This window comes from Carassius gibelio, chromosome B20, assembly GCF_023724105.1.
Source record: "Carassius gibelio isolate Cgi1373 ecotype wild population from Czech Republic chromosome B20, carGib1.2-hapl.c, whole genome shotgun sequence".
Taxonomy (NCBI): domain Eukaryota; kingdom Metazoa; phylum Chordata; class Actinopteri; order Cypriniformes; family Cyprinidae; genus Carassius; species Carassius gibelio.
Genome location: NC_068415.1, coordinates 20,026,694 through 20,129,278, shown reverse-complemented (window position 1 = coordinate 20,129,278; position 102,585 = coordinate 20,026,694). Strand labels below are relative to the sequence as shown.

General features: G+C 36.9%; 4 protein-coding genes across 5 annotated transcripts; 2 read left to right on the top strand and 2 right to left on the bottom strand.

Moving 5' to 3' along the window:
- Positions 1 to 1,013: 1,013 nt before the first annotated feature.
- On the bottom strand, positions 1,014 to 9,763 carry LOC127983908 (delta(24)-sterol reductase-like). The gene is made up of 7 exons (XM_052586304.1): positions 9,319 to 9,763; positions 8,618 to 8,773; positions 8,184 to 8,289; positions 3,372 to 3,490; positions 3,034 to 3,297; positions 2,703 to 2,846; positions 1,014 to 1,289 (listed from the first exon to the last, which is right to left on the bottom strand). The coding sequence occupies exons 1-7, from the start codon at positions 9,547 to 9,549 to the stop codon at positions 1,041 to 1,043; spliced, it is 1,269 nt and encodes a 422-aa protein (XP_052442264.1). The 5' UTR covers positions 9,550 to 9,763; the 3' UTR covers positions 1,014 to 1,040.
- A 13,099-nt stretch (positions 9,764 to 22,862) lies between these two features.
- bsnd (barttin CLCNK type accessory subunit beta) lies at positions 22,863 to 27,952 on the top strand. The gene is made up of 3 exons (XM_052586307.1): positions 22,863 to 23,201; positions 23,332 to 23,414; positions 26,032 to 27,952. Exons 1-3 carry the CDS (start codon positions 22,863 to 22,865, stop codon positions 26,294 to 26,296), a joined length of 687 nt encoding a protein of 228 aa, XP_052442267.1. The 3' UTR covers positions 26,297 to 27,952.
- A 143-nt stretch (positions 27,953 to 28,095) lies between these two features.
- LOC127983906 (ubiquitin carboxyl-terminal hydrolase 24) lies at positions 28,096 to 88,309 on the bottom strand. Of its 2 annotated transcripts, XM_052586300.1 has the most exons (67): positions 87,861 to 88,309; positions 74,211 to 74,379; positions 74,054 to 74,121; positions 73,783 to 73,926; positions 72,564 to 72,686; positions 72,172 to 72,207; positions 71,989 to 72,054; positions 68,049 to 68,114; positions 67,549 to 67,623; positions 66,599 to 66,757; positions 66,394 to 66,508; positions 63,809 to 63,912; positions 61,758 to 61,865; positions 61,577 to 61,672; positions 60,288 to 60,449; positions 59,567 to 59,662; positions 58,494 to 58,601; positions 58,203 to 58,352; positions 57,489 to 57,620; positions 57,049 to 57,160; positions 56,758 to 56,834; positions 56,534 to 56,674; positions 56,386 to 56,439; positions 56,176 to 56,291; positions 55,357 to 55,423; positions 53,310 to 53,420; positions 52,915 to 53,013; positions 51,126 to 51,299; positions 50,662 to 50,747; positions 50,356 to 50,464; positions 49,993 to 50,151; positions 49,385 to 49,482; positions 49,158 to 49,253; positions 47,950 to 48,178; positions 47,711 to 47,873; positions 47,472 to 47,627; positions 47,313 to 47,383; positions 47,062 to 47,222; positions 46,801 to 46,862; positions 44,426 to 44,617; positions 44,219 to 44,333; positions 43,994 to 44,138; positions 43,772 to 43,891; positions 42,381 to 42,506; positions 41,784 to 41,882; positions 41,612 to 41,694; positions 41,378 to 41,519; positions 41,176 to 41,295; positions 40,750 to 40,970; positions 39,229 to 39,353; positions 38,947 to 39,088; positions 38,719 to 38,869; positions 38,453 to 38,548; positions 38,269 to 38,372; positions 37,848 to 37,961; positions 36,249 to 36,456; positions 36,009 to 36,098; positions 35,520 to 35,622; positions 34,635 to 34,756; positions 34,441 to 34,554; positions 34,190 to 34,255; positions 34,028 to 34,094; positions 33,862 to 33,940; positions 32,461 to 32,536; positions 31,990 to 32,076; positions 31,495 to 31,605; positions 28,096 to 31,371 (listed from the first exon to the last, which is right to left on the bottom strand). In XM_052586300.1, exons 1-67 carry the CDS (start codon positions 88,140 to 88,142, stop codon positions 31,309 to 31,311), a joined length of 7,881 nt encoding a protein of 2,626 aa, XP_052442260.1. In that variant the 5' UTR covers positions 88,143 to 88,309; the 3' UTR covers positions 28,096 to 31,308. The 2 variants fall into 2 exon arrangements, with proteins under 2 accessions (XP_052442260.1, XP_052442261.1); XM_052586301.1 differs by lacking the exon at positions 59,567 to 59,662.
- A 940-nt stretch (positions 88,310 to 89,249) lies between these two features.
- Positions 89,250 to 92,994, top strand: LOC127983912 (biogenesis of lysosome-related organelles complex 1 subunit 2). Its single transcript, XM_052586308.1, has 5 exons — positions 89,250 to 89,445; positions 89,771 to 89,887; positions 89,981 to 90,100; positions 90,237 to 90,341; positions 92,554 to 92,994. The coding sequence occupies exons 1-5, from the start codon at positions 89,298 to 89,300 to the stop codon at positions 92,583 to 92,585; spliced, it is 522 nt and encodes a 173-aa protein (XP_052442268.1). The 5' UTR covers positions 89,250 to 89,297; the 3' UTR covers positions 92,586 to 92,994.
- The last annotated feature ends 9,591 nt before the right edge of the window (positions 92,995 to 102,585 follow it).

The following is a 102,585-nucleotide window of genomic DNA, read 5'->3' as shown; positions in this document are numbered from 1 at the left end:
CCATCACAGACAATGTTCTGATTTGGCTGCTCTAGAGCCGTTCAGCTTGTAGTAATAAAACCTGGAAGAGAGTAAGCTTTTCAAGTCATGCGTTCCCCCAAGAATTTCTAATGGTTTTCAGAATAGCAGCTGTCGATTTTTGAGTAAAATAAGGTCTGTGGTGAACATTACTGGAACAGGCGGGCACATTTTGTTCTACAGTATAATACATTTTGATGCCTGCTTTCACTTGAAATAAATATACAATTCCTTAGTGAGGCTTTAGTATGTATTGAAATAATAATGTAACAGTTATTAATAATTAAGAAATGCATTCATATATTTTCAAAGCGCCCCCATTATGGGTAATGAAACGTTCATATTTTGGTTTTGGGAGTCCCCAATAACAGGTTGACATGCATGCAAGAACAAAAAATGCTTTAATTGCATTTTTATGCTTTAATTGCAATCTAATAATCTGCACTTATTTTTACCTTACTTACTCAGGTTTACTTGAAACAATTCGCTTAATTAATTTTTCCAAACCCCTCCTTTACGTGACACTAATCTGTGGTGATTGATCCGATTGGTTTCATTTTCATTTCATCATGAGCCTGTAAAGCCTGATAAAGCAGCGTTTGTGAGCGCTGTGCTGCTTTGTGTACAGCGTTACCGGGGAAACCGCTATTTTTACCGCTACAAAAGCGCCACCTAGTGGTAAAGAATTAATTAGCATTTTAATTCAGCCCACTGCGGGAAAAACAATAACTAGGTGGGCAATATGCTAATGTTTCATGTTGACGTCAACATTAAATGGTTTTGGTTTAGTTAAAAAAAAAAAAAAACGACTCATTTCAATGATTCAGAGTCGACTTTTATTTGAGAGACAATAACTTTATAAAACTGCACTTTCAGATTTAAAACTTTTCATTCACTTAGAGCTGTGTTACACACTGCATGAAAGGTCATTTAAGAAAATCCATATTAGGAGCACTTTAAAATAATAATAATTATAATAATAAAACGTATACAAAACTATATACATTTATAGCGATTAGCTATCAGTTCTCACCTAATGTGTGCATATCTATGTGTGTGTTTGGGCGTCTCACCTGTATGTCCTCGTGGAAGCGTAGGATGGCACTCTTGATGTGCTTCATAGGGACCAGCATGTCCTGCACCACGTGGTGCTGCTCGTATAGCTTGCGGATGGTCTCTCCCTGAGTGAGCTTCAGTAGAGAGATCTTCGGAGGAACCATCCAGCCGAACACATACCTGAACAATGGGTTATTCCCAAACGGAATGATGTCCTGAAAGATAGACAAGGAATAGAGGTTGTAAAATAATATGACATGGATAAGGAGATCAAGATATAGAAAAAGATGACAGAAAAGAAATGACCAATCAATATGTTCAGTAACTAAAGGAAGTAGATGTGTATACATACAGCATTCTTCATGTTCAGAAAAGTCATGTTTTACAGTCAAAGACACTCCTTCTGAGCTTGTACATCTTTAGCTTTAGCTGCATAATTTATTGAGTAATGTTAGACTAGTCCTGTCTCTCAACAGACAACGCACACTTCCTGGAGCTAATGGACGGCTTCAGTGGATATAATGCATCGAAACTGTGTATGCTGAAACTGAGTATGTTTGAGAGTGAAAGAGAAGGGTTGAGAGAGAGAGAGAGAGAGAGAGAGAGAGAAACGTGGCTTGATCAAGATGGAAGAGAAGGATAATAGTCTTGCCCATAACTATGCATTATGGGACAAGTGAAAAATGCCAGCTAATGGAACCATAGAGGAGGAAGTGCACTTCTGACTAAGTGTCTCAAACTCTTGATACACTTTAAGTGTACACCACAAACCAAAAGCCAAATTGAAAGTTAAAACTTGTAATAGGCTTTCTCAATAAGAGTCTGATATTAATAATATAAGATGCAATCCCTAGAGATCCATTCATAATACAACGCTAATCATACAGCTACATATTTTCATAACTGTGGAGATCATAATCGAATACTAAACTCCTCACATTACAGTGGAGTAGAATAAATAAAATGGTTGTATTTTGGGATACTCGTTGAAAAATAAAATGGATAAAGGATAATTATGAAGATTTAGAATAATGAATGCAAAAATTATAATATCTGTACAGGTTAACGCAGAGCGGTCCCAAAAATATTTAGACATTTGAACTACTTTATAATTAAAAAATGCCATTCCATTATATAAAACAATAGAAAACCAAATGACAGTTATCTGAAATAAATTATATATATATATATATATATATAAAACCGGCTGGATGTACACGCACACACACATATCTATATATCTATATCTATATCTATATCTATATATATACACACACACATTATACAAAATTACTGTATTTAAATAAAATTTAAATAAAAAATAAATAAACAAACAGCCTGGTGAGCATAACATCATATAACCCTAAACTTTAAAATGGTGGTGTATGGTGTGTAAAAATAATAATTGCTGTAAATCAAGTTAATCTGATTCTCTATACAACTATCTGAACATTTTTGAAATATGACACTATACAGCCACTGAAAATCAGTGTCTGTTATTTTTTTAAAAACAAAAAGACAAAATATAAAATAAAAATAAAAAAAAGATGAGAAGATAATTTGGTAGTTGTGTTGTTAAGTGAAATTTTCCAGCATCATTTGTAATTACATACTTGTACATTACATACTTGTAATTCCCAGAAGATGCTGCGGGTGTGTCTGTGGTAATAGTGCCGGAGAGGAATGTACTCCACTGCAACACGGTTCTGTTTCAGGAAACCCTCCACATGCCGAAAGAACCACGGCTTGTAATAGTGGCCTATACAGTTAGTCTAAGAGACAGAGAAAAACAGAGACAAAATTAAACACCATGATAACACAGTGGTGTTCAAATGTAGATAAACATGTTCCAGTGCTACTGGAAATGTAGGCTCCTCAAAGGCCCAGCAAGAAGCAACTGGGCCAAAGAAAAAGTGCATAAAAAAAAAAAAAATTTGCATTACAGATATTCATTATCACCTTGTCAGGCTCTGCGTGATCGGTCATGGTGCCCGTCATAATCACAGCCTCGTCCCGAGAGTACTGCAGTCCCTCCACAAACTGGTTCTCCCTGTTGGCTGATTCCTCTGCAAACTTCTTGCAGATAGCATCCAGGCCTCGTACAGGTTCGTAGCAAAGCTTCACCCATTTGCGAGCTGGGATTATCCGGATCTCTGCTGCAACCAGGAACCCCAAAGTACCGCAGGACCAGGGAACGGCATAGAAGAGGTCCGAGTTTTCTTTCTGTGAGCAAATTTGAAAACATCTGTTTTAACATGTCTATGTTTGTTTGAAATAATCTGTAACAACGCGCTCACCTCAGTGCAGCGGACCAGACTACCATCAGCCAACACCAGCTCAAAAGCCACACAAATGTGCTGGAACAGGCCATAGATGTGAGATGAAGACTCGATGCCTGTTCCCATCACCAGCCCACCTGAACACAACATGAGACATTCCTGAGGGACAGTCTCTTGAGTAAATGAAAATATTTAATATTACTTTTAATATTATACTACTGTTCAAAGGTATGATTAAAGTAAGTCTCTAAAGCTCAACACAGTTGCTTTTACTTGAAAAAAATACATAATAATAATAATAATATTATATATATATATATATATATATATATATATATATATATATATATATATATATATATATATATAGTGAGAAATATTATTACAGTTTAAATTAACTGTTTTCTATTTTAATGCATTTTAAAGAGCGGTCAAATGATTAATCGCGGTCATCTTTTTGCTCTCTTTTTTTCATATTTGTCACACTTAAAAGTTTTAATCATCAAAAATATTACACAAAGCTAATGCAAGTGAATACAAAATACAGTTATTAAATTATGATTTAATTTATTAAGTGAAAGAAGCTGTCCAAACCCACCTAGCTCTACGTGAAAAAAACCCATTAAATTTACTGCCCCCTCTTGTTAAATCATGAATAACTGTGATTAACCACATTATTTTAGAAAGCGGAGTTAAATTTCACACCCACACATGATAACTGTCAGAGCTGTTGAATCAAGAAATCACTTAAATAAAATCTGTCTGACAAAGTGAAGCAAGCTTAAAGAGCAACACATCATGCCACGATCTAAACAAATTCAAGAACAGATGAGAAACAAAATAGTTGACATGTATCAGTCTGAAAAGGGTTATAAAGTCATTTCTAAGGCTTTGGGACTCCAGCGAACCATGGTCAGAGCCATTATCCACAAATGGAGAAAACTAGGAACAGTGGTGAACCTTCCCAGGAGTGACCGGCCTACCGAAATTACTCCAAGAGCACAACGACGAATCATCCAGGAGGTCATAAAAGAACCCAGAACAACATCTAGAGAACTACAGCCCTCACTTTCCTCAACTGAGGTCAGTGTTCATGATTCAACAATAAGAAAGAGACTGGGCAAAAACAGCATCCATGGAAGAGATCCAAGACAAAAGCCACTGCTGACCAAAAATAACACAAAGGCTCATCTCACAGTTGCCAAAAGATATTTTGATCTTTGAGTTTTGGGCAAATTTCCTGTGGACTGATGAGACACAAAATTTAGGAAGGTGTGTGTCCCGTTACATCTGGCGTAAAAACAACACATAATTTCATAAAAAGAAGCTCATAGCCACAGTCAAACATGGTGGTGGTAGTGTGATGGTCTGGGGCTGATCTACAGCTTCAGGACCTGGACGTCTTGACATAATTGATGGAAGCATGAATTCTGCAGTCGATCAGAAAATCCTGGAGGAGAATGTCCAGACGTCAGTTTGTGAACTCAAGCTCAAGCGCACTTGGGTTACGCAGCAGGACAATGATCCCAAACACACCAGCAAGTCCAGCTCTGAATGACTCAAGAAAAACTAAATGAAGGTTTTGGAGTGGCCAAGTCAAAGTCCAGAATTAAATCTGATTGAGATGCTGCGGCATGACATTAAAGGGGGGGTGAAATGCTCGTTCTCACTCAATATCCTGTTAATCTTGAGTACCTATAGAGTAGTACTGCATCCTTCATAACTCCAAAAAGTCTTTAGTTTTATTATATTCATAAGAGAAAGATAGTCTGTACCGATTTTTCCTGGAAAAACATGACCGGCTGGAGGCGTGACGTGTGGGCGGAGCTAAAGAATCACGAGCGCCAGTAGGCTTTTGCGTTGAGAGCGTTTTGAAGCTGTGACTTTACCGTGAGGAAAAAAAAACATCATCCAAAACAAACCATGGCTAACAGTCAGATTCAGCCGTTTATTTATGATCCAGAATCAGATCCAGAGGCTGAAACTGAACGAGAGCAGCAGCAGCAACGACTCGCTCCGAGCGGGGCTCGAACCCGGGTCTCTGGCATGGGAGGGGACGCACTAACAAGGAGGCAGCAAAGAGCAAAGAGATATTTTAAGCAGTTTTACTCACCGCCTGCGGTTCCAATACACGATCGTGACCCTTTTTCGTTGGGACTGCATCATCCTTAAGAAATAAATGATACGCAAATCCGTCGTCAAACTGGGCCTTGTTTGTAAAACAAGCATCTTGGAAATGCAGGGAACAAACAAAAACACTTGCTCAACCAAAAACACACTTCTTTTGTGACATTTCGCGACGCTCTCACTCTGATCAGTGATTGTCTGTGCACAGCCTCTCTCTGCTCCACTATACGGGAGCGCGCGCTCTTTCCGAAACTTTCCGAAACTTGTGACAAACCGGAACAAAAAATACTCCTTCAAACGTACAACTTAATTTTTGAAACTTTGTCCATGTTTAGCATGGGAATCCAACTCTTTAACAGTGTAAAAAACTCAGTATGCATGAAATAGCATTTCACCCCCCCTTTAAACAGTCCTTTCATGCTCGAAAACCTGAGAAGAAGAGTGGGAAAAAATTCCTCCACAAGCGATGTGAAAGACTTATCTTAAACGCTTGACTACAGTTGTTGCTCCAAAGCGTGGCACAACCATTTATTTTATTTAGGGTTCAATTACTTTTTCACGTAGTGCCAGGAAGGTTTGGACAGCCTTTTCCCTTGAAATTAAATAGTTATTTCAAAACTGCATTTTGTATTTATTGAAATAAAAAAACAGGGTGGGGGCAAAACTTTTTCACAGCACTGTATATGTATGTGTTTATTTATTATGTACAGTATATATAAATACACACACATACAGTCTATATTTAGAAAAATTTACATATATTATATATTTATATTATATAGAAATATATTTAATATATGAACAGCATATTTGTCTTAAATATATACAAGCAAGTGTTTGTATTTCTATACACATAATAAATATACACAGAACACACTCATATATTATGTAAACAAGAACTTTTATTTTGGATGCGATTAATCACGATTAATTGTTTGACAGCACTAATTTTAAAATATTTTTTTTTTTCCTATGATGGCAAAGCTGAATTTTCAGTCTCATCACTGCAGTCTTCAGTGTCATATGATCCTTTGGAAATCATTTTAATATTACCGGTATAATCAAGAAACATTTATTATTATCGCTGATAAAAAAAAGTTTAATAGAATAGCATTTATTTTTTGTTATAGTATTCAATGGCACAGTATAAGTATCTTTAAATAAATAAATACACACACTTTGAAACTTTGTTTCAACTGTATAGTATTTTGAACCAGAACTATATATTCATATAGTTTAATCTCGGCTCAAAACAAAGAACTATAAACAACATGTTAACAATTAGTGAAGATTGAAATATAATTTATTTTTGCATGGGACATATTTCTGACATCGATGTTTTTATCAATAAACCTGAAAACTTTCAAAGTGACAAAAATGTACTATGTAATATATGATAAATAGGCTACAGTCAATACAATTTTTATAAAAGTGAAAAATGGAACAAGATTTGAACTGCATATATATATATATAGGCTAATTTTGATGTTTATTAAAAATGTTAAATATTCTACAGTATCTTTCAAATTTCATTCCCTTTTCTTAGTTATAAAATGCAATACTCTCTTTCAACTACATGTTTTTAGCCAAATTACCATGTTCCATCACTGTCTAAAGATTATTTTAAATCTATGCACTTACGTATGCACATAAATCTTTTGTTGTGTTTTGTCTGGGTACAATTTTTAATACTAATATGTTTGTTTATGTTTCTGTTACATAAATAACTTAAATAGGTCTCGCTACAACATTCTTTGCTTCTAAAGCTTAAAAAAAAAAAAAAATCTAAAAGTTATTTGTGAAAAGTGCCAACTGGGCAATAAAAGGGAAGGGTCAAAAGTCCAATAACTGACCTTTGATTATAGATGCACTCTAAACTGCTTTAAGGTATGGTTTTGTATAAAACGAGCGCTTTCAAACAGTCCTTACAGTATCAAAGATATAGGAATCAATACATGTGGCCAGAAAAATCTCCTATCGTTCAACACTTCACAAACACAGCACACCTTTCCAATGTGTCTCTACAGAATTACAAATGAATTTGAAGGAAAGTCTGTGTAAAACATTTCTCCGCCGATGAGCGCTCTTTTCTGAGATCTATAAACACTTTCAGCAATAGGACCCGTATCCGCCCTAATCTAATCTGCCTCACTGAAACAGGGACAATGCTCATCCATAACCTGATTACAAGTAGCCTCTGATGCACCACACACGGCATACAATATTGATCAGGAAAGAACGTTATGCTCCATTTGAAGAAAGCGAATATCTGCAAGTGCTCAGAGACATTAAACAAATACCTTGTGGTGCATGCGGAAAGAAAGAACGAGATTATACAGGTCAGAGATGATTTACAGTCTTCATCTAAATGGAGAGAAGTGTTACTGTGTGCCGAACAGAAAATTATCAAATGCATCTAGACGCCACATAAATAAGAGTTTTGCTGTAATCTGAGACCTGGTAACAATCAGGCATGAATAGACTTAACACCGATGCAAAAGAAGAAAAAAAATATGAGAACCCTTTATGTGTATGTGTGTTACTGAAATTAATAGTAATTAGTATTCAGATTTACTATCTTACAGAAAATGTACCACAGAGCCACATCCTCAAATGCAAAGTAAGTTGTTTTAGACAAAACATCCAGTGAATGATGCAGGGATAATTAAATACTTGTTTATTCGCTTCTGTCATAAAACCTACCAACTGTGAGGTCATCGAGTTCAGGCAACACTGGCAGGGTCCAGCCAATAGAGTTGAGCAGAGCAGTCACCTGACCCATGTTGGCTAAGGGTTCCACACGCACCACCTGGAAAAAGTAACAAAAGTTTGATTTGTTGTTTTTGACAATTGCACATTTCCTCACTTTTCATTGTATGTTTCTATCAGCCGTTTGGACTCTCATTTTGATGGCACCCATTCACTGCAGAGGAGCCAGTGGTGAGCAAGTGATGTAATGCTACATTTCTCCAAATCTGTTCACATGAAGAAACACACACATCTTCATCCTGAATCGCCTGAGTGAGTTAAATGGTCAGCAAATGGTTATTTCTGCTGAACTATTCCTTTAAATTAAAGAAGAGATTTAAACGATTTTATTGTCAAAAATAATAAAAATAATATCTGGCAACAACCACCTGCCGTTTTGTGTCCACCTCCAGAATGTCCATCATGTTAATCATGATGTTCTTGTGCGTCTTCTTGTACTTTCCCACCCTGAGAGATACAGTCAGCCATCCTGGACGACCTGTGCACATATGTTTCTTCCCTCCCTCTTTTTTCCATTCTCGCACCTGAAAATTTTAAATGGTCACATTTTATTCAAACCAGATTGCATTGAGGTCTCATCATTTTTATACAATAATTATTTTTTATTTTTTACACTGATTCAGCAAAACCACAGTAAAATTACCAAAAACTATTTTGTTTTAGTTAACAATAAGTACACCTGCTGATGCACCTATCATTGTGTGCCGAATGAAGGGGGCGTGTTAGTCACTTTTAGCCACGCCCCTACTTTCGCAACTCCATAACTTGCAGAGAGACTTTTTTTGTACCATCAATTATTTTATTTATTTTCAATCAGAATTTATTTGAAGAGACAAAGCCTACCTTTACAGATCAAGCCGTTTGCACATTTATTTGTTTTTTCATGCATATTCATTCATATTACATGCATTTCTAATTTGTAATGCATAATGATTTATCATCAATACCAAAGACTATATTCCAAGACTATAGACATACTTGAAGAGACCTTTGGCAGTACTAACGTATATAAAATATTAAGTTATTAATGAAAGTATGTAGGCTAACATAAAAATCATTCATAACTTACCTGTCTCTGGATATCTCTGACTCTCTGGTCGTGCTGCTTGGGTGCTGAGCACATCTTGAAGATGATCCACGCGCGCAGGTAATAGTACACATCAAAGATGACTGACAAGGGGAGCAGAAAGAGGCAAACGAAGATCCATCTCTGGTGTACTATCACGTACTCCAAGCCCTTCACCTTAATCCACACCAAAAACAAGACAACTAACCCTCCCAAATATAATAACGGATTCATTCCGACAGCTTGTTTAAATCACGAATCGCCTAATTACAATGCAATTTAAAAACGCATGGAGCTTGTTGTTGGGTTTTGACTTCACAGACGCTTTTTTTATTATTATTCACAGCGGACGAGCATCAAACCACATGCATTAGCGCTGTCTAATAAACTGCTATTTAACGCGATTTCCCCACTTGCTCACACACTATTTGTCATCTGCATATTACACGCTGTTTAGGAACTTGCCCAGGTGGTCTAAGCACCGCCCCCAGCATGCAATGATTGGCCAGTAGCGCATCAAATCAGATGACGCCAGTGGTTGCGTGTCGTCTGTTCAGCCAATCACAAGAAAGAAACACCGTCACACCATTGACTCAGCGAGATGTGTTCATTATTATACAGTAGTTGAGAAATGAGGCGACTTGTGATAGCAGTACAGATATCGGCATACATTTCAGTTTAAAAGATTATTCCAAAACTCCAATTAAAAAAATTACTCCAATACTATAATTTACAATTTATAGAATATTCTTACCCAAGTTTAGAAAAGTGTTTTATCATAGGGTTTCTGAGTAAATTAAATGATATTGTCAAAATTAATGAAAAATTTACTGTTTTAACCAAATTAAACTTCTTAGGTGAAGATCTGTGTATACTGGAACATTTGTTGTTCTATAACATTAGACACAGTCACACCATATAGACTAGGCCTAAATGTGAATCCTTAAGCCATATATGTTCATGTGCAAGCTGCTAAAAAGGAAAACAGCTACAACAGAGAATCCACCTGCTTGACTGCTTTTACTTAGTAACAAAAATCCACAAGTCACTTTGTTTAATTTATGTTGTAGAGGAACAACATGTGAAAATCTCTTGAAGTGTTCCTAAACGAAAATGGTGTCAATCATTTACTCATCCTCAAATTGTTCAAAACCTGTATGATTTTATTTCTTTGGCTGAAGATTTTGAAGAATATGTAACCAAACAGCTGCCAGTAGCAACATACTTTTTATAAAGTCTTCATATTCCTCCAATAGTACTTCAATATTATGTAAGTCAATGGCTACCGGCAGGGTTTTCCAACATTCTTCGAACTATATATGTATTTTTAGTTTTTTTCAACAGAAGAGAGAAACTCATAGGTTTGGGTACTCACTTGATGCTGAGTAAATTATGACAAGCAAACATTTTATCACTTTAATAAAAAAAAAAAAAAAAAAAAACTTTCTACATTTTTGACGTCTTGACTGAGGAGCATGAAGGGTTAACCGGCAAACTAATGTTTATAACGGTTCACACTGATAAAGGCTATATTTACCTATATTTAGCAATTGGATTTTCATCTCGGGGGAAATCTATTTTAAAAAGGTTAGAGATCACCATAGCTGCAACAAATAGGCCTACAGTATGTCTATGTGTTTTCTTGTTAGAAATCATTTTCCTATTCATGCCAATGAGCATCTGTCCTACAGACGGCTCAGGGGTGGGGCATGAACTCTAATGATGCTCTTATAATGACAGAGGAGTTTGACAGCACAGCAACTGCGCTCATTTGACAGCATGGACTAAACCTGATGCGCGCGGACAGCAGATCACCACCGAGTGCATGTTACATTTGTTTAATGCACATTATGTCCTTTTTTACTACAAGTGCCTAAATCAAGACATTGGGTAATATGAAGGCATTATCAGTCATAAAGTGCGCACAGGATATGCAGTTTCCTTCAGAAGTGAACCAATGCAGACAAGTCTCCGTTTGAGAAACTTGATTCGCCCTGGATTCTCGATATCAACTTGAAGCTGGACGATGCGCGCGGAACTTTCCAGATAGATCAGTGTTATGAATTTACATTATGCCTTCACTACATCATGGCGCTATATTTATTGGAGTATTTTTAATAGTCTCCGGTGGCACCACCGCTTTTCTAACTTCTCATCAAAGTCGCCTGCAGGCGTTCAGCATGTGCTCTGTGGTGCTCGGGGCGGTGATGCTCACATTAGGGCTCTTCTGGGCGATGAACGGCAAGAGAAACCCGGTGCCTTATAATGAAGAGGACAGTCACGACTACAGTCAATCCCTGTTCACCCCAGCGCCCGGAAACCACTTCCCCGAGTCCCAGTCTGTCATTCTGCACGGGTAAGTGGGGGATCGCATCATAAATTCACTTATAAATGTCTTCGCTGATGATTCTGATAAGATGAAGTAAATATTAAATCACTGAGCAATCTGGAGTTGAATCGCAGAGGAGTTTCCATCCAAAATAGCCTTTATCAGGATCAATCTAGAGTCATTAACAGAGGGACTCGACCCTCAAACTCTCCTCATGGGCTAACTCAGAAAAAATAACGTTTCCATAAATGGACACTAACCTACACTCAAGTAACTATAAAATTGTAATGTCAAGAGATATTTCATGCTAAAGATAAATAGATAGATAGATTTACTCATGGAATTGCAATTTTCTATACTTTTACTTTTTATATTGTACTTTATGAACTTTAAAGTAATTATATATGTTTAATGACTAGCCTAATTCTAGGTAATTCTATATATTTTATTAGTAGTAGCCTATTTGTACTCTTTATATTGTATATTTTACATTTTAAAAGTATTTTTATGCAAGCTACTTTAGCTAATTATATACAGTTAATGAGGAGTTCTATTACATATAGTGGAATTACTCATGCAATTGCAATTTTATACTTCGTACTTTTATGTTGTACCTTTTAAATTCTATATGTGACCTTTGACCACAAAACCAGTCATGATCATTTGTACACCATCTGAAAGCTGAATAAAGAAGTTTTTCCATTGATTTACGGTGTGTTAGGAATAGGATACAATATTTGGCCGAGATACAACTGAAAATCTGTAGTCTGAGGGTGCAAAAAAAAATCAAAATATTGAGAAACTCACTTTTGATGTTGTCCAAATTAAGTTCTAGCAATGCATATTAATTATCAAAAGTTTTCATATATTTATGGTAGGAAATTTACAAAATATGTTCATGGAACATGTTCTTTACTTAAAATTAGAATGATTTTTGGCATAAAAGAAAAATAATTAATTTTGACCCATACAATGTATTATTTATATATATGCACTTTTGACTCAAAATATCTCATCTTGATGTTGTATATTGTTCTTATTCCAACACCCATGAATCCAACCTAATCTCTCTGAACTCAAACTCCATCTCATATTTTATCACATGTAATACAATGTAATATTTTAAAATATAAAAAAAAAAAAAAAAAAAAAAAAAAACATTCAGCATATTATCAGCGTAAAATAAAAGACAAGACCTCATGTGCCATAAAAAAATAGTTAATTTAACAAAAAGTGGCCCACATCGTTGCATGCATTTTCATGCAGCTTTTTTTTTTTTTTGACTGGAATTGATAGGAGCAAGCATGGAGATAATTTTACTTTTCCACCCATAACCCAAATCCCTCTGGATTTACGCCATTTCTCTTTCCTTTCCCCCTCTCTCTCACCATCAGATGCCATTAAAAATCACTTAGAGGAGAAGCCTAAGAACCTTAGCTGCTCCTCTGTTATCTGATACTCAAAGGCCCTCTAGTGTTGATAAACATCTTACACCAGCTTACATCCTGGTTCTGCTTCACCAGGCCCAGCACACTTATTAAAAATAATAATGTGTGATTGTGTTTTGAAGGACTTTGCAAAGGCTAGGTGTTTATGGGGAAGATTTGGACTATCCCCCGATGGAGCCGACCTGTTTTAGCCCTACCACTCGGGGTCGGCCGCCTCACTGGGACATGGAACCTCCCCCGCCTTATGAGGTGGCCATCAAAACCACTAGGAGCTCCACGCACCTGAGACGCAGCTACTCAGACACACAGCTGCTCACTGAACCTCTGTTTGGACGCTCACGAGAGATCAGTTTCGAAGTGTGACATCTGAGCCTCGTTCATCTCCTGAGACCCGAACTAAGGAGCTGAATAGCCATCATAAGTATATGCAAACAAGTGTTGATGAAGCTTCAAAACAGGCATAGGCAATCCACAGCTCGTCGAGTCGAGGGGCTGTTTTGTGCCTCTTGAGATGGTTCTTGACTTATCCATGTGTTTACAGCCTTTATTTCAGAAAGAAATGTAGAATACTGTGCTTTTTCTCAAATAAAATGCATTATAAATAAATAAAAAATCTATAATCAAGCTGTTGGAAATAAGTGGTTGATATCTCAATAAACATAATGCAATGCATTTTTTTTACATTTTTTTTAAAGAGAAGGTTTTGATTTTAGTTAGACGTACCAATTCATATCGTTTCAAGTCATCTCAGTAATATCTCAAATTCTATGTATTCTAACCTATTCTTGCGAGAATGTGAGAAAATGAGCTTGTGCATAGGAGTGTATTCAGTTCTGCAGTCAAGTGAATCTGTCAAAGCTAGCGAATCACAAAGATGTCAAAATAAATTACAATTACATTTTTATAGTTGAATTATTATTATATTATACAAGTTAATATTCACAATTCATCACCCCCCCCCCAAAAAAAAAAAATTAACAGTATCTCCATTTGCACTTAAATGCATTTGCAGCTGATTTACTGTCCTGTAACTGTATTTTGCATGATATTCCAACACTTTTGAAAAAAATATCAGACAACAGGTTTGATTAATGACAACGAAATGTGTTTGATTTGTATATTTATCCATTTGTAAGACTCTCAGGGTGAAACACTGAGTTTAATGTCAAGAATATTTTCATGGCATATATGAGCACACAATTTTGACTCAAAAACCGCATGGTCAGGTTACTGTAGAGATCTGGCCAGAGAATTGATTTATGCATAAAGCACATATTGTGGTGGCTGATAATGGGAGCACATCTCTGAGAAAACCACACAGCATTACTGAATTTAATGATGAACTAATGCTCTGTTAATGTTGTTTGGAACACTATAAACATTGCATTGACAGCCACTGCTTCCCTCTGACTCATCCATTACAACGATATTCATCTTTTAACAAGAGCACTTCTGGGTATTCTCTATTTTGAACCGATTCTGTGTGTTTTCTTTGAACTGCAATGAATAATCTACCAAGGGCTATTTACATCATTTGTGTTTGCATGCTAGACATTTATTTGAGATGATGCTAGTTATTTTATTATTATTCTTATTTAAACAACTAACTAAAGGATAAACCAGACTCACACTTTTCTTATTAATTTTTTTAATGATGTGGCATGAAGGGCTAACCTATGACACTTAAAGTAGTGACGATTCAGATCAATTCCAAGTACTCGGCCGAGTTTAAGAATGTAACATCTCATCTATGCAAGTTGTAACCATGCCAAGCAACACCCATATCCCGCTGTTTCTAACTATTTGCTGTGCCATGGGACACTGTGTAATCTCTCTATTGAGAAATAGTGGTTGGGAGAAATTCCATATTTCCCATTCCTAAACTATTTCCCATAATATGTCAATCTTAATGTTTTATACAGATCTATTAATGAGGTGCTGCATGGTTCATTGCCATATTTTCTGCAGAGGTATGTCCCTCTCAGTGATTGGAAGTGCCCCTGATTTTATGCAGAAGAATTAATCTGAGACCACTGCAGAATTTCTGGGACTTTTTTAATGACTGCTCATCAAAGGGTTAACTGAGCAGGACAGTGAGTGTTTTTACATTAACTTATTAAACTGTTCAAATGAGACTGACACCACTGTTCTTGTCTAATGTTGTGGCAGTACAGTGTGGCTTCATCAGATTTATCCTCAATAAAAGCTTGTGTGCACTGAATAAACTGTGATTGTATCAGGAATCTCGAAACTCGAGTTTCACATGAGACCCGTTGGGCTCTTCCACGCCCAGGACCGTGTCATTTCCCGAGTGATGGGAGAGGTCAGACTCATTTCCGCGACTCGGTTCGTTTGAACAGTAAAATAAAATAAAATAAATAAATAAACAAATAAAAAAACAAAGTTAAATTCTGAGCAGCAACCCGTAACACGTCATATTCAACCCTAATATTTAAAGAAACTGTAATAATATCAATTTCTGTCATTTCCCCCTAGCAGAGCCAAATGATCCGTTCTTGGACTGTTTAGTGAACCGGCTCACCTGAACCAATAAAGCGATTCATTTCAAAAGAACGATTCATTAACGGATCGGTCGTCGCTCTGAAGTGGCATCAACCTCCGCCCATAAACTCTGCCACTTCCTCTTCACGTTTAAATGCTTATAGAGACTCAAACAGCGATGGCTGTGGGAAGAGCTTGACTTTCCATTAGGATTCCCGAAGGAAATGACTGGCGATTTCTGTGGTAAAGTGAAGAGCTTGCTGGAAATGATTATCCTCGCTGAGTATAAATGAAACAAGCGGCACTAGAAGCCTCTTCAGTACAGATAATATATGTTGAAGACCGTTCATTAGAAGAAACGCATACACTCATCCACTGATGTTCAACTTCATGATCAAAACAAACGCCCGTCGGACTCACAAGGTAATGCATTTATAAAGACGAATTGAATAGCCTGATTTTTGTTACATTTGAAAAATACATTCAGTCACAAATGTTAAATCATAAGATTCGCCTATAATAATTGCAGCGACATTTGAATAACATTTATGAATTGTATTTAATATGGACAAGACTACGGTATTAGATTGATGTTCATACGTTACATTGTAATAATGCAATTATTAATATAAACATATTTTGCCTAATTTAAACTTACCTTTTTAATGCAACTAACGTAGTCATTTTGCTTATGTCGTATTTCAGTAAGTTTATTTGTACATTACCACATGAAGCATATATCTTAATGTATTTATTAGCTATCTTATGAGCAATTGGATTTATATTGAAGCATGCTGCGATATGTCCTAATATGCTTTAAGATGTTTTAATATGTAAAAAGCTTGGGTGCAAGTGTAACGTTAACTCATTTATGCTGCTCTATATTTAGGATGGTCTCTGGGAGGATATGAATTGACCACAGGGCTGGACTGTCTTTTGTGCTGTGCTCTGTGCAACACAACTTGAAGCACATACTCGGACTATCATAAACACATGCTCAGTGACACGTGTGCTGTTACAAGGGCAGAAAACAACGTGTCTACTAGTGATGGCATAGCCAAAAAAAACAACATGTCCTTCAAACACAGATGGCAAGTTTCATTGGGGATCTTGCTTGTGATAGCAGGCCTAGTGCTCTTTACGACAATGTTTATGTACAAGCATATGTACATTGTTTTCATTAGCGTGCCTATAGTGTGTCTGGGCCTTCTTATCCTCATCCGTGCCTTCGGCGTGGCCATTAAATCCAGTGATGTACCTGTGCCGGGTCACTTCCTTTTACAGTCGCGAACAGGCACCTGTTACACCCACCACCAAGCCATTGCGGTGCAAAGGTAAGAAGCAGATGCTTTCCATGCATAAATATCATTATGAGGCTAATTTATAAGTGCAATTAAAGAGATCCAAGGGTTTAGTCAGAGTTGTTGCAACTCTATACAAACTCCACGAGTGTCATGGAGTATTTAAATGTCAAATCAAGCTTCTGTAACACTGTGAATAGATACAATATAAACAGAGACACTCTAAAAGCTGGAACAGACTACATGACTTTTAAAACCAGAACAGATTTTAATATTTGCACACTGGTTCTGACTTTTGGCAACTAGCACTGATTTGTCCAGACTGCAAATTGAGGCATAAATCAGGTAGTGTATTCAAAGCTGTATATGTGGACAATATCAAAAACAGAACAGAAGATAAATAATTTTGAGAGGTCATGGTCCTCAAGGATGGGTTCTTGACATAGCAATCTTTTTTTTTGTTACATCTATAAATGTATTAATACATACATACAATGTCTTGAACACACATTTTCTATGATAAGCATGTTTTGAATTCCTGAATTGCAATTCATTTTGATATTTGGAGGCAAATAGAAAATGTCATTGTGGTACAGTTGTTTTCGCAATGAAGAAAGAAAAAAAAAGCGAATAAAAAAGGTAAAATTCTTAAATAAAACATAATCTTTTTATTTATTTATTTTTGTGATTCTATGTATATATGTACTTTATAGAATGTTTCCATAAAATGACAGTCATGTGGTGCAACCAAAATGCAGAAAACCCATAAAATAGGAAATGGCATCATAGATTGGACCACCTGCTGACCCTGACCTAAATAAGTTGCATTTCTAAATAAGTTTTTTTTTTTTTTTTTTTTTTTTTTTAGAATTAGTTAGAAGTCATTAAATGATTGTTTTTACTTAAGTATGAGCAATAGTATTCGTTTTCTTTTGCACTCACTAGAACTAGTAACATCAGTTGTGAAACATCAGTTTTGTATTCTCTCAGTCGATCTCTGGCTTTCGGTTTATAAAAATATGCAAACTAAGAGGGTGCTCTGTCTCTTTTTGGCTCACTCTACGTTTGGAAGCCAAAGTTACGCAGAAGTAACAAATGTTCTGATTCTAGAAGTAGGTCAGCATTGAAAACAGTGAGAGCCTGCAGTTTTAGATAATAGATAGACTTGGTGGTTTTCATAGTACAAAAGCCCGATGTATTAGCTGAAAGGATGATCATTTTCCTCTATCCAATATGTCTATGAGATCTGGCTTGTGAAAAACAAAACAAACAAAAAAACAAAATTCAGATTCATACTTCAGAATTTCAGCTTTAGTCTGTTTTATTTTTTATTTTATTTGATATTTTTGTCATTCCAGTTTAATGTACAAATTAGATGTCTTAGCTTATTGTTTGTTAGCCTCTTATGCAATTTGTTTGGTGTGTTTAGTGTTGCAGGAATTACACACTTTAGTTTTAAATTAGATGTTAGGAAGTCATTCTGTGATGCCCAGCTCAGCACAACAGTGTTTTTGTGTCAATCATAGTAATTAGTTTAAGAGTTTAAACTGACTCCCTTTAGTCAAATCAGTCAGAATCATTTTTAAATGTTTCATTGCCTGACAAAATGCAACTGTGTCATGCAGTTAATGGAGAAATGGAGAGAAAATGTTACAGCAAGGTCACGTTCACAGGCCAAGTGAGGACTGAACAGCTGCTGGGCGCCAAATTCTTTCAGTGTTCCATGTCTGAGGGAAAACGAGAGACGGAGAAAGAGAGAAAGGGCCCATTGACATTTAAACACTAGTGAGGTGCTGCTACTTCATAATGACATTAGTTTATATTCATATATATGTTTGGTTTTCTTTTTGTTTGGAGAATCGTGCCGAATCAAAGAGGGCAAAGCAGTTCATTCTGACCACATGATCTGGAGCATAAATTTTAACAGAAACTAGTCAGCATTGTACACTAGCCCAGAAAGAATGAGGAGGGAGGGAATGAGTTTTTTGTTTCTTGCAACATGCTGAAGCCATCAAATCAGTGCTTAGGGGTCCCCCCCTTCTCCCCACCCCTGTCTTTTTGGCAGCTGAAGTACAGTCGTTTTAAAGGAATAATGTTAAGTGCTCAAACTCTTTGGTTTAAAAAGGACACACTAGCAAGCACACACTAGGTGAAGTAAACTTTGTCTCTATAATTTCTAATAGTTTAAGCGAAATCAGAGACTAAACCAGTATGACATAATTTTGAACAAAATCTGACCAAAACAATGTTTGCTTGGAGTTGTCTCGAGAAGTTGCCAAAGCAAACATTTCTAAAAGCAGGTAAACACTGTAGAACCACCATTGGTTTTTGACGAATGTGAAACAGGTAGATGTGGCTCTGGAGCTCCACAAGGGTCAGCTCAGCTGAAGTTGTAATTCTAATTGAAAGTGAGTGACTGACACTGTCTTGAATGATTGACAATATAAAGCTGCTTCCACTATAATTGCAAATAAATGTGACTTGACTGGAGTGTGAATTTGCAGAGCTGGTGCAATCATATCCACTGCTATTATCAGATTCTTTCCTAACCGCTGTTTTCTCAACACTGTAAATTTTTTGTGCATTTTTTTTTATTGATGGAAAGCATTCAGCACATATTTACATATGCATCTAAGCAGTTTGGTTGCTGTTGAGATTTTTGATAAGAGGATACCAATGCAAACGTATTTCAAATTTTTAGTTTGCAAAAATGAAAATTACCCCGTGATTTACTCACCCTCAAGCCATCCTCTCCCTAAAGCATCAAGCCCAAAATACCCTGGCTCTTCCAAACGTAATAATGGCATTGAATGGGGGTCGAGATTTTGAAGGCCCAAAAAGTGTGTCCATCCATCATAAGAAGTACTACACACGGCTCCGGTGGATTTGTAAAGAAAAATGTTGGAGAATTTCGACATGCTGTAAGCCAAGAGGAGACTGGTTTTTCTTTGTTATAAACAAAAATTGGTTCTCACAAGACTAGCATATTCTCACCAGAGCTTACACTACACCATTCGCTGGAACTGCACTGTCTAGTGAAAGCATGTACAGCAGTTAGCAGAAGCTAGAGATTAATGTTTATAAAGTTTTAATTATGTAGATTTTAAACTGATCGCTTCGCTTCAGAAGGCTGTCATTAATCCCCCGGAGCTATGTGGAGCACTTTTTATGATGGATGGAGGCACCTTTTTGAACTCCAAAATCTCAACCACCATTCACTGCCATTATAAAGCATTTTTTAAATTAACTCTGATTGTATTTGTCTAAAAGAATGAACTCATATATACCTAGGATTACTTGAGGGTGAGTAAACCATGGGTTAATTTTCATTTTGGGGGGAGCTATCCTTTTAAATATCCAGTTGAGTTGCGATTATGCCACATATTCAAACTATATGTACTCATATTCACTGCTGTTCTCATTTCCCCAGGAGGCTGGATCGCATCCGGAGGGCTACAGCAGAGGAGCACAGTTCAGTCCAAGCGCCTCCCACCTCAGACATTGGTCCACAGAGCCAACCTGCAACCCCACCACCCTGGCAAATGGAGCCGCTGCCGTCTTATGAGACTGTTATGAAGATCACTGCAGCAGAAAACCAAGTATTACCACTGGTTTGACTTTAGACACCGACACGTTATGATTGAAAATTTGGTTTAATTGGGGGTGCACAGATATAAAAAATCTGTCAGTCACAGTTAAGCCAGTAGTTATTTTTATAAATGGCCATATTAAACTCTATTCTACAGAAATAAATAAATACCTTAAATTCTGCAACTGAATGTCGGCATCAAAACAGCGATGGGATGAAAGATGGACATTTTTCAGTTTTTGCAGTATGAAAGGGGAATATTTATTCATAACTTTCATTTTTGATTTGAATGAAAAAACAAAGTAACATTTGTATGCATGAATGCACACAGCTCTGCATGCACTCTACAAGAGATTATGCACTTAAAGGGTTATATCTTTTTATATCTCTATCCTTTAAGTTATTGAAACAGTAGATACAGACTGCAAAAGTAATCCGAAATTAAAAGGGAATCAAGTTCACAAGTACATATGCATTATTTAATAATAAATGGAAAAAAATTACTTTTTTATTGTGCAGCTCCATTTCTCTATCTTTAATCTGTAAAAAAAAAAAAAATGCTAAAGTGCCTTAAGTGACACAAAAGATCAGTCTAACCTCCAAAAGAACCCAACCTCCAGTTTCCTGTCTTGTAATAGAGGTGTACTGATTTAAATTTTGGCTGACGATAAACATTTTAATTTTAATTTTAGTTTTGAAGCCGATAAAAGTGCAGATCTCTGCATGCTACAAATGACACCAAGTGTCATAAAAAGTGGAACTGCTTTTTATATGAAAAGAAAACAATATTCCTTACTTCTTATATAAATAAAATTATTTGAAAGTGAAAAAAAGTAACATGACATACAGCCAAGTATGGTGACCCATACTGAGAATTCGTGCTCTGCATTTAACCCATCCAAAGTGCACACACACACACACACACATATACAAACTGTGAACACACACCAGGAGGAGTGGGCAGCCATTTATACTGCGGCACCCAGAGAGCAGTTTGGGGTTCAGTGCCCTGTGCACATCAGTCGTGGTATTGCCAGCCCAAGACTCGAACCCACAACATTAGGGTTTGGAGTCAAACTCTCTAACCACTAGATCACAACTTCCCCATGGCTTCCCTACGTGTCCCGTGAAACATGTCAATATCTGTTTTTTCTTAAGTCAGACAAAGGGAACGAACATATTAATTTTAAGGGAAAATTTAAGATTATTTTAAAAACCTGCAGAAGCCATCAAATCAGTGCCTAGGGGTCCCCCCTTCTCCCCACCCCTCTAATTATTATTTAATATTACACATAGACTACCATTCCAGTTTTGGGTCTGTAAGATTTCAAAAAAGGTAAAACAGTAATATTATTAAATACCATTACAAATTCTAACAGTTTTTGTAATTAATTCCTGCAATGGTAAAGCTGAATTTTCAGCAGTCATTATTCCAGTCTTCAGGGTCACATGATCCTTCAGAAATTATTCTAATAGTCTGATCTGGTGCTCCAAAAGCATTTCTTATTATTATCCCAGTCGAAAACAGTCAAGCTGCTAAATACTTTTGTGAAAACCATCAACAAAATACATGTAAATGTCTACTTCTTTTTATAAAATTAAAGTCCCTGCTAAATAAATGAATTAATAATAATAATAATATTAATAAATCACTTACCCAAAACTTGAATGGTGATGTTTATTACTGGGGTTGGTGGGACTCCAAACATGAAGTCAGTCTGAACAGAACATGAAGGTTAAAATGCTAAGTTATGATTGTAATGCCACTGTGTACCACTTTATTAATAAGCTGAACCAAATACTGAATTGTGCCTTGCTTTCTACACACTCCTTTCCCCTTATGACCAGAACATGTTTTTGAGAAAGATTTAAACATTTCCTAATGTATATTCATTGTATTATTATTAATATTTTTTTTATTATTATTATTTTATTATTTTAATAGAAGGCCTACATTATGTTGTAAGATATGGGATTGGAAATGTGTGCCTCTCTCTAGATTGCCACTTTCATTGTCACTTTAACAGGCCTATCAGAAACTATTATCTCTGTTTCGTGTGTTTCATTCATTCTATATCACACATCCTACATGCTGCACAAGTGTGTTTTCAGAGATGTTTTGTCAGTTACACATCATTTTGTCTGTATATTACTATGACCTGTGCATATAAAACACTGTATGATACAGAAATTGTATGGTTGATTTTTTTATTTGTAACCAATATTGATATATCAAACCGAATGTTTTGTGTGTTCTTGTACTTTATTTCTCTTTGCTATATCATTAAGATGCCAGAATTCCTGGAAATGAATGTAGTAAGATTGCTCAAGCTCATGCAACCTTTACCTGGGGGAAGGTCACCTGACTAAGGCCCATTATGGGTTCAATGATCCGGATCTTGGTTCTCCACTGGCCCTGTGTCCTGTCACTCATTCCTGCCCTTCACCTCTATGAGGACACATTCATAAAGCTCCACACGCTCAGCGATACTTTCCTCTTTGAGCTTAAGAAATCCACTGCTGGACTTGTACGTTTTTCCATGGCCGAAAACAAGCCGTACCGCTATGGGCTCATCATTCTGGGGATGGCGTTCATGGCGTTGGGTCTGTTCATGATGTCTGTAGAGAAGCCACAGGTGTTTGCCACGTTCTGTGCTGCGGGAGTGATAATGGTGGTCATTGGGTCTGTCTGGTCGGTGTGTCAGTGTTACCCCAGGGTAAGGAGAGAGGCTGTTCCTACTGTTCACTAATGGATCTATTTAATGTTTTATTGTCAAGGCATAATATCAGATCTTAGGTTCTTAATACTAAAGTCAGAGTTTGAGATGTGTTTCACTCGTCCTGCAGGTAACTGTTATACTGCCAGATAAGGAAGATCTCTGTGGGGCTGAAAAACAGGACTTAAGTGCTGGAAGTTCAGACGTTAAAAGGTTAGAGTGATTTAAAAATATATCAAAATTTTAGTGTAAAAAGAAAATCTGATCAATTTCAAATGACATCAAGATTTTTTTTACCATAAATTTGCCAATGGGAAACATAAACTTAATTGAAGAAAATAGTTTTGTGTGATGTCTTTAAACATAAACGTATATTGTAGGGGGGTTTTTCTCTTTCTTTTTTTTTTTTTGCCGACAAGGGATTTACAAAGCTAAATAAGGATGTTCTAAATAAACATAAATGCTGTTTTTTTATGTATGGATAATTAAATTGTGAAGATAATGCAAACTGTCGTCTCCATCACCCTCCTTTCATTCATTCATCCATTCTAATCCAATGTCTTCCTTCTCTTTCTGTCTTTACGCTGGGGTCTGTGTGTTTTCTGAGAGCCCATCAAGATTTATTACTTTCCAAGTACTCTCCCTCTGTAACTGGATTCAGCAGTTGGCTAATTGAATCTTACCAGCCAGAGAATGTAATTACTCTGAAGATGAGGAGATTATTTTTGGTTAAAATCTTCAAGAGACAAGGGTTCAAACTTATAACTCAACAGCCTCTCTCTCTCTCTCTCTCTCTCTCTCTCTCTCTCTCTCTCTCTCTCAGTATTATCATCACCATTTGATTTAAATTACATTGACAATAGTGAGTTTTAGAAAGCAGTCTACAAAATAATGAAAGAAACTGGCATCACTATATTCTATATATATATCTTCTCCATCATCAAATCTTTCCACAACTGACGTTAACACTTGTTTTTTGCCTTTGTTGCAACATGACTAGATTTTTGAACACTAGGGTCATTACTAATTTGGGTCAAAATATTTTTTAGAGAATATTTTTATCAATTACAAATATTTGTATATATATATATATATATTTCAGGTATAAGGATTTCAGGTACAATATATATATACATACATAAATGCAAAACCAGAAAGTGACAATTTGATCCAAGATTGAACCAAGATTTTATGATCTCATCCAATTTCAGTATCCCTTTTATTTTCGTTTTTGAACAACCCATTTTCAAGATTTGATCACATCTGATAACCCAAATCCGATCAGATTACTTTTGAACCACTGACCCCACAGGGTTATGCCATTTCAAAAGGGATTTCAGCTCATTTCAAAGGGATAGTCCACTCAAAAATGAAAACTGGCTGTTAATTTACTTACCCTCAGGTGATGCAGTTGACTTTTTCTTCAGCAGAACAGTATAGAAGATTGATTTTTCTTCCAGTTTTTTTCAACTGCTTACATACATTTTCAAAAGTTTGCCTCTATTTTCTTTTCTTTACTTTACACACAAATCTAAGAATTGCACACACAAAATGCAAAAGGCCTCACATCTTGCAAATGAGGCTCTGCATTCAAAATATCACAAACACATCTCAGAAACAAACATTTGCAAACACCTTTGGAAAAATATTAATTTCTGTTAGATTTTTGTGTGTTATATAGAGAATTGTGCATGTTTTTTTTTTTTTTGGGGGGGGGGGGGGGGTGGATGTAAAAAACCATTAGTTTTGCAGATTTGGTGTGTGCTTCTGGTTTTTGAATTTCAGGTTTCAGAAATTGTGTGACAAGTAAAGATTTTGTGTGTAAGAAGCTGAAAAAAAAAAAACTGTAAATGCTCACAATTCAAATATGACTTTCCTGCCCAGTGAACACTGAGATCAATAAAACTGAAACAAAAAACTCTTACTAGGATTCAGGAATTATTTTTACAGTTCATTGTCTATTACAGTATACATACATTACAGATACAGATCTATAATTCAGCAATTCATTAATTCAATGAATTAACTTTATATATAGCTTTCATTATAAATGAAAAATAATTATAAATTTATAAATTTCATTACAGTAGTAGCAGTAGCGGTTTCTTGATCTCCGGACACAAGGCTAGACATATCTCTAGGCAGTCATTTATCTACATATTACCTACATATAAATTTTTTTTAACAAATAAAATATACTACAGTTTACTGTACATACAGAATAGTGAATTTTCCATAATCTACTGTACTGGTACTGTACTGTAATTTACTGCATATGCAAGTATTAAAACCCTGTAGATGATTGGCTCAACTCTCTCCTTTCTCCATTGATAGGATGCAGAGAGTCTGGTTCATCTTCTTATTTATTTCATGTTATTATTAAGTGGAGCAAGCGGTCGGCGAATCGGATAACCAAACAATTACGCCATAAATCTCAGGGACGGGATAAGATTTCTTTGAGGACTTCTGAGTTAGCTGAAAAGCAGTATTTATCGGATTTCAAGAACAAATGTAAAAACAATTTGTTTTTGAACTGGGCCGTGCTTTGTGTTTCTGACTCACAAAGTGAGTCCATAAGAGGCATTTGTTGATGAAGCCGACTACACTAGAACGCTGCGTGCGCGTGCAACCTCAAAAGACGTGTTTTTTTTATTTAGTTTTCTATTATTTTGCGTTACTCTGTCATCGCCGCGGTTGAAAAGTAGCACAAGAAACACTGCTTCCATTTATATTTTATTCTGTGATAATTCTGGGGTGGCATGCACAGCTTTTTGCCACCCACATTGAAATAGACCTGCTGTATAAATCTCACATTTATTTCCTGTCACAGTCCAACGAAATTAATAAGAGCTCCCCTGGCTGGGTTCAGCGATGATGAAGTAGAAATATCAGCAGATCCAAAACGCCACACGGAGAAGAAACCTGGTGACCATGTCACCGTCCTCCACACATGTCGAAGCTCTCCCAGTGTTCTGGCCTGCTCCAGCTCTCCACCGATGGACAGAAGATCTCCACGACCAGACCCCAGCAGAGACATGTACTATGGGAAAGTGGAGGACTCCTGTTTCTACACATCTGAGCTGGAGAGTGAATAACTACTGCTGATCCTAATGGCCAAATCACCCTCTACATCTGACATAAAAGATTTGACATGTAGTCGTACATATTTTAAATAACTTGTAAAACAACAAAACAGCTATTAATGTAATTCCTGTGCCATCACGTTTTACATTAGGCTGATACAGTAAGTGTGTGAATGTCACAATGTCTGGCCATGACTTTGTCAACAGCATGATAATAGAATTGTTCAACCATCAGGGAAACGAAGCTGGGAAAGTTTAAGCATTAGGTGATGAAATACTTGTGACCTTGCCTCATGTCACCATGCAGCCCAGAGGACACTGAAAGAGCCCGGTGTGAAGTTTTTATATGTGTTTGTGGTGCTCTATTCCTTTACATCTGAGACAGCACAATAATTATAATTATAGTTTATAGGTTTATAGACTATTTAAATGTATTATTTGAAAAATTCTATTAGTTTAATGTGTAAAGTGATTAATTGTTGAGTGAGTTGTAGATATTGTAAATCATGGGAAAATGCATGTTGCAATACTATAAATCTTGGCCACAAATGATATAAATGCTCACACTCATTTGTTTTTCTGTCAGGGTGGGGACTTTCCATTTTAAGGGTTCCATTTGTGCCAAAAAGGAGTCAACTGCTTTGTACAATACATTTGTTTATGTCTTTGCTGTTGTTTCATTTGTGTTATCTACTTGTGTCATCCTCCCTGTCATGCACTCAGCTCTGTTTTATGCTTTATACAGTAAGTTACTGCTGTCAGCGAACAATCTGTATTTTTAGAGTTATCCAATTTAACAAATATGTTTTGATACTTTTTCCACTATAGAGCTTTTACAATCTTTCTAACACTCTGACAAATTATGAAGACAAAAGGACTATACTGTAGATTCGCTCAAGTTTATAGAACTAAAATATAAATGCATCTAGAATTTTAGAAAACTTATTGAACAAATTTACATGTTCTGTTTATTTAGATTATGAAAAATAACCGTGCTTCACGATGCCACAGATAAAAGATCCTTTTTTGTCTAACTGGTTTCATAAAGATTCTTTAACATCTGAAGAACCTTTCTGTTTCACAAAGGTTATTTGTGTTCTTCCAATTTTAAAAAGTTAAGTACCTTTGACTGAATGTAGTTTTTGACTCAATGCCATATCAATTGAATTCTGCTTACTGAATGTACTGAGCTACTGGTATTTTCTATCCTCTTACCCTAAATATGAACTTCACCAAACTTTTAGCATTTTTACACACTCATACGGATATATTTTATGAATGAGGCAGATCACTTTAAATAAATAAATTTAAAATACCTACCTACCTACCTACCTCATTTATATAATAAAAGAATAAAACTTCATTTCTGCAATTTGATTCCTACAGTATGCAAAACCTAACACACACACACTCAGGTGTAAACATTCAGTCTCTGTTAAAAAGCAGATACATTAATCAAGCATTATGCCAAAGGCTCTGGCATATGATTTGCATAATCAGATCGTTTACAAACAGCTGTAACACGTCATATGACACCGAATGACAACGTCATCGCTGCCTCAGTAAAGGTTTACCTGTACTTTTGACAGCACTTGATTCTTGCATTATTTACACCAATAAAGCAGGTTACATAACTAATAAAAAAATTATGTAATAATTATTGTAATATCATGGGCAAATTAAAAAAAATAAATCCTACAAAATGCGTTTTTTTTAACACATATTCTGAATTGAAACAGAGGTATATTTTCACTATTTCTGGCAAGAGCATTAACCCCTGTTATGCATGTGCACAGTGTATAAAAGTGTAATTATTTTTATAAATTTATATTTTTATTATGCAGACTTTGACAACTTCATGTAATGGTCTACTTCAGACATACAAAATCACACAGTCTGAAAAGTTGTGCATTCCAGTTTTCTTTTTATATCAAATGGTTTCGTCAAACTCTGAAGTACAAATTAAAATGTGGTTTTAACATGCATTAACAGATTCCTTTACACATCATACACGCTGCAGAAATGAATCAAAGAATCACCAGTTATTAAAAACACTTCAAGCATCTTCAACCCTGTCCTGACACACAGCATAAAAATCACAGATCTACCGAGCAGTTGGTACAGCATCTACCGGTGTAGGAAAGATGAAAAAAGATGGATTGGAGGGTGGAGGATCAGATTTTTAGATAGTTTTAACACCCTGTTCACTCAAGTAAACCATATTTCTAAGAAGACTACAGCAATGGTTATAAACTGTAACCCCACCATATCTTACACGCTCTTTTACTGAAAACCTTAGCAGGCAGTTAAGCTGAAATTAGTGTGATAACTTTGCAAATGTGCATATTTCAGCAAAATAAGAAAGATGCCTTATGTTTAGGCACTGAATTGATGAATTCCATTGCAACTGAACCATGTGCCTTCAGTCCTGAAACGTTTCAAAATAATCCTCTGGTCATCCTAAAACCTAACTAATCGTCCCAAACACTTAACACATCGGCTACAGTGAATTAGCAGTGAACCATTTACTGATTCAAAGCATGAAGGCAGTTGTGAGTACTGCAGTGTTTTGTTGACTATTAGAGGCCAAAACCAAGAGAAAGAGACGAAAAGTCAAAAAGCATACTGAAAAAGACTGCTTAAACCAGCCTTAACAGGTTTGCTGGTTTTACCAGGCCTTCGGGCTGACCATGTTGGAAAAAAATAAATTAAAAAAACATGTTGAACCAATTTAAGATGGTCTGCTAGTTTCATCAGGTCTTCCAGCCTGACCAATTTTGAATTTAAGTACCCCAAACCATTCTACAACCAACAAACCAGATTAGCCATGGAAAACAATTACAACAACAAAAAGCATGTTAAACAAGCTCAAGATGACGTGCTGGTTTGACCGGTCTCCTACTCAGGGCAATCTTAAGTGTAAGTGCCCCACCCAAACCACTGTAAAACCAGAAAACCAGGCTGGCGCTTTTGAAAAAACATGTTAAACCTGTTTAAAACAGTGCGTTGGTTTTATCTGGTCTCCCTGTCTAAGCAATCTTGAGTTTATGTTCCCAAAACTCCCCTAAAACCAGCTAAGCAACCAGACTGGCTCCGTTATCTTAAACCAGTCTAAGTTGGTTTGCTTCACTTAGTTGCTCTTCCAGCCTGATCAGGCTGGTCTGTTGGCTGGTATTAAATGATTTTGGACGCTAAACCACCTAAACACAACAAACAGCTGGGCAGAGACACCAGCATAAACCAGCGAAGTCCAGCAAATCCACTTAGACTAGGTTTAAGATTTATTCTATAAACCAGCTCCTCTCAGTGGTTACGGCCAGTTTACGCAATTCTTTTCCAGCAATAAAGTCTCTCACTGGTACAAACATGCACAGAAGCGCGTGAAAGTTGCAAAGAGCAGGTGACTGTGAGGTAAAAAGCAGCACTAACATTTGTGTGAGGTGGCATTGAGGTCCTTCCGCTGTAAACATTGAAGCAATGTCGCTAAGTGTTCTAGTCTAAATACAAAATGAGCAGCAAACGGCAGCTAAATCACTCCGCAGGACATCACAGGCTCGGCTCAAACAAGGGACCGTGACGCATGAGATGCCGCCTGAGTCCTCAAATGGCACTCTTGAGTTGAGCGCGGCCGAGCCATCCGAGTATTTGTGTGCGCGTTGTTATCGTGATGTCGAGTGGGTTCAGGCATTTGTGTAGCATGACGTGTCCACTGGTTTGTCTCAAGGCGAGGAGGATGTGAGCGGCGTAGGGGAGGATTTGAGTAAAGGCACTGTACTACTCTGTGAGAACTTTCCTGTCCCTCCAACAACCTACGTCTTTCTCATTCCCCTCCCACGTCGCCCCCTTCCCGCCCCATCCTCGCCTTGTCATCCGATTTGCATTGCGTAAGGCAGACTGAATGGAAAAGATGCAGATAAACAAACAAAAAAAGGAAAATTTGGCAAAATAAACCCTGAAAAGTGTCTTCACGTCCCTAGATCTTCATACAAAAGCAGCACGAGACAACATCAAAACAGATGAACAGAAAGAAATGAGACAGTTTTCCAATGACAAACTCTGCTGATTGTAGCACTCATTGTCTTTCAGGAAGAAGAAAAGCTAGTTGGACAGTAGCGTCTCTGTGTGTTGCATATGTGTCTCCGGGCGCATCTGCTGATGCAATTTGTCTTCCGCCATAAGGTCCGTCCTCAATGTCCACCATTATATTTCTGTCTAGCACTTGCGTAAAAAGCTTGTGTCTTTTGCTGAATGCCGTTCCTATCCAAGTAACTCAATGGACAGAGATCAGCGAGGGACGTCCGTTATTGTCTCCACTTGATGAATTTCTCACAAACTGAATACAAATATAAAGTGCTTTAAAAAATACCAGCAAGAAAAAAAAAACAAACAAAAAAAAACGGTGTGATTATTTAACTCTCCGAGACTTGGCAAGTTCTTCTTTTTTTCGAATAAATCTGGAGGCACCTCTCAAACAGATCCACAAAAAAATAAAGAAAATCAGTAAAGGATTCTTAAAAATATTATTTTACATTTGAAATTACACTTATGGAACACATCTTTACATTTCTCATGAATAGTATCTACTTAATTACATCGGCAAATATACGCTGACTGCTTTTAAAACACCCCGTCTGGCATCGTAGTAGTAGTTCGGCATAAAAACGTCAAGGAAACGAACGCCTTCGTTTTTATTAAGTCCCACTGGTCTGACAGAACTCATCAAACCAGACGAAATGTAGAAATAACTTGCAAGACCTGAACTCTAATTTAATCTAGCCAGGTTTTAACCCCGCCCCCCCAAAAAAAACAAAAAACCCAACCCCATATTCGCCACTGTTCACGTTTCGGACGAGGCAGCCCGAAGAGCGAACACTCCGACTGGCCCTTTGATTGCTACTTCATTTCCAGTCCTTAGAAGATCAAATGCAGTTTTCTGATTGTCTTTTTAGAGCCACAACATCTCTCTGTCGGAGGGAAACTTTTTTTGTGTTGTTTTGTTGCGCAAAAACAATTTAGTTTTTGCGTTATGGATCCACATCTTCTAGATCACTTCGAGAATCGCCCAACATCATGGGAGATTCAGATCCCTGAGAGAAAGAGAGGTGGAAATGGTAAAAGAGTAAATGTAATTCTTTATTAAACACTAGTGTATTTGATCAAGTAATGTAACTGATAATGGACTGCTGAATTAACGACAGACAGAGCTGTACCTGTCTGAGGCTTCTGTCTGAGTTCTCATTGGCTGGGCTGCCATCTGATCCATTACTGCTGCCGGACTGCTCCTTCTCGTTCAGTAAAGCTGTCGCATAAGCTAAAGTGTCCTAAACACAAAAACCAGCATCCACTAAACTTCACTCCGCAGTTCACATGCCCTCCTAATGACTCATAAAATGGGAAGCTAGCTCTAGGTAAACCCTTTATTTAAAGATATACATCTTGTACCGTTTTAAGACAAAATACAAGCTTAAAATCATTGTAATTAGCAGAAATGTAACTGTACTTGGCTTAAACTTTGAAATTCGTTTAAATTAGCATTTGTTTGGGCATTCAAAATGGCCTTTTTCCCTAAAAGTGTTGTTAACTAAAAACTAAAAGAAAAATGATTCGCAAAAGTGTTCAACTTTGAATTGTAACGTTGAAATTTCAAGTTTGACAAATACATAATGTAAAGAATAATACCATGTGAAGAATTGTGAGTGCAGTACCTGTGCTGAGATGGTGCGCTGGAAGGTTTTAGCTGTGGACGTCTCGTTCGATACATTACTCTGAGGCGTCCAGTAGTGCTCAGACATCTGAAACAGGAGAGCAGGGGAATTGAACAATGGATGTTATTGTGTGTGTGTGTGTGTGTACTTGTTTTTCTATTCTGGTGGGGACTTAAACCTGAATACACACAGACTCATGGGGACTCGTGTCACGGTGGGGACCTAAATTGAGGTCCCCACGGGTAAACAAGCTAATAAATTACACAGAATGAAGTTTCTTGAAAATCTAAAAATGCAGAAAGTTTCCTGTGAGGGTTAGGTTTAGGGGTAGGGTTGGTGCAGGGCGATAGAAAATACGGTCTGTACAGTATAAAAACCATTACACCTATGGAGAGTCCCCACAAGGATAGCTGACCAGACATGTGTGTGTGTGTGTGTGTGTGTGTGTGTGTGTCATCTGTGGTCTCTTGCCTTCTTCTGAAGCCACTGCACTGCCCAACTCCAGTGTCCTGAGAGCTCTTTAAAATAGTCCTTAGCTGGAGAACATCTATAACAGAAACACAATGTTTACATTTAACATCACTTCTGCCAGAAACACGGATATTGGAAGAAGAAAATATTAGACATGATTTATTCCGATTTCAAATAGCAATATACTACTAAACAGTACTAAAGTTACCAATCTTTTCTACTGTACATGAAAATGTTTTTCTTTAAGTGGAATTGAGGGAATTTGACGATTACGAAAGCATAAAAAAAATCAACACCTGTTTTGAGATTTGCTATAGATTACATTTAATAGTGTTATTAATTTAAAACTTTTAATATGTTAAATTCAAAAGTGAGTGTTTGATGACAGCAAAGGTAAATGTCAAATTTGAGGAAATTAGCATGAACATTTTAAATATCCAATATCGACAGATACGAGTTAAAGCTACAATTTGTAAGATATTTGCAGTAAAATATCCAAAATCCCCTAGACTAATGCTTTATATTTTGTTCAGCTGATTACTAACAATATCTCTAATGTTTTCAACTACTTGTAAATGATGAGAAAATTCCCATTCCAAACAGTGACACGGGGCAGTGCATGTAAATGTAAGTGTACGGGCCAACCAAACGACCCAAGAAGAGTTCGGGACAAGAGGAGAGAAAGAGCGAGGATCAATATCGGTGTTGCATTTTCTAGATGGAGAGAGCTTCGTGACAAACTTCAACTAGAAAGAGATGCCGATCTCGCTTGTGTTTTACTCGACAGGTGAGTTGTTTTGATTCGTATCTTTACAGAAAACGTATGCTATTATAAAGATCAACAAGATTAGTATTATGGGGTATACACGCCATACGCAGGGCATTGCATCTCTAGACCCACTCGAGGACACGTCTGATCCATAGTCTGATCACGTCTTTGCATTGACTTTGTATGTAATCTACTCGCGCAAATCGTTGAACTCGCGTTTGCTATGTACGCCCAGTTATTTTGTTTTAATGTACACGAGTTTATATATTTATTGAACAAGTGGTAATCGTTTTTCATATCATCTGACTAAACAGTAATCAATTAATTTGATAATTTACTGTCAAACTGTATTTGCTTTATTGTTGGGTAGAAGACAACAAATTCCATCATTCCACGCTCCTCCTTAGCGTCATCAAACCACACGATTGTTATTGTTTTGGTAGTGCGCCCTCTAGTGGCAGGTCCTACAACCTGTACCTTTAATATATTAAAAATATTGTCTGATAACCAAAATGGTCCTATTATATTGTATATGTCTGAAAAACAATACTATTACATACAATTAAATCCATCTATGTTAACACCCATACTGAGTGAATACTCCTAAATTGATCCCAGTGCTCTACACTCACTTCTGTGCCAGCGTGACCAGGAACTTCACACATTGATAGCAGCGACTGCTGTCCACATTGTTGCTCTGATGCATCAGAGCTGTGAAAGAACGAGAATCAAATATAATCACAAGTTAACTGAATCTTACACACTTACACTGATGGAACCAAATTATATAGTTCTTACCCAAAAGACCCTTTTCAGATTCAAATGCATATTTAAGCCTCTGAGACTGCAGAGGGTCCTCTATCATCTGACAGGTCAAAGGAACAGTGGCGTTACATGATTTTAAACCATATAAACTATAACAATAAACTGTTTTCAAGACAGCACATGGCCATCACTCACCAGGATCTCTAGGAGCATCTGAAAAACATTCTTCAGTTCGTGAGGAGGAGCCGTTTCCAGATGGTTCTACAAGTCACATGAACATGTCATAAGAAACATCGTTGTAAGTTTATTTTTACACAAACGCAGGCAGGGATCAGCTCAACAACTATTTTTCTGCTGAGATAATTTGGGTTGAATATTGGCATTGTGGAAATATTTTCACTTTACACAATATACATACAAATGTTACACAACCAAAAGGTACCAACCTTGAGTAAGTGTAGGACTCCCAGTGAGAAAGGTTCATTACAGAATGAGCAATATGTGATCATCTCTATGAGAAACGACAATGGGCCGGACAACTCACGCATGGCAAACATCACCTGAAAGACACGGGACTCAGTCAGTAGTGTGCAATACAGACAGACAGAGACAGCAGAGAGAGAATAAGAGGTAGCATTACCTCCATGAGATACGCCTGTCCTTCCGCTTTGAAGAGCAGCATGTTGATGTCTTGATGTAGAGGCAGGAGGGGTGAAGATGGAGCCACCAGTCCCGAGGAAGCGTGCTTGAACACTCCTTGAGCTGAACACACCACAACAGTATTCACATATCACCCTTACTTCACCCATTCATACCTAAACATACAGAAGACTGCACTATGAAAAGCAATGAATGCTTTATTCAACTTTGTTAATTATAAATTAACTATATATATATATATATATATATATATATATATATATATATATATATATATATATATATATATATATATATATATATATATATATATATGTAAAAACTACCATTCAAATATTTGGGGTCAGTAAGAGTTGACCAAAGAATACTGTAGAAACAATAATGTGAAATATTATTAGAATTTAAAACAACTTTCATTATGTGTGTCACATGATCCTTCAGAAGTTATTCTAATATGCTGATTTGCTGCTCAGGAAACATTCCTGCTTATTACCAATACTGAAAACAAATGCGCTGCTTAATATTTTCGCTCAGTTTCAGGATTCTTTTATGAAAATAAAGTTCAAAAGAGCAGCATTCATTTGAAATATAAATCTTTGTAACATTCTAAATGTTTCACTTTAGATAAAATTAATAAATCCTTTCTGAATAAAAGTATAAATTTCTTTCACAAAAAAAAAAAAAAAACCCTATATCAATTATAAAATGTATTAAAAAGTATGAACTTTTCTTCTCATTGTTGTCATTGTTCTGTTTGATCTCTGCAAACTGCAATTTCATTTGTTTTGTCATTGTTTCTATGCCCTCATAATAGTTTTCATTAATGATAATAACTTTGGCGTGTGTTCAGATCGTGTGTTCTTACCCTCTGTCCTCTGAGACGTGAGGTCTGTTTGCAGCACGATCAGGGCCAGAGTGTTGTGAAGATGCAGGAACTCTCGAGCCTGTGCCGAACTCCAGCGCCGGTGCTGAAACACAAAACCAGCAGAACATTAAACAGTGTAAGTCAACATGTGCACCTAAAGGGACAGTTCACACACAAATTTAAGTTCTGTTATCATTTACACACTCTCATGTGATTCCAAACCTGCATGACTGACTTAAGAAGATATTTTGAAGAATGTTGGTAGCAGTCTTGGTTCCCATTGACTGTCCATACAATGGAAGTCCAAGGAACGAAAACTATTGGTTACCAACGTCCTGCAAAATATCTTTTATAGTGTTCCACAGACAAACTGGAAGGTTTGGAAGGACATGAGGGTGAGTAAATGGAGATCCCACTGGGACTGGGATCTCTTTAAGCAAGCAGTAACCCCAAACCCCAATATTCAAAAGCCATAGAACACTGCAGTACCTGGTTGTTTTGCCGGTTGGGTCCCAGAAGGAAGACAAGCATCCGACGACAAGCAGAATGTTTTAGCAGCAACTGACACGGCCCACAGCCCTAAAACAAATCATCAGTGAATAACTGTTCCATAGGTTCCTATGTGTGGCTTCAGAAGACAGAATATCAGTTGTACGGGCCACTTTTATGGTACTTGTTTGTTTTTTTGGAGCTTACGATCTATTTTCTTAATGACATCATTGTTCTCACCCTTTGAGCAAAGTTACTGAAGAGGCTGAAGTACTGAGAGCAGTTCTTGCAGTTATCCGGGATGTCCTTATCCAATAAAGAGAGCAGCATGTCCAAAAGACTGTCCAACCCAGTGTCCTGGAAGTACAAAGCGCTCTCCAGTGTCTTCTCCAGGATGGTGGCCACCACGACACGGACCTCCCGCACACTGCATTCCAACAGACAGATCCTACAGGGAGAGAAAATCATGTTCACCCATTAACAATGATAATTCAGTTGACTTTAAACCAGTTTTTGTATGAACATTTGGTAGGAGATGCTGGATGTTGGCGTATCTGAGCTGGTTGGGAGGTCTGTGGAAACGTTCCCTGCAGAGCCAGTTCTATCCAGGGCGAAAAGTTTTTATGAAATTATGGCTCCAGGTCTCTCCTGATAAGGGAAACTATTTTTTGTTGGAAGTGTGTCAGAGTTGGATCGTAAAACCATCGGGAACATTCCCTGGCTTCTGCAGAGGTGTTTCATGATAATCGGGGTAGTGCCAACATTCAATACGAACCAGACAACTATATAGCAGGGCACAATTACCTCACTTACCCCCAATCCGGAGTACCACTAGTCATGCTAGATCACGCTTACATGCTCTACACATTAACATCCCTGTACTGGCCCATACTTCAGGTTGACATAAAGCAGCTGTTGCTGTACTCCACATATCCTAATGATTTTCTGCCATACAGTTATGACCACACAGAGAAACTTGTATGAAGATGATGTCTTTATAACCAGCAGGGTGGACTATTGTAATGGACTCCTCACCAGCCTTCCCAAGACAACTATTAGACAACTGCAGCTCATCCAGAACACTGCTGCCAGGATTCTGACTGGAAGCAGAAAATCTGAGCGTAGTCCTCAGGTCCTTACACTGGCTTCCAGTTACATTTAGGAGTGATTTTAAAGTACTCTTACTCGTTTATAAATCACTCAATGACCCAAGACTGTAATATATAGCAGATATGTTCACTGAATATAAACCTAACAGAGCACTCAGATAATTAGGATCGAGTCAGTTAGAAATACCAAGGGTTCACACAAAACAAGGGGAGTCTGCTTTAGTTATTATGCTGCCGTCATCCGTAAAACTCATCTGTTTAGCTGTACATTTATTAGATGAGCATTGTCCGAACTGATTGAACTATATTTTATATATAATAATTTTCTATTCTTAACTGTTTCAAATTCATTTTAAACCTTTTAAATCAATCAATCTTTAAACCATTTTCAGAGTTTTCAAATTCCTTGTTTTATTGTTGTGAATAAGCATGCCTTGCCTATTAAAGTTACAAAAGTGATGCAGTCAAGAGCAGTGAGAGATTTTCTCTCTTCTGTTGTTTGATTAATATGAAAGACAGACAGCAGGAATATTAGACTACTGTCACTTTAAGAGCTACCCAGTTGATTGTGTCTACAGGTATATTGCCTGCCCTTAATAGATTTAAAGCTGTATGAAGATATGTGTGTTTCATGTCTGTGTGCCAATAGTCTAGTTAGTTTTAACATTTACTATACCAGTGACAATTGTATTGGCAATAATGTGCATAGAGGGTTGGATTTGATGCTCACTTGATGATCTCCCGTCCTTCAGGTGCCACCAGGTACTGGACCATCCACTGACACGCCTCGCTACTCTTGGACAACAAAACCTCCACGGTAGCGATCCACTCCTCTGTGTCCACCCTGAGAAGAAAAGACAGAGTTTCAACACTGATTAAATAAACTGATAAAAAACACAAATAGGAGACTTGATTAATGAGATACTGACTGAAAAAAATGATCATTTTTATTGTTTAAACTTTTTTTTATTTTCATTATCAAGTTTTTGCTCATATTTTATGCAATTTCACAGTGCATTACAAATGAAGTTTCTATTAAAGGATCAATTCTAATTAATAAATAGTTCTTGTCTTTGTAATGGTTTAACAATAATAACGTTGTGAGAACAGGCCTTGAGTTTTAAGGACTGTAAACAAAAGCATCATCCCACCTGAGTTTCTTTTTGGTACGCAGGTACGTGTGGAAGAGGAACTGGACGGCCAGCTGCAGGCTGGTTCTGGCCATGGCCTGATATGATGGATGCTTTAACTTTGTCTGAAAAACAGTATAAAGCTGAAATTTGAGTACAGGTGATATAGCGCACTTATAAAAGAGGCTGAATGCCTAGAGCTTACCGCGTTGACAGAAGCCAGAGACAGTGTGAAGTTGAAGTAATCACTGTTGTAAACGTCTCTGTTCTTCATGAACTTCAGATTTTCGTCTCTCACCATCTGCATATCCCAAAAATTAATTTGTTAGAACTTTGAGAAATCAACACAATGTCTTAAATACTATGAATAATATAACTAGAGTTACTGTATAGTATGATGTTGTCAGACCTGGACATTTCTTTTAGGTCACATTAGAAATGCAATTCATGTAAAGGCCTTAAAATCGCTACCTGATAGATCCTAGCAGGCATCTTTTCCACAAACAGACCCTTCTTCTCTCCTTTCTTGACCAAGCGTGTGAGCAGGGTGAGGCGGTCATTGTTGGCCCTGGGTGGCCGTGGGGAGGATTGGGGTGAGATCTCCGGAGATGACGGGGCTGACCTGAGGTGAGGGATTATGAACATGAATAAGTTTATCCACGTTTACTCGTTTATGCGGGAAGAAAAACGCTAACTCACAATGAGAGATCCTCTGCCTCCTGTCTCATGATGCTGACTCGACTCTTTTTGGGCACAACGGGCGAGTTCTGGTCACTGATGCGCTGGTAGAACAGCATATAGGCGTTCCAGTATCTCCGCCGCACATCCGGGTAAGGGTTAGCTATAGCATGTGAATACAGTGACAAAATTTTAATATCATATAAACATGAAATTTAATCCATGTAAGACTAAGTTAAGATGAAAACACTGGTGCACTTGACATATAATTGATAAGCATTTAAAGAAATATTAATAACTTACATTGGTCATAAACTCTGGGTCTGTACTCTCCTCCAAAACACTCGTACTCCAGAGTCTCATCGTTCATGTCAAACTCTTCCACAACATTGTCATTAAACTTATACCAGCGTCCTCGTGAACTACCCCTAAAAGAAAATAAAGCATTGACATTGCAGACATTGCTTAGCTCTGCTTGGTCACCTAAACGTTCCTTCATTCCCTCAAAAATGCACCAGTTTAAAGCACCATCATGCTGGCAAGCATCTGGGACAGTTTAAAGCTCTCATAAAAACACTCTTGCCTAAAACAGAAGCATGTCCCCCCCAGAGACCTATAAATAGTCATACATTCATACACACACACAGAGGGGCAAAAGAACTCCCAGAAACATGTTTCAGATATTATACGTTTGCTGAAGTGTGTGGGTGAGAAATAATCGATATTACAAAAATGAAACAACGTAAACATTACTAGTAAATACAACATTAAAAGTATAAAACTCAATCGTTGTTATAACATAACACTGTCCAACAGGGACACCCACAGGTATAGGTATGGACTCGTTTTAGCATGATAAGGGATACTCCACCCAAAAATGAATATTTTACATCCATAAATATCTTAAATTGTGTTCCGAAGATGAACGGAGCTTTAACAGGTTTGGAATAACATGGGGGTAAGTGATAAATGACAAAATTTTCATTTTGGGGTGGAGTATCCCTTTAATGGATATGACGATGTTAGTGTGTATGGTCTTGGTGGATTATATCTGCCACATGCTCCTGCTGCTGCCGAGAAATATATGGACTTTATGCTGCAAGCATAAAGAGAAATAAATCCCATAGCAGGTCTAGACAGGTGGAGCTGGGGATTTGAAGGGTTTCAGCGGGTTTTGAAGCAGCAGCGGCCAATCAGCTTGTGTCATGCATTAATTACTGTATTTTTCGGACTATAAGTCGCACCTGAGTATAAGTCACATCAGTCCAAAAATACGTCATGATGAGGAAAAAAACATATATAAGTCGCACTGGACTATAAGTCGCATTTATTTAGAACCAACAACCAAGAGAAAACATTACCGTCTACAGCTGCGAGAGGGCGCTATATGCTGCACAGTGTAGACTACAGTAGCATTTAGCAGCATAGAGCGCCCTCTGGCGGCTTGGTTAATTTCTCTTAGTTAATTTCTCTTTGTTCATGTCAAATTAATTTGTACAAATAAGTCGCAGGACTAGCCAAACTATGAAAAAAATTGTGACTTACAGTCCGGAAAATACGGTATGTGATAAGCAGCAGACTGCATTTAAAGGATCTATCAGCCTAGAGTTTCATAACTAAACTAGATGCAGGTCCCTAGATACTACTCAAATCCCAGTTTGGTGTAACTTTGGTGTAACTTGTAAGGCCTGATAAGAAGAGGTGTGCTACCATCTTCCAAGTCATCAAACTGTATTCATTAACTAGGAACAACAAGTAAACACCTAGCAACCACCCAGAAAACCCCACAAACACGTTAACAGATACTCTCTCTTGCCATCTCACCGCCGGTCTTTAATGAATGAGTAATAGTGTCCTGCGTGGGCCTGTCCGCTGTGGACCACCACTCCCACCAGTTCGTAGTTCTCAGAGATGGTGACCTTCTTCCGAGGCGATCCCCCAGATCCAGCCTCGCCCCCTCTCACGTTCTCCCCATGATCTGCACTTGAATCCTGACGGGCCATTCCTGACACCGTGTACGGCTCCATGTTCAGCACCCAGGGGAACTAAAAGGGAACACCAATTACTGAAGTATATGCAAATCAATTATATATTACTATTCAAAAGTTTAAGGTTGGTAAGATATTACTTTTAAATGAGCAAGGATACATTAAATTGATCAAAAGTAAGATTTTTGGTAAGTTTTTAGGTGCAGGCCAACACTGCATAACAAGTGAACCTAAGAAGAGGTGACGCTGCATATAATCTTACTCTGATCTGCTCATCGTATTTGATGGAGCGGCCACTTTCCCAGTCAAAGCCAAATCGCATGAGGTGGATGACCAGCACGCTGGGCAGAGACTTTATACAGGTCCGCTTCACAGTGGTCCGCTGCAACACAGAATGTGTGAGCACAAAGTACAGCTGTATGTCCCCTTCAGTTCTTTATGAATGAAAACACATCAGACTGTACCTTCTCTTTACATTTCTCGCAGTAATAAGCATTGCTGCCATCCAGGACCTCTCCTCTGACAAACTGATCCAGAGAGATCTCCAGACTTTGACAGGATGTCACCCCCAAGTTCAGAGCCATGAACGTCTCCTCACGCTCATACCTACAGAGCAAACCCGAAAACAAACTCAAGAAGTCACGGGTTGGGAATGATATCTGAGTGGGTAAACACTGAGCTGATCCTTTAAGGCTTACCTGTGTGGGCAATCTTTGCATATCTTCTGATCGGAGAAAATGCCCTGGAATGTGTTCTTGAAGATCTGCTCTCGACCGATTTTCTATAAGGGTAAAAATGAGGTGAATTGAAGACACACTTCAGACTGTGTATGAGCACTTGAGTACGCAAGGGACTTCAGGTGAGCTGTACCTTTAGATGTTCATCAAGCTGATCCACCAGACTGGTGAAGAACTCATAAGCGTCCTGCTGTTCTCGCACATATAACTCTTTATTCCACATCTTAAATATCTGCATCAAGACCAACCAAGTGATAAGAACAACAAAGTACTTCATTTGCATTAATAATAAATAAATATTAACTTACATAAAATCAAATATTCATATAAAATAATATAAAAAAACAAAAATATAACATAAAAAGCCATTATTTCCCATTTGTTTAAACTGTACTAAAATAGTACTAAAGTAACTAAAACTTAAAAACTGTATAGACATATATATGTATATATATATATATATATATGTATATATATAAAATACCACAATAGAGTGCATTTTAAATATTCATGACTTTCATATAAGCATCTAAATTAAATATATTTTTCCTTAAATTCTCTGGGGAATCTGATAAACCACAGATAAAATAAATGCTGTTTTTAAACATGTTTCTCGCCTGACATCAGAAATCTTTCTTTAGTATTTTATACATTTGGCAGCATTTATTCCAAATTTAGTTCACTGTGTGCATTTCAATAGTTCTAGAGATATCATAACAGTGGATCTCACCTTCCAGAAGTTTTCAGGTATGTAGTACTGTAGCTTGCTCTCCATCAGGTGACCAAACAGAGACTGTACCTGACAGAACACACTCTCCTCTGGGTTTTCAATGTCATCTTCAATTGACAAGACAGCCTACAACACACACAAGGTTAAAATTGTTACCGAAACCTATTATAAAAGACAAACATCTTAAAAACTGAATTAAATAAAAAATAATCAAATAAATAGGTTAAAATATTAGTATAATAGTCTAATGTCAGTAATATACTACCACACAATTTGTTTTTATTATTATCAATGCTGAAAAGGGTTTCCTGCTTAATATTTTTGTGGAAACTATTACTTGTTTTTATTATTAATGATTTTTTGATGAACGCCATGAACAGAATTGATTTAAAACCAACAATACTTTGACACATCAATGACTTTTCTGTGCTTTTGATACTTTTAACGTGTCCTTGCTGAATAAAAGTGTTATCTAAAAGAAAATCTAAAACTTTTGAATGGCAGTGTACATGAAAATATTAAATATATATTTGAGACCTTGTAAAAGTAAAGACAAAAACAAACTATACATGTAGGGAAGAACAGGGGAAAATAAAACTAAATAGAATAGGAATGAAAATAACTTGCAATATTTTCAACACTGGTCTGACTTCTGATTATCAGGATTCATTCACTGCAGTATTTTAGAGTTTTTAATCGTGTAACATGCATCATCATAGGTGGCTGTGGCCTAATGGTTAAGAGAGTTGGAACCCGAGGTCGCAGGTTTGAGTCTCGGTGCTGGCAGGAGTTGTAGGTGGAGGGAGTGAATGAACAGGGCTCTCTTCCACCCTCAATACTCATGACTGAAGTGCCCTTGAGCAAGGCACTGAACCCCCAGTTGCTCCCTGGGCGCTGGATCTATAGCTGCCCACTGCTCCGAGTGTGTGTTCACTTCTCACTGCGGTGTGTGTGCACTTGGATGGGTTAAATGCAGAGCACCAATTCAGAGTATGGGTTACCATACTTGGCAAATATTACGTTCCTTGCACTTTTTCACTTTCATAGGTTGAAGGAAAAATTTGTGCTAATGCTTTTAAGAAAATATACTAAACCAAAAATAAATTTTCACATATATACATAAATACATACATATACATACATACATATACATATATATATATATATATATATATATATATATATATATATATATATATATATATATATATATATATATATATATATATATATATAAAGACATTTGAAAACAAACTAGGTCTTACAAACACACAAAGCAATACAGCAATTAATACTTATCTACTTCACTCCTATTACTTCAAGGTTAGGGCATCACCTAGTGGTGAGAAATTCTGCTAAACTTACTTTAGAGATAAAAGAGCAACGTTTACCTCAGGCAAACCAGGCTGCATGTAAAGCTGCTGGAACACTGCATTCATATAACAGGTCGCACCTCCGTTCTTCAGTCCAACAAACCCAGACACAGAGCGACTGTCTACAGGAGGAAGATACTGACAACATACACACACACACACAGTGACACAGGAATGAACACAAGAACATCTGTTAGAAGTTCTTCTTGCGGAGATTTAAGGACTGGTGAAGGTACTCACGTCGAACTCTTTGGTGAGAGATGGGTCAGATTGGTGATGCATGGACAGCAGTTCTTTAGTGATGAGCTGCAGGTTAGTAAGAGAGCTGTCGGCCAACATGACCAGCACCTCGTACGCCGCCAGACGACTGCTGACCGTACTGCACCTGAGACACAGACACAATTACTAAAGATAGCTGAAGCAGCTCCCTTATCAATGTGTTTAAATGTATGCATTTCCTCTTACTTTGGGTGGAAGTCGTGGATAGATGCTGTAGTGCTAGATGAGCTGTCACTGTTCAGGATGATACGAGACGCTCTGAAAAGGAAGTCGTCCAACAGCTGCTGGATCAGAGAAGGACCTGCAGCACATTAACAAGAAGATCCGTTTAATTCACAGCTGGAGCTCCATATGCATGTCACGCTGTCATATTTATCCGAAAAAGTGGCTGACCGAACTGCTCTTTCTCACTGCCGCAGAGGGACAGCAGGGTTTTAATGAGGCGCAGGTGTCCGGCCAGTAGGATGTTGTCTGCCTCGCTGGTCTCCAGCTCGTTGGTCCAAGTGGGCTCGAAATTATCAAGCCAGCTGATCTCGTCCTCCAGCATAGCCGCAGGACCGATCTGAAGCTGCTCCATTTCTGATGCTGAGAACATGAAACATATGATGCTGAGCTTTTCTTAGGGACTGCACAGGACTAAAGCAAGTGACACTCTCATTTTTAACTTACATAGAAGGGACAAAACAGGATTGACCAATTGGCTCAGTAAATTGTTTAGCTGCGCTAAAAAAATATTGATCATCAAGCTTTTTATTTGATGCTTCATTCATTTTCAATATTTGCAACCCTGTTACCATAATCAAGAATATAGTTAAAACATTATGTCACTGGTCTCTCCTAGTAATAAACTATTTTTACTGAAAATGTAAATAATTGTAAATATATAACACAATTTTCCCAATTTGCCCCTTTCCCATCTGTTTTTGGAATGTTTTGCAGCCATCAAAAAACAAAATTAGTTTTGTTCAATAATTACACTGGTCAGTGAAAACTTTTGAAATCATTTCTTTGTACTTTTGTAAATTAAATAAAAGTTAAACATAGTTTACAAATCATAGATACTTGATTTTATTGTATTTCACAAAAGTCCCAACTTAATTTTGGTCATTGTTGTTTCCGCCATGCTGTAGAAAGAATGTTTTAAATAAAGTGATTATTTATATATTTAAGTATATATATATATATATATATATATATATATATATATATATATATATATATTTTTTTTTTTTTTTTTTAAGGGAAACAACAGGGCTGCAAGTAAACAAAAATATGGGGAAAAATGTTTTCGCAACTGAGTTAGTTAATAACTACAATTAAATTTCACTACAATGAACTACAACTTACTATTGTCTAAATTACTATAATCAAAATTATGGGATAACTTTTAATAATCAGAAAATACATATTGGGAGACCAAAGCATCTTATTCATGAAATCTGACATTTACAGGTGCTGGTCATATAATTAGAATATCATAAAAAGTTCATTTATTTAATTCCATTCAAAAAGTGAAACTTTTATATTATATTCATTCATTACACACAAACTGATATATTTCAAATGTTTATTTCTTTTAATTTTGATGATTATAACTGACAACTAAGGAAAATCCCAAATTCAGTACCTCCAGAAAATTAGAATATTGTGAAAAGGTTCAATATTGAAGACACCTGGTGCCACACAGTTAATCAGTTAATCAGTTCAATCAGCTTATTCAGTTAATTAACTCAAAACACCTGCAAAGGCCTTTAAAGATCTCCCAGTCTAGTTCTATAGGCTACACAATCATGGGGAAGACTGCTAACTTGACAGTTGTCCAAAAGACGACAACTGAAACCTTGCACAAGGAGGGCAAAACACAAAAGGTCATTGCAAAGAGGCTGGCTGTTCACAGAGTTCACAAAGCTCTAAGCACATTAATAGAGAGGCAAAGGAAAGGAAAAGATGTGGCAATAGGGATAACCAAGCCCAGGAGAGGGTTGTGAAACAAAACCCATTAAAAAATGTGCGGGAGATTCACAAAGATTGGACTGCAGCTGGAGTCAGTGATTCAAGAACCACTACGCACAGACGTATGCAAGACATGGGTTTCAGCTGTCACCTTCTTTGTGCCAAGCCACTCTTGAACAACAGACAGCGTCAGAAGCATCTAAAGACAAAAAGGACTGGACTGCTGCTGAGTGGACCAAAGTTATGTTCTCTGATATAAGTAAATCTTGCATTTCCTTTGGAAAGAGTCTCCAGAGTCTGGAGGAAGAGAGGAGAGCCACATTGCTCGAGGTCAGGTGTAATGTTTCTACAGTCGGTGATGGTTTGCAGTGCCATGTCATCTGCTGTTGTTGGTCCACTGTGTTTTCTGAGCTCCAAGGTCAACGCAGCCATATACCAGGAAGTTTTAGAGCACTTCATGCTTTCTGCTGCTGACCAGATTTATGGATATGCAGATTTAATTTTTTTCCAACAAATTTAGCACCTGCACACAGTGCCAAAACAAAACCCTGTTCTTAATTGGGCAGCAAACTCGCCTGACCTTAACCCTATAAAAAATCTAAGGGATTTTCCTTAGCTGTCAAGTATAATCATCAAAATTAAAAGAAATAAACATTTGAAAAATATCAGTCTTTGTGTAATGAATGAATATAATATACAAGTTTAACTTTTTGAATGGAATTAGTGAAATAAATCAACTTTTTGATGATATTCTAATTATATGACCAGCACCTGTATACGATAAATTAAATTTGTAAATAAGGCAGAACACTCACTGGTCAGGTCATCCAGTAGTTGGCAACGCAGGTCAAAATACTCTGTGCATTGTGAAAGCAACCTAAAAACATGATCATCAGTTTAGCTTTGTAGATATTCAGAATTTCACAGCAAGTCTACACAGTGTTTTAATTACTTTGTGGGCCTGTTGCAGTAAGAATATCATTTAGGTCTCATTTGCCATTATACACTTAAGAGAAATAAGATTTCTAAATGGTCTTCTAAGAGACAAAAAAAATCATGTGTTTAGTGTGTCGGACCTTTGGTTAACACCCCTCATGATGCTGGTAGGGGACCAGAGAGGAAGTTGGGCTGTCAGAACCACCTTCAGCAGGAAGAGGTTGGGCTTCTGGAGGTCAGGGTACGCAGAGGTGTCTGACTGACTGAGAGTGTACAGCTGATCACACGCCACACGTCGAATCTGTGAACAGAGGAGCTCAGATCTTTAGACTCAGAAGTCATAGTTAAGAGACGAGTTGAATTTTGTTAGGACTACAACACATTCACTGACCTCTCCACTGGACGACCCCAGCAGAATATCAATGATGAAATCATTCACTGAAGGCAGAGTGTAAAATGAAGCTAGAAAAAGAACAGGAAACAAAGAGATTGTGTAAGTGTTCGGATTTTTCGCTGACTTTATTTCACATCCTAGTATTTATTTTCTTACATAGCTGTTGGCAGCGTAGCTGAAGGCAAGTGACGAGTAAAGAGAGTGCTTCTCGTGCAATAATAGTGTCTTTGATAGACACACACAGCTGTTTGACACATATCCCAGCCTGCAACGTGGTGGCCTCTCCCTCACTACCCGAGCTGCAGTTACTTCCTGCAACACACACGAGCAAATGCATTTAGAGAGAGGCATAAGTCCGACTAGAAGACAGACTATAGTATTGTTTAGAGTCTCACCTGTGCTGCTGACCCTGCTGCGGACACCAAAAGGGAGAAGCGAGTTTGTCGTCTCTCTGATTGACTGACTGCTGCCAACAAGGTCCAATCGGCCTGCAGCTGCCGCCCAGGTGAGCCTCATGAAACACGTCACTGTGGATGTGAAGTCCCCCACCTCCATTGTCTGAAATGACAAACCAGTAAAGTCAGATAGGGTCGGAGATGAATCATTTAGTAAAGCCTGGGAAGCTCTCTCGCACCTGTATAGCGACACGGGCGGCTGGCATGATTTCTTCCACTCTGATGGAGGATCTGTCAGACATGGACACCTGCCTGTAGGAGGACTTCTCTGGAGTTCCACAGACGGAGAGCTGGCGGCCGCTCTGCCGACCGGCGTTACGAAACGGCCGAGAGGACAGAGTGTCCAGACCTTCCTTGCTCAACTCCTCATCAAGCACACTAGGCATAGCCTGCCCTACCAGCAGGAACCTGCAGGGGGAGACAAAGAGCGAGTCCTTCAACAATGGCTAAAGTCAAAACCTTGTTTAATTGAACAATTCATTTAGATTGCGATTATTAAACAATTAGGGATATAATTCACGATTTTGATTTCACGATTCGATTATTATTATTTTTTTTAACCAAATGAGATCAGAAGACATTATAGGGTGAAAGAAAATGTGTCCTTTTAGGCTATCCCAGGATGCTTCAATGTGAAACTGAAATATAACAAAACTAAATTAAAATTTAAAACAATCCCCAAATAAAATAAGTTACACAAATAAAAGAACTCTTTTCAGGTCTACGAAACTAATGCTTTGTCTGTGCTCTTTCCATTTAAAATTAGAAGCAACCACTGCATTTTAATCATGATCCAAACAAAGATGCAGCGTGCATGCAGCATGAATAGTTTTTAATCTAAATTCGAAATTTGAAGCAAAAACAGAATGCACTTTTTTGGTGTTACTAAAATAACAGGGAGTGGAAGCACTGTCAAGTAAAATGTGCATGTGTCTCACAGTGCATATTCTGTGCAATGAAGCCTGCCACATTTATCACTAGTGCACACACACACAAACAGAAAGAAAATACCAAGTTCCGATTAAAAAAAAAAACAGAGTGCATTTTTTTATACTTGTGTGACATTCGCGTATGCGAATGACATCATAGACTATAATCGATTGTTCACGTACACATTGTGATGCGTCGATTAATTTCGACACCCCTATTATATTCTGAAATATTATTAATACATTTCTTATGAACCATGGAAATATGGCAAAAGGTCTATGGGAAGTTATCAAAGACAGTTTTTAATTTTCATCCGTGTCAATAAATGACCCAAACAGAACACAATGGTCTTTAAAGCAATATCATTATGCTGCTCATCACTTGGAGTGCTGAATCCAGTGGACAAAAAGAGAAACAGTGAAAGAGAAGACCGCCAGACTGATAAATGAGACTGCACCTGGCCAGCTGCAGGCAGATGGAGTAGACTCCTTGTCTGGTCTCGTAGTCCACCTCAGAGGGGATGGAGTCTCTCTGCATGACGTTAACCACCAGACTGAGACAGAAAGAGAGAGACAGAGAATGCACCACTGATATAATTCATGATTAAAATACACAGCCCCACTACGACTGCAGAATTACCAACATGAGGAGCAGTGTAAAAGCGGACAGAAAACAGACGGCTACCTGAGACCTCCCGCTTTGAGGAAGTTCTCACAGAAAGATTTGACACTGGTCTTGGCCATTTCATCGTCAGATGTGGGCATCAGCTTGGAGCTCAACACCTGTAAGGAGGACAGGGGTCAGGTGCGGGAATATACAAAAAGCATCAAAATGATTGTTCTCTCGACAAATGGTTTTATTTAAAAATTAATTTTTATAACTTCTGAGACCCTGTTACAAAAATGTGGGATTTTATCTACATCGGTATTAATTTCCTAGCACTAAATATAAATAGATATTTGGGAAAAGCAACTTTGTATTTTACTATGCATTTATATTTTAATATATTTTAAAATGAATTTGAATTTCCAGCAGCCATAACTGTCCATTTAGTGTGACATGATGTTTTACGAATCATTCTAATATGCTTATTTGCTGGTCAAGAAAAAAAAGACACTTATTATTAATGTTCAAAACAGTTGTGCTGCTTAATATTTTTTTTTTATGAGGAAACTGGGATGTACAAGTCGAAATAAGAAACAAGGCTGAAAATGAATCTTTCAATCATCTAGATAGTCATCAAGTGTTGGTTTCTAATTACAGCTATGGCTCAAGAAAAATGATTTCTATACCTCCAGGTTATAGAGCACTCTGAATGTAGACATGCCAGGGGCAGAGGAACGGAACAGAGACTCCAGGATGGATGCTGCACTCTGCTGGTGCTGCTGTTTACTGGACAGAGACGGAGACTTTGAGGCCTGAGAACCAGACCCCAGTGTGAACAGAGTTTTCTGATATAAGAGAGAGCGAGAGAGCGAGAGAGATAGAGAGAGAGAGAGAGTATTATTTATGGTCTGCTAGATTAGAGGACAATGTTAAAGGTTCAACTTTGACTCCGTTTCACTTAAACTACCAGTCACACTTACTTATTCTCTACTATTATTAAATAGTAAATAGTAATGAACTAGCTAGAAAAAAGAGTGGCTTTCAGGTACCTGGTGACTCCAGACGCTGGACTCTTTTGGCACAAAGTTATCAAGGGCGTCCTGCACCTCTGGGTCAGTCGGGATGAGCAGCAGCAACTTCCTGACACGCAAAGTTATTCTGGACAGGAACAAGGTGGACACACAGTTATTACAAGTCAAATGAAATCACAAAATACACACAACATATGCCCGCATATTGAAAGGAAAAATCAACCATTAAATGAATAAAAAAACAGGATAACTAATAATTAATACAAATTTGGGGTTAACTACTTTAAGTTATTGCATAATTTGCATGGGTTGCGGGTTGTTTACCTGGGTTCCTCCAGATTGGCGAGCTGATAAAGCATCTCAAAGACATTACACACCAACGCCATGACCACACCAGGAAGAGATTTCTCCTGCAATCACACACAGGAGGATAAGAAAGTAGGCTGATTCAGTTTATAACTGTTTATAACGGGTCTGAAAGGTTGTTTTTATTTTTATAACATAAAAACTGCTGTACTATTTCAAACAAATGCTGTTCTTTGAACTTTCTATTCATCAAAGAATCCAAATTTTTTTTAAGTAGCACAATTGTTTTCAACAAAAAGTGTTTCTCGAGCACCAAATTAGCATATTAGAATGATTTTAATATTACTGTTCTTCATGCATTTATAATGAAAATAAATGCAGCTTAAATCTTACAGACACTAAACTTTTGAAGGGTAGTGTGTGTATTCTGTATAAAAGTGTGTGATTGCTCAATTAGCTGTCAGTCCAGTGAGTGAATGTACCTGCTCCAAGGCATACGCGGTGTTAAAGACGCCGCTGCTGCTGGAGCTGGCCGAGGCCGAGCTGTCCGCTGAACTGCCTGATGGAGTGCCTGTTCCTGAGCTCTTCACCGTCAGACTCTGCTCATCAGAGAAACCCAGCTGATTCAACAGCTTCTGGTCACGATTCATCGTCAGCTACAGTATATAAACAATCCAGAACACAAACAAATATAGGTTAATATGAGCTTGTTAAATATGAACTTTAAAAAAAAATTGCTTAAAATATTATTTATTTATTTGTTTATTTATTTTTATTAAACATTTGAAAGTTTTGAAGTTGAGATTTCTGTTATTTATATATAAAACATAATAATAATAATATAAAACAGAAAATATAACTTTTTTTATTATTACGGAACAAGTTGATCTTTCTTTAAATTAATTTAAGAATAATTAAAATTTGTCTTTAAATCTACCTCATAAAAATAAAAACAAAATCTATTGGTCTAAATAAACATCTACCTCAGCTTCAACTATCAATACTCAAATTAAAAATAAATAAATACAATTATGATAATTATGAATTATATATATATATATATATATATATATATATATATATATATATATATATATATATATATATATATATATATATATATATATATATATGCGCAAACATGTAAATTCAATGCAGTCCATGCTGTTTTTAGTTTAACTTCTAAATTATAGGCTACAATTTCTATCTGTTGTTGAAATATAATAATTTACACAGTGGCCGTCATAACTTGTTTCATGAAAGATTTCTTTAAATATAGATTAAAATATTAAGATTACACTTACAGGTAAAGTAAAATATAGTAGTAGGTTATATAGACTAGTCTAATATTTTGTGAAATGCTCTTCTCTAGACTTCATTGCTCTGGACACTGATGACTTGACTGAGGTAAGTGAAATGCTACGTGTGTGACTGAAACACTGATTGTTCGATTACATGAGGCACGAGATGATAATTCATGTTTATTTCATGTTAAAAATAAAAAAAATAAAAGGAATGATTGTGTTCCACGCTGCCGTCAGAACAGAGGCGTTCATGTAGCGATCGGTCTCACCAAAGATTTTCGGTACGAATACGTGTAGTTACACCCCTAATATATAAAAAAAAACTAATAAAATTTACAAAGGTAATTCAGATCAATAAAAACTAAAACAGTATAAAAATACTAAAATAACACTGGTAAAAATAATCAACACAAACTATGTTTACTGTTTTCTCTCTATAACAAGGAAAACTAGTCTTAGTTTCAGTTTTCACGGTCAAAGCTTTAACTATTAAAAAAAATTTTGTTTGATAAAAAACCCTGAAATAAAATGAAATATAAATATTAGATGATAATTAAATGAAATTTTTACATTATCGACTAAACGAAACAAGTTCAACTAGTTTAACTATAATTAAACTAAATAAAAAACAAACAAATTAAAACTATTTGGAAATATATATATATATATACCTAATAAAAAAATACAAAAGCATATGACAGAAATTCTAAAAATTAAACTACAATTTTAATAAAATTCAAAATATTTAATAAACTCAAAATATTATTTAAAACTCAAATAGAACATAACACCAAAATAACACTGGTAACAATAAGCAATACAAATAAAGAATGCATTTGTTAACTATAATTAGACATCTTCCACATGCGGTCATAATAGCTGGCCCATTCTCTCCCAGTGCTGTAGGAGCGTTTGATACGACCGCTCAGATATGACTGCGACCCATCACTGTTACTGTTTGACTCACCATGCTGTCATTGGCAAATATCTGCACATTGTCCACCGGACAGCTGAGCTGCTCGGCTATCTTCCATCTGATGCTGCCTATGGTCTCGTTGCTGTGGGCCTGCACACATTCACATCAACACAAACACATAAGGGCCGTTTCAATCCAGCCATTCAAATCAGACACAGCAAATTCCAGTCAGCTGAGTCACGATCACCCAATAGAAAGATGTTTATTAATATCATATCTGGTTTCTCACGCTGAACATCCACCTGCCATTTATCAATGCTCCTCTATTCTCCAAACAGGGAGAATGTCGGTCCAATCTTCCATTTATATCATCCCTGTTTACAGTCTGTCATTAGAAGTGCAAGAATTGTTTGTGTGTGTGTGTGTGTGTGTGTTTGTAATGTTACCTCCAAGGTGAATGTGTCTTTGGTAGATTCGTAAGTGATGTGAAGTGTAACAGGATGGCCATGGAAAGAAGCTCCATGAGGTAGAATAGTTCGAGGAACAGAATACAGGTCCTGAAACAGATCCAGCAGGAACAACAGTCAATATCATGTGACCTGGAAACTCATTTTCCATTTCAAACCAGTGTGAACATATAATCATTTAAATGCTGGCTGTCATAATTTTTTTTTTATTAAATATGATCTACAGATTCAAAGCGTTTTAGATATTATAAAATGCATTCTAATATATGCTACAGCTAGAGCAGGAATTTCCTTTACTGAGGAATACATTTTTTATTCATCTTTACTTTCTATTCATCAAAGAACACTGAACAAAATGTATCCCAGTTTACACAAAAATATGAATCAGCACAACTGTTTTAAACATTGATTATAATAATAAAGGCTTCTTGAGCAGGAAATCAGCATATTTAAATGATTTCTGAAGAATCATGTGACGCTGTAGACTGGAGGAATGATGCAAAAAAATTCAACATTACATCTCAAAAATTATTACATTCTATTAACTTAAGTGCTGTCAAATGATTAATCGCATCCAAAAAAAAGTTTTTGTTTCCATAACATTTGTGTGTGTACTGTGTATAATTATTATGTATAGAAATACACACACATACAGGATATATTTTGACATTATTTCCACATAGACTGTAATTAGCCTGATGGGACCAAACTTTCTCTGTAAGTGATTTTACCTAACTCAGTTCCCAGATTTGCGAACTATAATAAGATTTCACTTCTACGGTTACATTATTTTGGTAAGCTACTATGAGATGAATAGACTTAGTTATAGGCCAATAATTCAGATGGGCTGCGTGTTATCTTTATGGTATATATACACAAGTGTACACTTTTAAATGTGATTGTTGTTACATTTTACCAGTATTTAGCGTACTTTCAAAACAAAAATTCAAATAGGAAAATATGCAATATGAAAATCATTTAAAAAAGAATTTTTTTTCCCAATAAGTAAAACACAAGATTTGATTTTCAAAAAGGCTTTTTCCAAAAGGTACATCTGGAAAAATGGGTGTCGTCTTATAATCAAAGTTGTCTTCTATTTGGGTCAATTGCACAATTTGCAATATGGTATTTTAAATTGTAGTAAAAAAGTAGTGTATATTATGGCATTTTTCAACTGCTTGGTACGGTATGGTTTGGTCCGGTACAGTACCGTACTTAGCCGTATCGAGCCGAGTCATACCATGCAGTGGAAAAGCGCCATAACAAGCTACTGAATCACTTTCCTAAAGTAAATCTAACATTAGATGAGCTCCTGCATATTTTACAGCAATAAATCTGCCATTTCAAATTTGATCATGAATAAGCATTTCAATGACTTGACAAATGAATTCCAGCAATAAGCTACTGAGCTTCGTATTACATGATTTACTCAAATTCATAGATTAGACAAAAGTGCTACGGTCCAAAAGCACTTCCTGCACTAAATGCCTGTCAATAACCGACCAATTAGCATCTGTTAGATAGAACGGGTGTCAAAATGTCTGCGTCTCTCTCTCTCTCTCTGAATACGCGCAGGAATCAACAGCGTATCAGATCTCTTTTATTGTGTTCTGGTATGATTATTCCTGAAGGCACTAAATGGCGCGACAGACTCTATGGCAGATTTCAGCATGGAACTGAACAGCTGGAGAAACGGGGAGACAGTGAATGATGATCAGACTTCATCATTCCACACAGCTGCGAGTCTGACGACCATCTAACACATTTACAGAATTAATTAGCAAAGTCTGTTGCTACATTTGACTTTTACAGCTTGCTGGTTCCTTCGCCGAGACTGACTGATGCTTTCACACAGAGATCAACTGTAAGTTATTTAAGATAAGTATTAATGCATTAGCCATAAGAGGTTGAATACAAGATGAACTTGAGCGAATAAAGTTTTGTGCTCAGATATGCAAAGCAGCGTGTAACCCAGTCTCTCTCTGTGTGTGTGTGTGTATGTGTATATATATATAATGGCTCTCACCTCTATTGTGATGACATAACGCTCTGCCAATAACAGAAGTCTCTCAATGATCACGAGTTTACTGGACCTGAGGACAGAGATGGTTTTGAATCCTTTCTGAACAACCTTCAGATCAATTAAGCCTTTAATGTTACTTAACACCATTGCAACTAAAGGACAAAGTATTAAATATGGGATAAATGTGATTTGTTGAAGATTTTAAGTTTACAAAACAAGTTTAAAATTTAGTAGAAAACGGTGAGGTTTCTAAAAAACAATGAATAGAGCATAATATATAGGCTACAAGGATTAATCTGGACAGAGGAACACAACTGTGTTGCCTGATATGAAAAGACATACTCCCAAAACAGAGCTTCCCAATTACGCAATACGGAAATATCTTCTGAGCATGCTACTTATCTTTGTCAACCTGGCAACCCTGTGCACACGCTCTCTATCTCTACTGTGGATAAACACATTTGCTTTCTAAAAACACAGATAAGCTTGCAGTTTAGCAATTTCCACTTGAATATTCTACTCTTCCTATTGTGGGGCAATGCTTTGTTCCGGCCACAACGTGTGAGTGACTGAGCCTATGTGTGTTAGATACAGTGAATACAGTGCATTAGTGTAGAACATTTCTTATTTTTATTTTTTAAATGTAGATAGTGTTCATTTTGTGCAATGGTAACCCTACCAGCAATGCAAATATGAATTTGATATATTAGAATGAGTACATTACAATATAAACTTATTAGAATGAGTACATTATTATTTAAACACAGCTAAAAACATCAGCTGGATCAGCTGCTCAACTGGCCTCAAAACTAGTGCTCATACCTGGATGGAGACTGCACTGATGTGGCGACCGTTGGCATAGCAGTGGCTGTCAGCATCTTGGTTGCCCGTGTAACAGCATGTGTGAGGGTCGGGCCGCCCAGCGCAGAGCTAGCAGCCTGTGTGTGATGAAAGAATGGATTTGATCACTATTTCATCACATGTGGGTGGGGGGAGGGGGGTTGTGGGGGAGTGTGACAGTGTAACACACACCTCCAATCTCTTATAGCAGTCAGCAATGAATTTCTTATGAAGAGATACTGAGTCCTGCAAAAATTATACAAAGAAGCAGAGAAAATGTTAATTAACAGCAAAATTATGGAATGGCAAGACTCAAAAAAATGAAGGTTTGACTGTTTACCTTCTTCATTTTGGGGTTGAGGTTAATGTAGCTGTAGGTAATGATGAGCTGTATGGCTTCATTAGCGATGTCCTCGTCTGGAGATTCCATGGCGATCCTCCAGATGAAGTCCATCCCAGCCAGATCCAATCGCTCCACGCACTGAGAGAGACAATCATATGATTTCACCTGTCAAGTCGGGATTTTCTGACCGGTTTCACTGAGAAAAAGCAGGAATCCCATACCAGTAGTGTTCCCTGTCGTTTGAGACGGTGGTCACTGAGGTTCACATTCTCAAAAAAGGTCTTGAAGAGGTTAAACCCTGTAAAACATTGATGAAAGACCACAGAAAACTCACACACTCATAGTACCCCTTTATGCAAGGCCATTTTCTTTCTGTGGTAAATTTAGCACAGTAAACGCAGTGGTTTCCTGCAGATGTACAGGAGACGTGCAATGCCTTAAGGTGCTATAATGTGGAAATACAGTGGTTTTTAAGTGGAAGCAGTGAGTGAACTCTGTGGTTAAGCTTTTACCGTTCATAGTGATCTCATAAGGCTCCAGCTTGAGGATCTTCTCTTTAAAGAGCTGCTGTTGAATGTCACTCTCTAGATCATGCTGTCCCTTAGTGAACCACTCGAAACACATCTACAGAAGAGTTGAACACCATCAAAAATACATATTTTGCCGCAATAACAAACTAAAAATTTGCTGAGTATTTGCAACACCAACGACTTTGGAAAAAATAACTAAAAACACAATGGCATTTAAACATCAATCCGAAGCATGTATGGCTTATGTGCACTTTTATTTTTAAGGACCATGATTAAACAGTATAATTACATGCAAAACAAACAAAATTAAAAACAAATAATAAAAACAAAAAAGATAATAAAAAAAACAAACAAACAAAAAAAACAAACAAACAATAGAAGCACTTTTTTTAATAAAAACAAAACAAAACAAAACACCACACCTCTCGATCCAGTTCGCACACATCCATGCCGGACACCAAGCATTCCCAGATCTCTTTGGCTCTATTCCAGACCAGGTACAGACTGGCCTCTTGCAGGAAGAATGCAAGGAATTTCAAATGACCCTCCAAATACTGGAAAAATGTAAACAAAAACAAAAAACATCAGATTAAAAAAAAAAAAAAAAAAAAAAAAAACACTACTTCTCTTTTTCCATTCTTACCAAATGTGAGGCCAAAAATGAGTCAATTTGGTAGTCTACCAATATATTTTTGTACTGTGCAAATTTTGGGGTCAAATAGAAACATGATTCATCTATATACCAGAGGAAATGACTTTGTTTTCACTACTTACTTAACTAGAAGTCAACCGCCTTTTTTGGGTGTTGTAGATTACAAAAAAATGCATATTTGATTTGCTACATGTCTGTTATCCACTGGAGAAAAAAAAGGTTATGCCATATTTTATTGTTACTGTTATTATTATTCATATTATTCTCCAAATACGTACCAAAAATGGCAAGGTTCATAGTATTGTTTTTTTTTTTTATAATTTAATAAAACTCAGATTTGCACTGCTTTACATTATTTGAAATTAGGCTTCTTTCACACCCGTAGTAACTGTTATCGGAAAACTCTATTTTTGACTGAGCTGTAATATAAACAATGATTAAATTCTTTGTATCGCAAAGAGATAATGGACTCGTGGCAGCACACCTCCTGATAGGAGTACCGCCCATCGACCAGTGTGGACCCAGAAAGACCACTGGACCCAGCGACGGACACGGCCAAGCGATGACATGACACCAGAGAGCCGGTGATCAGCTTCACTATCTCGAAGTTCTTCTTCAGGTCCTGGATTATACTCTGATAGAGGACACAACATAAAGTATAATCCAAAGCCATTTAAAGCAGGAAAAATCAGGTTTATAGTTTATGTAGCACCACTTGCATGACAAAAACAAATAAACAGGCCAGATGGTTGGTCTGAACACTGTCTACACGTACCTTGTCCTGTTTCTGGTAGGTCTGTTTGATAAAAGACCGTGTAATCTCATGAAGCTGCCGCAAAGCTGGAACCACCCACACCGTCTGAGGGTTAGTCTGCTGAGACGACTACAATACAAGCACAAAAACACCGATATAAACACAGAAACATCAACCATTACACACACGGTTCATTCATGGAATACGGTAATCTCCATCTGGGTCAATGACGTATAAATATGTCCACAACCTTCATATGGTTTATTAACATTTATACCATTTTCAAGAAAAGTTTATATTTAAAGACTCTAAAAATGTCATGTGGTACAACCAAAGTAACAAAATAATAAACTTAAAGTTAAAAACAGACAACAAAAAAAAAATGTTCCAAAATTAAAACATTTACTAAATTATAAAATTAAGTTTTTGAGGGGTCGCACCACTTGACATTTTACAACCTGGACTAACATTGCCTTGTCATAAAATGGCCAAATTATCATATTTTTTGAAAGACTTCTTGAGTCATGAGGGTCTGGGGTACACTCCATGATATAATTTTTTTTAGACATTGTTTTTTGTTTTTGTTTTTCTGTATGTTGGTTGCACCATATGACGGTCTACTTTTAATAAAGCCTTTTTTCTTCATTTTGATATCAGGACCGTTGTATCTGCCTCTCAAAAATATCATACTGAATTTGAATTCAGAAAGAGGCATTTTTAAGTTATTATACGTGCAAACCGCATTATTAACTTATTTATTTTTAATGAAAGAACAGGGAGTAGAAATTAGCATCACGTCATTGACCCATCAACAACCCAGACATTGGTTAGAGTCTCTGATTTCTGAACATTTCAAATAATCCAACAAAAGATCGAAGCCAACAGTCAAAGAGTCATTCGTTTTTCCAATAGGTATTTGGTTATGAAGATCAAACCCTCAGAAGTGCCCGTTGTAAATCACACATATCTTTACAGTCCGTCCCAGTGAATCAAGTGGCAATCATCATTTTGCAAATCAAATTCGGTTTATGAGAGATTCAGGCTGAGTTATGATTGGTGAGTGTTATGAACTAAAGGGGTGGGTCTTCTCTTACTTTAGCCAATGAGCTCGGTTTCTTCTTGCCCCAGGTGCCAGTAAGAAAAGAGACCTGTGTCTCGCTGGAAGACTTTGCATCCTCCTGTATTTGCATCTAAAGACATAAACTTTCAGTATTCAGTGAGCGCCACTAAGAGTTTATGCGGCAGACGCTGCACCCAAATCACATCAGAGGCTGAAGCGCAAAGAATGAGCAAAGTGAATGGCTGTGTGCATGTATGTGTGTGTGTGTGTGTGTGAGAAAGAGATGAGGCAAGCTGAAACTAGACTGCCAAAAATATACATCTAGCGCCAGAGACAGAACAACACCTTTATACTCCCAGAACAGCTCTTAATATAGACTGCTGCACAGATTCTAGCCTGAAAAAGAGGCCAGGAAGCTCAACAAATGTGTGTCATTGTGTTGCTGAGTGAGTGTGTGTGCATATTTTGTGTTTATGGTCCATAATCTTCTGAATATGGATCTTCGGGAAGGGGCACAAAGCAGATGGAGTAGTACAGGAGATGTGTGTGAGAGTGAGGGACCCTCACTCCAATTCAGACCACCAGAAGCAAGCCAGACAGTGACTTTCCATAATGACAGAACAGAACATCAAATAATAGTGGCATCATACAAAATTAATCACATTCATGTTGGTTATTTATCTATATCCATTTATACATTACCGATGAATTGTGATAGAAGAATGTGGTTTATGGGAATTCTGATATCAGCTCACCTTCTTGATGTCCTCGATGCATTTGATGATGTAGTTCCTCTTGATGGTTTCTTTGACGGCGTATGCGTCGCTGAGGATGGCCAGGTGTTCTTCCAGCGCCTGCTGCACTAGAGTGGTAGGAAGGGTGGGGAGATGTGCCAACTCCCACAACACCTCCAACACCTGAAACCAAAGCCACAACAAACACAAGATGCTATGATTTGACATCAAAATAACTCACAAGTCCAGTGTCAATTTTTTTTATAAATCTGTCTCTCTCTTATTTGAGATTTATAGCTCACAAAAGCTGCATTTATTTGCTTAAAAATAGTCGTATTGTGCATATTATTACAATTTAAGATTATGGTATTTATTCCTGAGATGGCTTGAGTTGAGTTGAATTTTCATCATCATTACTCCAGTCTTCAGTGTCACGCGATCCTTCAGAAATCATTATTATATGCTGATTTGCTGCTCAAGAGACATTTCTACGTTTCTACGACTATTAATGTTGAAAATAATTGTGCTGGTTAATATTTTTGGAGAAAGCGTGATATGCCTTTATTCAGGAACGAAAGTGCAAAAACTGAATTTCAAATATAATTTATTCTAACAAGTTTAAAAGACTTCATTGTCACTTTTGAACAATTGAATGCATGGTTAATAAAAGTATTCATTTCTTTAAAAAAAAAACTGATCTTTTTAAAAGTATTGTAGGTGGTAGCACATAAAATCTGCTGTCAAATATAGAAAATAACTTCAATAAAGTTTAACCACACCACATTTAATTTGCACATAAAAGTAAAGGAGTATATTAAGAATTTATAATTATGCAATATAAACATAAAAATTTATTTATTTAATATTGTAATATATTACAATATTATTATATAATTAATCACTGTTCTAATATTAATAAATAAATACATTCTAAATATTATGTTGATATATTTATACCCGAGCAATGTTTGTTTCAAGATTCATATACATTTTATGTTTATATTCCTCACGCATTTATTTACACATTTTATGATTAAATGCAAATAAATGATCTCTTGAGGTTAAATTGCAATCATTTTCCCTCCATTATTCAATGACAAATATTTGACAATCATCCAATTATTTCAGAAACAAAATAAAAAAAGTCCTTACAGTGCAAACCTTCACGGGCTTCAACAGTTTGTCTGTCACATTTCAGCACTGTATCTTATTAGCAGCTAGACTGGGTCAAACCCCAACTTTCAGTTCAGTTTTAGTTGAGAGACAGAAATACACATACAGTTTCATATATACATATGAATGGCACATACCTTTCCTGTGGTAGCCTCAGAGCGAGCCTCCCTGCCGATCCGTCCAATCAGACTCAGAAGCTTCTGTCTCACGCGATCACTCTCCACCTCCCAGCTCTGAACACACACAAGGCACAGTCAGAAACAGCTCATAAAGCTGAAGGAGTCCAGACAAGAAAGAAAGACAGACAAGAGTCGAGACCTTCTGTATGAGGACGAAGAGGTGGCTGAGCTGGTCAAAGTTGAACTTGACGGCAGCAGCGGCGATGATGGCGTGGATGTTCTCTATCACAGTGGAGGACTGACCAGCCTGCACATAAAATATGATCTATGTTTTAGTTCGAAAATCGATTGCAAAATCGATCGGACCAACCAAAAAAAGTTTCGAAAATGAAAATAGGGAATTGATTTTAACCAAATACGTACACTGTTAATTTTGAAATAATTAAACAATAGAAAAATAGATGTAACAAAACTCACAAACAAGCAGAAAAAGAAAATAAAAAAATCTGAAAGAGCAATATGCGTTGCGAAAGCTAGACAGAAAATACCTGCAATTTTACGCGCCTATAAGACCCAGTGACGTCGCGAAGCGACCTCTTATGCTGCTTTCTCACCAAATGCAAATAGAGCGTCTGGCGCGAATGATTTCAATGTTAAGTCAATGTAATGACGCATTTACGCGCGTCTGGGATCTTGCGGCGGGGTAGACACGAATTCGCCTCATTCACGCATCTAGTTACAGGAGATTCTGAGTTATGAAAAGGACCATTGCAAGCTGACAGCGACCGGCTTTTGTGGTGGAAAATTGGCAGTAATATCCCCACCTTGAGTGTCCCTGGGACATCAGTGCGGTCGGAGTGCGTCTTCTCAACAGCTGGACATTTAGTGAATAAAAAAACGCTCTGCTCTGGACCCTGAAAGACTTTTTTTGAACAGTTGTTTGAAATGGATTGAATCATTATTTAAAATAATCTTGGAGATTTTTGAATTGCCTAAATCATAAATTGCAGCCGGTTTGAAGCCAGCAGTGATGTTTTTCTTTTGTTATGGCAGCCGTCCCCTATACTTCATGCCAATAAATAAAAAATATTTCTGACCTGTGTGTTTCCAGCGCTCTCTTTATGTTGGTCTGTTATTTGACGTTGAAAAAGAAAACAGTTTTTTTTTGGACATGGAAAATCAATTTTACAATCGATTCAATGATATATATATATATATACACACAGACAGTACTGTGCGAAAGTCTTAGGCCACTATCTTTTGCTGTGGTGTGTCAGTAGTAAATATCAGTTTAAATTTCCAAACATTATTTTTGCCATTAATTGTAATAATCTAGTGAGATTTGTGTTTGCACAAGGAGTCTGAGAGCAGCCAGTGCTTTACATAGAGATCTGATTTCATCATCATCCAATCTGTCTGGAATAACATGAAGAAACAGAACAAACTGAGACACACTCAATCCAGAAGAACTGTGGCAACGTCTCCAAGACACTTCAATAAACATGAAGCCATGGCTGGATAATTTAATGCAGATCTTCACAGCTTTCTCCGATCATATTTACCAGGGGTGCTGATATTTTTGGCCATGACTGTATATCATATGAGCCATATCACACGGGCAGGAACACAAATATCAGACACGTGTTGATTTTGTCCTAAATATCACCAGATTAAATGTGTTTTTTTAAGTTGGTATTGTGTTATATTTTAAAAACAATATTATGTTTTCTTGCAGAGAACACATTACCTTTAAAGCCATAGCAGAATTGTTGCGCGTCAACAAGCAACACAGCAGTTTCATTTCTGAATGAATCTGCATTTTGAATAAATCATGTGAATCAATGATTCAAAGACCCATTCATAAAATGAACCGTTTACTCAGTTCCTGAATGAATCAGCCCTTTGAACAAATCATAAAGGCATTTACCACCCCCTGCTGGTAGATTTAGTTACTTATTTAGAGCATAATTTAATTAAAATAAATAAATAAAAACATTAAAGCGATCATTCACCCAAAATACCATCATCATTTGCTACTTTAAATAATCTTTTGGGGCTATTTCCACAGTCAAATTTATATTGCAATTAATTCGATTAATTAATCAAAACATCATATAATCAATTAGATTAAAAATGTTAATCGACTGCCAGCCCTAATAAATATACTGCGCAGTATATTTCTAGAAACAATTTCAGAAATTCATGTAGTTTTGAAGCACTGATTTGAAGGTCTTTAAAGAAACAGCTCACCTGTATTTTCCATATTTTGGAGAGTTCATCCAATGATAGTTTACTGCCCAAAAGCTCAATGATTCCCTTTATTCTGTCACAGTACTGGGCCTGGTCAATGTTTCCTACATCACAGAGAGAGAGAGAGACAGAAAAAATGTTTTATTTATTTATTTATTATTTTATTTTTTAATAAAAACCGGTTAGATTTAAATTTAAGGTGTCCTTGTTACAGTGTAATTCTACGTTTAAATTCTACATTTAATTTACTCAGTAATATTACTGAGTTACTTGCATATAATTATGCATAATTTAACATTAAGATCATGTAACGTGTAACAAGGACACATTAAAACAAAGTGTTACCTAAAACCATTATTCTCATACAGCACTGGATTGCAATAAAAAAATAATCCTAAAATAAGAGACAAGCTCCATTATAAACTCACTGATGTAAAGACGTCAGTTTTCCATATCTTGTCATCTAATTTACTAACATTTTAAATCACAGACATTGAATTTCCTTTATTACCCTCAACTTTACAATTGATACTTTTATAAACCAAAAGTTTTTGCCTGACTTATTTTTTTTAATCTGTAAAATCACAGCAACCCAATACTAAGGCACCCTCGAAAAAAATCCTTGTGAACATTAAATACATCAAACATGGTTTCTTTCATTGCACAAAACAGAACAAAGTCCACTGAGAAAAATAAGAGCGAGAGAGCTCTTGAGATTGAAAGGCAAAGCTAGCAAAAAAAGGCAAAATGAAACCTAAAAGTAAAACACAAAGAAAGCGAAAGGAAGAGTGCAAAGAGAAAGTAAACCAAACTAAGGCTTAAAAGTAAAAGAGAGGAGAAAAAGAGAAAGTGAAGGAGGGAAAAGAGAAAGTGTCAAGAGAAATGCAAACAGAACAAAGAGAGAAGAGAATGAGGCGGTGTCGAATAAAGACAACTGAATAAAGAGATGACACAAATGAGTGGGTGAGGTGAAAAGGCTCAGGCACAAAGCAACAGTTTGAGATTCTGCCATATGAACACTTTAATAACACACAGATGATTCGCTCAATGTGAAAGTGTGAGCGTCCAATCACAAGACACGTTTATGTACTGCCTTTGGTTTCCAATCCAAAAATATTATTAGATTTGTCATAGTTTTTGTCATTTAAACTGGCTTTTATTTAGTCATCATCTGTTTTTCGTCTGTGAAAAACGTTTGTGGATGAAAGTTGCGACAAACAATATTTGTTCATATAATTAACATTGATTCTAAGCATGCGTTGTTCTTGTTTTGTTGACTGCTGCTATAAACGCTCAAGTGCACAGTTTTGAATGCTAAATTATAGGGCTAGGGCTGAGTGATAAGTTATTATTATCATGATAAAAAAATCATATCAGTCAATATTGATAATAATAAATTATTTATTTCAAGTTTAAAGGCAGATATTGTTCCTAAGAGATATTTGAAGGAACCAGACTGTTAATTGAGCCTTTAAATTACTTTTTACAGTAAGAACGTGACAAACACTTCATGCTTTTGAATTCTTTGACATTTTTTCAGACATATTTTTAAACAAAAATATCTCAATAGAAAAGCAGATTTCTAAGCTTCAGCATGTTCTAACATTGCAGGCAGCAATAATAATAATATAACTTTTTTGGTCTCTTAGAAAAAAGCACATTTGACAGTAGCTTGATTTAACAGTATTAGTATAGCGTTATTTCCGTGTCAAATGTCAAGAGCGCATTTTTGTAGCGCGAAAGTACCGCACATGGAACACGTGGAATAAGTTCACTGAAGTTCAATCAAGATGAGCCGAGATGGATCTGCTGAATCGATGATCTCAGGTAACCAGTTTTATTTGTTTTGATTTTAAATATGTCAAATGTATCGTCTTGATTGAACTTCAGTGAACTTATTCCATGTGTTCCATGTGCGGTTCAATATCAACCAATAAGATTCCATGTACGATGTCGCGTTTTCATTGGTCAGTCGTTGAAGCCCATTTCTGATTGGTTGTTGCCGTATTGACAGCGTTTATGCCAAGAGCAAAGAGAAAGAAATCGAAGAGAAGATTACTTGGCCATGCGCGAACGCACGGGACATCTAAGCACATACACACTTACTTTAAGCGAAGAGGAGAGATTCGCAATTGCACTGAACACATTTTAAGTGCAGGCATACTCTCTAAACGAGCCCAGAGAAAATTCTTACAAGAGCAACGTGTATCTCAGAGAGCGCACCCAGTTCCCATGCGCGCTCCGCACATTATATTCCACGCTAGAGGAGAGAGATTCGCGCTCCGCACATTATATTCCACGCTGGAGGAGAGAGATTTGTGCTTATATTTAATGTACTTTCGCGCTACAAATGCGCTCTCGACATTTGACAGGGAAATAACGCCATACATTAGTAGCTTGAGTTAGGGTGCAGAAGTACATTTATTTTCATGATCAAAAACAGCAAAAAATTCTGTGTTTTGTATTATTTCCCACGTATGGCCTGTTGGTAAACCTATATGAAAGCAGATGTTCTAACAGGTCTAATATGAGTTTGATATTAAATTGAATGTTTATACGTTAAACTGAATCAGAGCCTGTCTTACCTTCCAAAGCTATTGACAGTACTGAGTTTTCTACAAGCCAGTCCAGGAGTCGGTCTGTGTCAATGGCATTCTTCACAGTCTTGGAAACTGTGCTTTCCTCAATGAGTTTCGTGACCTATCAGAGCACAAAGCCATCAACATGAGGGAAGAACTCAGGCGTGAACTTTAAGCTCCAGAGCACTAACATGTGGAAAAGAATTTGAACCTCTTTGAGGGAGTTCATCTTGGCACTGAAGTGGGGCGTCTTGAGCATTCGAAGAAGGATGTCCAGCCGAAGGTCATCCACCACGTTCACCAGCTCCCGCTGGAAACGCATGCACAGAAGCTTAATGGCCGACAAGAGCTCTGGAATACTCACCAAACGCTTTTGAGAGAAAGAGACATACATAAAAACAACAAGGGTGAGTTAAAGTCTCTCAAACATTACCAAAATTTAAAACAGAATGACATTTTAATCATTTAAAACATGGTACTCAATCCAGATGAAAAATGCATAATCAATGCACATTAACAACCCTACATTTTGTAATTCATTTTCACTCTGAGGATTATGTAATTTTTTGTTTCTCTCTGAAAAAAACTTTTTTTTTATGAGGGTACAAAATGGTTTGTGTGCGAAAAAAAAATCTTATAAAACAGGTTTGCTATTTTATATTAAAACTTTATATTGAAAGTGAAAGTGAAGTGACATTCAGCCAAGTATGGTGACCCATACTAAGAATTTGTGCTCTGCATTTAACCCATCCGAAATGCACACACACAGAGCAGTGAACACACACACACACACACACACACTGTGAGCACACACCCGGAGCAGTGGGCAGCCATTTATGCTGCGGCACCCGGGGAGCAGTTGGGGGTTCGATGCCTTGCTCAAGGGCACCTAAGTCGTGGTATTGAAGGTGAGAACTGTACATGCACTCCCCCCACCCACAATTCCGTCCGGCCCGAGACTAGAACCCACAACCCTTCGATTGGGAGTCCAACCCTCTAACCATTAGGCCACGACTTCCCCACATTATATTTTAATGTGTATTTATATTTCCATTAAATATATGTCAACATTTACACTAAATACAAAATTCAGCTCTAAAGTTATGAAACTTTAACACTACCTCACTAAAATGAAAGACGGAATGCATGCAGGTGCCTTACCTTGTCTTTCAGGTCTTTCTCCTCCAGGTTCTGCACATATGTTATCATCTTATGGATGACTGGGTCCAGCATGGGCTACAAAATACAACAAAACCAACCAGTTCAAGCTGAAGCTCACATTGCAGAATGCCCTTGAAATTTCTCTAGTGACTATTGTTCAAAAACACATTGATTCAAATGCATTTTTTTATGAGTCAATATCACATATCAAAGCTATGTCATTTACCTTTTAAATCTGATTATATAAACCAAATATCTAAGGTTCAACTACATGTAACAGGAAAGCATTAAATTAAATGTCAGCTGGTCGTATATATATATATATTATTTTTTTTTAAGCTTATATAAATTTGACTAGTTCATCTAGACAAAAATTAATACAAAATGATAAACTTGTCAACATAATTAGCGACTAGACTACATAACTTCCAACCAATCAGAATCAAGTATTCCATCCAGGGTAAACAAAAGGTGAACAGAAGGACTGCGGAAACACTCACCTGCACCAGGCTTGAGTTGAGGTATTCTGCACATACACCGAGCGGCTGAACCAGAGCTGATATACACTGAGGAAACACACATATACACACAAAAACAAATATATAACATTTTTCCCAGCTAAAAACAAAATGTTTCTCTAAGCTGGATACATGAAACATCAACAAAGTGTAAGCAAACTCTTAAAGGAACACTCCACTATTTTTGAAAATGGCTAATTTTCCAACTCCCCTAGAGTTAAACAGCTGAGTTTCACCATTTTCAAATCCATTCAGCCGATCTCCTGAAAATAGTTCCCAGCTAACTTCCAACGGTAGCCTATTTTCAGGCACTGCGTAATATTATTGCGCCTGCTGCAGCCATGGTACGGCAGCAAAGTTCCTTGATTATTACGACAGAATGACAGTATAGTTCCTAGCCATATAAGCCAAGAAAATCGCAACTTTTCATTTTCTGTCGGTCTTAGTACTGTGCACTGTGCTATGTCCGAACTGATTGCACTATATTTTCACTGGTTTTTTTTATATATAAAATCAATTTCTAACTGTTTTTAAATTGATTTTAAGTAAACGTTTTAATCATTTTAAAAGTTTTTAAATTGCTTGTTTTATTTTTTGTTATTTTTCTTCATGATTATTTTACTTTCTTTGGCGTAAAGCACTTTGAATTACCATTGTGTACGAAATGTGTGAAAATAAACTTGCCTTGCCTAGTACACGATGTAACTACAGAAAAGTTTTACATAGAAAAATATATAAACTCTTTGGTCAGTTTTGAGCGAGATGCTAACGGTCTGATTCAGATTCAATGATCTTTGCTAATATAAGTTAAAAGTGCTACCGCCAAACCTGGAGATCAGCTGAATGGATTTAAAACCGGTAAAACTGAACCGAAAATTAACATTCTGTCATCATTACTCACCATCATGTGGCTTCAAACCTGTATGACTAACTTCCGGGAGTGGGTCAACTGCCATTGTATGGAAGAGAGCCATGAGAAAATTCTTTAAATATTCAGCATACAGGTTTGGAGAGACATAGGCTCAGAACATGAGCAAATGATGACAGATTTTTCATTTTAAGGGAAACAGTTCCTTTAATGGCGCCACAGAGATACCCGATTAAAGAGTGAAAAACAAAATCAGGGATTTTTATACAACATTTACACAACATCTCTCAACTGGCATACATCTCTTTAGAGATATACGCCAGCACTGATGAATCACTCCTCTGTTCAGCATCAAATGACTTCTCATCCACTGGAGAGAGTGAATGAATTAGTCCAGTCAGTGGAGCAGAGGAGACAGCATCCATCTCTTGTTTTCTCGCTTTAATTGACTCACTACAAATTAAATTGCTACTGTAGCAGGGAATCCCTTTATGTTTGAGATTGAAACATAGCTGGCGATGAACCAGCAGAGTTTCCTTTACGTGGCCACAGCAGGTTGTATGTGTCCCTGAAAAGAATTCCTCCCCCTACGCTCGCCTCCAACTTCCTGTTCCTGTGTTAAGGCCATTAATATGCAAATCCTAAATCAAAGCATCTTTTCCCTGTCGCCAGCTCTGTCTCTCAGCCCTGGCACCCAGATCATACTAATGCCCACCTTCAAAAGACAAGTGGGCAGAACCGAAAACAAGGCAGCTTCACAGCTCCAAGACAAGGGGGAGCATTTACACACTCGTAAAGAAGGAGCGGACACCTCATCTGCTAAAAATAATGAAGCCGTCAAACATTCGAAGAATCTGTCTTTTCGTTTTCGTGTTTTTTTTTGACACTTTTGAGTTAGAGATAAAAAAAAATGTTTTTTGGTTTTCTTAGGGTGTACTCACACTAGCCAGTTTGAACCGTGCCCGAGTGCGTTTGACCATCAAAGCGCGGTTTGTTTGACTAGTGTGAGTGCTCCGAACCGTGCCCGGGCGTGGCTCGATTAGCCGGCCCTGGCCCGCTTGGAAGAGGTGGGCCAGGGCACGGTTCAGTTGGACTCGGGCACGGTTCGCATGCAGTGTGAGCGCTAACCGTGCCGGAGCACGGAAAAGGACGCGTTGCGTCACGGTTTTGCGACGCTTCAAAACCAACATGGCAGGGAAAGGGTCGCTTTGGTCTACGGTAGAGGTGCAAAATGCATAAAAACTAAAAACTGCAAAGTCCTTGCTGCACTTCAGCTGATACCTTGCAAACACCCTCATACGAGCAGCATGATTACGTGAAAATTTTCGCGCCACTAAGGCGACACATCTGTTTAACAACAGGCTGTGAGAGGGCTGTGGACCAAACGACACAAATTATCCACAAAGAAAACAGAGCGATGGACTCCATTGTGTTCAGAGAGCACCGCTCTTCCTGTTTATCCCGAAACCGTTGCACCATAATGACGTAAGCGTGCTCCGGCACGAATGCTGAAACCCTATATGTGAGTGCAGGCCAGAGGGGGAGTGGGGAGGGGGGACAATCGTACTCGGGCCCGGTTCACGGCAACCGTGCCTAGTGTGAGTACACCCTTAAACAACACTGATGGTAAACAACTTTAAACAAACAAACAAACAAACAAAAAAGTCTAGGCAAAATAAACAAACAAAGAAACAACAACAAATTAAAAAAAATTAAAAAAACAAAATCTAAGCAAATCAAACAAACAAAAAAACTAAAAACTCACCAAAACAAAAACCAACCACAAAACCAAACAAAAACATGACGACAGACAAATGTTTGACAAAAAAAAAATATAATAAAGAAAAATAATAAAAATTTGTTTTTAATTAGCATTAACTAATTTCTATTTAAAAAAATAAAAATAAAATAAATTAAAGGATTTTTACGAGATTATATAGATGAAAAAATACCTAGATTAATCTAGATCAATTTGTTTATCTAATTAATTGACTGACTCACAATCAACTTCGGTTGTTTGACAACTTATTGATCTATCCATCCGTCTGACGCTATAAAACAGTAGCTGGTGTTTGAGAGCTATGGTAGGTTTTTTTGCTTTTATCCCACTAATTAAATTTTTTATATTTTTTCAGACAACCACATTGCATCAAAGGGCTTGATGATAAATAGCGTTTAAAAGCAATTCTGTTAGTGCATATCTGAATAACAGGCCTGAATGCTCTTTTGTTTTTCCAGCCATATGAATCTCATGTTCTCTCTCATCCCCCTGCTCTCGTCTCTTTCTCACTGTCTGCTGTGAGTAGGATGCTCTTTAGCACACATGCTATAATAGAATCTGCCCTCGTTCAACTCGCTCTCAGCATCTCACACACACTTCCTCTCTTCATCCAGACACCACTACTTTACTCTCTCGCTCTGATGGATTATCCATGAATTATCCATTAATTTCTCTGCAATTCCATTACTGTGCTTACAGGTCTCTCAACCCAAAGATAGCCTGTCCTGCTCGTATCTTGTAGCCTGCAACGAGTGTGCAACCAACCAACATCTCTTTTGCACTTAAGTTGTGGTAAAAGGTTATTATTTTGCATTTTTATTGTATTTTTTTTTACATTTGAAAACCTTTTCTACCCCTCAAAGTTTCCTTTTTCTTTACAATTACGTTTTAGTCCAATCCATTAGTTTGTTAAGAAATCATTTGAGAAAATAACAGAACATTGGCAGAGCTTAGATTTACATCTGCAATAAACAAGCCGCATCTGTGTTTACACAGAAATCACAATTACGGGAAACAACGTTTTAGCTCAGTCATTAATGCCACTTGATTCTGAACTGAATATAATTCTGTCGCATTCATTGCAAATTGTAAAATGAAGTCACTCCACAAGGGATGCACCAAAATTTGGCCTGACACAGATAAGCCAACAATTAGAATTATTATAATAATATCAACAGTAACTCTCCCATTTTATTGGCCATGAGCATATGCCATAAATAAAAATAACAATTCTACAGTACATCAGTAACATTCAAAGACGTCCACATTCTTACCCCAATCTCTATCTCTTCCTGGTGGAGCTTGCACTGAATTGCTGTGAAGCCGCCCATCTCTCCAAACTGCAGATATAATCCAGAGACATATTCAGAGTCATCGAACACCACATACATTTATCTAATAAAAGAATACAATAAAACACAATTCCTTCTATCAGTGTGTGTTACTTAAGTTCTTACCCGATTCACTAGGTCCACCAACCAGCCGTGAGGTTCCTGGTCCAATCAGAACACAGAACATAAATTTCATGCAATGTAGAATTTTTTTATTTTATGCAACTTGTTTCTTTGAATTTGAACATGAATGAGTCCTTATTTCTGTGCAGTTAAAGGGGTCACATGACGATTCTAAAAATTATTTACAATTATTACATTATTTGATTTAATGCAATGTGTTAACATGGTTTAAGGTTCAAAAAACACATTATTGTCACTATTACATACAAAGCGGGTGGTAACGCTGTACTACTATTTTGCTGAAAACAAGAGTGCTGGAATCTACGAAACCAGTTTTTCTGAGAGTGAGGAATGTCAAGTCAACTGTCGCACCCACACACGTGTATTTGCAGTACCTTCTGGTAGTTGGAGCTGGGAGAAACAGCGAACATGTTGTCCTCTCCAAACACTTCTGCCCAGTTCCTCTGACAGGCCTTCATACGATTCTTAAAGTGATACTCGTTATCAGGGTTAAAAGCCTGTCAATCAAAAAGTACAGGGAAACAGGTTTAGCCCAAGATGGCCTGATATAGTCCATATTCGCAATATATTTGCAATGAATATGTTGGTGATGTAAAATTGCAGAACTCTCGAAAGGTTGATAGTTCAGCCATGCTGTTCCAAATAGTTCCTGTATAGTTTCTGTCTTCTGTTAAACACAAAAGAACATATTTCATAGAATGTTTTGCAACCTAATAGTTGTTGGTCCCTGTTGACTTGTATAGTATGTTTTCCCCTCCATACTATGGAAGTCAATGCCTACCGGCAACTGTTTGTTTCCCGACACTTTTCAAAATATCTTTTTTTTGTTAACAGTATTCAGAAGAATGAAACTCATACAGGTTTGGAACAACTTAAGGGTGAGTAAATGATGACAGAATTTGTAGGTGAACTAGGTGAACTTTAAATGTGTTTTTTAAATTGTATCAATAAAGTATATATATATATATATATATATATATATATATATATATATATATATATATATATATATATATATATATATATATATATATATATATATATACACACACACACACAGGTAAATATTATACAACATTTATGTATTATGTATGTATTGTATTAAATATTAATGTCATTTATGCATTTATTATTTTATGAAAAAATTTACTTGTTTTATATAAATTGAATGAAACATTTAACTGAAAAAAAAATCATTAAATATAGTTATTTGGTGAAAATTTTGTGACATTTATTTGTACTAAATTAATTTATCTACAATCATCTTAGATACTTTTTCTTTTTTTTTTTTTACAACATCTATAATTTTTTTAACTTCATGTTGTCTCTGTGTATTTTACTTCTCATATTAAAGTTTATAACTTTACGTGGCCACAATAGCTGTTTGCTTAAAATGTTAATTTGCTAAAAATGTTAATTTCTGGTAAAAAAAAAAAAATGTAAATGTTAATATTATGTAGACCTAGATAGAAGGGCAATATTATAAAAAAATATATATAATTTTGTTGTTGTTGTTTTATCATCCATTTTTAGTATGGCGTTTTGTAGTTGCCAACCACAAGTACTAATGTAATAGCAAAAGGGCATGCGTACCATAGTGAGAACTCCCATAAGGCCAATGGGTATCGGATCCTGTTTGACTCTCTCTGCGACCAGATCCACCAGCAGCATCAGCATGTTGTAGATGCCCTCATGAATCTCTGTTCCCCACTTGTGCACCGCACTGGACATCAGCAACTACAACACCATTTAACACCCAAGTTATTAAACATAACACATCTAGCCGTTTCTAACAATTTATTACAAACACCTGATAGCGTGCATGCGTTTACATGCCTGCTTATTCAAACACACACACACAAACCTTTTTGAAGGCTTCAGGCATGCAGCGGTCAATGAACCTCTTACAGTTCTCATCTGCATCAGCCAGGCCTACAGGGAAGAAAATCCATTTCAGATGTGACGTTTCCTTCTAGACTACACACATTAAATGATGTACATAAAAAACCATCAGAACTCACCCAGTCTGGCCAGGCAGGTGGAGGCGACGAGGCACTTGCCGAGTGATTCCTCTCTCTTGTATGGGATGGACCAGTGATCAGTGAACACTCTGCTCTCCAGCTCATACAGATTAGTGGTGGGAAACTCTATACTGTTCCCAGAACAGTTCCCGTTCTCATCATTAGTCCTCTATAAGAAACAGAAAAAGATATATGCGTCACAACATGAACATTTGCAATTACTCTTATTTTTTCATTCGGTACAGGCTTTCAAAGCAGTTCCATCAGGACCAGGGTCTCTAAGTTCAGCAAGGCTGCATTCATTATTTATGAGCAAAAATATAGTGTAAAAAACACGCATATGGGAAACAAAAGTGGAAACACTTCAGGAGGGTCAAAATTCTTCATCAGATCATGAATTCTACAGGATTTCCGGGAGACATGCGTGTCATGTTCTTTAACTTTCCACCTGGAAACAAAGATATAATGGCGCCAAACCCCCTGACAAAAGAAGTTTGTTTACAACTGTGACTACAAGCGCTTATAAGAATCATCTAAACGCTGGATTTTCAAAAGAATGTTAAATATTTAAAGTCTGTGGCATAGAATCTATAAAATACGTCTCAGAGTTTTACACACCGGTCTGTTATTGTGGCAACATCTCCTCACCCTGAAACATAACGCTGAACGAAACAAACTGTGATTGGTCGTTTGACATGTTGGTCAAGTGAACATACCTTGAATCAATGAAAGCTAAAATGAATTCCAGACCTTCAGCCATCAGTCTGAAGGTCTGGCTTTGAGAGACTAAGGTGCCACCAACAATTCAATTTTAGATTTGGGTTTGGGTTGGACCATCCCCAATCTAACCTAGAGAAACCTTTAACAGGAACCCTATGTGAGAGGGGTTGGTTCCAGAAGCGCTGCAACTCTGTCACCAGTGTTAATTTTGGCAGGCTTTTTTGATTTAGTCTTAGTCTTGAGACGAAAATGCTTAATAGTCTTGGTCACATTTTAGTCATTTGAGTTTTTCATAGATTTAGTCGACGAAAAGTCATTGCATTTTTGACAACTTTTAGTCCATACTTTTAGTCAGTAGTTTTAGCCAAACTGTAGTTACCAAAATTTATTTTGGTAGCTATTTTATATGTAGTTTTCAAATTAAAATAATGATTAATTCTACTCTCTTCAAACAAAATCAATTAAGCTTATGAGAAATTTGAATCAAGGACTGAATTTGGAAAATCTTTAAAAAATTTGTCAAAATTGTCAATAATTATGACAATTTTCATTTTTGGGTGAACTATCCCTTTAACAGAAGTGAAAAAGGAGCAACTAATAAAAATATATTATATATATATATATAATCTTTTGTTGGGTAACATTAATGACAGATAGGTATTTAATATGGAATGCTGGAACACATGCATGAAATACTGACACACGTTTAGTTTTCACCCATCTGTTCAAGTTCACTAAATCCATAACCTACTGTATTTACGTGAGATACTCCACACCAGTGGATCCCAACCTTTTTCAACTCGCGACCCACACAACCAAACACATATGTTTGCGCGCCCCACTGCAAAAAAATGAACTGACCCAGCTATTGTTGGGTTAATAACTTAGTACTCAGAAGCTAGATTGTTAACTGTATTTATTGAATGAACTAGGGCTGTGCGATATGAAAAATCTATCGCGATTTCTTTGATCAATTTTGCGATTTCGATTTCAATCACAATTTTGACACACACATATATATGCTTTACAGTCATAAATGCATTCAGGATCAATTTGAAACATATTACATATTACATATTATTCCAAAAGAAAACCAATTAAAGATTTATCAAAAAGTTGTAACATCTCTAGAACAGACATAAGTCAAAATAATCACTATAGTAAAGGTGTAACAAACTTTCTAGATTTTAGATTTTTATAAAAATATAAATAAATAAATTTTTTTCTGTTTTGCCATGCATTGTTCATAGAGCTCATAAATTGTAGCAGTGCCTCAGGTGTTGAAATATATTTGTTAAACATTATACAGGTTCACACGTACTCCGTTTGCAGTGTGTTTACAGTATGTGTAAGCGGTGCAGAAGCAGCAGCGAGAGCACGTTATTGTAACGCAAAAGCACATTAAAATAATGCACGAGTGTGAATCTCTCTGTTCACACTAAGATTTCCTTTGCTCAGTCACAAAACCAGACGTGCTAGCGGGTAGACAGTCAGAGGAGCAAGCAGTCAGGAGGGAACACGTTGACAGCCATTTATGTCGAGCCTGTTGACAGCCATTTATACATGTTTGAATTTGTTTTCTGTAGCATATAATAATTATAATAATAATAATTCTTTACATTTATATAGCGCTTTTCTAGACACTCAAAGCGCTTAGATAGTCAAGGGGTATCTCCTCATCCACCACCAGTGTGCAGCATCCACCTGGATGATGCGACGGCAGCCATAGTGCGCCAGAACGCCCACCACACACCAGCTTACTGGTGGAGAACAGACAGAGTGATGAAGCCAATCAGCAGATATGGGGATTGTTAGGAGGCCATGATGGTCAGAGGCCAATGGGCGAATTTAGCCAGGATGCCGAGGTCACACCTCTACTCTTTACGAAAGACATCCTGGGATTTTTAATGACCACAGAGAGTCAGGACCTCGGTTTAACGTCTCATCTGAAGGACGGTGCTTGTTGACAGTATAGTGTCCCCATCACTACACTGGGGCGCTAGGACCCACACAGACCACTGGGTGAGCACCCCCTGCTGGCCTCACTAGCACCTCTTCCAGCAGCAACCTAGTTTTCTCAGAGGTCTCCCATCCAGGTACTGACCAGGCTCAGCCCTGCTTAGCTTCAGTGGGAAACCGGTCTTGGGCTCCAGGGTGATATGGCTGCCGGCATATGCAGCAAAAATATAAATTGTTGGTTTATTCTTAAACCAATCAGCGACCTCGAAAAGTCGAAGCATAGTTACAGTTTAATATTTAGTTTTTATTATTTAATTATATATATCAAATGATGTTATTATGTAATTACTTAGACATTTTTACATATATTAACAATATTATTTATTTTAATAGTAATTGGCGGCCCACAGGTTGAAAACCACTACTCTATACGATAAACATTTTGACTGTCGTGTGTGTATTTGAGCGCTGAGAACTGATCGCGCGCTGTATATGAGAACTGAGGAAGTGGAGCGTGCACGAGAGAGAGAAAGAGAGAGAGAGAGAGAGAGAGAGAGAGAGAGAGAATGAGAGAGAGCACTTCTATCAGTATGATTTCGCCTAACCCACCTTCACTAACTTTAAGTTAATCGACAACAAATTGTGACTCCCGGGAAAAATGGGACATCTGGTTACCTTATCCCTACCTCATCAGGTGCTAAGGCCATTGTTTCAGATCGCTAGTTCACATTTTATTAGTCTATCCATCTACTGCGGCTGCTATGATGAGACTAGATATGCAAATGGCCCTTATCCAATCACAATCCAATGACAGGGACGCACATTTTGAAAGAAAATAGCCTATAGGATGCATTTTGAATGTCCGGTAGTCCTCAAATAACATTGAAGTCCAGTCTTGTCTAGTTAACGAAGACGCAGCATACATTTTGTCATAATTTCATCATCAGGAGGATAGCATCGTCTTCGTCTTCCTCCAAATCCTCCTCGATCATCTTCCTCCTCCTCCTCTTTGTCCCCCGCCGAAGGGTCCGAGTCAAAGAGGGGAGGATGTTCAGGAGAAATCTTGCCCATTATCTCTGCCCAGCTGCACTAGGCCTACGGAGCAACTTCATTCATTTCTGAAGGAAGCAAAACAAAAAGCAGCCACGTTCAGCGACGTACCTAAAAGTAAGGCTTGTCCGTGAACGGTTAAGTGGCTAATATTATGAGGATCTGCTGAGGATAGCTTCCAATAAGGATCTTCACTAGAAGAAAATGAGAATGAAGTAGGGACCACTAGAAGCGAAATAATGAGGGAGGTGGGACTCCTGCATTACTGTCGTGATTGGTCTGTCAACGGACAGTTGTTGTGAAATTGGCACTTCCAGAATTGATCATGCTCAAGGCTATTCCCATAATGAGATACCGAACGAATGTTTGAAGAGAACCAACATCTAAGAAACAGGATAAACATTGGTCAATAACTCCAAAGAAAGGCCTTCATAACACAACTTACTTAAACCCACCACAACAATTATAGAAAAAATTGCAAATAAACACAACATTGTTGAAACTTAATTTATTTTATATAATACCTACTAGAAATCTAATTTAATGCAATACCTACTTAAAATTCATTCAAAAATATTAAAGGAGAGCTTCAAGACAAACATCTGAATAATTAGCCTGACTAATGTATGTCGGACTTTTTATTCTTCATTTCAAAACTAACAAATGTCCTTAAACGTCTTGTGTGACTTCCACATATCTCATTTTAAGCCGAATGTAATGTATTACCTACGTCATCTGTTTCACATTCATAATTAATGCTGCAATCTGGAGTGTGGTTACCCAGTCAACTAGCGCAGATCCTAGCAGCACAGATTTGTTGTTGTTGAGTAGAGCGCAAAATGAAATAAGCTTGGCAGCTGACTTCTGAGGCTATTTATGTTAAGCTTTGCTGAAATCATATAGCAACTTTAAAAGGCCAGATATTTCAATGGTTGTGAATGGTTGTGATTATCAGTGTACACACTGCAGCAGATTACTGCGCAACTGAGGACTCGGCAAACAGGAAACACTTCTTCCAGGGGAATATTAGTATACAAGGCATATGTTTGCCCTTGAGTGAGAGGAATAAGTGAATATGCAATCAGGTCTGGAAAGACAGCACAACAACACAGAGTGAAAGTCACCTTCACTCTTTCTGTTCCATAGGGGAATGTCAGATGTCTATGCCATTCCCAAAGTCCAGAAATCAGTGTTTTTCAATGTCAGAAAGGGAAAATTGGGATCCATTTTTAAATCAGGGATTTGTAGTGAATTCCTCCTTGTGGACAGGGTCTGCGTTTAAGGGTTAAATTAAGCTTCTTTTGAACTGACTGAACTTCAGCTGTTACTATTTACTTATTAAAGAGCCATTATGAAGCAGGTTTAACACTAAGCTGAGCTCAAACTGAGAGGAGCAACTGCGACAGAGAGGTTACATTGATTCTGAGGAGTTTTACACTTTGACTTGGCTTCATTTGTGTGCTGTGAATGATGACAAAGGACAGTCACGCAGGAACTTAAATCATCTGACCAAGCACCATGGTATATCTTGGTCATAAAGACAACTTTTAATGCCACTCTTGCTTTCCACAGGCAGTTGTTGTAGATTAGTTGCATATTTCAAGAATAGCCTCTTCACAACTAGACTGTTTAACAAGTAATGCCTCAATCATCTCAAATCTGTGCTAAATTAACTTTTTGCATTTCTCTGCATTAATATTTGGTCAGTATAGATTGTCCAATGTACATTTCAGTACAGTAATCATACTCTCTCTCATCTGTAGCAAAACTACACCAATCACAGGCACAGTCATGTGCCAATAAAATACTAATCTAATCTAAAATGGTTTCCAATTACACAGATGTATCTAAGTTAGACTATGGTGACTACCTGGTTATGTAATATCATACAACAAGGTAGAGATGGCTGTAAAAAGGTACTACATTTAGTATAAATGTTCCACATTTAACTTAAACTGAATGTCTTCATCAAAGATAAAGAAGACATTAGCAAAAATGGGGTCATGACATAAGAAATCAAATTTGCCTTAATCTTTTGGCATATAAGAGGTCTTTGTACCATTAAAACATCCTGCAAGTTTCATAGCTTTAGACATCCTCCTCATTACAAACAAATATTTATTTGATCAAGCTTCAAAAACGTCTCGTTTAGGATCCAAGGGTCCATTTGCATAAACACTGCCTCCAAAGCAAGACATCAATAAATAATCATCTTCTTAGTATAGGAACCACCCACTGGCGTTCAGTTGCTAACAACTTGAAACTTGATCATGCTGAATGTGAGTGTTGCGTCAAATGCAAAAAGATATTACAATCACTGACGCTATCTTGTCTACACTGGATACATTAATTAGATGTGCGTTTGCTTTCTGAAACAGTCCACACGCTTGAGTGTGTCGTCAATCTGACAAATGGAGCGAAAGAACATTCACTTTAATGCGTTTAAACAGTTCACGTACAGATGACCGAAGGATTCCAGCATAAGGAACAAGTGCATAGTTTATTTTTAACGGCAACTCAGATCGTGTCTGAGGATTGTTCGGAGGATTTTGTTTTGTAAATGAGGCACAGTGTCAGGGAGAGTTCACAAAAACAATTGTTGAAATATGAAGTGGTATTAGAACTGACTGCAGCTGCATCACATGTTGACAAAACGCAACAGTGAGGAGCGTTACGGTTTCCTACGCAATGACGTTAGCCAATCATAACAGTGGCCAATTACTGAAAAGCCTTAAAGGACACGCCCCTTAAAAACAGGGCATTGTAGAGAGAGGTTCAGACTAAAGTTAGGAAATTATTATACGTAAACTTCAAGAGACATTAAAAAAAAATCCATGTCATGACCCCTATAAACTTTCAGGCAAAAAAAAAGGACCAACGCCTATAGCATAGCGATGTATGATGCAAGGCTACACATACACAACACACACACACACACACACACACACACACACACACACACACACGTATATACAAATATTTAAAAGAGCAGTAAAAAATTATTCTATGGTGAAATGTCCTATTTCACATTATATCGTTTGAGAAATGACAAAGAAGGACGTTTGTCTGCAGTGGAAATGAGGTAGAAATAAGTCACAATGGCAGATGTCATAAAGATTGTTATGGTTTGAGTTTACAGCGGAGTTGTTATTAGAGTTATCTACATGATCTCATTACAATATCTGCAACGGAAACTTTAAACTGCTCTAGAGGAGCGATTGATTTGTGAAAGATCTGTGCGTTTCTGTTGACGGAGTCTGACAGTTTCTGTGTTCAGGAGAAACAAGACGCACTGAGCAGGGTGAGAGGAGAGGCAAGCGCTGGGGAAGCAAAAGAGAGGCAACAGGAACAAATGACTTATTCTGTTTTCTGTTGGAGGAAACAACCATCTGCACTGTGAGGACCTCCGAAAAAAGAGCGACAGAAATAGAGACCACGGAAGTCGAGCTGGGGCTTATTTTAATATTCTAATCACATAAATGTGTATACTAAAGATATAAATACCACTGTATCTGGAAAATCTCTTATCTGAACATTTCAAGTCTGTTCTAAGTAGGAAAATATGCAAATTACAACCCACATAAGTTCCATTTGCACATAGTTACAGTACATGTTATGACGTAACTCTCTTTTGATCTATATTTGTAAATGTTAATTAAAATGATGACAGGAAAAGGTCGCTACTGACAGTTGATTCATACATGTTGATATGAACACTTTTGCCTGCTAAACTAAATTAAAAGCCTCCTCAGGGAACTGTGTGAAAATAGAACCCATGTAAATGACAGGGGAAGTGGTGTTGGTTGAAATTTAACCAACTAAGACAACCTCATATTACGATTATACCACGGTGTCATTTAAAAGGTTTCCATGTTTGAAGAGTTCATTTGGGGTCTTTTAACGTTTTTTTTTTTTAATTAACGTGTTCATCAAGAAAAAATTGATCACAAGAGAAGATCACAAAAGATAACAAAATATTTATATTTCCAATAAATGCTGTTGCTGTTCTTGAACTGAGGAATTCAGAAAAAATTACAAATAACAAAAAATATTAGGCATCACAAGTGATTTTAACTATAATAATAATAAATGTTTCTTGAGCACAAAATCATATGAAGGATTATGTATATTTAAAGGATCATTTCTGAAGGATCATGTGACACTGAAGACTTTAGATATGCAGGTAATAAAGCAGGTATTATTTTAAACATTTAATATAGAATAATACCCCAATATTACAATTCTATACTTATATTCTTTTTATTCTAAACAAATCACAATACATTACGTAAAAACTTAATTATAAATAAAACAATAACTAAAAGCAATCATTTTAAATTCTACAAATAAATTTAAGCAACAAATATTAATAGAGGTTTGTGAAAGACTATATTTAATAGTTTTGTTAAAATAAAATATAAGTGACAAACAATATAATATATCCCAAGTAATATGTAAGCAATAAGTTACAAGAAGCCGTGCTGTATTGTGAATAAGTCACAGCTGAAGGACGTTGTTAGGCATGACACGAAGCCAAAAATGTATGTTAAAATGTATGCAAGTTTCGTTAAATATTGTCCTTAAGCTAAAAAATAGTTCCAGACAGGAACAGTAACGAACATGCCTTATCTTATAGAGCTCAAATAAAAACAGAGAATAGGAATTCTTCTTATCTGCGGTGTCATTTATTTTCTTAACACCATATATGATATTTCCTCACACACATACATCTGCTTATCTCTCAGCATGAGCAAACGTCTGTTTTCCACATTTTAGTTTTAAAACAGACCGATTCTGCAAGCATCATTACAGTGTAAACTGATGGACACATGGACATACAGAGCCATAGCTGAAACCGAAAAAACTAATAAATAAAGCAAATATTCCCTCCTCACTTCAGAAACTGTGAGCTTCCACACAGACGATCACACACATCAAGGATGGGGTGAAGAGCGCGGTCTCAAAATTAAAGATGAGAGACGCACCATAACACCAGCAGGGATCACTCATACTTCATTAAATAAATAACAAACAGTTAATTCTGCCGAAATACATAATACACAGAACAGTTTTAATGCTATATTATTAAGCCTGCATACTTGTGTACTGTTCATAAAGGTCAAGAATCACATTTTGTCTAGCATAAGGGTGCCTTTGATTATGGAAATAAACATGTGAGTATGTAACTGGACACTTGTATTGTCCTACTCCGAATTTCCGAGTTTTACTGGCATCGATGGAGATAATAATAATTTTGCTGTGCAAACATTCTGTGAAAACATTCTGAGCCCATTTAGAAGGCTTCTAGGTCATTCTTCCAATTTGTAATATGAATGTTTCGAAACAAACACAGTCAATCTAAGGTTGGCATGATGTTCATGTGCAATGATTTAAAGAGACGAGAGAGAGTTTGTGTTGTCAGGAGGCCTCTGGTCTTTGGGGGCAATGTAAGGTCACATGGCACATTCCAAACCTGTTGCCATGGTGCGATCGGGGTGGGGTGTGTGTGTAGGGCCCACTGTCTGATAAACACACAGCCTCAGAGGGTTCAATCCTCCCCTATGTGTGAACTAATTGGTCCTATGCCTATGACATCTGTGTTAATGTGTTTGTTGCCTAATACCTAGAATGATGTTCTCTATTCCTAATGCACCTCTGCAAGTGATCCTGCAAGTTGTGATTTGAGCGAGTTGTTTGTTGTTCCCCACTGCATTGCGCAGTGCTGGGCGGAGCGGCTGGGTAACTAGAGACCCCGTGTGTGTACCAGTACACTCCAGACCAGGCCTGCCAGCTCTATTTATAGTCCTGATACATGGCACTTGCAACATGTGACATACAAGACCAGGAGTAAACAAAGCAGCCAGGCATGTCCAAAAAAAAGACCTTCATAATTGCATCACAAACATAGGGCTCTATGAAAGCAGTTTTGTGTGTCCCAACTTTTGTTTTATTGTCAAATTATTATTATTTGTTTTTTGGATTCTGTTTCAATGGTTCAAATATTTTAGTTTTTTGTTTTAATAATAAAAAATGATGTCTAATCAACTTTAAAAATATAAAAAAAAATTGTATTAAAAATAGTGCCCAAATAAATATATTTTATTGTTTTCAAAGATTCTGTGTTAACTGTTAAAATGTTAACATTAATACATTTTTAAAATGTAATCAATTGAATTCATCTCATATTTTGGCAAAGTACGTGTGTCGTGGTCCTCTGGTGAATTTGCAGCGAAGAGAAGAAATTGTTGAATTAAATAATTATTTTTGTTTTCTTCACAAAAACTATTAACGTAGCTTCATAAAAGCAGGTGGCGCTTATAAACAGCAATGATACAGTGTTTCCCGGGTTACCACTGTAAACGAAGCAGAGCTGCTTATGAACTATATATTAATATGCATCTCTCAGAGGCAAGATGAAAAGAAAATACCTCGTACATTTTTTAAAAGATAATCAGTCCCCCTCAGAGATACATTCAATATAAAGTCCTACTTCATTTTTATTGTGAATTGTTTGCCATCTCAACGGATTTGAATCACTATTATAAAATATCAAATCATCAAGAAATCAAATTTTGTCGTGTGTATAAAGTAAGAAGACACACAAACTTTTCTTCAATTTGCTGCTAAACCACACATAATCACTTAAGTTGGTCAGTTCCATATGCTAGAAAGATAATGGAACATTTAAGAGTGGAATATATACCTTTTCTGTACATAAAAATAGATTTGGCACCTGTTATGCACCTGTTTTGTATGCATCTTAAATCAAGCTTAGTGATTTAATTTTAAATCTGTATAAACAATAAACAAAAGAAAAATAAACAATAAATAAACATGAAATATTATTAGTGAATGCACTTATTAATGCAAAACAATAGTAATTGTATGATTAAATGATCTTTATTTTGAATACCCCCACAACTATCAAATCTACTCCTAACTTCTAGTTTTGCTTCTCAAAACTAATCCAATCAGCTGCTGTCGAATCACAACACAGGAACCGCTGGCCCAATCAGAACTTGTTATGTATTTCTGAAGGAGGGACTTTATAGAACAAGGAAGTCATCAGCCCGTTTTTGTGACAGTGAAAAACACATTTTATCCGATTACTCGAGTAATCGATAGAATTATTGGTAGAATACTTGATTACTAAAATATTCGATATTTACAGCCCTACTTTGAACAATTAATTGCCGCTTTCAATGATTACGTAATTGTGGCATCCATAATTGTAATCGTGATTAGAAATTCGATTAATTGTGCAGGCAATGCAGACGAGGACGATTCGTTATCGGTTGAGTAATAGACCATTACCGATTATCACGTATTGACGCTTTTCTGACATCATTTGTCATGGTAGCATACAATGGCGGGGGGAGGCGAGTGAGAGTAAATAAAAATGCTCCAACTACTGTAAGGCCCCGTCCATACGGAGACGCGTTTCTTTGAATACGGATAGGCATTTCATCCACACAGATTCGGCGTTTTCGGAAGGTGAAACTGCTATTTTTTTAAACCAGGTCCCAGAGTGGATAAATCTGAAATCGCGTTTTTGTGTATATTTTCTGAAACGATGATGTCATCACCCCACATGTAGACCCTAGTAAGACACCACTAAGTCACATAAGAGCAATAACAACAGTGGTTTGTATACAGCGCGCAAGGTTTATGCGCATGCTCCGAGTCTTCTTCTTCATTTTTAGTGCAGCTCTGTGGTAAAATGACAGCGCCACATACTGATCGTTTTCAGTCGGTTTCACTGGGTTTGTTTGGATGCAGATATTTTCAGCCATGTGGATGGGATTTTTTTTTTAGAACGAGTCAAAAACAAGATCTGATTGAGGTAAGCTCCGGCTTCGTGTGGACGTAGCCTAAAAGCCGACATCTGGGCACATTTTGGCTTTTACAAACAACCTGGTAAGCATGACCTGGAGAAGACACGCTGTGTGTAAATCATGTCGCACACAAGTAAAATTCACAGTGGGTAATGCCACAAACCCGAGAAACCAGGTCAGGTTCAGTTCATATATCTGACTGCTTGCGTTTATTGCGTTTATGTGAAGTAAAATGTAAAAACTGAGGTTGCAGTGCATCGTGATATCGAATTGAAATTTAAATATTAAAAAAAAGAAAATTAAAATACTGTGCTATATGATGTGTATCACCTTTCAACCTAAGAATACAAAATACGTGATTTTTGGTCCGCATCATCCAGGCCTACTTGAAAGTCGGACAGTTTATTCAGTGTAAAATATATTCGGCAACTTGATTGAAAATCTTGGTTAGAAAAACACCAGAACCGAACATGCAGGAATATCATCAGATTAGTAGTATATTTAAAAATGTTATTTCCCCAAATAGCTACAACAATCTGCTTTTCAGCACTGTTAAAACCAATGGTTGAAGTAACACTGATACATATTTAAAGGGCTTTTTCACACAGGCTGAAGTCAAGACTAGCTGCACTGACCCACATGGTCACTTAAAATCACAGCACTTAGTTTTCAGTTTGGACTGCGGTTGACCAACAGGTCAAAGAATTCACGAGGGAAACAGCGAAAGAAACACTGCAACAGTTGGGAAATAGCCTATATCAGACTCAGTGGCCTCATATCAGACAAGCTTTACACATAACTAATGCTGTTTACCCCAGGGCTTCTGCGGGTTATACAAAGGTAAATAAATATACGAGTTTTTAAGATTTAGGAAACGCTGTATAACAATGCTTTAAAGTTTGAAAATACAACTTACAACATGTCTCTATTACTTTTTAATTATTTTATTAGAAGAAAAATATCTAAATTAATTACTTTTTGTCATCCACTAGCCTGTGAAGTGACATTTACTGTAAAATACATTCTGATCACACTGCAAAAAAAAAAGCAATGCTTTTTCTCAGCATTTTGTTTCATTTCACGGATTCTTAAATCAAAACACATTTACTTGGGAAGCAAAATTGCACAAATGAATTTTTTTTTTGGTTTTATGAGAAATCGAGCCGGACAAGAGTTTATGATTAAAACAAATATTTGCCAATGGGCTCAGAAAAAAAAATAATTTTAATTTATTAGAAAAACAAGTTTTCATACCCCGTTGGCAATATTTGCTTGTTTTAAACATTCACGCAATTACTTTTTTCAGAAAACAGGACATAAACACATTTTAATTTTATATTATAAAAATATATATAAGCACATGCAACATTTAATACCATCATTTCATTAATTTCTATTTCAGTTCAAGACCTTTCAAATCAACTTGTGATTTGTGGAAATGTGAATTAAGATCTCGTTAAGACCCGCAGAACGCTTGTATCATAATCCAAATAATAATTTGAGACCTGTGGGATTGCAGACCCCAAGCACAGTAGCAGACAAAACTGAATTCATATGCACGTTAATAAACAGCAGCTCCTCAAAGCCTGATCAACTGAACCCAGTAATACTGTTCAATATCAGAGATAATACAACAGACGGCATGCTGCAGTCTAATGACACTCGATGGTTTAACACACTGACATGAAAATCATCAGCCACACGTTTCCAGCTATTGCTTAACAGAGATTAGTTTAATAATTGATCAGGAGGAAACACACTCCATTGGCTGAACGCTTCCCTATCAACACGCAAATAAAAGCAAAGTAAACTAACAAGTCATGCGTTTAAATGCAATCTACGACACCCATCCCCCAAGATCCTTTAACTTCTGCTGGCATGTGAATGAATGCCTGTGCTGAATTGATTTGTAAGGACGCAACATTAAGCGATAATATCTTGCCATCTTCATCAGGTGTTGCAAGCGCATGCACAACAGGTAATGCATGTTTAAGCAGAGACGATAAAGGCGTGCGCTCGCCTTTCTCTCCGGTTTTTGACAGTCCCGGTGGTTGATATAAAAAATGCACGCGTTTCATAATCATACCTCACTTTCCACGACATCGTGATACGCAGGCGGAGGATCAAACCCTCCGGTGCCCGTGCGCCCGCTGCTCTCGCCGTCTCCGCTGAGGCCGGAGCCCGGGGAAGGGCCGCTTTCCATCGGCTCGTAGCCGTATCCGAGTCCCGGGCTTTCGTTGGTGAGCAGCGCGACAGCCTCGTTGATGTCGTTTTTGGCCAGGCGCAGGGCTTTCCGGATGGCCACCGCGTCTGGGAAGCCCATGCATAACAGCGTGGTCATATGCTGCTCCTCCTCTGTCTCCATCATGGAAGTGTGTCGATGATCCGGGCTTCAGTAAGGGGGCACATAGCACAGGCATCCGGCTGTGCACGCCGCCATGTTTACAGTCGGTGGTGCTGCTGGTATCCTGTCACGATGGATTCCCGTCACAGGCAGAGGGCGGCGGGCTGAGAGCGGGCCACGCCAAGCCTGTGAAGCGGGCGACGCCAATCGATCGCTAGGTGGGTGTAGACGGAAACACTTTTCAAAATAAAGGTCAAATAAAAAAATCCGCATTCAAACTACTACACATTAAATGACACTTGAAAGTAAAATGCTTGTATATACAGTAAACACTATATATATATATATATATATATATATATATATATATATATATATATATATATATGTATGTATATATGTATGCATGTATATATATGTGTGTATGTATATATATGTGTGTGTGTTTGTATTTATTTATATGTGTAATAATTTGTATATTATATCCCTGATCATTCATATATGTGTAAAAATTTGTAAAATAGTAAAATATGATATTAAGCAGATTAGAAATTGATCAGTTACTTATTCGTTTATTTTATCAGCTTATTGTGCATCACGTGACTGGTTTTTAATTTAATTTAATTTATAATTTAATTTTATAAAAATTTAATTTTAATTAATTATATCGACTCTCTCTGTGTCTCTCTGTATGTATGTATGTATTTATATAGCATTTAGAATCCACATGAAAATACATGAAATAATCATTATTTTGAAATGCACTCGGCCGGAAATACACTTGATAGAAGCTCATTGTTCTTTGCTCCACTCTTTTTAAGTTGGCAGAGTTGTCAGGCAGCCCCACCCATATCTGTATATGAAACATGTGGGTTTTGACATATACTTTATTAATTATAACCCTTAATGATACACCTTTATATTTAACATCTCGTATTTAGGAACTGTATCTGACATGCACGCCAAAAGTTATATTACATACAAAAGAAGCAAGAGTATCAAATCCGACCACGTTATCATTTTTATCAAAAAAAAAAAAAAAAACTTGTATGAGTTTCGTTTCACCAGATTTAAAAAGAATTCGGTTTTATTTCTCTGCATAATAGAGAGAGAGAGAAAAAAAAACAGAAACGAGGAGTCACGTGAAACTGGTTGGTCATGTGATCATGTGATGTGAACATGGCAGCCACGGGAGAGGAGGCCGCGGCGATGGAGAGCATCAGTAAAGCCCCGGTTCCCCCGACAGACCTCACCGTCGAGCACGAGACAGAGGCGGCCGCGAACGATGCGACAGACAACCAAAAAGCCAAAAGATCCAGTAATAACAGTAAGCCGTTTTATAAACAGACCAGCTTGTGTGCAAGTCAATGCAACTTCATCTATTACGATTCTCTCAGCTCTCCAGTGTTGTTGTGTTTGGGTCTTATTTTTGAGTTAATGCAACCTGTTTCGGGGTATTTCACTTGTCCAGTTTCCAAAGAGAATGATGCGTTTTGTGTGCATTTGTACCTAGACTGTTTGTGTCTCAAAATCCAGTAACCTTTCTATCTAGTGGGCATCAAATACATTTAACGTTAGTGCTTAAAAATGAAGCCTAGATAAACAGCTCACTAGTAGGACTCTAATAGTGTTTGCTATGCTGTCTGTACCAGATGACGGAGGAGTGGAGACGGCAGAGGAGGCCACTGAACCCGCTCAACCTCAGATCAATGAGCTCTGCAGAGACATGTTTGACAAAATGGCAGTTTTCTTACAGGGAGAGCTCACCGGTAATGATAATAGAAGAGCAATAATTCATATATTTCTCTCTCTTTCAACTTATATATAGAAGTTTGTGTGTAATCTTTGTTCTGTTTACTCAGCAACCTGTGAGGACTACAAACTCCTGGAGAACATGAACAAACTCAGCAGTCTGAAGTACATGGAGATGAAGGACATATCCATCAACATCAGCCGCAATCTACAAGATCTCAACCAGAAATGTGAGAAACAGCAGCAGTATATACAATCAGCCAGTGTTATAGGGTTTTATTAACCTTGTGATTTGGTTAATAACATTAGTCAGTATTCAAGCCATATGTTGATCATCATAAATTATGTTCTTATTTTTGGCTTTAGATGCCAGTTTGCAGCCTTATCTGGATCAGATTAACCAGATCGAGGAGCAGGTTACGGCTCTGGAACAGGCTGCTTATAAACTAGACACATATTCAAAGAAACTGGGTGAGTACAAAAACCAACAGCTCTCTGGAGAACACTGGGAGCTTTTCTTTTTTTTTTTTTACTGTTTTATTATTTGCTTTTATATAGTTCATATTAATTTAAAGGGTTAGTTCACCCAAATAGCAAAATTATGTCATTAATAACTTAACCTCATTTCGTTCCAAACCCCTAAGACCTCCGTTTATCTTCGGAACACAGTTTAAGATATTTTAGATTTAGTCCGAGAGCTCTCAGTCCCTCCATTGAAGCTGTGTGTACGGTCTACTGTCCATGTCCAGAAAGGTAAGAAAAACATCATCAAAGTAGTCCATGTGACATCAGAGGTTCAGTTAGAATTTGTTGAAGCATCGAAAATATATTTTGGTCCAAAAATAGCAAAAACTACGACTTTATTCAGCATTGTCTTCTCTTCCCTGTCTGTTGTGTGAGAGAGAGTTGAAAACAAAGCAGTGTAGTGATATTCGTTTCTGAATGTATCATTCGCTGTAACCGGATCTTTTTGAACCAATTCGCCAAATCGAACTGAATAGTTTTAAACGATTTGCATCTCCAATACGAATTAATCCACAAATAACTTAAGCTGTTAACTTTTTTAATGTGGCTGACACTCCCTCTGAGTTCAAACAAATCAATATCCCAGAGTAATTCATTTACTCAAACAGTACACTGACTGAACTGCTGTGAAGAGAGAGATGAAGATGAACACCGAGCCGAGCCAGATAATGAACAAAAGACTGACTCGTACTCGAGTTTGGTGAACTGGTTCAAAAAGATCCGGTTACATCGAATGATTCGTTCGTGAACTGGATATCACAAACTGCTTTGTTTTGAACTCTCTCTCACAACAGACACGGAAGAGAAGACAATGTTGAATAAAGTCGTAGTTTTTGCTATTTTTTGACCAAAATGTATTTTTCTAACGGACCCTCTGATGTCACATGGACTACTTTGATGATGTTTTTCTTACCTTTCTGGACATGGACAGTATACCGTACACACAGTTTCAATGGACGGACTGAGAGCTCTCGGACTAAATCTAAAATATCTTAAACTGTGTTCCGAAGATAAACGAAGGTCTCACGGGTTTGGAACGACATGAGGGTGAGTTATTAATGACATAAATTATGAAGGACAACATTAGGTTTGTTTGAACTGAATTATTTTGATTGAACCTAATCTGAATTTACTGAAAACAAAAGGGTCATGACCATAGGTTGACCATTTGGATTATTGCAGAAAATAAGCTCTGTGAGCAACAAAAGTTTATGATTCTTGCACTTTTTGTTCATCATCATGATAATCTTCACAAACGAACACAGTTTTTACCAGTTCTGAAGTCTAAATACAGTCAAAAAAGTGGACTAATATGTAGATGAGTTTAACTCCTCGAGTTGATGTCTAATGTTACCAAATGTTTTTTTTTTTTAAGACAAGCTGTAAAAAAAAAGAAAAAAAAGTAGTTATTTCTGCTGTGTCTTAAATGGTAGAATAAAACATGAAAATATCTTGCTTGCATTCACCACAGACCTTATGTCAAGCATTTAACTTAACACCTGGTCAAAAAAACAAACAAACAAAAAAACATTGACTTCAGGATGACGGAACCAGAAGTGCTAAAATGCAGAAAAATGCAATCCCTGTTGCACTCTTTGAAGAGCAATCTGTGTCCTGTCTGGAAGAGAGAATTTCTAATCATAATCAATACAGCCGTCTGCTCTGTTGGCGCCCACTTCAGATGACCAACACACACAATTTCTATTTTTGCTGTGCAGCTACTTTTATAACCATTTTACTTTTGCAGTTGATCTGAAATCAAATAATGAATCATACGTATTGATTGAAAAGTACTGTATCTCTTGTAATGTTAAATTGACCATCATTCAAAGTCAGCTTATGATATATATATTTTTTTTTGCCTGCTAATTTAATGAAATTATTAGTTTCTTTATATGTAGGTCTGTAGACACAGTTACAGCAATACTCACATTATTATACTCCCCTCTTGAAAAAGAACTGACCCCTGAATGTATCACTGAACAGTTGATTAAATGGACATTAGATGGTGCTATAAGACCAAATAAATGCTCTGGTTTCTCTTTTGTTATAGTAGTGAGCTCATTTTGTGAGATTAAAATAATACTCCGATGTGTAACTGAAGTACTCTCAGTATTTTGTGGTTCACTTGTCTAATTGTTTGTGTGTTTATTCACAGAGGCCAAGTTTAAGAAACTGGAGAAGCGGTGAAAATCGACTAGGGACTCCTTCAAAGTAGTGATCCTCAAAATATATCTGGAAATCTCTCAGAGATATTTGTTTGTTTTATGCACTAAATACACTATGGCAGTGTTGTAGTCTCGGAGTATGGATTGTAAAGCAAGTAACCTTAGGTACATAAGATTGAATGCAGGAGTTGACATGCTTTCTGACCAACTCCTTATTTCAAAATACACATTTAAGACTCGAAAAGGCATGAATACAGATAAACCTGTACAGTATATGTTGTTAAAGATGATTTTTTTATAGTGATTTTTTTTTTGTATGTTTGCGGTTGAAAAAAAGCAAATGCTTGTTTGAAAATTTTTAAAACTTAACCTAACTAAAATGTCATTTTTGTGAACTTTTAGAATAAAATAAAAAAAAAGAGTGAAGTGAATGTTATTCCATCTTTTATTAATATGGTGCGGTTAACAAACATACCTCATATTTAACACACTTTAAATTACTTTATATACCGCTGCATTTGTGCAGCTGCTGTTAGATGATATAGTCATACAAGCGAACAAATGCAGTTCTTCTTATGTTTTGTTTTATATTTATGAACTGATGTGATTCATACCTCTCTCTCTCTCCATATCCACCAGAGGGCATATGAAGCCCACACATAGTCTGACTCAACCTTTAACCTGAATTTGACTGTAAGCCACAGTGATAGATCCAGAGCCATGTATGGTGAGGCGCTCCTCCACAGAGATAGTGGCCAATGGATCATATGTTCAGGCTCCAATGTCAGGATACCAAAATAATCGGCATGGGGCTGTTTCATTTACTTTATAGACAGTGTAACAGTCCAGAACCATTACTGTATTGACCCACATTCATTTAATAATGTTACTCTTCTAAAGTGTCTTATTTAATATGAAACATTTACCAGTACACCATAGGTCTTTGACATATTTGATATTTTTGCAATTTGAAATGGTTTAAAGACCAAACCAAATTTGACTCGTTCTCACTTTGATTTTGACTTCACACACACTTGCTGTTTATAATGTCACAATGTTATTCTCACTCCCTTAATATATTTGCTCTTTAAACTTAAACACACTTGACACATAAACAACACTGAGCCAATATAAAGACTGTCTCTACTCGCTGATAGCAGGTTTTCTTTATCTTTTAAAGAAATTATAAGCTGTCCTTCACTTTACAGTTATGCAGCTAAAGGAAGTACTTGTAGGCAGCAGATGGATAAATAATGTTTTTCTTTTTTAAAGCAGGTGATTATCTTTTTCTCATAATTCTGAGTTTGCATCTCAATCAATTGCAAGTTTATCTCACAGTTTTTTTTAGAGTTTATATCACAACTGACATTTTTTCTCAGAATTGCAAGTTCATACTTCATAATTTTGGCTTTTTATTAGAATTTGGAGTTTATACGCATCTCATACTTTTGACTTTTCTCATAAGTTTGCAGTTCTGACTTTTTTATCTGAATTGTGAGGTATCAACTCAGAATTCTGAGGAAAAAAAATAGAATTGTGAGAATTGTTTATTTAATAGTACAGTAATTCAATCAAAAAATGTGGAAGTTTGTCTCCTGTCAGTTCTGATTACTATCAGCTCCTTATGAGTCTAAAGTTACGCATCTAGTCCTCAGAGAGCCGTTAACTGGAAATGTGAGTGTGGCAGAGGGGTCTGTGGAAATCTTTTTGTGGAAGCCTCACATACGTCTAATGCTATGCTGTGTTTACAGTAATTAGATCCCGGAATGCTGCTTATAACACTTACTTGAAAGGAAAAGTAACTGAGCACAATGACTCATTAATCAACACTTCCCCCAGTCCATGGGGCTTGAACAGACGGATTTTTGCTGTTAGTGGGCTTCAGTGATGAGAGATGCTCATTGGTTAGTTCCCCCCACCCTCTGGGATTCTGTTTCTCCAGTGCTTATATGTAAAACAAGCATAGTTTTTAAACACAGAGCGTGTTTTCCTACAAACATCTGGCATATATCTATGATTACAGTCATATTTTGTTCATCACGAGTTGCTGTGTTTGCTGGCTGATCTGGGTGCTACACCCTTCTAAATAGTTTTAACATTGCGGGGCAAATCCCGGGCAGAGCAGCAGAGGTCATGGATACAGCCATTTGTATGCATGTGGATGTAGTGCTTAATCACATTTTTTGACAAGACTAATTATGAGCCCCTGTTCGAGTGGGTAATTAGTGTTGAGTGGCGCTAATGTTCTAGTTGCCTCCGGGGCTTTTTAAATCCGCTAACCTGTTCTAACCTATGCACTTTGAATTACTGCCAACACTGGGTTTCTGGCATTATTCAGGACCAGCACATTGACTAATAGGCCTACTTTTTTCTTTTTTTAATGGTATGTTTTATACATATGGTTTAGCATTTGATATATTATGACAGGCAGGAACTTTTAGTGATGCAGCTCCAAAAACTATGCATTTGTACTGTTAAGGATATATATTACACAAGCACTGCTGACAGATTAGACCAACAGCACAATTGCGAATGTAATATTGCTTTAACAAAACAGTACATTAAACAAGTTAATATTGAGTAACTTACATTTTTGGCAAACAACTGCTCCGTCAGTGAAAACAGTTACTTGCACAATCAATTCAATTCAAGTTTATTTGTATAGCGCTTTTTATGATACAAATCATTGCAAAGCAACTTTAGAGAAAAATAAGTTTCTGCATTAAGTAGTAGCATCTTATCAGTGGTGACTGTCAGTTTATGTGCATATGAAAGGAATTTTCAGAAAAATGTATACAAGACGTAGTCAATCAGACGATGAACACTATTAACAGCAATTATTATATGATGCAGTCACACTTGTTGCAATACTTGTTAGTTCTGTATGTTGCTTCAGGGTTAGCATCATCTGGGGTCCCCTAAGGGGTCAGCATCATCTCTTCTCAGGTGTTCTGGATACAGACTGGAGCTTGTGTAAATCTTAGTTTGTTTTGCCACGGCATTTACATCCCGTGGCAAAACAAAGAAACAAATAGAGATATAATTAGCATAGCTGCTGTTCCACAAAGTAAAATTCATTAGATTTAAACAGAGAGAGTGTCTCTGAACCCCAAACATTATCAGGAAGGCTATCCCAAAGTGTGGGAGCCAAATGCGAAAAAGCTCTATCCTTTTGGTGGACTTTGCCATCAACTACCAAAAGTCCAGCGTTTTGTGACCTTAGGGTGCGTGATGGGTTGTAGCGTGGTAGAAGGCTAGTTAGGTACGCAGGAGATAAACCATTTAGGGCCTTATAGGAAAGTAATAATAATTTGTAACTGATAAGGAACTTAATAGGTCGCCAGTGAAGAGACTGTAAAATTGGGGTAATATGATCATATACACCTAGGACAGATCCTTGTGGCACTCCATATTTTACTGGGGATAAATGAAACAATGAAACAATGACACCCAGTCACTTGTTTATTGTTCCTCAAATCAGTGTGGTTGAACGAAACGGCTGAGTTCATGATTCTGTGATTCACTAATAAAGACAGTGTCTATATCTGAATAAGCTACTAAATAGGCAAATAGGATTTGCAATAACTGACACTGGAAGGTCACATGACTATGATGATATGATGAAGTATTTCTGGATTGAGTACATACTACACACCTTCATACTATAGAGAACATAATTTTTAATGGTCACAAAGTAATTACTTCAAAATAAGAACCAACTCCGAGAGTATTTGATTTTGGACATAGCCAGTCACTTCAATGGATCAGAGTTTTGAATGAATAAAGCTGTTATAGTTTGAATTCAAGATTCAGTGATTCACCTATAAAGACACTGGCTGATTTTGGAAAAGATAGAGTCAAGAAATACAGAAATAGGTAGTTGAGTCGGTCACAATTCGGTCACTTGATCGTTCCTGAAAGAAATCAGTGAGTTGAAATATTCAATTAATTGCTATAAGGACAGTCACTTGCTGCCAACTACTGTCATAAAGTAACCTGCAACAAAATTTAATCAGTTACTGATTGGATGGAGGCAGATATTAAGAATAAAAACTTATAGTTAATTGTAAAGAGACTTGGAAGATCAAGTTATGTCATGTTAATGAAAAAAAAAACGACATCAAGAAAAATTAAATATGTGCATGCATGATCCATTCACAATAAGAATAAACACATTCATTGATTCGGGAAGTCAAAAACATGAATTCAAAGAACGGTTTCTGATTTTTTTTTATATCAACAAAAACATAAACCAGTATTATACAGCTTAATGTGTCTAAAACAAACACTGGGAAGCGCAGTGATACAAACTGTGAAAAGACAAGACTTGGTTGCTGTTGGACTGTTACATCAGCAGTCTTGGAACACAACTCGACCAATCAAGTTTGAGGACCAGAACGAGCTGTTGTATACAGTAAATGAAGTTCATGCCAAATCCAAATGTGCTTTCTACTCTCTGTATGAAATGAACACTAATACTGACACCTTCAATGTCATAACACACACACACACACTTTTGTTTTTGTGAAAAGTGGGGACATCCCATAGGCGTAATGGCTTTTATAATGTAGAAACTGTATATTCTATCGCCCTTCACCAACCCTACCCCTAACCCTAACCCTCACAGGAAACTTGCCCACACACACACACACACACACACACACAAAAAAAAGGTGAAAGGAAGATCATTTGACACAAAACATGACAAGGCCAACACAAATTCTGTCTCTAAACTATCTAAGTGTATTTCAGTGAAAGAAAATGGCATTATGGCTAAAAGCAGAGGATCTCTGTGTTGTAAATGGCTGATTGCCCGATTCCACCACAGAAAACACATTAGCGCACCACAAATGTGACATGCATGAACTCCTTCAGCCTCAATAGATTTTTCACCGATGGGTTCAGAGGAAACACAGAGCTCATAAAGTCGTGTGGTGTTCACGAATCATTCAGAATCAGTATTCCTGAGACACATTATAGAAGATGTGGCGATAAAATAAAGTGTAAACATTCTTCACATTAGGCAATTCATTTTTATTTTTCCTCTTTGAAAACTTTCCTCACAAGCTAATGTTCCAAAGCTGACCACGGCTGTGAAAACGGGGGATGTTTATTACATGAAAAACAACCAAACCGTGACTACTCAATGGCTTCTGCCTTCCTAATACAAGCAACCAAATATTCTGGTTGTTATGTACTTGCACACACTTGGTCCCTTTTGTCGGCGTATGACTCACCATCCGACAGTTGTGCTTAATTTAAGACATGAGTGTGATGCTAACAATATGCTAGCCTTCCTTTCATCAAACGATTCTTTAGCCTTTAACTCCCTTGTGAAAAAGAACCGTGCTTAATTGTTTTGTATGTGCACATCTAAAAATAATTTAGTAATAATAACAAACACTACTTTAACTTTAACCAGATTTCAAAGACAATTTATGAAATTACATAAGCCTTAAGTGGGTCAAACAATTTCAGCTAATTGCATTTATTAAGCTATACATTTAAACTTTTTTTTTATTGCAAATAATTTGTATTTATAGTTTACACTTCTAGAAACAATGTATTTTTTAGTCTGGACATATCAGCTTCTAAAATCATTGTAGTGGAAAACGTAATTAGCTATAATACCGTGAATGTTCTTTTTTCTATTTTCTTTTACAAAATTCTGTGAAAAGAGCAGATTTCTTTACAGCAGCAACAAATCCACACGCACAGCTATTTACTGTAATTATGACAGGGAATTCTACTAATTAAAATAATTTAGTATGTTCTTTCAAAAATATAGCCTGTTATTTCCATAAACAGTACTCTTTTTAAAAGTATGCCAAAGTGTACTTCTTTTTCATAAAAGCTTCCAAAGCAAGTTGAGCAATCACTGATATCGAGAACAGGACACAAATTCAAAGAAAACCTCTCCAAAAGTAATGCAGTTTTGAGTAAAATCAAAATTGGCTATAGAGCACACAGCCTTTAACAAAGAACAGAAATTAAGATCCAAGATAGACTTTCTTTGATGTAAAAAAGTGATAAAGAGCTCCTTGGAATTGTGTGGTCGGTGTTTGAATTTGTGGTGAAAGAAATTCCTGGTTTTCCTCTGGGAATCCTGAACCCTACGAGACGGCTTGTGCTGAAGTAAATAAACATACATAAATCTAAGTCCTTCCCATGGGAGCCTGTGAGGAATTTTTTTTGTTTGCGAGTGAGTCAGTGAGCGAGAAAAAGCATGAAATGAGTTCATGTGTAAGAGCTGAATGATTGGATAGATCTCTTTCATATCTCTATTTGAATCACAATGAGTGAGAATTTAATAGATAAACTGGAATGTTTTGGATTGGAAGCTTGAACCACTCACAAACATTCTTAGGTGCTGATATCTGCTTCAGAGTCATGGCTATTTATGATACTTTCTTTAGACAAACTCCTCCAAACTAGACAGAATAACAGCAGTAACTTCTCAATCTATTAGCCTCTATGAAGTTTTTCAAATGATCAGAAGCCTATGTTTTTTTTTTCACCCCCTTTGTCACCTCCCAGGCCAAAATTGTGATTTCATCACTTAGAGACATAATATAATTTTTGTCCTTTGCATAAATACTTCAGAATGAGTTACAGACCAAATTTTCAGTTTTAACGCCAATAAATATGCATGTAATTTCTTTGCATTGCTCTGTAAAACATACAATTGTATTTAAAACTTATATAGGCCTATTCATAATACAAGATGAAGCACTGAAATGCCATTGTAGCTTCTTGCAGTAAATGCCACTTTTAATTTGGAAGGCCTCAGAGTATCCTTCCCCTAGCACTGACCCACAGCTGGATCCCTTCGGCAGGAGAGAGTGGATTATAGGAGAGGATATTGGGATACTTTAGACCAGAACCAAAATGCTCTTCACACTAATAAGAAGCAGACTGCAGTTCTGGTCACTACCCCTTTCTTCCCTTGTCACACACAAGCACGCAAACAACACTACCCTCCTCCCATTTGACATACAGTGTTGGGGCTACGGTCTCCACGCTCTGCTGCAGTAAACCCCATCAACAAGAGCTCATATGCATCCCTCCCACTAGGACAGAGTAATCAAAAACAGCTGCTGTGATTAACTGGGATCCCCCTAACAGTGAAAAAACATTATTTATGCTTTTGCCTTATTAGCTTTATATATATATATATATATTTCATATAATTCAATCTCCTTGTCCATCTGTCTCTTGCGCGTGATACCAATGACTCAAGGTTTCCTGTAACTCATATAACTGATAAATGAATAAGCATGCAGGGTCACAGAACATGCAGACAGGCCCGTTCCTGGATGATAGTGACTGAAGGAGACAAATGGATCACACACTTACAGCACGCGCAATCATACACACAGAGGGCAATGGTTACATTTCTTTTGGTTGGCCTTGATACTTCAGAATCCCATGACTCGTGTCATGTCTGATAATGTGAAGCTCTTACTCCTACTATGCAGAACAGACTGTTTGCCGATTGGAGATATTTCAACATTAACAATGTCTATGGCATAAATGATTTAGTTTATTGAATATTGGAATATTTAGTTTTGCAAAAAGAAACAATGAGGAAAAACACACAAATGCTACCTGACAGTGAGTACATACTAGTGTTTTTAAATAATTGATTATTCACTTACTAACTACAGCCACTTATTTCCTTAATACTTTTTTTTTACAGTGTTTCTTTTAAAATTGGTTACATGAATGTTTCAGTCACTCCCTTATGATGACTGTCACTTATTTAAAGGGGTCATATGATGCTATTTCATTATTTTTTGTATTTATTGTAACAGAATATGTTGATGCTTTAATGTTAAAAGAAACACATTATTATACTAGACATTATTGTAGGTCCTCTATGCCCTGCCTTTCTCAAACGCGTCATTTTCTACAAAGTCCCTCCTTCTGACAAGCACAGTCTGCTCTGATTGACCAACTGACCCAGTGCATTGTGATTGGCCGAACACGGCAAGCATTCGTTGAAAATGTAACGCCCCTTTCCATAATCACAAGCTTCATCTTTCAAAGTAAATGTAAAGAAAGTTAATAATGTCCTTAGTTTAACCACCAGTTCAAGCCATAAAGTTGCTGATCAAGAAATGCCAGACTGTCGTAGCAAAGTCATAATTACCTCCTCTCCTAGGTTCACAAAACAGTTGTCTATAAAATGTGTTGCTGTTCTGTTCTAAGTAATCTTAAAGATTACGAATTCATCTTCTACTGGAAGGCCAAATAAAGTTCTTTTGCTTCTGCCTAGTTACACACAGCATCTCCCTGACACGACTGCTTCAACACTGATACTGAAACCACGCCTTCTTTCTTTGAGTGAACATTTGGGTGGCATTATGCAAATATTTCCACATAGTGACATAGACATGTGGGGGCGTGTTTGAACGAGCCATTTTAGGAGGACGTGCATGAGTCTTAAATTTGATAAGGAATATGTCTTTGGTTTTGAGACTTTAGTCTTTGCAACTTCAGGGATCTTATCCATGCACAATCAGCTTGTAACAAGCCAAAGAGAAAGGAAAACTTGAAATCACATCATATGACCCCTTTAATTCATAAATGTATAATTGTGTTTCATTGTGAAGTACTCATAACGATAACTCATTATGCCTGAATAAATCATACTTTTGAACAAATTGGTTTAGTAAACTAATTTAGTTATTCAATACTAAACACAATAACTTGATGTTTTGACTGAACTGATTGAATGAACAATCCAATAAATCACTCAAAATGACAGTCACTTGTCTTACTCCTCATAAAATCAGTATTTTTTTAACAAATCAGTTTAGTAAATGATTTAGTTAATAATAATTACTGTTTTGAATGAACTGGTTGAATGAACCAGTGATATGAATCACTCAGACAGTCACTTGTTTTAGTCCTCAGTAAATCAGCTCATTTGAAATGAATCGGTTGAAATGATTCAGTTAATCACTCATGACATATTCATTTGTTACATTCCTCAGTAAATTTTGAATGAATGTGATTAAATGATTTATAAAGAGATTCAGTCATAAAGACAGTCACTTGTCAATTTCTGAACGAATCAGTGTTTTTGGTGAAAAAAATGGATGACTCACTCATGAAGACAATCATTTGATATGTTCATGAAGGACTCAGTGTTTTGAAAAATCAATTGAATGACTGATTCAGTGACCTACTCAAAAAGACACTGACTTGTTTTGCTCCTAAATGAATCAGCGTTATGAATGAATCTGCTCTATTCTATCCATTTAACACAATTTTACTACTCTGCTTGTGATCAGATCATTTTAAGCTGCTACACTCCGGGAAAGTTTTCACTCCAGTTATCCAGTAAGCAAATGCATTCAAACAATCCATTCAAAACAGTGTTAATATAAAGGAAAACCTGAGTTACAGGAGTTGCACAGTAAGCACATGTGAGTCCGTTATATCAATGCGTGTATGAGTTCTCCTGACACACTGATTGCACATTGTATTTATGCACATGCACAGACATTTACGTACATTCACATTGTTTTGACACACATTCACAATAAAGTCTTGATTTGTCATGTTTATGTTGTTGTGTTTATACTGAATGGATCTGTGTACTGTAGTACTGTAGATATATGCAGTCAGCAGGAGGTTGGTTTAGGTTTTTCATTATAGCAACTTAACTTCTCTAAAAATATAAAAAGGCTCTTTGCTGTTGCACTATACTCACACTATAAAATTCAGAAATGTTCCTCTTTTTTTTTCTTTCTTATGAGCATACAGTATATTGGCTCCTTTTATCATTTGGTCCTTTGGTGTTCTTTTGGAGTTTCTAAGTGTCCTTTTTTGGAAAGACATATAAATTTATCTTGAAAAATGCTTGCAGAAAATAAAGATTTTTGAGAATCACTTTTCAATCTGGTTTACCTTAAATTTTACTTTAAAATTTGGTTTACTTTGCTGGATAAAGCAAATGACAAAATAGACATTTTAATATTAATTATTTTAATAAATTGTCTATGCGTAATTTC

Bases quoted from the DNA above. Each gene is read 5' to 3' on its own strand.
- bsnd (XM_052586307.1), top strand. From the start codon at position 22,863: ATGGGTTCAATGATCCGGATCTTGGTTCTCCACTGGCCCTGTGTCCTG. The intron at 23,202-23,331 runs GTAAGGAGAGAG...CTCGTCCTGCAG, and splicing joins TGTGTCAGTGTTACCCCAGG to GTAACTGTTATACTGCCAGA. The intron at 23,415-26,031 runs GTTAGAGTGATT...TTCCTGTCACAG, and splicing joins GGAAGTTCAGACGTTAAAAG to TCCAACGAAATTAATAAGAG.
- LOC127983908 (XM_052586304.1), bottom strand. From the start codon at position 9,549: ATGAATCCGTTATTATATTTGGGAGGGTTAGTTGTCTTGTTTTTGGTG. The intron at 3,298-3,371 runs GTGAGCGCGTTG...ATTTGCTCACAG, and splicing joins GTCTGGTCCGCTGCACTGAG to AAAGAAAACTCGGACCTCTT. The intron at 1,290-2,702 runs GTATGTAATGTA...TCTATCTTTCAG, and splicing joins GCATCTTCTGGGAATTACAA to GACATCATTCCGTTTGGGAA.
- LOC127983906 (XM_052586300.1), bottom strand. From the start codon at position 88,142: ATGATGGAGACAGAGGAGGAGCAGCATATGACCACGCTGTTATGCATG. The intron at 49,254-49,384 runs GTAGCCGTCTGT...TTTCTGTCTCAG, and splicing joins CTCAAAGCGGGAGGTCTCAG to TCTGGTGGTTAACGTCATGC. The intron at 43,892-43,993 runs GTGAGTACCTTC...GTATGTTGTCAG, and splicing joins CTCTCACCAAAGAGTTCGAC to TATCTTCCTCCTGTAGACAG.
- LOC127983912 (XM_052586308.1), top strand. From the start codon at position 89,298: ATGGCAGCCACGGGAGAGGAGGCCGCGGCGATGGAGAGCATCAGTAAA. The intron at 89,888-89,980 runs GTAATGATAATA...CTGTTTACTCAG, and splicing joins CTTACAGGGAGAGCTCACCG to CAACCTGTGAGGACTACAAA. The intron at 90,101-90,236 runs GTGAGAAACAGC...TTTTGGCTTTAG, and splicing joins ACAAGATCTCAACCAGAAAT to ATGCCAGTTTGCAGCCTTAT.